The following is a 104357-nucleotide window of genomic DNA, read 5'->3' as shown; positions in this document are numbered from 1 at the left end:
AGACTAACGAAAGATAAACAAGAGAAAAAAAGTTGGATTTATTAACATGAACTGTATACACACACATACATTCAGACATGAGTTAGTCAAAGGGATAATTAGAACTTGAGCTTACGTATCATCTTAACAAAAGAACAATAAATTTTTAAAGAAGTAACACAACAAGGACTTTGAGTTTCTAATGTGGCAAATTGTGTAAAGGAAAATATATGCACTGTATAGTAATAGCATGTTCAGTTTTGTAAGAAATTGCCAAACTGTCTTCCAAAGTCGCTGTACCATTTTGCATTCCCACCACCAATGAATGAGGGCTCCTGTTGCTCCACATCCTTGTCAGCATTTGGCATTGTCAGTGTTGTGGATTTTGGCCACCCTAACAGGTGTGTAGTGGTATCTTGTTAATTTGTAATTTCTTAATGCCATAAAACGTTGAACATCTTTTCATATAATGACTTGCCTTTCTCTATTCTTTGGTGAAGTATCTGTTCAGGTATTTGGCCCATTTTAAATAATCAGGTTGATTTTTTTGTTGTTGTTTTAAGAATACATATACATATATCTTTTTTTTATACATATATCTTTTGCAAATATTTTTCTCCTAGTCCATGACTTGTTTTCTCATTCTTTTGACATTGTCTTTTGCAGAGCAGAAGTTTTTCACTGTAATGATGTTCAGCTTATCAATCATTTCTTTGATGAATCATGCCTTGTTTTGTATCTAAAAAGTCATTGCCATACCCAAGGTCATCTAGCTTTTATCTTATTTTGTAGGTGTTTTATAGTTTTTCATTTTACATTTAGATCTGTGATCCATTTTGAGTAAATTAATTCTTGTGAAAGGAGTAAAGTCTTTGCTTAGATTCTTCTTCTTCTTTTTAATGTGACTACCTAGTTGTTCCAGTATCATTTGTTGAAAAGACTATATTTTTGCTCCTTTTTCAAAGATCAGTTGACTATATCAGTCTACTTCTGGGCTCTCTCTTCTGTCCCATTGATCTATTGTTTATTTGCTCACCAATATCACATTACTTGCTTAGTATAGCTTTATAGTTAAGTCTTGAAGTCAGGCAGTGTCAGTCCTCCAACTTTGCTCTTTTCCTTCAATATTGAGTTAGCTATTTTTTTTTTTTTTTTTTTTGCCTCTTCATATAAACTTTAGAATCATTTTGTTGATCCACACAAAATAACTTGCTTGGATTTTTATTGGCATTGTACTGAATCTGTATAACAGTTTGGGACAAATAGATGTCTTGACAATATTGAGTCTTCATATTCATTAACGTGAAATATCTCTTCATTTATTAACTTGTTCTTTGATCTTTCATTTGAACTTCATAGGTTTCCTTGTATAGAACATGTACATGTTAGATTTGTTTTTAAGAATTTCATTTTTTGGCTGATAATGTAAATGGTAATGTGTCCTAAATTTCAAATTTCACTTGTTCATTGCTGGTATATAGGAAAGTGATTGACTTTTGTATATTAACCTTGTATCCTACCACTTTGCTACAATCACTTATTAGTTCCAGGAGAGTTTTTTGTTTTTTTTTGTCAATTGTTTCAAATTTTCTACAGAGACAATTATGTCATCTATGAACACTTTTATTTTTTCCTACCCAATTTTTATAATTTTTATTTCATTTTCTTGTGTTATTGCATTGGCTAGAACTTCTAGTATGATATTGAAAAGGAGTAATGAGAGGGTACATCTTTGATCATGATCTTAGTGGAAAAGCTTCAAGATTCATTTACATTTTAGCAGGTGACTTCATTTCTTTTCTTAAGGCTGAATCATTTTCTATTGTATATACCTACCACATTTTGTTCATCCATCCATCCATCCATCCATGCATGGACATTTGGGCTGCTTCCACTTCTTGGCTATTGAGAATGCTGCTGCAGTGAACATGGGTGTGCAAATGTCTCTTCAAGTTCCTGCTTTAAATTCTTTTGGTTCTAATTTCTCCACAGGATTACATATTTGAAATATGTAGTAAATAACTGATGTGTTTTTTAAACAGACATCATTTTGTCAAAAATGTTTGCATAGATTTTTTTTTTTTTTAATTCAGCCTAGACCAGGAGGAATGTTGATAGAGTCAGGTGTTAAGAATTCTTTCTCCTTTGCTCAGTAGTCTCTTTCTCTGCCTCAATCACATTCTTCTCTCCCTTATCTACCTCAAGGGTAGAAGTGACTGAGGTTTCTCTGTCATAGTTGGGATGAGGCCGGGATGTGAGCCCCACCTATGGCTAATCATATAGGCTCTAAATGTTAACATTATTATTTTTTAGATGGTCAATGCTGTAAGTAGACAGAGAGTTAGGAGCATGTACTCTGCAGTCAGACTGTCTGGTATGAATCTCGGTTCCTCCAGATACCATGTGATCTTGGGCAGATTTCTTAATTTTTATGTGCCCCACCTATATGGCAATGCTAACACCTACTTCATAGAGTTTTTAGGATTAAATTAATACTCGCTAAGCACTTAATGTAAACCCTGGGCATACAGTAAATGCTCTGAAAGTGTTTGCTGGGTAAACTAAGAGTGGGGGGGAGGGGTGCCTGGTAACGCGTTAGCATGAGCCGAGCGCTATCCGTGGTGTTATTGTACCCCGGTCTTAGTGCGTTTTATGTGTTTTTAAGCGGCCCCACTCCTTCCATGGGAAGGATGCGTGTATTGGCAGTTGGATTTGGAAATTCCACGGAGCATCGGTGACTGTGGGTTGTACGTCTGTTGGTCAGAGGTGTTCTTACACGTCAGGATGTAAAAGATGACTATCTAGTTAAAACAGGTGCCACACACCTGCCACTCACGGAGCACGGTCTCGTAATGAGGTCTGCTCCCAGCGTTTAGGTGGAGTTGTAAGGAGAGGCGGGGGGACCGCGGCCCCGGGCGTGAGGCAAGAGGGGGTGCTGCCCACCTCAGGACATACCAGGGATGTGGACTGCACACCAGTCGGGGTGCGGAGACCGAGACCGCGGGCGCGTGTGGAGTCCGGAGGTCGGGCCACCACCCCCGGGGCAGCGATAGCAGCGAGCTCGGCGCGCGTCGTGGGAGGTGTGGTTACACACTTCCTGTGGGTCTCGCGGACCACGGCGCGTTTCCGGTGCCGGCTGGAGCCCGGGGTCCGAGCCCCCGCCCCGCTCGCCGGCCCCGCCCCGCCCGCGCCCCGCCCCCCGCCCGCCCGCCCGCCGCGCTCCGAGCCTGGCGCGCGGAGCCCGGGGCGCACGGAGCGGCGCGCGCTGGTCGGTGGAGCCAGGCTGGCGCCCCCGCACCCCGCCCCGCGCTCGCCCGCCGCCCGCCCGGCGCCTTCCCCGCGCCACTTGCCAGCGCTGCCCGGCCCTCCGGCCGCTCTCCCTCCCTCCCCTCCGTCCCGTCCCGCCCGGGCAGCCCGGCTCCCGCAGGCCCCCCCGCCGCCCGCGTTCCTATGGACAGACGCACAGACACCTGCAGGTGGGTGAGAGCCCGCGCGTGGGGCGGGGACGAGCGCGCCGACCCGGGCCGGGAGTCCCTTTGTGTAGGGGGCGGCCGCCCGGGGTCTCCTCTGCCTCCACCCTCGGCGGCCGCGCGGTGACCCGGCTGAACCCTCCTTTTGTCTCCTCTCGGGGGGGAGGTGGGGGAGGTCGAGAGTCAGGGCCGGGAACCCGGCGGCGGGACGTCGCCCGCGACGGGCTGGGGGGCGTGAGGGGCGGAGACCCCCGGCGGCCGAGGACGCTCCGGGAGCGAGCGCGGCGGCTGCCGCTCGGGTCCGCCTCCCGGGCACCGGCCCGCCGCCCAGCATCTCCCGTGGCCGCGGCGGCAGCGGGCGCGCTGCGTGGGTCTAGCTCGCCTAGTCCCGGTGTTGGGTCTGTTCGGGGGAGAGGAGGGCGGGAAGGGAAGATCAGAGCTGCCCTCGTAGTTTCCAAGTCTCGAGGTGGTGGTGGACCGAGGAGAGAGGTGGCTCCGGGCTTTGCCCGGCTCGCGTGTCTCCCCGCAGGCGCGCTGAGGTGCGTTGGGGGCGTGTGTGAAGGAACGTGCACCGCCGGGTTCCTTATTTATTGTTTCTAACGGAGGAGAGCTTTCTCTGAAAGCCCCCCCCCCCCCCCCATCTGAGGCTGCGCACAGTGATTGGTGTTTGTTATCAAATACCTCCAGAATGTATTGCCCTGGATGGAAGGAGGTTGGGCTGACCAAAACAAACCCAAATCAGAGAATGGTTGTGGTTTTCGGGTGGCTTGCTTGCTTTTTCTTTTTTCTTTTCTTTTCTTTTCTTTTCTTTTCTTTTCTTTTCTTTTCTTTTCTTTTCTTTTCTTTTCTTTCTTTTCTTTTTTCCTTTCCTTTCCTTCTTTCTTTTCCTTCCTTTCCTTCTTTCCTTCCTCCCCCCCGCCCCCCTTCCTTCCTTCCTTGTTAAGATAGGCACTTAATGGCAAGAAATAAAAGATGGCCCTAACTGGTTTGGCTCAGTAGATGGAGCATCGTCCTGTGGACTCAAGGGTTCCAGGTTCGATTCCGGTCAAGGGCATGTACCTGGGTTGCGGGCACATCCCCAGTACGGGGTGTGCAGGAGGCAGCAGATCGATGTTTCTCTCTCATCGATGTTTCTAACTCTCTACCCCTCTCCCTTCCTGTAGGTAAAAAAATCAATAAAATATGTTTTTTAAAAAAAGAAATAGAAGATGAACATGACTGTGATTTTTACAGTTTTTTATATCTGTATATGTTAAAGTTTTGGGATAAAGTTTTGTTGTTTCCCAGACTCCTGGGGATTAGCATGACAGGATCTTCGACCTATTAAATTAACAGTTAACAAGCGAGTCAGGCAGGGACAGCTTCCATGGTGGAGGTTAAATTAGAGTGCAGTAAATATCTGTCTTTCCATTCAAGCTAAAACCTTTAATTTTTTCTCATTGGAGACAGGAGATCTTTTACAATATATGGGGAGAGCGTGAATGTTACCACTGATTTCTTCCCCCCTCCCCTGCCATTGTTTCCCCCGTTTTATTGCTGTGTTGTCAATCAGCGAGCTAGACAAGACGCCTTAATGAGCAATTAGTAAGGAGTCATCTTTATTGCACAGGGGTTCAGAGCAGAATACCTCTGTCAAATTCTGAACAAACACAGGAAGGAGTATTCCCTTTTTATATCCTTCTAGGTCTTTGTGTAAGATATTTTTGTAGACACCTTGTAACCTTGAGTATATATCATAGCTAACAAACACCTGTCATATCTATACAGACACCTGTAACCTTGGATACATAATGAACAAACACTTGGCATGAGAATATGGGAATTATTATCAGTATTAGCCTATCAGCCCCTTTAGATGGCTAGCTTGCAAGGTCAGACAGTTAAGTTTATCTTTTCTATTATTTAAGCTAAAAAGCAGAGTTATTTTTACAGAATAAGAGACCATCTAAAAATAACAGAGTTGACTTATGGAACAAGGGACTAGCAAGAAATAGCAGAGAACTTCAAAACAGCAGTTTCAAACAGCAGTTTTCCCAAAGGAGAGATTATTACTATGCTTCATGATATGTATTTGTGTATTCTTTGAATATAACCCATTAGTTGGGTTATATACAGGGGCAGGCAAAAGTAGGTTTACAGTTGTTGGTATGGAAAAATACATGCAGGTTATGATTATTACAATAGCTTTATTAACTGCTTCTTGTATTCACAACTGTAAGCCTACTTTTGCTTGTACTTAGTGGATACAGTGTTTTGAAAAAACTGTGATATTTCTGATTTGTATTATTTTTCTGGCTATGTTTCTTATAAACAGTTGCTATGTATTCGGATACTCAAATAATAAATGAAGTTGAATAAGCACCCAGAAAATTAATTTTTACAGATTCAGATTTTTAATGCAGGTGATATCTTTGTATTAACTGCAATCTGCTGCTCACTTCTGGAGGCTTCTACTTATTTTTGCCTATTGTGTGAGAATCCGTATTGACAATCTTACAGTTACCAAGCATATTATAAAAACTGAGGGCACTCAGACAGTTATATGTACAACTTTATGTAGAAAATGGAAGCTTTCTTTAAAAATGATTTTTAAAAAAAGCATTATCTAGACTTGAAGGAAAATCATGGTGGAAAAAATATTTAAATTTTCATCAAGATGTAGAAATTCATCAGAGAACAATATACAATTTAATTCAGTTTTAATTAGGCAAGCTCATTTTTGTCATTATAAAGAAGAGACAGGTAGGTATACCTAAAATGATGCCTTTTTTCTAGAAGACAAATTTACCCTAGATTCTTGCCCTAGTTACATTAACAGATGAATATCATTACATGCCTAATTTTGTAAATGTCTGGAGTGTATATTTTTGTACACTTAAAACCTAGAAGAGGCGACATCTAACAACAATCACGCCAGTGAGTTGATCAAATTTTACTAGTTCCTGCTCCGACTTCCGGTCTAGATTAGATAAAATGAATTTAAAGTCTGCACAAAGGCACAGAGCTCAGTGTTAAAGGTGCAGGTAGGCCCTTGAGCAAGGTGGTTCTTCCTTTTCCATTAAGGGTGGCCCAAAGAGGACAAGTATTAAAATTTGTTCAGGTGTGTCCTGAATGGTGCAGTAGAGTTCTAAAACACGCTTAGAATTTCAGCTCATAGGTAGACACTCTTCATCAGCTCTTAGAAGTTTTAAAAAGGATAAGCCAACAAACTGAATTGCTTGTTTATGCATTTATTTACAGGGCTGTCAGTTTTAGCAATAAGGTTTAACAAAGAGTCACTGTGTAAGCTAAAGAGTAAGAGAGTGTGGCCTGTGTTGAGAATTGCTTGGCAAAGTTGTAGTTGTGCTTAATAGTTCTCTGGGATTGGCAGTGTAGCATCATTACGTGGCTGGCTATTTTTTGTTGTTGTTTTGTTTTTAGACTATAATTTGTAGATGTTAATTTTTTAATTTTTGTATAATTTAACAATAATATTCTACTGTAATCACACGCATTCCAGAGAATGTTACATGTTGTCAACTGATTTTCTTCTGGTATGTTGTTGTTTAGGAAGGCATATAAATTATTTTTCACTTTTCATGGTTGACTTTTTTTTCCCTGCTGCTTTTGATATTGTGACAAATCAGTGCCACTTCAAGAAATTTTAAATTTGTATAAAGTTGGATTTCAAATGTAACTGAGCAGTATAAACTGACGTTTATCAGATTCTCTTTCAAAACAACACTAAGCTGCCCATAGTTAAATTTGATAGGCTTTAAAATTCCATAGACTTCTCTAGCCTTTTCCTGTTTGTTAGTTCTCATGTAGGACCTTTAAAAGAAACTCAAAATGGCCACTTTATGTTAACTGGAACCCTCAAATGACTAGTATTATCACTAGTAATAATCAAATGGAAAACTAAAAAGTAACAATTTTATTTTTTAAAATAGATTTATGACTTTCAAATCATTTTTCATGCAGTTTTTGTAGCCTGGTCGGGAAGCAGGTCTGACTGAGAGGTGTGGACAGTGACCTTTTATTCCAGCCTTTATGGTCCTGCATTGTTTAAGAATAGTGCAAACTCTTGCTGCTTGTAGAAAATGTAGAATTTATTCTTGGATTAATATTCTGCTACCAGATGTATGAGGCTGGCTCTAAAGAAGCTTTTGCTCTTAATACTGTCAAAAATAGAGAAGCTGAAGATTGGAGAGAAGCCATTTATTTTGAACAGTTTTATTTTCTGACAGTTTGTGTTTGTAAAGAAACCTGTTCATAAAATTTGCTTAAGAGATCTGCCTACATAGTTGCGAGAAGAAACCCCACAGGTTTCTTTCTTTTTTTTCTTTAAAAAAAGTTCCATCAAGCTTAACTCTTACATGGTACTTTTTGACTTTGCTTTTGATTAGTTGATTTATGGACTTTATTTACCAGCACGATGGGAGAATTCTTTTGCTATCCTGAAATTGCCCACTGCCTGTGCTCTGCTCTGTTTCCTAGGTAACAAGTGCATTGCATAGATTCCATAATGAGGACTGTGGTTGGCTAGTTACAGTGTAAATTCTGTTGTTTGGTAACGCTTAGTCTCAAATTCAAATAAAGGTCAAGAATCCAAAAGTACTGAAAATGCAAATTTTTGAATTTTATCTTGTATTCAAGGTCAACAAAGTTTAAAATACTTTTCTGGAGAAAGGCAAATTATGCAACAGTATTCAAGCTTGTTTTGCAAAGTTTTAAATAGTTGGAAAGCTTTTTGACTTTTTCATATTGGTAATACCAGTGGCTCTAGTGACAAAGAAGATGTATTTCAGAAACACTTTATCACACTTAAAAATAATATAGGAAACAAAGGGATGGGGTCTAGGACATCAGTAATTGGTCCTTTTGTACTGAGAGAAAAACACCATCATATATGTCTCAAAAGATAAACTGTGCAACTTGGTGTGAAATGTATCTTTAAAAAACTTTAAGAAGACATTAAAACATTTAATAAACTTTTAAACACATTAAAAGTCTTATAAAATTACACATTTTACTCTAGCACTTTTCCTTCTGTTCAGGCAACTTTGTGTCAGCACCAAGGAGCAGGTCTTTCTTAGAGAGTAGCTTTCCCTGTCACTTTTCTCTTGAACTATGGTCTCTGTAACTCCATATGCAGGGCAAGAAGTGATATGTGTACAGTTGCTAGTAATTATTACCTGTTTGTTTTTAAAAACTTGCAAAGAATCAGAATTTCTTTTTTAAAAATGTTTTTATTGATTTTAGAGAAAGAGGGATGCGGAGAGAGGGAGGGAAGAAGGAGGGAGATAGACAGACAGACAAACAGACATCACTATGAGAGAAACATAGATTGGCTGTCTCCTGTACCCACCCTGAATGGAGATGAACCTACAACCACCGTGAATCAGAATTTCATTAATACCCACTGCAAATATCTTTTTACTTGATACCTGAAAATGTTTCCTGTTTATTAATCATCAAAGACTCTGTTAGCTGAAGTATTTAAAAAAATTTTTTTTCTTGAATTCTAGAGACTTATCCAAAGTTGTCTCCGTTACTTTTCTTTGCTTAAATGGATTGTTTTTTTTATTACTTACCCTTTTAAAAAAAAATGTGTTTTTATTAATTTCAGAAAGAGAGAGGGAGAGAGAAATAGAAACATCAATGATAAGAGAGAATCATCAATCGGCTGCCACCTGCAAGCCCCCCCACTGGGGAAATCAATCCCACAACCCTGGCATGTGCCCTGACCAGGAATCAAACTGTAACCTGGTTCATGGGTCCACGCTCAACCATTGTGCTACACCAGCCACACTGATTATTTACCCTTTTTATAGTAATTTTAATTTTAGGAATAGAACATGTCTTATTTGGATCCTCTCTTGGTTTCCTGCAAAACTAGCACTTGCTTAGCCTTTTCTAATTGCAAATATTCTGTCCCTTTCATTTTCCCTGGTAAATATTTACTATTTAATATTTTTTTTATCATTGCATTATTCAAGGCTACTGTCCTGCTTGCTGAGAAGCCCTTGTTTATTTTTAAGTATGATTTTTTGTTATCTTGGAAAACTATTTTTTCCTATATATGTATAGGAATATATATATGGACATATATCTGTGTAGGTTAAAAAAAGGTAAGAGATGCAGTAATTTGATTATTAACAGCTTCTTTTGTTTATCTGCTCCATAATACAGTTATAAGCCAACATTGAGGGTGGGGCAAAAGTAGGCTCACAGTTGTGAGTACACGAAGTAGAGTTTATTCTTGTATTATTTATTAATGATTTTATTATTTTCCATATGAACAATTGTAGACCTACTTTTGCCGACCCTGTATATTTGTTGCAGAGAGTTTACTTCTTTTCTAAATTACTCAGGTTGTGAACATTTCCATAGCAATTCTGGTTCAATAATACATTTCATTTATCTGTTACTTTTAGAAGACAAAGAGCTCTACATTAATGAATTTCTTTCTAACTAAAGTTTATCTCCTGGGAAAAACTTAATATTTTAATCTTTTGGGAGAAAATGTTCCCCTCATGTAGTTTAATATTAAAGTAAAGGTGGCAATTCAGCTACTTTTGGAAATCTGCCAAAGGAAGCATTTTCTGGTATCTGGATGAACCCAAGCAAATTGACAGAATTTACCAAGAGCCATAAATATAGTCAAACCCATTTATCCAGTAATTCTGCTAATTGAAAGGTAGAAAAAGGTACACAAAAATATTCAACAAAGCAGATAGCAGGGCCCACAGGCTAAATCTGGCCTGTTGCAACCCAGATCTAGGAACAGCCATTCTTTGTAGCTCTTTTGTGCTACAATGGCAGAGTTTATTTGTTACAGAAACCTTGCAAAGCAGGAAGTATTTACTATCTGACCCTTACCAGAAAATGCTTGCTGACCCTGCATTAGAGCATTCTATGGAATAATGAAAGATTGGCAATAACCAATATACCCACAGTAGGGAATTATTACATAAACCCTGGTATAAACACCCGATGGAATAGGATATAGCCATTTAAAATGATTATAGAGATTATTCATCCAGCCAATATTTATTGGGCATTTGATATGCATTAAATACTTGTCTAGTTGCTGGGAAAACAATAGACAAAAAAATCGACCCTCATAGAACTTTAATTTTCATAGAAGAGATGGAGACTAAACAAGACAAATACATAAAATAACACAAAAGGGATAAGTGCTGAGATTGTAAAAAGAGAAAAAGCAGGGAAGGGTTATATGAAATATCTCAGGGTCAGGGCTTGACAATTTAGATAGGTAAAGAGGCCTTACCAAGAAAATGAATTTTGGGTAAGGACTGAAAATACATGAAAAGTGCTTGATGTATAGGTAGCTGAATGAAGAGCATTTGAGGCAGAGGGAATAGAAAGTAAAAGGACTTGAGCATCTGCAGATTTTGGTACCTGTTGTGCACCCTGGACCCAGTCTCCTGTGGATACCAGGGGACGACTGTATAAATTTCATAGGGCTGTGAAGATGAAGTGAGGACCTAAGAGAAATGATTATTAAGGTTAACTATCTAGAAGGGAAAGTTATTTGAATGGTAGATACCAGAGAAAGTTGAGCTCAACAAATGTACTGTTGAAAGTCTGTATATGTCTGTCTACTTTGACTTTATAGGTAACATACAGTAATTTATTAAGAACATTTTAAAGCTCCAAGTCATGTGCTGTTGTAGCATGTAGATTATACACCCTTTATAGAATCAAATCTTTATCAAATTTTGGAGAAAATAATGTTTATTTTTATTTCAATAGGAGAAGCACTGTGACTTTGGTGAATGGCCTTGGTGGGTCATGTGATGAACCATGGGGCGGATGAGTGGTGAAAGGCATTCAGCCAACTCTGGGAAGGATGCCTTATTTATTGGAGCATGCAGGAACTTTGCTTTGTGAGTATATAGGTCAGGGCAGTAAAGAACTCTAAACAGACACACAGTGATGAAAGGGGATCAACTAGAGAGTGATGAGTGAGAATGTAATCCAGTCCTCTGGAGTGTGCCACCAAAATTCTAGTATTTGAATATCCCCTCTTAGAGAGGCTGAAGATCATTGAACTCACATCTATAATAATAAAAGCATAATATGCTAATTAGACCAGACAGCCGAACAGCCTTCCAGACGTCATTCCGGACTAAGCTGTGGAGGCAGAGGGGGTTAGGAGCGATCAGGCAGGCATGCAGAGTGGTTAGGGGTGATCAGGCAGGCAGGCAGGTGAGCAGTTAGGAGCCAAGGTCCCGGATTGCGAGAGGGATGTCTGACTGCCAGTTTAGCGGGATCGGGCCTAAACCGGCAGTCAGATATCCCCCGAGAGGTTCTGGATTGTGAGAGGGTGCAGGCTGGGCTGAGGGGTCCCCCTCCCCTAATAATGGATATAGTTAAGAATTTTAAAAAATTTTTTTTCTAGAAAATGACTTAATTTTGGGGAAAGCTTTTGGTAAAATTTGAAGTATGGAAAAATGAAATTTAACTTACGGAGTACTATGGCATTTTGTGAAAAAAGATTAGATTCCTTTTTGTTTGTGGTATTTATTTTAGTTAAGGGTAATTTTATATGCATAGTGTGTCCTGATGTATTTTATATTTGTGACTATTTGGGGATTGCATAAGATTCTGTTACTTTATACTGAGAAATCTGAAATCGTTTTGTAATGATGATTTTGTTTTCTTCAGTACTAAATCTTCCTAAGTTATATTTGCTCAAGCTGCTGCTTTTTTGTTTTAAACATAGCTGGATAAATGAAGATAGGGTCAGCCATATCTCTGCCACACTAACTTTGTAGGAAAGTTTCTGCCTTCCTTGCAGAATCGTGGCTTGTAACTTAGGGTGTCTACAGGCACGTTAATTCTGAATAGAATCTGGGGATTGTGCTTATTAGCTAGAAGTGTGGCAATTTTGGTAGTAAGTTCCTAATAGGACTCAGGTACTTACATGCTTAGTGGTATGTTGCTGTTGCAGCAGTTGTGGTATTTAATTGAACCTGAAGGTCCCTTGGACTTTTCCTAGTCCATTAGAGTAAAATGACTGGAAAGACCTCTGAGAACATTTTTTAAAATGCAATTTAGAATTTGTGATTTAGTTAATAGTTAAGCTAAGGATGTTTAGGAGCATTTGGGGATGTCAGGGAAGGAAACTATGTTTACAGAAATCTTCATGAAACATGAAGTTGTGACACTGAATTAGCCTGTTTTTCCCAGCTCTGTGCTGATACACCAGGCTCTGGTCCGAGGAGTAGCATGACTCGATTCTCCCTTAACACCTTTGACAGTTATTCTTTTCAGGATTTAGGTTGATACATCATATGCACATAATCTGGAATGCTCAGGAAGGATATGCAGAATTTCTCTTAGATTTTAAGAAATGACTATGATTGAATGTTTTAGTTTGATTTTTTTGAGTAGGAATTTTTGTTCTGTGTGATAAATGTTCAGTATTAGCACCAAGAGAACTAAATTTATATAGACTGGGACATCAATCAAATTTTCTGTACCTATAAGATGAAAGTATGACTGAGATAGCGTATCTTTTGTCTTTATTTGGTAATTCTTAATCTTTTTTTGTGGATTTTTGGCCCCTGAGAGAATCAGATAAAATTTTTGGATTCTCATAAAATGCACATTTGCACATACAGCATACAGTTTTGTATACATTTTAGGAAATATGTGGATCCCCGGTGCATTGTGCTAACAATCTCTATTTTGTGTAGTTACATTTTAGCATGTGATATTCTTCTAAAACTAGAAACCTTAAAAGTTTGAGGTAAGGATTTAGGTGAGTGAGCTTATGGACCTCCAGGGAAAATTTATCTTTTTTATGAGGAGAGGATAACATGGTATTTTTCCAACAGACATTCATATAAACTGTCGTACTGTTACAGAAGACTGGAGAAAAACCAAGCAACGTTTACAGTGATGGAGTTCCACTTTATTATACACTGGTGGGCTCAGAGAAAAATGTCTTTCAAATTCTGAGCAAACAAAGGAAGGAGTATTCCCTTTTTATATCATTCTAGGTCTGTGTGTAAATTATTTTTGCAGACAGCTTGTAACCTTGAGTACATATCATATCTATACAGACAACTTGTAATCTTCAGTACATATCATATCTAACAAACACCTGGCATGAAAATATTATCAGTATCAGCGTATCAGCCCCTTACATTAGATGGCTAGCTTGCACAGTCAAACAGTTAAGTTTATCTTTTCTATTATTTAAGCTAAAAAAACAAAGTTATTGCCCTAACTCAGCGGTTCTCAACCTGTGGGTCTCGACCCCTTTGGCGGTCGAACGACCCTTTCACAGGGGTCGCCTAAGACCATCCTGCATATCAGATATTTACATTACGATTCATAACAGTAGCAACATTACAGTTATGAAGTAGCAACGAAAATAATTCTATGGTCATGAGGAACTGTATTTAAAGGGCCAGAAGGTTGAGAACCACTGCCCTAACTGGTTTGGCTCAGTGGATAGAGTGTCAGCCTGCGGACTGATAGGTCCCAGGTTCGATTCCAGTCAAGGACATGTACCTTGGTTGTGGGTACATCTTCAGTAGGAGGTGTGCAGGAAGCAGCTGATCGATGTTTCTCTCTCATCGATGTTTCTAACTCTCTATCCCTCTCTCTTCCTCTCTGTAAAAAATCAAAATACGTTTTTAAAAAACGCACAAAAATAAATTTATTTTACAGAATAAGAGACCATCTAAAAATAACAGAATTGACCTATAGAACAAGGGACTATCTAAAAATAACAGAATTACAAGCAGTAGTTTCACAAAATAGGGGTTAGCCTTCTCAGTCCTAGTAGTGTGCATCTGGTTAAATCCTTCTCTGCACTATAGGTTATGCAGAAATAGTGTCTCTTTACTGTTGCATTTACAAAGTCAGTCTAGCAAGGAAAAATTAAAATGCTTAAATTTTCATTCTCATTTCTACAGGAATAAAAAGAGAATTCATTATGCCAAGCATTACAAATAAGCATGTATTAAAGCAGCTACATATGATGAAGCACATTGTTGTAACACCCCATGAAAGATAATTTGCATGGAAGATGATTATTTAATATGACTTTAATTTACAAGAAACATTTCACCATTTAATTGAACCCTTTTACACACACTGCTTTGCTTCAGTAGTTTGCATTTGCTCCCTGCATATGTACAGTGCCATAAGGGTGGTTAAAATCTGATTCAGTCTAGCTGGAAGGTGAAACGACAGCTGAAAGTCATGTCATAAAAACATACATTATTAAACATTTGAGAATTGTTTTTGAAATTGTTTTTCTGTTGGCTGGTTTGTACCATAAAGCTGATTGTCTAATTTTTTTCTAGTAAGATTTGTATAAAATTATTTGGCCCTGCTGGCCACGAATTAAACCATATTGTTCAGTTTAAAAATCTTTCACCTTTATAGGCCATTCACCTATATGGTACTTTTACAAAATGAGCAATAGCCTACATTTATAGTCATTACAGAAAGAAAATTTTTTGATGATAAAGAAGACACTAAAATAAGCATTTCAACAAAAGCTGACTTGTGATTCTAATGCCTAGAAAGATAATATATGGTTTTAAAAAAAAGGTAATGTAGGTATGTCTAAGGTCTTCTCTGTATTAGCAGAATAGTGTAGTAGAGTGTATGGATAAACTTTATCACACAGAAGGAATTTGGGATGAGCTTGGGACTGACTGCTTGGGGATGTTCCATCACTGAGACATCCTATATAATAAATAGGTAATATGCAAATTAACCCTCATGCCCTCACAAGATGGCTGCCTACAACCAGGCCGAAGGGGGATTAGTGAGGATGACCAAACGACTGAACAAGCAGGCTGTGTGCGACCAGGCCGGCAGGGGGGTTAGTGAGGGATAACCAAACAACCGAACAGTAGGCTGCGAGGGGCAACCAGGCTGGCGGGGGGAGGGGGGGCAGTTAGGGGCGACCAGGCCAGCGAGGGGGGGCAGTTAGGGACGACCAGGCTAGCAGGGGTTGTGCAGTTGGGGATGACCAGGCAAGCAGGGGGACAGTTGGGGGCAATTAGGCTGGCAGGGGGGGCAGTGAGGGGCAACTAGGCCAGTGGTGGGGGCAGTTTAGAGCGACCCGACCAGCGGGGGCAGGCAGTTAGGGGCAACCAGGCCAGCAGGGGGGTGCAGTTAGGTATGATCAGGCCGGCATGCAGAGGCAGTGAGAGGTGATCAGGCCAGCCAGCGGGGGAGGGGGCAGTTAGGGGCAACCGGGCAGGCAGGCAGGTGAGCAATTAGGAGCCAGCGTTCCAGGATTGTGAGAGGGATGTCCAATTGCCGGCAGTGGGACATCCCCTAAAGGGTCCCGGATTGGAGAGGGTGCAGGCTGGGCTGAGGGGACCCCTTACTCCCCCTGCACAAATTTCGTGCCCTGGGCTTCTAGTTTAAAATAAGCAATGTGAGAAGACAGACCCATTCTTTTTTTTTTTTAAATATATTTTATTGATTTTTTACAGAGAGGAAGGGAGAGAGATAGAGAGTCAGAAACATCGATGAGAGAGAAACATCGACCAGCTGCCTCCTGCACATCCACCACTGGGGATGTGCCCGCAACCCAGGTACATGCCCTTGACCGGAATCGAACCTGGGACCCTTCAGTCCACAGGCCGACGCTCTATCCACTGAGCCAAACCGGCTTCGGCGACAGACCCATTCTTAATGGGGAACACTGAAAGTACGTCAAATGAGGAAAACACTGAAGGCCTGCAGGTTAAGGATATCTGTTATCACCATTGTTTTGGAGGTCCCAGTCACTGTAGTAAGATAAGGCAAGAAAAGGGGATACAGCCGAAACCGGTTTGGCTCGATGGATAGAGCGTCGGCCTGCGGACTCAGGGGTCCCAGGTTCGATTCCGGTCAAGGGCATGTGCCTGGGTTGCTGGCACATCCCCAGTGGGAGATGTGCAGGAGGCAGCTGATCGATGTTTCTCTCTCATCGATGTTTCTGACTCTCTATCTCTCTCCCTTCCTCTCTGTAAAAAATCAATAAAATATATTTAAAAAAAAGAAAAAGAAAAGGGGATACACATGTTGTAAAGGAAGCCCTACAATTATCACCATTTACAGGAATAGTGATGGGATAGAGGAAAAGAACATTTCTGAGAATGAGATAAAAGTTCAAAATGGTGGGATGGGGAACTGAAACATTTTCTATTGGGTACCTTCTATGGTTTTGGTGAATGGAGGCTTTCTGCTAAAAGTGGAGAGGCTGAGGATAAAATTGGGTAACTAAAAAGAATGGGAAGAAAGGATGTGGAGTAGCAGGTGTGATGAAAAAATATTTGGAATAGCTTTAAGATTTCAACTGGGAGCGAATTGCTATGAAACACTATGGAGTCAGTCAACAGCAGTTGGTTGCTGTGAGTCAGGATGACTTCTGGATGTTCCAAGCACAAGCAATTGATTACTTGTGTGGACAGCTTCCTAACCACCTGAGGTGGTAGATAGGTGGTTCAGTCCCTTTCACAAAAATTTGCTCCTGAGATCTGATATTTGATTGCATGAAACCCTGAAGTTGGAGATCTTGTAGGATCAATTATAGGTAAGGCAAGGGAGAAAGGAAGGATGGAACTGGGAGGAAAAGCCTGTATTTTATTTTTGTAGTGGACAGTTCTGTCAGTAGGTGGTCACTGATTATGTACAGAAAGGCCTAGATGTTAATTCCTACTTCCTAGGGTTGTTGTGGAGATCCACTAAATTAGGTGTGACAGTGGATATGAACTATATCCCACAGTGCCCTGCATATAATAAGCTCTTAGTACAGCGGTTCTCAATCTGTGGATTGCGACCCCTTTGGGGGTCGAACGACCCTTTCACAGGGGTCGCCTAAGACCATCGGAAAACATATATATAATTACATATTGTTTTTGTGATTAATCACTATGCTTTAATTATGTTCAATTTGTAACAATGAAATTGGGGGTCACCACAACATGAGGAACTGTATTAAAGGGTTGCGGCATTAGGAAGGTTGAGAACCACTGTTAGTAGATACCTGTTTTACAAACAAAAGCAAAATTCTGTGCTGAGTGAACCTATTATGTCCAGATACTTAAGCAATCTTGTCTCCCATACATCCTTTCAATTCTCAGCATCCTTAAACCTGTCCTGGCCTCTATTCCTTTAGCCTTTCCTTTGCATCCTTAGAAACCTCTGCTTGAGCCTGCTGCTTCACGTTTCTCTTTCTTCAACAGCTAGATTTCTTAGATAAGTGGATTACAGTGCTATCTATTCTCTTATCACTAATTTTCTTAATCCCAGAAAATGTGGCTGCCTCTATCTCTCTTCCACTCATAGTCTCAGCATAGGTGATAAACAGACAAACAACTAAGTAAACTATCCACTTATAGTCTCAACATAGATGATAAACAGACAAACAAGTAAGTAAACTACCAGGTGGTAATAAATGCCATGGAGAAAAGTAATTTCAAGGTGCGGGGATAGGGCGCGCCAGGCACACGTGAGGAGGTTTGTGGGATGGTCTGGTAGGGCCTCTCTCATAAGAGGACACTTAAGCCAGACCTGAAGGAAGTGAAAGAGCCAACCATACAGATATCTGGGGAGAAGAGCATTCCAAGTAGCCAGGGCAAAATTTCTGAAGTGAGTGCAATGTTGATGCATTTGAGGAAGAATAAGGAGGATTTGCAAATGGGGCAGAAGGGCCAAGAAGGGGATGTCAGAAAGGAAGTATGTAGATAATGACTTTGGGAGCATGTGGAAATGGTCTTCTGATTGCTTCTCTTTCCTCAGTGAGAGTGAGGATGGAGCAGAAGGAATCGGGGATTTGAAGAGATATTCAGTTAAGACAATGGACAGTCAATGGATTCGAGCAAATTGTGATCCCCGGACCAACAGCATCAATATCATCTGGGAATGTGTTAAAAATGCAAATTTCGGGGCCTCATCCCAGATCTGCTGAATCAGAAACTCTGGAGGCGAGGGCAAACAATCTGGATTTTTAACAAGCCCTCTGTGTTGTTCTAATTTACAAAAAGTTTGAGAACTACTGGAGTAGGGGGGTGATTAGTTAGTTCTGAGGACCCACTTGAGTTTACTAGTAACAGTCGTAAGTTTAATGTGAAAATAGTCTAGGTTATATTGAAGAAAGAAAGGGGTGAGTGATTCGAGTGTGTACAAGGGATTGTTTTAAATGAAAAACCGTGAAATCTAAGCTGCATAAAGAAAGAAGCAAGGAACGATGTTAATCTGTCCATGATCATAGGCAGCTCCCGCCCCTCGTGAGGAGGATGGGCCTCATTTCCAGGCGAGCTCCCAGGACCTGCATGCAACTCCCAGCCAGGTTAGAATGTGCTTGCTTTAATCAGAACAAAACAGTCACGGTTACACAGAACATGATTAATATTTCTTAAAATTATAGCTGGTCCCCAATATTCTCTTTCTGCCCCTAAGAAGACTGCTTTCAACAGGTGTTCTTTGTATTTTACTCTCACACCTTATTGGCCAAAAATTGTGGGCTCAGCCTTTAGAAGATTCATTTTATAGATCATAAATGTTCTAAATGTTTAATTCTTAAACTCAGAATGGAGCCTGAATTCCAGGGCTGAGTTTTGCTTCTATTGAAGGTTATCTATCCACCATCTCCAGCTGTGTGCCTGCAGATGAGATGCCAGGGGTCAGGTCACTCTTGTCTGGACTTGGTAAGAAAAGCCTTTGGAATGTTTCATTTCTCCGGACATAAAGCTGCTTTGTGCACAAATGTCCTGTATGGCTGGGACACACTGTTACCCATGGGGCAGAAAGAAGGGCAAAGAGGAACAATAAAAATACTAGCAGCCAAGTGTGTAGTTACTTGCTAAGGTCAATGTTAGGATTAGGGAAGTTTACAAAATATGTCAATGGCAGAATATAAAAATTGTTCATGTACTCTTTTCTGACTTTTGAAAATGACATTAAAATGGGAGAGAAGGAAGGAAGGGAGGAACGGAGGAACGGAGGAAGGGAGGGCATTGGGATAGTGAAAACATGAAAGGATCAATTGATCCTTAGGTCCCAGTGGGTTAAAGACTAGGTCAGTGAAAGAATTTCTGATACAGATCTGATTGATCCCAAATTTCAGGAATCTTTACCTCAGCCACATGTCTTTATAATAAGTGTTTCCTGACTTTAGAAGTGTATATCAGAGCAAATAATTTTGAGTCAAAAGTTTTGAATTCAAGTCCTGCCTTTATTGTTATCTTGCCTTGGTTAAGTCACTTAATTTCTCTGAACCAGTTCCAATATCTGTACAGTGGAACGAAAAGTACCTAAGAACTTAGCTTCACAGTTGTTCAGATTATGAAATGAGAGACAAATGTATGAAAATGTTTTTATAAAATATGGAGTCCCGTTTCCTAGTCTGTTCCTCCATTCTTTTCAACAGGCTTCCTCCCCTTCTGTATCCTACATTTTGTTCACAGAGTGCAAAGGACCTTGCCTCATGGCTGTGACAAAAGTATGAATCTTGTAGAAAAGTAATAAAAGAAGTATTTGTGACTGTTGTTGTAATTACTTGCCTTGTAATAAAATATTGTCTTAATGCATTAAATTTATATTTCTGGTCACTATGGAGTAACTGGGAACTGATTTATCATTCCACCTGGATTAGGGGTTCTCCAGAAAAACAGAACCAATTCTACATCTATACACACACACACACACACACACACACACACACACAAATACATATAAAGAGATTTATTATAAGGAATTGGGTCACACAAGTATGGAGGCTGAGAATTCCCCAGTTCTGCAGCCAATAAGTTGGATTCCTAGGTGAGCCAATGTATATAGTTCCAGAGTCTGAAGGCCTGAGAACCAGGAGAGCCACTGGTGTAAATTCTAGTCAAGGCCAGCAGCCTCAAGACCCAAGAGGAGCCGATGTTTCAGTGTGAGTCTGAAGGCAGGAAGACTGAAGGAATCGGGGATTTGAAGAGATGTTCAACTCCTTCAGCAGTTGGGCAGGAGGAGTTCCTGCTTACTCAGCCTTTTTGTTCTCTTAAGGCAGTGGTTCTCAACCTTCTGGCCCTTTAAATACAGTTCCTCATGTTGTGACCCAACCATAGAATTATTTTCGTTGCTACTTCATAACTGTAATGTTGCTACTGTTATGAATCGTAATGTAAATATCTGATATGTAGGATGGTCTTAGGCGACCCCTGTGATAGGGTCGTTCGACTGCCAAAGGGGTTGCAACCCACAGGTTGAGAACCGCTGTCTTAAGGTCTTCAATTGATTGGATGAGGCCACATTAGCGAGGGCAGTCTGCTCTACTCAGTCTACTGATTCAAGTATTAATCTTATCCAGAAACACCCTCATAGACTCACCCAGAATAAGGTCGATGAATTGTCTGGGTACCCAGTGGCCCAGTCAAGTTGACAAATAAAATTAACCATCACAACACCTGAAACAAGGAATAAACAAGACAAAAATACATTAAACAGTGATGATTTTTAAGGCAATGAAAGTACAGTGATCTCGAGAGATGAGAAAGAAAGAACATGAACCCTATGATTGCCCCAGTTTACCACCTGAAAAGGGTTTCCAGGCTGTAGTGCAAGGGGGAGCCCAGGTGGAGGCTGCCAGGGTCCCTGGGTTGAGAAGATGGGGGCTGGGAGTCTGAGGAGGTCAAGGTGACTAGACTTCATAGGAAAAAGTAAAACTGTCTCTCTTCGCGGGTAACATGCTCCTATGTGTAGAAAATCCCAAGGAGTCTACAAGAAAGCTACTAGAGCTAATAAACTAATTCAGCAAACTTGCAAGGTACAAAAGCCAGTCGTATTTCTACACACAAGCAATGATTAATTTGCAAATGAAATTGAGAAAGCAATTCCATTTACAATAGCATCTAAAAGAATAAAATAACTAGCAGTAAATTTAACCAAGGAGGCAAAAGACTGGTATACTAAAAATTATAAAACCATGCTGAAAGAAATTCAAGACAACTTAAATAAATATATCCCAGCTTCATGGGTAGGAAGACTTAATATTGTTAATATGTCAGTATCACCCAGAGCTATTCCTATCAAAATTCCAACAGACTTTTTTTTACAGAAATGAAGAAGCTGAACCTTAAATTCGTTTGAAATTGCCAGAGGCGCTGAGAAGCCAAAACAGCTTCGAAAAACAACAAAGTTGGAGAACTCACACTTCTTGATTTCAGAAATTATTACAAAGCTGTGGTAATCAGAACAGTGTGATATTGTCATAAGGATAGAAATCTAGACCAGTGGTCCAGAAATATATCCATATGCCTATGGCTAATTGATTTTTGGCAAGAGTGCCCAGTTCATTCAATGGGAAAAGAATAGTCTCTTCAACAGATGGGACAACTGTATTTCTATACACAAAGGAATGAAGCGGGACTCTTGCCTCAGACCATATATAGGAAAATTAACTCAAAATGGATCAACAACAACAACATATAAGAAGAGTTAAAACCTTAAAACTCTTAGAATAAAATATGGACAGCCAAAGAAAGCAGAAGATACATCATTTTTTGCTGATTTTAGTTTGTGATTTCTCTGTTGATTGCTCTATAAAACATGTGCCTTTTACTAATCTATACTATTACCATTACTAACTTGAGTTTTAACACACATTAGATGTTTTTTTATGATGTCTGAATTTGTGCTCATAGCATCCCAAACTGTTCAGGACCCATTTGTGAGTTTCATGATCTAGTTTTCAAGTGTTGATTATCACAAGGATATCACAAGGTATTTAAATGTAATTTCACAATAGCAAAAGCTTTACCAAAGACAAATATTGGTGACTTTTAGGCTTTTAGGGATTCTTTTTTAATCCTCACCGAGGATATGTTTATAGAGAAGAAAGGGGAGAGGAAGGGAGGGAAACATTGATGTGAGAGAGAAACATCCATCGGTTGCCTCCTGCCTGGACCCTGACCAGGCATCGAACCCACAACCTAGGTATGTGCCCTGACCAGGAATTGAACCTGCAACATTTTTGGTGTATGGGACGATGTTCCAACCAACCGAGCCACTTGTCCGGGGCCTGGGCAGCAACTTTTTGTTTTGAATTATCCTTGTGACTCTTCTGAACATTCCCATAGCTGCTCAGAGATCATTTGTTGAATGAGTAAATATTGTGTAAGGTGTAGTGATCATGAAAGTAAATTCCAAATCCTTCTGTTCTTTGAGGCATTTCCAGCAGATGCATATTATTGCTACAAGAAGTAACAGTGAGAAATGCTCATGTACCTTTTGGAGTTCAAAGACATTTTTGTACTAACTTGTTTCTGGTAAAACAATAATTACATGGGAATAATATGATCCCATTGGATTATGTTCACGTAGTTGTTTGATTATTAAAGCATTTAATTAGTATTTCAGTAAGTGCTGATATACATAACATCACCTTGTCTCTTGTTCCTAATTACACAATATTGCAGGAAGTGGACCAGTATAATAGAAGAGAGGTGGTTCAGTCCCCTCATTGCTATGTCATCTTAAGATCAAGGAGTTCTTAAGTTTTGTGTGTTTGGGCAAATGGCAAGTGCAAACAATTTTTGCCATTTTACACTTGGCTTGATTGATTAGATTGATAAGTAGAAAGGAAGCAGCAAATTAAATTGGTTTTATATTTTAAAAGTACTTATGATGGAAAACAGAAAAGACAGAGGTAGATAAACATACTACATGTGTATTACTTCCAAGGAAATTTAATTCAGTCTTTAGCAATGGTTTTGAGTAAAAGTACTACCTTCATTTGCAGATAAGATAATGCATGTGGTATAGTCTCAAGTAACTAGAGACAGAATGAAATTGATATTTTGCATTAGTTGTGCATTATTTATCATGTCTGATAAAGCAACAGCATATGCCTGATGCTTTTACCTTACATGCCCTTAAATGAAGTTGGGTTTTTGTTTTGTTTTGTCTGCACACTTGAATGATCACTGCTGGGCATAGAATTCTGGTTTTAAAGAGTTTTTCCCTAAGAAACTATAGACCATCTTTGTTGTCTTCTAGTATTTCATGTTGCAGATAAGCTATTCTCTTTTAGTGCTGTATCCCTAATTTTGCTCCCCAAATACAGCCACCCAAGTCTTAACCTTAATCCTGTTTGTTTAGTATAGTACAGCGGTTCTCAACCTGTGGGTCACGACCCCTTTGGGGGTTGAACGACTCTTTCACAGGGGTCGCCTAAGACCATTGGAAAACACATATATAATTACATATTGTTTTTGTGATTAATCACTATGTTTTAATTATGTTCATTTTGTAACAATGAAAATAAATCCTGCACATCAGATATTTACATTACGATTCATAACAGTAGCAAAATTACAGTTATGAAGTAGCAACGAAAATAATTTTATGGTTGGGGGTCACCACAACATGAGGAACTGTATTAAAGGGTCTCGGCATTAGGAAGATTGAGAACCACTGGTAGAGTATCTCTACTGCCTCAAAGTAGCTCTAAGTCTACTTTCCTTTCACTTGAATCACATTTGATATCTATGTATTCTATGTTCTTCATACACCGATCTTAGCTCCTGGTACCTTTGAAAGAGCCAGGATTCCTTCCTTCTTGGTTCCACACCATGAATATGATTGGCTTGACCCGTGCAATCGTTCACATTGCTGGTTTTGATCTTGGACCCTAACCCTGCTTAACCAGGTTGGGGCCAGTTTCCTTATTTCCACTTGTCACATCTTATGTGGCTCGATTCTTGGTTACTGCAGGAACAAATATCCCCCTTACCCAACCGTGTGAGTCTAAAGCTGGGCAAGATGCATATACTAATTCCGAACAACTTGGCTCCGCCTGGAGTGGAACAGCTGCCAAGGGCACCAGCACAGGAACTTATTCTCATTGTGTGGATTTAGCATCCTGCATCTGCCTCTTGGTCACAACAGGTAGAATGGAAATTTGAAACCATGTGGTACAAATTGCTTGTAGAGTCAGGTGGATGGTGGGACTACCTCCAACTGAACAGGTGTGGGTGGCCTGAGCTAGTAAGGTACAGGGTTATGTGATAACAATTGGGTAATATCTTTTCTATCCACAACACAGCCACCTAGCATTGTAGCCACCTTCACCACAGCTGCCCATTAGAAATTGATTTTTTTTTTTTGTCCTCATGACTTCTAATTTGAGAAATGACATGAGAATCAGATGCTAAGGATGGAGAGTGGGCCTGGCAGGATGCCGAGACTTTTCAGATACCTGCATAGTTAGTTGTATGTGTTGATTTTAAAGCAGCAGTAGATATGTGGTCTTAAAAGCTTTGCCCTGGATGACATGAAATTTAGGCTATTTTTCAGATCTACTCTCTGGCCTGGAATTTCTTCACCTTGTTGTAGAGGCTTTTTGAAAGTTCTGGGGAAGATAGTTTAGAATTTCGTAGTGAAATATTTTTCTGAAAATGATTAGAAGTGAACAAAAGTAAACCTTTGTACAAATCTTTCTGGAAGGTTTATGTGTGAGCATGTACTCTAGTGTCATTTTTTAAAAAATATATTTTATTGATTTTTTTACAGAGAGAAAGGGAGAGGGATAGAGAGTTAGAAACATCGATGAGAGAGAAACATCAACCAGCTGCCTCCTGCACACCTCCCACTGGGGATGTGCCCACAACCAAGGTACATGCCCTTGGCCGGAATCGAACCTGGGACCTTTCAGTCCGCAGGCCTACGCTCTATTCACTGAGCCAAACCGGTTTGGCTCTAGTGTCATTTTAGCTGAGGTAGTTCTATAACTTCTAGTCTAGACTTATATGGAACTGGTCTCAGTATTACCAGGCACCGATATATCAGCTATAGGAGGGCCCAGCTACCAACTGGAGAGGGGTGGGGGCATCGGCTGGCTGTAGCGTATGCTCTGAGATGTCATAATTAGCGAGTGAATGGGGCTAGTGAATCTGCAAATTAGCAGAGGTGAGGTCAAGTGATAGAGCTGATGTGGATGAGGAGTGTACTACTTCTAATAAATAATAGCTACCATTCATAGAGAGTAGACTGTGAGCTGAGTTGAGAGCTGAATATACAGCAAAACCAGGGAGACAGTTAGCTGAACTGGGCAGCGGTAACTCAGCAGAGAGGAGTTTCTTTTTAAAATTTATTTAACATACTTGTATTGATTTCAGAGAGGAAGGGAGAGGGAGAGAGAGAGAAACATCAATGATGAGAGAGAATCATTGATTGGCTGCCTCCTTCACGCCCCCTACTGGGGATCGAGCCCACAACCTGGCCATGTGCCCTGACTGGAATTGAACCGCAACCTCCTGGTTCATAGGTCAACGCTCAACCACTAAGCCATGCTGGCCAGGCGATTATATTTAATTTTAATTATTTTAAGTTTAATTTGCCACAGTAGAAAAGGATTAGTAAGCCATTAATGACCCTGATGCTACTCTGGCACCTTAGGGTTGTTGCAGGGAAGAGCTTTGATGCCTCAAAAGGAATCAGGGCTTGCATCTGGGTAATTAAGATTGCCTTTTCTTATAGAAATAACTAGAGGCCTGGTGCATGAAATTCGTGCACTCGAGGAAGGAGGCGGTCCCTCAGGCTGGCCTGTGCCCTCTCGCAGTCCAGGAGCCATCTTTAGCACTGCCGCGGATGCGGGAGAGGCTCCTGCCACCACTGCGCTTGCCAGCATGAGCCCGGCTTCTGGGCTTCTGGCTGAGCAGCACTCCCTCTGTGGGAGCACACTGACCACCAGGGGCATCCTGCATTGAGCGTCTGCCCCTGGTGGTCAGTGTGCATCATAACAACCAGTCATTCTGCCATTGAGTCTATTTGCATATTAGCCTTTTATTATATAGACTAGAGGCCTGGTGCACAAAAATTTGTGCACTCGGGGGTTGGGGGTGGGGAGGGGAGTCCCCCAGCCCGGCCTGTGCCCTCTCACAGTCTGGGACCCCTCAGGAGATAATGACCTGCTGGCTTAGGCCTGCTCCCGGGTGGCAGAGGGCAGGCCCAATCCCTAAGTGCAGCCCCTGGTCAGGCTCAGAGCAGGGCCGATTGGGCAGTTGGGGCGCCGCCCAGTCATGCACAGAGCAGGGCGGATCGGAAGGTTGGGATGCCACCCTCAGTCACACTCAGGGTAGGGCTGATTGGGGGGTTGGGGCACCGCCCCCTGTCACACTCAAGGCAGGGTCGATGGGGAGGTTGCAGCGCCACCCCCTGTCACACACAGAGCAGGGCTGATCAGGGGATTGGGGCGCTGCCCCCTGTCACTCACAGAGCAGGGCCAATCGGGGTTGGGGCGCTGCCCCCTGTCACTCACAGAGCAGGGCCCATCAGGGGGTTGGGGCGCTGCCCCCTGTCACAGAGCAGGGCCCATCAAGGGGGTTGGGGCTCCGTACCCTGTCACACACAGAGCAGGGTCGATCAGGGAGTTGGGGAGCTCCCCCCTGTCACGCACAGAGCAGGGCCGATCAGGGGGTTGAGGAGCTCCCCCCTGTCACTCACAGAGTAGGGCCGATAGGGGAGTTGGGGCACCGCCCCCTGTCACACACAGAGCAGGGCGGATCAGGGGGTTGGGGTGCTGCACCCTGTCACACTCAGGGCAGGGCCAATGGGGAGGTTATGGCTCTACCCTGTCACACACAGAGCCAGGCCTGTGGAGGGGGGTTGGGGCGCCACCCTCTATCACCCACAGAGCAGGGCCGATCAGGGGGTTGGGGCGCCGCCACTGTCACACTCAGGGCAGGGCCGATGGAGAGGTTATGGCTCTACCCTGTCACACACAGAGCAGGGCCCGTGGGGGGGGCAGGGGTTGGGGCGCCGCACCCTGTCACACACAGAGCAGGGCCCATGGGGGGGCGGGGGTTGGTGCGCTGTACCCTGTCAAACACAGAGCCGCAGGGCAATCAGGGGATTGGGGAGCTCCCCCCTATCAGGCACAGAGCAGGGCTGATCAGGGGGTTGGGGCACCTTCCCCTGTCACGAACAGAGCAGGGCGGATAGGGAGGTTGTGGCCCCGCCCCCTGTCACGCAGAGCCGCAGGGCGACCAGGGGGTTTGGGCGCTGCCCACTGTCACAATGATCCCGGTGCCGGGAGGCATATTACCCTTTTACTATATAGAATAGAGGCCTGATGCACAGGTGGGGGCCGGCTGGTTTGCCCTGAAGGGTGTCCTGGATCAGGGTGGGGATCCCCACTGGGGTGCCTGGCCAGCCTGGGTGAGGGGCTGAGGGCTGTTTTCCGGAAGCGAGTGACTGAAGCTCCCAACTGCTCCTTGTTTTCTTTTTTTTTTTATTCTGGGCCAGCTTTAGCTCTGAGGCCTCGCTGCTGAAAACATCGATACAATGTTGCGGTCCGGCTGGCTTTCAGTCCTGCTGGTTTCTGGGGTTTTGTTTAGCCTCTTATTTGCAACATAGTACATAGTTGCTTAGAGTTGCAGCTGAGAGGCCGGCAAGTTAGGCGGGGAACGTTGGAGTCCGCAGTCACTGAAGCAAGCAAGCCTCCCTGCTCGCTTCAGTGCATGGCTGCCGGCCGCCATCTTGGCTGACAGTTAATTTGCATAAGGATACGCTGATTAGCCAATGGGAAGGGTAGCGGTCGTACGCCAATTACCATGTTTCTCTTTTATTAGTGTAGATAATAATAATTCTATTGTCTGTGTTATGTAGCAGTATTAATTCTTTACTTCTGGTTAGCAGAATGGGATTTGTGTGGGTGGCCTGAGAGCCTAATTACTTCATGTATAGAATTGTTTTTATGATAACATCCGCATTTGTATTCTAAACCAATTTATTTACCATCTTTGGACCTCAGTCTTTTTATGTAAAGAGACTTGCTTGTGTTTTACATTTTATTTCCCCAGAATTCTCTCCACAGAGGATTATAGCACGTTGTATGTAAGGCTCAATACATGTTGACTCTTTAACTGGTGTGTCAGGAGTTGGTTTCATCAATGAAGGCATTTGGGTAGGTGTTCTATATACTGAATAATCAGAGAACAGTTTGCTGGGCTGGCTGTGAGTTGACATTTGATACATTTCCTTTTCTCCTTTGCTCAGTTCCAATCAGTTACTCATTGCCCATCCTCTCAGGACCGTAGATGCTAGAAATATATTCTCTCCTGGAACCCACAGCAGTTGACCTCCTTATAAGCATACAAATCTTGAGAAAATGAGCATTTCCTGTGGTTTTCATTTATTCATAATGGTATGTTCCCAGTAATGTTGAAGTAGACCTATTCTGGGCACCACCAGTGGTCTGTTCATTGCCTGAAATATTTGGCTGTTGTTAATGATGCCATTACTCCTGCTTTATTTGTGTTTATTGCTGCAATTACTCATATGTAAAAGTAATTTTGCCGAGTACCTATTATATGAAGGGGAATTTATTACATATTTCTTTTTTATGTAATTTTCGAGTCCTCATAGGATTCCACAGTTTTACCTCCTCTTCTGAGACAAGCCACATCGTGTCCTTTATTATTATTGCTTTGTTTTGCAATCTTATTACACTTGCATAACTAAAATACAAACAAATAGACCCTCAACTTACTGAATCTGGGTGAGCACAGAAGAGAAGGAATAGGACAAAGGGATTCATGGGTGTTATTAGGGACCTTGGGAGTGGGAGAAGTTGGAAAACTCCTTTTAAGTTTTTTGTTCTGATGTTTCCCCATCTATGAATTCTCCCAATGCCCTCCGAATCATTGATTATCAGGGGCCTTGGAGTCCATATGTGTCTACGTTGTTCTACAAAGTTTAAAGAATGGAATCCCCTTGGTATACCTATGGGAGGTGCTAAACAGGTTGAGGTCAGTGCTTCTGTAAGCCTGGGAGGTGTTTGCCATCATCTCACTCAGGCACTAACGTTTACCTACCAACCTTTTCATCTCAACTTCTGTATAAATGGTATTGTCGAGGCATTAAGACACTTTCCTACTTCAGCATCTTTACACTTAGTGTTCTCTTTGCCTGCAATTTCTCTCCGCCCTCCCCCTCCAACTCCTTCACATGACTCGCTCCTTCAAATCTCTCAGTTCTCGGCTTAACAATCACCTTTTCAGAAAGGCCTTCCCTGACCACCTTCATTAGGTCTCCCCTATAATTCTCTGTCATAGCATCTTATTAGAATTCTTTTCCAGCATTTGCCACATCTCTGGTTATTTAGCGTATCTTTTTTATCTAAAGCTTCTCCTCTGATTGACCTTCAGGTTTATGTATCTACCCTACCTGTTGGACATTTATACTTTTATTTAGTCACTCGTTTATTTATATCAGTATGGATTCGTGGATATTATATTTATTTATTTTTTAAAATATGTTTTTGTTGATTTCAGAGAGAGGACGGGAGAGGGAGAGATAGAAACATCAATGATGAGAGAGAATCATTGATCAGCCACCTCCTGCACGCCCCGCTGGGCATGTGCCCTTACCAAGAATCCAACTGTGACCTCCTGGTTCATCAATTGCTGCTCAACCAATGGGCCACACCAGCTGGATTGGATATTTATTTTATACTTTGGTTTAAAATCCAGTACTATTCTATTTATTTTGTTGCTCAAATTGTTCTGGCCTTGGCCACTGGGAGCTCTATGAGTTGGCTCCGTGGTCCCTTTGGCATACGCCATCAGTTTGCTTTTGAGCATTTCCTTAATTCCTGGTTCTGTAGGAGTGCTCAAATGTCTTTTTTGGAAATTTAAGATTTTCCTGTCAGTGATTTTGAAAATAATTTGATGTGTGTTTATATGAACTCAGGCTATTAAGTAGATTAAAATATTTTCAGTATTGATTAGTTTTATTTTTGTGATGATTTATATATTGCTACTTCTCATAGGGAAAATGTATATGAGTATGACTTTTCTCAGGATTAATATTGTGTTTATGGCCAGTTTTTATACTTCAGTTTGTTCAGATATAGATTTCACTTTGCAATTCATATTAGAGACGTTTTACATTTCTCTGGCTTTCAGGGACATTTATGGTTGCCAGTAGCTGAACAGATACTATTACGCTGGAAGTATTTCAGTGATTATATATGCTGAGTGGTAAGATTGCGTATTCTAAAAAAAGGACTCCATAATATTTGGTTTTGGTTATAATTAGCAGTATGTTTACCAGAAATTAAGTTTAGCTTTTAGAAGCCTGGAATTCTTCATATGTTTATCTTTAAATATTTCAGAGACTGTTATGAAACTGTTAGTAATTCCTATATATATTATATGTTCAGCTTATTCTTTTAGAGCTGATGGAATAACATATAGCAAGTAATTGTACAACATGGGGAATGTTCAAGATAACAGGATGTAAATAGTAATACTTTGATTACAACTTTGTTTAAAAGGAAACTAACTGGCCCTGGCTGGTGTTGCCCAGTGGTTAGAGGGTCAGCCTGTGCACTGAAGGGTCTCTGGTTCGATTCCCAGTCAAGGGTGGCATGTACCTGGGTTGCAGGTTCATCCCTGGCCCTGGTCAGGGCATGTGCGGGAGGCAACTAATCAATGGAAAAAAATATCCTCGGTTGAGGGTTAACAAAAAAAGAAAAGTAAAAGGGAACTGATTCCAAGTACAAATAAAAGACCAGAAGGGAAAGACCAAAATGTTAACAGTGAATATCTGTTACTTAGTGTGACATAGCTTTTCTGTAATTTTCCAATTAAAAAAAAATTGGTGTGCATTACTTGTTTAATGAGGAAATGAGGGAATTTTTTTTTAACTTAGGAAAAAAAGCATTCTGCAAGGATTTCTATTGAGTGCTTATTTATTCCATTCTAGATACTGAGAGTTAAAAAGCTTTTAAAAAACTATTTCATAACTCAGATTGTTTTTCTCTACCGATGATTTGGTGAGATGTTATAATGTTTTTGTAACATTAACACTTTACAGTTTATAAAAATTTTAATACATTCTTTCATTCTAAAAAATCGGCATCAGATGGATTTTTTACTTCATTTATATGCACAAATGGATGAAAGTGCAAAGGTTAACACTCGGTGTTATGTGTTGAAACCGTAGCTTCATTAATGTCTGCTCTGTGGAGCAGAGTTGGAGACCAAGGGCCCTGAAGGCTGTAGAGCAGAGCCTGGCCTTTGCCAGGGCTGCTAACAGACCACATTTTGTGGGACAGCCTCAGCTCCTCTCATAGGAGACTGATGGCCTAAATAGATGCCTTGGGGAGCCTCCTTGGATTAAAAATACCTAGCATTATCTGGCTGCTTTGAATTTTTTTTTTTTTTTTAGCGGTGAGGTGTAGGTGTGAATTGAGGCTTGGAAGTGGCAAAGTCTCTGGATATCCTCAGGATGGGGCTTAGACAGAAGATTATAGTTTATAGATTTTATAGTTTATAGATGATAGTTTATAGATTTTATAGATTATATGTTCCAGTCTTAACAAAATTTGCAAAGGTACCACAATTAAAGGCAGGTGCATTTAAATTGACTTTTCTTTTTGTAGAGCCCTTTTTTTAAAAAAGTAAAAACTATGCTTTTCTTTCTAACTTAATATTTAGAAATACATTCAAAGGGACTTTTTGTTGTTTTTAAGCCAGAGGAAAATGACCTTGTTTGTAATATGACTCTGTCCCTATTGGCCAGTGCCCAACCCCCTGTTCTTTCTGTCATTGGGAAATATATGCAAAGGAATAGGGATGGGAGTGGTCATTCCCCTGGTTGCCTCCTGAGGGTTAGTCTGTTTTAATAGAAGGTTCTGATGTGTGTATAAAACAGTGGCGGGATTACCACAGCGTTTGGTAGCCCAGCTCTGGAATCAGGAAAGCAACATCAAAAACTAGGGCTCCTCCAAGTATTATGCTAAGCGAAGTCGGAGAAAGACAAGTGTCACATGATCTCACTCATATGTGGAATCTAATGAACAAAATAAACTGATGAACAAAATAGATCCAGAGACATAGAAGCGTAGGTGGGGCGTGGGAAGTAATCAATAAAAAAACTTGTATGCATATATGCATAACCCATGGATACATACAATAGGGTGGTGAAGGCCTAGGGTGGGAGGTGGGGTAGGGCTAGAAGGGGTCAATGGCAGGGGAAGGGGCACATATATAATACTTTCAACAATAAAGATTGAAACACACACACACACACACACAAACACAAAACTGAGGCTCATTCTACTAGTCTCATTTCATGGTGTTAATGGGATCAGTTCCTCCAGTCTGCTGTGTGCCACTGTGTGCCTTGATAAGTAAGCCAGTGTAGCTTTCAGAAGGCTGCCCATGAATTCTTCATAATGGGATTCATCAGCACACTAAAATGATAATTAAGAACTGTGCAGCCCTAGCCGGTTTGGCTCTGTGGATAGAGCGTCGGCCTGTGAACTGAATGGTCCCAGGTTTGATTCCGATCAAGGGCACATGCCCGGGTTGTGGGCTCGAACCCCATTGGGAGACTTGATGGAGGCAGCCGATCAATGATTCTCTCTCATCATGGATGTTTCTATCTCTCCCTCTTCCTTCCTCTCTGAAATCAATAAAAAAAAATTTTTTTTTTAAAAGAACTGCAAAACTGTAAGGCCTTTTTTCTTTTTCTTTTCTTTTTTTCTCTTTTAAATTTTTCTTTACTTTTTTTAAAATATATTTTTTATTGATTAAGATATTACATATGTGTCCTTATCCCCACGTTACCCCCTACCCCCCCCAACCCCCCACTCATGCCCTCACCCCCCTCACCCCCCCCCCCCCCCCCCCCGTTGTCTGTGTCCATTGGTTAGACCTATATGCTTGCATGTAAGTCCTTTGGTTGATCTTTCCCCCTCACCCCCACCCTCCCCTACCTTCCCTCCAAGGCCCTACAGTCCAATCAATGCCTCTCCGTCTCTGGATCAGTCCTTGTTCATCAGTTTATGTTGTTCATTATATTCCACAAATGAGTGAGATCATGTGGTATTTATCCTTCTCTGACTGGCTTATTTCACTTAGCATAATGCTCTCTAGTTCCATCCATGCTGTGGCAAATGGTAAGAGTTCCTTTTTCTTCTTCCTCTTCTTAAAGAATACCTTTCAGCATTTCATATAATGCTGGTTTGGTGGTGATGAACTCCTTTAGCTTTTTCTTATCTGTGAAGCTCTTTATCTGACCTTCAATTCTGAATGATAGCTTTGCTGGATAAAGTAATCTTGGTTGTAGGTTCTTGTTATTCGTCACTTTGAATATTTCTTGCCACTCCCTTCTGGCATGCATGGTTTCTACTGAGAAATCAGCTGACAGTCGTATGGGTACTCCCTTGTAGGTAACTGACTTTTTTCTCTTGCTGCTTTTAAGATTCTCTCTTTGTCTTTTGCTCTTGGCATTTTAATTATGATGTGTCTTGGTGTGGTCCTCTTTGTATTCCTTTTGTTTGGGGTTCTCTGCGCTTCCTGGACTTGTAAGTCTATTTCTTTCACCAGGTAGGGGAAGTTTTCTGTCATTATTTCTTCAAATAGGTTTTCAATATCTTGCCCTCTCTCTTCTTCTGGCACCCTTATAATTCTAATGTTGGTACGCTTGAAGTTGTCCCAGAGGCTCCCTACACTATGTTCATATTTTTGGATTCTTTTTTCTTTTTGCTTTTCCGGTTGGGTATTTTTTTTCTTCTTCGTATTTCAAATCTTTGACTTGATTCTTGGGATCCTCTTGTTTGCTGTTGGATCTCTGTATATTATTCTTTATTTCAGTCAGTGTATGCTTAATTTCTAGTTGGCCTTTTTTCATATCCTCCAGGGTCTCACTAAATTTATTGGCGGTTTCCAGAAAATTCTTGAAAAACCTTATAAACGTGGTTTTGAACTATATATCCAGTCGTTTTCTTTCCTCCATTTCTGTCATTTGTGACCTGTTTCTTTGTCTCCGCATTTTTTATGCTTCCCTGTGTTGGTAGAGTGGTTTTGTGTGCTAGGTGTCCTATAGGGCCCAGTGGCTCAGCCTCCCCAGTTACCTGAGGTGGACACTCTTGGTGCACCCCCTTGTGGGCTTTGTGCACAGTCTTGTTGTAGTTAAGCCTTGATTGTTGTTGGTATCACTGGGAGGAATTGGCCTCCAGGCCAATTGGCTGTGAGAATCAGCTTTGTCTGCAGTGGGAGAACTTCTGTGCTGAAGACACCCTTATGGGGCAAGACTTGCTTCAGTGGGGCTTTGGTGCTCAATGAGTCTGCCCCCTGAGTGTGTCCGTTATGGATCTGAGGAGTTGTAATCTGGATGGTCCCACTCTGACCACTGGGTACACTGGCTCTTGGATTTAAGGAGGTGCTAATTTAGCCTCTGCCTGAGGTTACCCAGCAGGAGCTACGAAGAGATCTGCAGATTCCCCTTCCTTTTTTGGGGTTTGGAGGTGCCCAGATGAGGCCCAGCTGTGAAGCAATGCAAGCTGCTGTGGGGCCTTGAACCTTCTTTTGGAAGTTCTGGGTCTGTCTGACTCAGCTGCAATTTGTTAGGTAATTTTCAGGTTGCAAAAGGCCAGGGCATTCATATGCAAAAGCCTCTGCGGCAGCCTGGGTGGGGCGGGGTCTAGGAATCAACAGGGCGGAGCAAGCAGCTATGGTTGATCCTCAGCCCTGCCCTAAGGGGCCGAGCGTCTCAGTGTCCCGGTAATTGCTGCAAGCACCTCTGAGGGAAAGCCGCCCTCAAGTTCCAAGTTCTGCCTGCTGCCAGACCGTCCAGTTTCTCCCCGTGTGAGCCCTGGGTCCCCAGAGACTTCCCGGAACTGGAGTTCAGAGCAGTCGGGAGCTTGTGACTCCCTCCGGATTCAAAAAGACAGCCGAGTCCTCAGGTACCAGCCCCTTTCTGCGCGCTCGAGCCTCCATACTTCTGTACTTTACTTCCGCAGCTCCTCTGGGTCTCAGTGTGCTTTTCTCTTTTCTTCTAGTTGTAGAATTTCCACTCAGCCAGCCTTCCTGTAGTTCTGGATGATGTCCGTTTTGTCTTTTCGTTGTATTTTTGAAGTTGTTGTGGGAAGCAGCAATTTCCGGTTTTTACCTATGCCACCATCTTGGTTTCTCCAGGCCTCTTTTCTTAATACTGGCCCTCAAAATAGCCCTTAAAAATCGTAAGAAAACTTGGCTGTCTGTTCATAACACTGTTTCAAAATGGAGAAATAACTGTGTATCATATAATTGAACTATTAACATTTGATTATATTTATCAATCTATCTTTATGTGTGTGTATATATATGTATATGCATATATGAAATTATGCATGTCTACACACACACACTTTCTTACTGAACCATCTGAAAATAAGTTGCAGACATGACACATCTTGGGTTTCTTTTTAAGTGCAGTTTGTCTAAACAGTCCCTGTCTTACATTGCTACCACTTCCTTCCCCTCTAGTCACCCTCTCCCCATATTAGCACCCCCTATCTTAGTAACCCATGTTGATAATCAAGAATGTATCCTTCCGTATTTATTCCATGCTCATTAATTACATGCACATATATATTTATGTGTGCAGTTTTGTCATTGTTTTACAAAAATATGGGATAATATGTACATTTTTCTGCATCTTGATTTCCTTATTCAAAATTACCTTAGAACTCCTTTAAAGTCAACTGATTTAACTATAATTTCTGTCTTTAATATCAACTTGAAGTGTATTTCACATACCAAAAATACACTAAAACTATACAATTTATTGGTTTTAGCATATTTACAGAGCTTTGCAACCTGACCACCATAATGAATTTGAGAACATTTTCATCACCCTAAAAAGAAACCTGGTATTTATTAGCATTTACTTCTAATTTTCCCCTAAAGTCACTCCCAGTTATTAGCAACCACTAATATACATTCTGTCTCTATAGATTTGCTTGTTCTACCCATTTTACATAAATGGAATGTGTGGTCCTTTACCACTTGATTATTTCTCCTAGAATAATATTTTCAAGGTCCATCCATGTTGTAACTTTTACTGTATTTGAATATTTTATGATAAGATATTAGGAAAAAACAAAATATTTAAAATTTATGTTATAATGTTTTATTTTATTAACAATAATTGACTGTGGAAGTTATATAGGTGATCATTTTACTAGTTCAGGTGTGGGGAACCTTTTTCCTGTCAAAGGCTATTTAGATATTTATAACATCATTTGTGAGCCATTCAGAATTATCAACTTAAAAATTAATCTGTTATATTTGGTCAAACATCTAATTAACTCGCCCCTAATGCCTTGGCAGGGCCAGACCAAATGATTTCATGGGCCTTATCTTGGGCCAGATGTTCCCCACCCCTGAAACTTTTATCTATGTTTGATACTAATAAAAAAAGTAGGAAAACTCCATCAGAATGTTTTCTGTGATTGCATTATTGTAATACTTACATATTAAATTTTTATTATTTTTAAAAGTATATATTTTTATGATTTCAGAGAAGAAAGGAGAGGGAGAGAGAGATAGAAACTTCAATGATGAGAATCATCGAAGGGCTGCCTCCTGTACTCCCCCCACTAGTGATCAAGCTCACAACCTGAGCATGTGCCCTGACCTGGAATGGAACTGTGACCGCCTGGTTCATAGGTCGATGCTCAACCACTGAACCACATTGGCAGGGCTACATATTAAATTTTAAAATCACACTTAAAGAGAAAAATGCCTTAAATAATTCAAATTTCTGAAAATAGTCTACTTTTGGTTTTTGTTTAAATTAAGTTTCTAAGCTATTTGTAATTTCATTTTATCTGTTTATTAATTACATTTTTAAAATATTTCTCTTTTTCTAGGTAGATAGGCCTGTCATCAGGAAATAATGCTGGTTTTGTGATTCCTTTCTAATATTTTTGTCTGTCATCTTGCCTTATTGCATAGGACAACACATTTACTAGAACCGTTTTGAATGCTCATGATTAGTAGGCATCCTTCTTTTTAATGGCAATCCTTTTGTTCCAGTTTTAAGATTTTATGATTTTTTATAAGTATTTATTGCATTAAGGGTGTTTCCTTCTAACATTAAAATCCTATGTGAGTAATTGCAAGAGTAATATGCAAATCAACCAAACAGCGGAACCACTGGTCACTATGATGCGCACTGACCACCAGGGGGTAGACGCTCAATGCAGGAGCTGCCCCCTTGTGGTCAGTGCGCTCTCACAAGGGGAGCACGGCTCAGCCAGAAGCTGGGCGAGTGCAGCAGCGGTGGCAGGAGCCTCTCCTGCCTCCGAGGCAGTGCTAAGGAGCAGCAAGCAGGCGGGCGATAAGGAGCAAGGGGTCCCGGACTGTGAGAGGGCACAGGCTGGGCTGAGGGGACCCCCCACCCCCCCGCCGAGTGCACAAATTTTCGTGCAGTGGGCCTCTAGTAGTTAAATAAGAACAGAACAATCAAATCAGATAATTAAATGAAAAAAAAAGTTAGATGAAAAACAAATCTAAAATGTAGAACCAAAATGATACCTAAAGGTAGCGTAATAATCAGCTGATGGGATTGCTAGAAATTCTTAAATTCAGGCAAAAAAAACCTGTTAGTTCGGTATATGTTCCAAATCTCTGTGCTAAGAGTAAAATAAGAACAACAGAGAGATGTCAACAGAGCCTGTGAGACCTGAAATACTGGGACAACACTGGTGCATGCCCAAATGAGTCTCACTGGGTAAACCCTGGGGCTCATGTGTGCTTGTAGATAAAAGCCCACCTAGAAGAAAGTATGCCAGTTCCCCTGTGAAAACAAATACATTCTTCTTAACACTATTTTAAGGAATGGTCATTTTGTCAAAGATTCAAATGATTGGACAGGTTAGTTGCCTTGTGCATATATTCTTGAATATACACAATGAATCTGATTGTATTCTTATGAATATATTCTTAATAAATCTATTGATATTCATTACATTTTAAATTGAGCTCAGAATTTCTTGCATGTAAATTGAGTTCAAAATATGATCAATAGTACAGGGCATGAATATGAATATCTGCTGTTGAAAATATGAATATAGTCTTAATGAATATATTGATATTCATTAAATTTTAAACCAGGTTCAAAAATGACCCAATGTGAAGAACTTGGCTCATGAATATGAATATAAACTTATGAAAATGTTCATGAATATATTGATATTCATTAATTTAAAACTGCATTAAAATGTTTTCCCTGTAGGGCAGAGAAGAATATATTCATGAATATATTCATAAGGAGGATATATTCATGAATATAATCATAAAGAATATATTCACATTTATTGAATATATTCATGATGAATATATTCATAAGAAAATTTAAGCTACTCTACAAATCTTTGCTTTTTACAAATTAAATAGTTCTTAAAATGCTGCTATGAAGCAAATACTAAAATTTTATTGAAATCTTCAATCCATGAAGTATAAATTTGGTATAATCAGTGAATTGATCTATTTACAAATTGTCTCCTAGTGAATAAATTTTAGCAAATTAATTTGAAGTCTACTCTCTCCACATGAGATGCACCATTATTTCAGCATCTATTCTGGGAAAACCAAGACAAGAAAGAGAGGATATTCAAACTGCTGGGCTTTCTGAATACCCAGAGAGGATCGATTAATGACACTAAGGAAATGATAGTACCTGTTAGACATGATGACACTGCATGACATCCAAGGAGCAAAATACTCAAGGAAATGAGACTAGTATGTCAGCCAGACATTGTTAGTTCAAGTTCCTGTTCATCTCCCTTGGGTTTTCATTCTTGAGACTGTATAGTGTAGTAAAAGAGTGAGTTCTGGGTTTGGACCACCTACATTTGCAAACCAGACTCCACTTTACTGCCTCTATACCTTAAGTGTTGTTGTTGTTTTTTTAATATATAATTTACATGCAGTAAAACGCACAAATCTTTAAAGTATATAGATTGATAAATTCTTACATATGTATACACCATATGAACACCAAGTAAAATGTAAATCAGTTTCATCACCCTTGTGCTCCTTAACCCTCTAAGGCAGTGGTTCTCAACCTTCCTAATGCCGCGACCCTTTAATACAGTTCCTCATGTTGTGGTGACCCCCAACCATAAAATTATTTTCGTTGCTACTTCATAACTGTAATTTTGCTACTGTTATGAATCTTAATGTAAATATCTGATATGCAGGATGTATTTCCATTGTTACAAATTGAACATAATTAAAGCATAGTGATTAATCACAAAAACAATATGTAATTATATATGTGTTTTCCGATGGTCTTAGGTGACCCCTGTGAAAGAGTCGTTCAACCCCCAAAGGGGTCGCGACCCACAGGTTGGCGACCCACAGGTTGAGAACCACTGCTCTAAGGATAACCACTATTCTGTCTAGTATCACTATAGATTGTTTTGCCTGGACTTGAAATTCATATACATGGAATATACAAAAAATATTCTGATGTGCCTGGCTTCTTTCACTGAGCATAATATTTCTGAAGTTTATTCATTGTCGTATGTATCAGTAGCATATTCTTTTTTATTGCTGTCCATGGTATGACTATACAGCAAATTTTTAATCCATTCTTCTCATTTTGGGTTGGTTCCAGTTTGAGACTATTAGGAATAAGACTTTTATTTATATTTTTGGGCTTTTTGTGGACACACACTCATTTCTTCAAAGACTGACTTGATGAAAGGATTATCAATTGTAGTATATTACCTACCTAATAGGTATTAGACAGCACATCTGCTCTGCTTTAAGACAAATATACTGATTAAAAAGGAAGTTTTAGCAGTAAAATACAAAGTAACTAAATATGAATATAACTAAAAGACTGCTGTGTAATATTTATTAATAGCTTTTAGTTTAGATACAGAAGGGAAAAGTTGGAATGGGGTCAGTTCAGAATAGGCTTTCCAGGCCTCGGAGGGATATGGGTCTTCTCCTATCAGTAGATGAGTGGATAAAAAAGTGGTGGTACATTTACACAATAGAATACTACTTGGCTGTAAAAAAAAAAAAAAAAAAAAAAAAAAAAAAAAAAAAAAAAAGAAGGAAATCTTACCTTTTATGACAGCATAAATGGACCTGGAAAGTATCATGCTAAGTGAAATAAGCCAGTCAGAGGGAGACAAATACCATGTGATTTCACTTATATACAGAATCTAATGAACAAAATAAGCTAGCAAACAAAATAGAAACAGACTCATAGATACAGAATAGACTGACAGCTGTTAGAGGGGAGGGGTGTTAGAAGGTTGTGTAAAAAAAGTGAAGGGACTAAGCAAAACAACAACAACTCATAGACAAACAATAGTATGGTGATTACCAGAGGGAAAAGGGGTGAGGGGAAGTAGAAGAGGGAAAAGGGGAGATAAATGGTAACTGAAGGACACTTGACTTTGGGTGGTGACCACACAATACAATGTTCGAATAATGAATTATAGAATTGTCCACCTGAAACCTAAATAACTTTATTAACTAATGTCACCCCAATAAATCAATAAAAATTTTAAAAAGAAAGAACCATCTACTTCACATACAAGTCTAAGTAAACAGTTAATTATTAAATGTAAATAGGTACTGAGTGGGCCATTTCTTGTGAACACCTTGGTTATATGATGTGTTTTGCATGTGATACTAATTTTCTTATGTTTGCACAAAGAATTCTGTAAAATGCTTCACTCCTTTGTTAATTTTTAAAAAAAATACATTTTATTGATTTTTTACAGAGAGGGACAGAGAGTCAGAAACATCGATGAGAGAGAAACATCGATCAGCTGCCTCCTGCACACTCCCCACTGGGGATGTGCCCACAACCAAGGTACATGCCCTTGGCCGGAATCGAACCTGGGACCCTTGAGTCCGCAGGCCGACGCTCTATCCACTGAGTCAAACTGGTTAGGGCACTCCTTTGTTAATTTTACCACTAAACTGTGAACGTCTCAAAATCAGTACCCATTTCTGACTTATAATTACTATGCTATAGCACCCAGTACAATTTATTGTACATAGAAGATACTTAATCTTTTAATGAATAAGTATATGAAATGTCTGTCATGAAAATACTTTATTATGGGTGCTTATATTTGTAAGAGATTTCAGCTGATATAGCAAGTCATTGGAATGTAGATTTTTCTACAATGTTTATATTTTCCCAATGATGTTTGTGTTGCTATTTTGCCTATTAACTAGTTAAAGGTGGTAGATGTGAATCCTTATCTGTGTCTCTGTTGTCTTAATAAAGATGTTTTATTTTCCTCTCTGTACCCAATTTTTGTGCACTAAATCCTCCTTCCCACATTTCCATAGTATACTACATTTATTTCTTAGTCCTTTTCTTACCTGTGGCCTTCTTTACTATAAAGTGGAGGAAAATGTCTAGCAACCTGTAAAGTTTTAAAATTTTTCTATATTATTAGACTTGAGTGAATGTTAGATCTTAGAGAATCCTCAGAGACCACCATCCAACCCCTTTATTTTATAGATCAAGAACCTGAAGCCCCAATTACTTCGTCAGTCATGCCACACAATTTTATAAATTGCTTGTTTAATTGTAGGCATTTCCAGCTGGACTTAAAACTCGGTGGGAATGGGGATCACATCTGTCTTATTTAATGCTGTATCTCTGGCACTGAGTGCAGTGCTTGGAACAGAATAGAGCAGGTTGTACTGAATACTGTTTCATTATGACAATGAGATGTAGGAACTTAACTCTTATTTCTATCAATTAGCCTAAAGTAAAATTTGTTTCATTATACATCATTTTGCTTAAACTTGCAGAACCTATTAATGGCATTCAGTGAGGACTGACGTTCAGTTATTGGTGTTGAATGAATGAATGAATGAATGAATACATAAATAAATAAATATTGGTGAAGGGCCTTGTAGCTCAGAGCTGGTGAGTCCCAGTTTAGCATACTTAAATTTGAACACATATTCCACCAGTTTAGAGAGTCACGGTTTATGGAAATAATTAATTTCTTTATGTGCATGGCAAGCTCTGCAACTTACACATTTCCACACACTGCACACTGGCTTTTCCCCCCTGCACACTGGCTTTCAACATGCAGAGGACAGTTAGGCAGGACAGCAGTTGACCAAAGAAACATCAAAGGATGTGCTGCCTCATTTTTGCCCGGCTAATATGTAATTTCCTGCTTGATAATATACAACCTCATGAATGGTAGCTGTGGATGGGACTGTAACAAACGTCATCTGTTTCCGTCCCCTGATTTCTCCTTCCCAGTTCAGTTCTTTAGCTTGACCTTTGTAACCTTCCATGCTCTTCCAACCTGTTTTTCATAACTCGTATCTGGTTACTTTCCTTAACCTCTATTTTCAAGCAAATGAAAGTGTTTGCTGTTCTCTGTACACTCTGAACTTCCCAGCTTTCTTGCTTTACTCAACATTGTTTTTCCTCATTATTCTGTATATCCTGATTCTACTAATTCAGTCAGTCCACAAATATTTATTATTTTTAAAATAGATATATTTTTGATTTCAGAGAGGAAGGGTATTTTTTTTATTTCAGAGAGGAAGCGGGGGGCGGGGAGGAGAGAAAAACATCAATGATAAGAATCATTGATTGGCTGCCTCCTGCACACACCACACTGGGGATCGAGCCCACAACCCAGGCATGTGCTCTCACCGGGAATTGAACCGTGACCTCCTGGTTCATAGGTTGGCACTCAACCACTGAGCCACATCGGCCGGGCCACAAGTATTTATTGAAGCCTCATTCATCTTTGAGAATCCTCCACATTTGCTTACTAGTCTAAGTCTCTCAGACATTAATTTGTTAAAATGGCTTTTACACATGATTGACGTAGTTCTCTAGCATTTTTAAGCAACTTCTTTAAATCCTGCATTTTTAGAAGCACTTTTAGTTTCAATTTACATTCATCCTGCTTTTATGTGCTCAGGTGTTTGCAGCATCCAAAAATCAGAATGAGAGAGTTACATAAACAGGTTCCCAGGAATAAACACTAGTATTTGGGGGCGGGGGGCAGCAGGAGTTTGAGTGGAGACTGGTCAGCTCATTGGTGAATATTTTTTAATATGACAGCTTTTGTTTCCCTTCACAATCTCATGATTATAGGGTCGTAGTTAATGAGCATCTGGATAAAGAGGACTTTTGTACTTTATTTGTGTGAGCAGAGCGTGTTTGCTCAACAATCTGTTAGAGAATTTAGCTCACCACTCACTCAGGTCCTCAAGTGAGTGAATGTTCCTCATGAAACCCCTGGAACATGCTTCTTTAAGTTGTCATACTTTGAACTTTCAAAAAGTTTAGCACCCTGACAGAGGATTAAGGATCTTTGGGCTTAAGCCTTTATAGTTCCCTTGTTTCTAATGCCTAGCCTGCTTTCACCGTGTTCAAAGTAATCCATCCTCAGTGTTTACAGGCTTAATGTACATGCAAGTGTAAAAATAGATCGCCAGCCCATCGAACCAGGCTGGTGTCAGGCAGGGTCATTATAAGAGACAATCACTTTTAGCATGAGAGGTTTAAAAATCAGAAATTGATGACACCCCCCCCCCCCACCCCCCCGTGTCTTCATGAAACAGTAGTGCTTAGTGTTTAAATATCTTATAATACAGAGATGATTGCCAAGAAGCTATCAGCAGGGGTGATTTGGGGATTACTAATTTAAAAATAAGGAAAATCTCCTTCCTTTCTTCCTTCTCCAGCACCTTAGATAGGTATTCTAGGGGTTGTGGATCATCACCATTTTACTGTCCCTATGCAGTGATATTGACTAGATAACAGTTTTTTTTCATTTTTAATTGATTATAGAGAGAGAGAAAGGGGGAGAGAGAGAGAGAGAGAGAGAGAGAGAGAAAGGAAGAAAGAAAGAGAGAGAGAGAGAGAGAGAGAGAGAGAGAGAGAGAGAGAGAAAGAAAGAAAGAAAGAAAGAAAGAAAGAAAGAAAGAAAGAGAGAGAGAGAAAGAAGAGAGAAAGAAAAAGAAAGAAGAGAGAAACATCCATGAGTTACCTCGTGTATGCGCCCCAATTGGGGCTTGAACCTGAAACCTGTGCATGTGCCCTGACTGGTAATTGGACCCAACACCTTTTGGTGTACAAGACGATACTCCAACCAACTGAGCCACATCAGCCAGGGTTAACTAGACACCGTTTTGAAGTGCATTTCTTTTTTGTGCTACACGATGACCATAGTTCAAGGAAATTGAAGTAATTGACATATGGGAATATCTTGGGTAATAATGGCTTCTTGTTTTGATTATTTCCCTTTAGGAAAGACACTGCTGATCCTGTAACATGGAGGATTGCCTTCATACCTCTTCCGAGAATCTGTCCAAATTGGTCAGCTGGGCCCACAGCCATGGGACTATTTGCAGCCTCATTCCTAACCTGAAACACTTGCTTTCGGAAGGTTCTCACGGGAACCTGACAGCAATGTGGGGCTGTAGTGCTGGCCATGCTTATCACTGGCCACTGACAGCTACTTGCAGAGCTGGCTCCCAGGAGAGGGTCTGTTTCCAGGATAACAGAAGTTTTAACTCGGATAGTCCCAGCATAATTGGAGTGCCCTCTGAGACACAAACTAGCCCCGTTGAAAGGTACCCTGGGAGACCAGTGAAAGCGAAGCTCGACTGTAATCGCACCAGAGACTCTTGTGACTTCTCTTACTGCAGTGAGCCCTCTGAACTGGATGAAGCTGTCGAAGAATATGAAGATGAAAACACCCTGTTTGACATGGTGTGTGAGTCGTCAGTTACAGATGAGGATAGTGACTTTGAACCCCAAACCCAAAGGCCTCAAAGCATTGCTCGAAAAAGGCCTGGAATACTCCCGTCTTCTCTCCATTCAAGCTCCCAGGCTCAGATGGTTGATGAATGCAGCAATGATGTCATCATCAAGAAGATCAAACAAGAGATTCCTGAAGATTATTACATTGTGGCAAATGCAGAGCTGACCGGAGGAGTCGATGGACCAGCCCTGTCGTTGACACAGATGGCAAAACCCAAGCCTCAGACTCATGCTGGCCCCTCTTGTGTAGGGTCTGCTAAGCTAATTCCCCATGTATCTTCTGCCATCAGCACAGAGCTCGACCCACATTGTGTGTCTGCATCCCCCTCTGTGATGTCCAGACCAATCGTCCAGAAGACCACCAGGGCATCTCTGGCTTCACCAAACAGAGGACCCTCTGGTACCCACGGCACCAACCAGCAAGTGGCCATGCAGATGCCTGTGAGCACATCCCATCCTAACAAACAGATCAGCATCCCTTTGTCTGCCCTGCAGCTGCCTGGACAGGATGAGCAAGTGGCTTCCGAAGAGTTCCTGCCCCATCTGCCCAGCCAGGTCTCCTCCTGCGAGGTAGCCCTTTCTCCTTCCGTTAACACAGAGCCAGAAGTGAGCTCCAGTCAGCAGCAGCCCCAAGTCGCTCCAACCATAACCACCGAGGCCATGGCACAGTGCATACCAGGTATGGCATGTGAGGTGACAGTGAGTCCCTCATCCACGTACATCAGAGAATTCTGCGCCGTCAGTACTTCTAAAGCCAGAGGCCCCGTTAGGTAGAATTCGGTCCTTTAATATTCTCAGAAAGATAGAAATAGTGAAATGTGTTATATCTAGGTGATGCTATAAAGGAAATTCTGAATTAAGGCCATCCACCCAGTTGATGTACCTCAGGACTGAGAGGAGAGCCATAGGATTGTGCTGTTGAAAACACGTGGCTAGACTTAAGGTTTGTATCTGATCTTAAGTTGAATTTTTATGTAGGTGTTTTTTTCTTAATGTATGCTGTCCTATTAGTACCAAGGTATTTGCTTGCTGTTTGAAGCCAAAATCATGTTGGGTTAGGCATATAATGACAATAAACCTAATGCTTTACCATTATTATTTATTTGTCTGAAGCAGCTGGACATTTCTATTTATTTTAGTTGATGTGGCAGTTTAAAACAAGTTGTTTTTTTAAACAAACAAAAAAAACAACAACAACAACAACAAGCATTTCTTAAGTATTTGCTCTCTTCTCTCAAAATTTAATAAAATCAGATAGCTTGCATTTCTGCAGTACGTGAGGTCTAACAGGAATGGATTGAGAGGAGAGGGAAATAATTATCTGTAATTCGAACATCTCATTTCTGTAATTTTAACATTCAGTACTTACTTAATCTGGGTTATTATTATATAAAGGGGGTTTGGATGTCATGCTTTGAGGTTCATGATTCAAATCTAATAGACCAGAATTAGAAACACGGAGAAGGATGGACAGACATGCAAAGGATAGAGAGAGCAGAAATTTGTGCCACATTTTGGTTTTATTTTAGTCCCTCTCAAGAAAGTCATGTATTTTGTGAAAAACTTCCTAGCAGCCGGAGGTACCTGTGCCTTTATCCTATAACTTCCTAGAATTAAGTTGCTTTACAAAAAGCTTTCCCAATGTTAGTGTCAACCTTAAGATCCCCAAAGGAAATCTTTGATGTTTGATTTTTTTTAACACAATCATGGTATAATAAAATATACCATTGAAAATATTTGTATCTTGATTCAAAATTATGCTTTTCAGTATATTTTTCTTTCATTTTAAAATAATAGCTTTCTTGAACTATAATTGAACTGTAATTTACATACTATAAAATTCACTCTTTTAAAGTATATAATTCAGTGGTTTTTGGTATATTCATAGACTTGTGCACCCATCACCACTAACTAATCCCGTACCCACTAGCAGACAATGTTTCTTTCCTCCAAGCTACTGTCAACCACTAACTTTTCTGTCTCTATGGATTTGCCTATTTTGCACATTTCATATAAATGGAGTCATATTATGTAATCTCTTGAGATGGCCTTCTTGCACTTAGCATATTTTTTCCCTTTTTTTCTTTATTGATTAAGGTATTACATATGTGTCCTTATCCCCCCATTGCCTACCCCTCCCCCCCCACCCCCTCCCCGGCTCACGCCCTCACCCCCCTGGTGTCTGTGTCCATTGGTTATGCTTATGTGCACTTAGCATAATTTTTTAAAAGATTAATCTATGTTGTAGCATACGTCAGCATTTATTTTCTTTTTATTGCCAAATAGTATTTTATTGTATGGATACCATATTTTTTTTCTTTATCAGTTGATGGACATTTAGGTTGTTTACATTTTTTGGCTATTGTGAATAATGCTCTTAATAACATTTGTGTACAAGATTTTGTGTGGACGTATATTTTCATCTCACTTGGGCAACTACCTAGAAGTGGAATTGCTGGGTTATATGGTTACTGTGTTTCTGAGGAGCTGCCAAACTGTTTCCCAAGGCGACTACACCATTTTACAGTCTCACCATCAATCTAAAAGGTTCCTATTTCTCCACATGTTCCCCAATACTGGTTATGTTCTATTTAAAAAATATTATAGTTGTTCTGTTTGGTGTGTTAAGTAGTATCTCATTGCGGTGTTGCTTTTCACTGCCCTAATGACTAGTGCTGTTAAACTTTTTTTCGTGTGGTTATTGGCCATTTGTATATCTTCTTTTGAGAAATTCAGATTCTTTGCCCATTTTCTAATTAGATTGTCTTTTTATTGGTGAGTTGTGAGAGCTGCTTATACATTCTGATTATAAGTCCCTTATCAGATAGATGATTTGTAAATATTTTCTCCCAATTCCATGAGTTGTCTCTTCCTCCGTCCCTCCCTTCTTTTTGTTTGTTTGTTTTACTTCATTCATGTAATAACAATATGGTTTTTTGCTGATCTTCATATCATTAGACACAATGTTATCTTAATAGGTTGAGAAAGTCTTAGTACTAGAAAATCTGACTCTTGATAGATATAGGATATAAGTAGTACTTTTTCACTTAGATAGTTGTGAGTCTGATTTATTTATTTCTCACCACCACCACCTTATTTCCTCCTCCTCCTCCTCCTCCTCCTTTGTAAAATAGGAGACTTAGCCTGACAGAATTTTCTGAGTTCTCTATTTATATTGGAGAGTAGAATTGTCTTTTACAAAGTGGGTCAGTGTCCCAAAACAATGAAATTGTGAGAAAAAAACAACAACTAAGAAAATGTAATCTTATGAGAGCTATAAAAGGCAAACAGGGCCAAGGATAGCACATAACATATATAATCATAAACTATGGTTTGGCTCTACTCTCACAGGAAAGATCAGTTTAGCTTGGAATTGAACCTTCAAGAAAAAACAGTATGAAGAACGTGATGGGAATTTCCTAAGGAATGATCCTGATATTTTGATCCATTGTTCTGTGGAAGGATATTATATTGCTAAGATGTTATTAGCTTTAGAGAAATACTGTTTGGATTGGAAACATCAATGGGACAGATAAATATCTGGCATTTTTCTATTGGAAAAGAGATAGAAAGTTAACTTATAATTTATCTTGTTCCACAGAGCCCAAATTGTTCTTTGTGCTATAAAAGTTTTACTTAATTGTTTTTGTATATTTATAGTAAATGGTTGTACTATAAATGTTTTATTTATTTGTTTTTATATACTTATTTGTAAGTAGTCTTCATTTTAAATGTAGGTTTTTTTTAAAAAAATTAGAATCCAGCGCATCCAAATATATGTGAATAAATATGTACAGATGGACCTTACAAGGTTAATATGTAAAGCATTACTTGGGACTAAGCAAGGAGGAGAGGTTCTAAAAGAACTAGCTGAAAGCAGAATCAGGTACTTTTAGTGTGTGTGTGTGTGTGTGTGTGTGTGTGTGTGTGTGTTTGTCTTCACAAAGACTTGCATGTTTATTTTCTCAGCAGCAGTGTTCATAATAGTAAAAAACTGGAAACAATCCAAATATCTGTCAGCTGGTGAATGGATAAACAAAAGGATATATCTATACCATGGACTGCTATTCAGCAATATAAAGGAATGAAGTATGGATACATGCTACAGTGTGGTGGAATCCTGAAAACATTATATTGAGTGAAAGAAGGCAGACTTAAAAAAGCCACATATCATATGATTCCATCTAAATGCGGTGTTCAGAAAAGGTGAATCTATAGAGACAGAAAGCAGACTAGTGATTTCCTGAGGGTGGGAATGTTACTGCAAACAGCAAGAGGGATCTTCTCGGAGAGCAGTATCAGTTGCTTTTAAAGTGGATGTTGTATAGGCTTGAGTCTTTATTAAGTCACTGTAGAAATAGTGTATCTTTGAATAATATTTTTTAAATAAATAATTTGAGTCAGTCAGAAACAAAGATAAATTGTCCCACTTTGTTTAGTTTCTCAGATGCCATTTAAATTCATTTCCCCTATTGGAAAACCATTCTTATTTTTGTTCGGAACTAAACTCACAAAGTTACAATATTTTAACCAGGTTGTGGATAAACATTAATTTTTCACGTCAGTTCTATCATCCTGCCCAACCCAAATATTAGCAAATTGTAATGAATAAAGGAGACATACATCATTAGAAGAATTATTGGCTATCTCCCATTAGCTTAGATTCTGTTAATTTTGGAGATTTTTAATCTGGACATCTGTCATAAATTTAAATCTCTATTGCATCATGAGTTGAGAAGCAGCGCTCCGGGGAATGCAGGGTCCACACTCCGGGGCACATTGTTATTTCATGTGGGTACCCCGTAAATTTGAACACGTCCTGTGTGTGAGAATTCCCATCTTTGTGCATCTGCACTTCCCCATTGGGGGGGGGGGGGCCAGGAACTTGCTTTCCAAGCTCATATTTCAGTGAGGGCTGTCCTGTGACCTTAGGCACATCAGATTAAGCAGAAGGACCTGGAAGAGGCTGTTTTGGCAAATACAGTCAGTTTGTAGAGGCAGCGGGAGCAGCATTCCAGCAACAGTTCCAGTGTCTGAGGCCCACGCTGGAGTGTTGGTGGCTAGGTCGTCTCCACCAAGGCACATCTGTGGTGTGGTCAGGGCTGGAGTGTTGGTGGCTAGGTCGTCTCCACCAAGGCACATCTGTGGTGTGGTCAGGGCATGATTCGTAGACACCTCCAAGCCTGATTTAGTGGTGGTCCAGGAAATGCTTTGTATGGCCTTCATTAAATTATTTTTCTGCCTAAAGCTAGCTAGACTGGGCTTCCATTGTTTTAAACAAAGAATCTGGAGGAATACCACCTGGAAACCTAGGAATGATATTAACCTCTCCTAAGAGTTGCATGAAAAAGAAAATTTTCCTTTTGCCACCAGGTTTGTATTTTCATCTAAAATATATGCCATCCCCTTGGAAAGTAAACACTGGTACCATGATGCCCCTTATCGGGTGTTATCTTGCGGTACACATTGTGCAGGCCACCCATGGGGTGGTGGAGAGAACTTCTTCTCACATTAAACCATCCCTCCTTTCCCAGTGGGAGTTTCTACTGAAATGTGTCCTTTGAGAGGACAGTTCCTTGTAACATATTCTCTGAACCTAGAATGGGAGGAGAAGGTACTTAGTGCCTTTGCGTTCAGAACAGGGCTCTAAGAGCATAATGGGAAATAGGAGAAGTCCCATCTTGAATATTTATTAAAAGTCAATTTTAAATTATTAGTTTTCCCTTAGGTATACCTTTTTTCATGTCAATTCTCATGATACTACTATTTCCTGAACTGATCTATTTTATTTCTTTACCATTTTTTCATTCCATCCCTTGTGGAATGATATTATATTGCCAAGAGGGATTGAACAGCAAAATCACCGGGAGGGAGCCCAAATAAGGAGGAAATTAGGAATCTGGACATAGATATTTTGTATTGCCTTATGTATTTCATTTCTTTTCCTCCTTTTTCTTTACCTCCCATTTCATTTTCTCCTCGCATTATTTCCTTGCATTGCCAGCGGGAGAGGTGGTAAATGTGGGGAGTTTGGTAAGGTCTGGGGAAGGGCAGTGAGCTCTATTTCATTAGGCCTCTTAGAATGAACTGAATGGACTGGATGCTTACCTGATTTATTCATGTCTATGTTAATACCAACGAGGCTTTAATGGAACTGGAAGCCTTAATGTAACTACACAGTACTCTCCTCTTCAATCCAGTGTCTTCCACAGAGTACACATGTGGCCATTGTGACGATAAATAATTGACGACAAGAACATATCCTGGGGGAAAGTTATGTACCGGATCCTAGGAGTTTCTGGGATCTAAAAGCAATAACCTTATTTCATTCCCTCACGCACCTGCATGGCAGTGAAGAAATCAGTCCTTCTCCCCCGTTAAGATATGGGACTGCATGTCCATGGGAAGAGACAGTAAGTGAACACTTCGATGAAGTTATGGATCCCTAATATGTTGCTGAACACTGTGGACCTTTTCAGATCTGCACTGTCAGCACGCCTTTCCATGGCCTTCCCTTCCCGGGCTTCCTTCCACCCCTCTGTTGAGTATCACAAGATCTCATTATTTCTCTACTTGAAGATCACCGGTTGGTTGTGACCTTCCTACTTGAGCCCCGAAGTATCGCAAAGCCCTTCCTCCTCAATCTATGATAGAAGGGTAATTCTTAGAGTGGTGGTGGGAGTTATGTTAGGTTTTACCACGTATAGTAGAAAGCCGGTAACCATGATGCATGTAAGGAGCTGGGTGGTCATCTCCAGCCCCTGTCTTCTGAGCACTCCCTTCCTTCCTGCAATGCAGTTCTTAGAAAATAGCAGTTTTCAGCCTGTTTTCTACTCTGGGGGAGAGATATGGAAAGGGAATATGTGGCTAAATGCAGTCATTCTATTGAAAAAGAATTGACTAAAAAGTTTTTTTAAAAAAGAAAAAGAATTTACTGTATTGTCATGTATTTTCAAAGTATTTAGGTTTTTACAGAGGTAGTTTTACCAAAAATGAAAACCCATTATAATTTATATAACATATAATAGACACCTTATATAAAACTCTAGTCATTTAAATGGAATGGTCTGACACAAAGCTAGACTAATAGGAACGGAACAGACTGATAATCCAGAAACACACCTATGCATATATGGGAACTTCATGTGAAAGAGATGTCATCACATATCAGGAAAAGGGATGGACCAGTCAGTGAATGGTTTTGGACAGTTGGTCACCCATGTGGAACAAAATCAAATTAGACCCTTACTTCACATCAGACATGAAATAGATCTTATTGGAAGATCTAAATGTGGGTATATAAAACTTAAAACTGATGGAAATCTTGCAAAATGGCTTTGGTGTCAGGATGAGTTTTTAAAACATGACACAAAAAGCACAAACCATAAAGGAAAAAATTGAAAATGCTAGCAGTCTTAAAATAAAAATCTCAGCTGAAACAGGGGTATCATAAACAAGCTAAAAGACAAGCAACAGTCTGTGAGATTATTTCAGTGTGCATAACCAAAAATATTCTAATACAGAATATATAAGGGACTGCCACAAATAAGCAAGAAAAAAGTCAAATAATCCAGTAGGGAAATGAAGAAGCATTTCTAATAAGAGGAAACCTATATAGTTAATAAATATATGAAAAATGCTCAACCTCAATTGTAATCAGGGGGGTGCAAATTAAAACAACAGTGAAGAACTGACAGAAAGGCAAAACTTATTAATTTTAACTATCCTAAGTGTTGAAAGTATGGGAAAATAAGGACATGTTGGTGGGCATATAAATTGGTACAATCACTTTGGAGAGCAATTAACAAATTCTGATGAAGTTAAAGATGTGCATATCATACAACCAAGGAATTCAATTTCTAGAGATGTACTCAAAAAGAAAAATGTGCTATTTTGTACCTTGCAACTTTGTGATATCTACTCAACCTCTACCAGTAGATATTGTGATATTGTTTTCAATGGAATATATGCATTAGCCAGATCTGCATTTATTAATGTAGATAAATCTTGAAAACAAAGCTGCAGGATAATATTTAAAACATCCTATCTTTTTAAAAAAATTATTAGATATTGCTGTGTATTAACACACACACACACACACACACACACACATACAACACATAATTAATTATGAAACATAGAGTGAAAAGCAATACCCCAGATACGTGATAGTGGTTACCCTTGGGAGGAGGTGGTATAAGAATGGGTGCACAGGAAACTTGAACTGTATCTGTAACATTTTCTTTTAAAAATGTTTTTTTGATTTATTTATTTATTTTTTTTAGAAAGAGAGGAAGGGAGAGGATGTAGAAAGATAGAAATATTGATGAGAGAGAGACATTGATTGGCCACCTCCTGCACACCCCATACTGGGGATAGAGCCTGCATCCTGGGCATGTGCTCTGACCAGGAATCAAACCAGGGACCTCTTAGTTCATAGGTTGATGCTCAACCACTGAGCCACACTGGCTGGGCTATAACATTTTCTTTTAAAAACATGTAAAATAAATATGACAAAATAGTAATGTGTTAAATCTGAATGACAGGAATATGAGTTTGCGTTATACAAGAGGCAATGTAAGCACAGGGCTTAATTATGGAAATCCGGACACACGTTTGCCTGCATTCAAATCCCAGCTCTGCTACTCGTTTTGTGGGTAACTTTGGCAAGCTACTTAACCTCCTGTAGCTTAGCTTCCTCATGTGTAAAATGAAGAAAATAATGTATCTATGTTACAGGGTTGACATGGGATTAAATTAATTTTTAAAAAGCTTTCAGATCTATAGTAAGCATGCTTTAATATTGTTCTGTATGCTTTTCTGTGTATTTTAAAATGTGATTACTTTTATTTTTTTGTTTTTTTTTTATTTCAAGAAAAACGATTTTAAATAGAATGTTACATGCCATGAACCTTAATATTTCAAGAAAAATGATTTTAAATATAATAAAGTTACATGCAATAAATATTAATATCTCAAGAAAAACGATTTTAAGTATGATAATGTTATATGCAATAGATACCAATTATTCAAGAAAAGTGAGCTTACATATAATAATATTACATGCAATAAACATTAATATTTCAAGAATAAAAGGATTTTAAGTATAACAATATTACCAAAACTGTACTAACATAGTATGATAGCACAAATGTTGTAGGAAATATTAAAAATCTGCAAATAACAGGGTTACTTCTATTATATTCTAGAATATTTTCCCCCTCTGGCTCTGTTTTTCTTCATCAGTTTATGTTGTTCATTATATTCCACAAATTAGTGAGATCATATGATATTTATCTTTCTCCAACTTGCTTATTTCACTTAGCATGATGCTTTTAAAGTTTATTTTGTCTGATATGAGTATTGCTACTCCAGCTTTTTTTTTCTTTTCCATTTGCTTGGAAAATTTTTTTCCACCCCTTCACTTTCATCCTGTGTGTGTCTTTTGTTTTGAGGTCGATCTCTTGTAGACAGCATATAGTTGGGTCATGTTTTTGTATCCATTCAGCTACCCTACACCTTTTGATTAGAGCATTTAATCCATTTACATTTAGGGTTATTATTAAGAGGTACTTGTTTATAGCCATTTTAATTCTGTATAGCTAGATTTCTCTCTCTGAGGAGCAGTTGACTCAATGTTATGGGACACAGGGAATGGTATTTCAGATAGATGGAAAACATGAGCAAAGACATTGGCATGAACGTGTGCAGACTACTTAGGGAGGCAAGGCTTTGAGTAGATTTCAAAGGAGTTAGGAGAGTGGCTGGAAAGTCACAAAGGCTGTGCGTGTGATGTAACAAATGCCCCAGAGGGAGCTAAGGGACACAGTTCGTTATCTTAGAAGATCACACTGAGAGCAGTGGGAAAGTAGAGACTGGGACACAAGAGCCATTTAATAGGGTATTACTGTAATCTAGATGGGAGATGCCCTAGCTGGTTTGGCTCAGTGGATAGAGCATCGGCCTGTGGACCAAAGGGTTCCAGGTTCGATTCCCGTCAAGGGCACATATTTTGGTTGCAGGCTCCTCCCCGGCCTGGGCCCTGGTCAGGGCTTGTGCAGGAGGCAACCAATCCATGTGTTTCTTTCACATCGATGTTTCTCTCAGTCTTTCCCTCTCCCACTCTCCCTAAAAATCATTGGAAAAATATCCTCGAGTGAGGATGAACAAAAAATTAAATAAATAAATAAACAAACAAACAAATAAATGGGAGATGGCAGTAAGAGCTCAAATGAGGCGACAAGAGAGGCACCGAAGAGGAGGAGACAGGTTGATTCAGAAGTTAGAGAGTACAGACCTGGATGACCTCTGAGTCTTTGGCCTCGTGGGATCTCTGTTGCCACCTTGTATTCTCTGTCAAAAAGCACATCACTGTTGTAGGCAACACTGAGAGGTCTTCAGGACACAGATATCTACAATGAAGTCACAGTTCTCCGTGTGTAGGACAAAACAGTGTTAAGAGTGCTGAAGCATGTCATGACCACTCAGTCATTCAACAAATATCGACTGGAAGACTGGAAATTGCCAAGCTCAAGTTGGCTATCGGAGTAAAGCAATGTAAGGGCAAAAACATTGTTCCTGTTTTTATACTGCCTACTCTACTGGGATAGAGAGGTCCTAACACTTACCCTTTCAAAACATCCCTGATTAAAACAACATCATCAAAAAAAACGGAACCAAGCTGCTATTCAGCTGTGAACGACTGTAAGACTAAATTGGTTGCCTTTAGATAATACATTTATTAAGGCTGTTTCAAGGGTGATAAATGACTGAAAGTGGTTAAATAAATAATTAAGCCAGTATGATAAATGAAAGGCAAGTCTGTCTTAGCTGAAAATTAAATATGCAGAGGCTACAGGCAACCCATTCTACATCATAATTTATTTGAAACAAGTTTCTACTCAGCTAAAAATAACAGGAGCCTCGTTATATTAAAATTATAATAATGCTTGTTTTTGCAACTAGTGACCTATCTTTAAGAATTAAAAATAAGGTGTTTGCTAGTTTTCTTAAGGGCAAAATAGAAAATCAAGCTAATTGTTCTCTGTTGTACAATTGCATACTTTCCTGAGAAATTATCAGTTTTTTCAGCTTTTCCTCCAATGCTTGCATATCCTTTCTTAGTGTCACTTGTTTTAATATTTCACAAGAAAGTCTTCCCGATTAACTGTTTATTTCTTTAAAATAAAGGCATTTTTCTATTACACAAATGAAGTAAAAGCTGTTATTTATGCATGTTTAGAAATTCACCTAAATACAATTGAGATTTCGAAATATGAAAAATGTACCTAAATACAGCAGACTAACAAATAGCTATAAACCTCAGAATGTAATTTCCTTTCAGTGAAATTGGGTTTGACTGAGACTGCTAGGAAGTCAGGAAGCCGTTCAGAATCGAAGAGGCATTGACTTTGATTTTCTAGCCTTGGCCTTCATTCCCTGTGGTCTGAAAAGATGAAATAATGTATGACTCAGGGCAGATAGGTCGGTGTCAAAGTGCTGAGGTCTTAGCCTCCGTCTCCCACATCCCTGTTTCTCTTCTCACAGACGGAGCTGCATGACCATCCTGGGTCTCGGCAGAGATGGGCAGAATACAGGTGATCTGCTGTATTTCAGGCCCAGCAATAACCTCTTTCAGTCCAGATCTCATTTCTGTAACTAATGGCATGTGTTCCCAAGAGTGTGTTAGACCCAGAAGAAGTATTTATGTAACATGGCAAAATGATAAATGATGCTTCTATGGCCACAAGATGATTTTAAGCTTTATTTTAGGTGAGAACAGTGACCAGATTTACAATCAAACAAACCTGATTTAGTGATTGATGTACCTTAGTTGGTTTATGGACTTGAGTTATACACACATCAGCCTGATTCTTCAGTGCTGCCTTACAACTATAGGGTAGCTTTTTTTTAGACAACAATAATACTTACTGCCTTTTTTCAATTTTCTTTATTTTTATCAAGGTAATACATGTATGTGGCAATCAATAAAATAATATTGCTGAACAATAATAGTCTCACCTCAGTCTCATCATCTCATAATCCCACTCTTCAGAGGAAACCTCTTTTGAGCTTTCTATGCAATTCTCCCACAATTCTAAGTAAATTGTGGAAGAATTGAAACAAATTCTGTTTCTTGATTTTTTCTTGATTTATCAATTTCAAAAATAACTACAGTCCTTGTTACAAATTATGAAGATTTAACTCATTTTATTACCCTTCCAATATTTGATTTTTATGCTATTAAAATATACAAGCAACTAATAGAAACAGAAAATTTGAAAATAATGAAAGGGGAAATAAATATGCTTTCTCAACCCCAGGGTGAAGATATCAGGGTTCCTATCCTTCCTTCTACTGTTCTTCCCTCCCTTTTTCTTACCATCTTGTCTTCACACAATCGTCATTATTTTCATTCTCTTTTGTGCCTATAACTGTCTTTTCTTACTTTATCCTTAGGTTGACTCTGAACGTTAAAAGCTGAAAACATCATTTATATTATTTAGACAGTGTAAATATTGTTCATAGCTTTTAGTGTTCTAAGATGGAATTTCTTTCCATCCTGATGAATTTCACAGCCTCTGGGGATAAATGACTTAATCCATGTAAAGGGCTTTAGAGCAGTTTCTGGTGCAGAGTCCTCAATAAGTATGTCCCAGCATTATTACTGTTACTGTATTTCATTGCATCTGAAATGTCATCGATTGTAAGATGTACTATTATTTTTATGTTCCACAAAGAAAAAAAAAAAGCAATTGACCAATTAAACTATAATCCCCAAGGATTTTGAGGCAAATTTCAGAGATGTTAAAATGTGAAGAAGTACACCTTACAATCAATGAAACATGCTACTGTTCTGTTTTTAGTGTTTTTGTGTATGTTTTCCAAAAATTTTTGGTGGCATTTCTTGACAGAATAGCAGAGTGGTCCTCCCCAAATTACCATTTGGGGTCTTAAGTCTTCCTGCTTCAGTTTGGACAAATTGATTTAATGTAAGTCTGAGGTAACTCTCCCACCCTAAGGTTTCCTCTGGATTGTATCCACTGTTCCCAAGATTTTATGTATTCCTCTAGTTATTCCTCATTTTGCTGGAGTCCATCAAATAATTTCCCAAGAATGGATATGTGGAAAGAAAACTTTGAAACTTTATCCCCAGTCTGGGGCCTGCAGGAGGCAGCCGATCAATGCCCTGCTCTCATATCAATGTTTCTCTTTCTCCCTCTCTCTTCCTCCCTCACTAAAAAGCAATAAAAAAATTAAAAAAAAAAAAACTTTGACTCTTTAAATTGCTAAAAATTATTTGCCTATAATGTGATTTTTTAAAAAGTTTTCCTTTACTACTTGTTCCTTTAAAACATCGGTTCTCAACCTGTGGGTCGCGACCACTTTGGGGGTCGAACGACCCTTTCACAGAGGTCGCTTAAGACCATTGGAAAACATATATAATTACATATTGTTTTTGTGATTGATCAGTATGCTTTCATTATGTTCAATTTGTAACAATGAAATTGGGGGTCACCACAACATGAGGAACTGTATTAAAGGGTCGTGGCATTAGGAAGGTTGAGAACCACTGCTTTAAAAGGATTATATGTATTAAATAATCCCTCAAATCTTTGAGAATTAAAAATATATATATATCTTTTGTCCTTGAACTGTCTTTTCCTCGGTTTTCCTGTTCCTTTATCTTTATCCTTCTCTTTAAAGTTGCCAGTTTTCTCCTGATGCCTAGTCTAATTGTTGGTTCACATTTAAGAACACAGGGCAGAAACCTGGTGTTGGTTTCTTCTGCACCTTTGTACAGTTATAATTACTGCTGCTAAATTATTATTCTGTATAATGGAAAGCAGCCATCTTATTGTTAAGAGCCTGATTTTCCTGTTTTGCCTATACTTATAAATGAGTAATACAAAGCTAATCTATATAGAAAGATACTTTAATTTTTATTTTAGTGTGAACTTTTAAAAAATACGGTTTATTACCCCCTGAAGTCAACATCCTTCTATCCATTAGGCTACTTCTTCGTGGGTGGAATTTAATGAATATTAATAGCCTAACTGAGAAAAGAAGGAGGTAATTTATTAGAGTTTTGTGCATTTCCATTTTTATGTTATCTGTTTTTCTTTGCTTTATGTGCCATACATCTTTTGTTTCAAGTTGATTAAGAATTCCTTTGTGTTTTTTTACAATACTATGCGTTTTCAGTAAAAGATGCCTTCACATTTTGATCCTCGCTAATTAAGATGTGCAGTTGTGTACATCGAATTTAATTTAAGGGAAGAAATGGTTTCTTATTGAAAGTTTGTTATAGCTATTGCTGTTGTGGTAGAGCATTTCATCTCTTAAATTCATGTACTGTGCTTGAGTTTGTTCTGTCATAGAAGCCATAGAATTTTGGCAAACTCATGAAAAGTGCTTCTCAGATGCTCAGTTCTGACTGACATACTGATGAACTGCTAACAAAGGCTGATGATTATTTTACTTCCAAACTCCTCTTCAGCAGGCAAGGTCCTATGCTGCTAGCGCTCTTTGATTGCTTCATGCCAAACAGCAGTAAAATAGTCAATATTTGCAGAGTGCTTATTATTTCACTTAATTACTTATGGAACTGAGTTCCCACAACTCTATGAAGTTAGGACTATAATTAACTCCATTTTACAGGTACAGAACCATAGCTCAAATGGTTGACCTTGCTGGAGATCACACAGTGAGAGCGTGGGAGAGCTGAGACTCTGACCCAGGCACTCTGGTTTCCAAGTTCATGCCTTAACCATTTGGCTCACTTGCTGTGGTGACGCTGTCTTACACGTTTCTGCATCCTCCTGCCTAGCGCTTAAAAGACCCTCAACTTTCTTTATTTCTCCAAAAACTTCATTGCCAAAACTTACAGTTTTTATTCTTCCTTTTCTAGTCCCAATCTCCACCTGCTTTTATTGTCTAATTGTCTCCCCAAGGAGAGAATGAAAGTGTTTAACAGTTGCGGAGACTTGTACAGATGTGCCTAAAACAGTGTCTACCAAGCTGATGTGCTGAATATATTTCTGTTGAATGTTGAAACAACTATGCAAATAGGAATCTTTGTAGAATGAAAAGGATAACTCATTTCCTCTGCTTCCTTTGGGAAAACTCAGGCTGCTTTGTGGAGAACAGTTTGAATGGGAGCAAGAGTGGACATAGGGAATTGTCAGTAGCTAAGAAAGGAATTTCTGTGTTGCCAATAGATAGTAAATCCAATGCCAAGTTCTTATTCAAGTCTTAAAATCTATAATTTTAGATGATCAAAAGGAATATGTCAGAAATAGTAACTTAGCCAGGCATTACTGTGTTACCAATAATTTTCCTCTTGGACATAAGACAAAGCAAATTTGAAGAGAAAAAAACAATCCCAAAACTGAAGTGTATAGTTAAGATGGAATTGCCCTAACCGGTTTGGCTCAGTGGATAGAGCATCGGCCTGCAGACTCAAGGGTCCCAGGTTCGATTCCGGTCAAGGGCATGTACCTTGGCTGCAGGCACATCCCCAGTAGGGGGCGTGCAGGAGGCAGCTGGTTGATGTTTCTCGCTCATCAATGTTTCTAACTATCCCTCTCCATTCCTCTCTGTAAAAAATCAATAAAAATATATTAAAAAAAAAAGATGGAATAGACTAGACTTGTGGTGATTAAAGAGTCATATTTTAAAATAAAATTTTAAATCAATTATACAGCAAAATGTAGCCAAAGGCTATCTATGGATGATGGATTTTTAGGCAGTTTTGCTTTCTTCTTTATACCTTTATTTGGGGAAAACTTTTATAATAAACATGTACTTTATGATAAAATGAATAAAATTATTTATCAGGGGAAATATATATTTTCCTCTTGTGAATAGTTACCCTTCAACCATCTGTTTATTAAAACTTCAGACATTTCTAAATTAGAAGATATTTATGCAAAGCATAGTTAAAGATATGTAAACTCACTGAGGTGAAATGTGGCTATTGCTGAATTCCTGAACTGTACAAGGGCTAATTTTTACTTCTTTAAAATTAATTTTTACTTTTGAAAATGATTCACTATTCAATAAAATTCTGCTGAAAGGGTCTAGATGTTGGAAAACAATGAAAGAACACATACAGGCCGATGAAATAATGCCTGTTTAACAGCATCCTGTGCTATATAGTAATGGAATCATCATAGAATTAACTTGAAAAGTGAGCCATGTGTGTAATTCTATGGCCTCATGACTGAAACTGGAAAGTGTAAATGTCACATCTGTAATGAATCTATGTATCTTAAACAACTGCCCTAAGCAGAAAAGCGAGAAGTAAAAACCAAGTTTCTTTTTGAAAATTGTATGTGATGTTGTGTATATCAAAGTCTGATGGCAGCAGTTCTCTGTATATTTTATGTATTACATCAGCAGCAGATATTTCAGACATACCAGAAGGTACTTTTGATTCAGTGTCTCTGGCTATATAATAAAGTGGGGGAGAAACCTCTCTGCAGTCTCGAATAAGCAGTGTGTCAATGAGTACTGTCAGATTGTGTAGGAAATTCCACAGCATGATTTATTACATTAATTACAGTCATGTGGGTTTCATGCCGCTAAGCCTGAAAATGCAGCCACGTTCGAAAGTTGATTTAAAATATATTTTGGCCAAGATGAAAGTGCTTCTTATTGTGATTAATGGAGTACAATATTTACTCTCTTGTTCTATTCTTTTTGCCTTTGGAATGCTTAATTTCTTTTCTATGACTTGAAATTAAGTTTGAGATTTAAGGAGCTTCATCTAGCTTTTATTCACTCCTGTCATCTGCCCTCCTTTTTGCCTTTTTGTGTCTTTTTCGTTGTCACTGAATGAAGCATCTCCTTTATGTGTGAAGCCTGTTTGGATTCTTTCCTTTTCCAGTGGTTCTCAACCTTGGCTGCACATCAGAATCACCTGGGAATCTTTTTAAAATCCTGATTTCTGGGCCTCATCCTCCGGAAATTCTGTTTCTTTGTTATGGGGTGGGGCCACAACATTAGTAACAAAGAAACGGAATTTCCGGAGGATGGGGCCCAGAAATCAGGATTTTAAAAAGATTCCCAGGTGATTCTAATGTGCAGCCAAGGTTGAGAACCACTGTGCAAGTGTGGGCTAGGCTACAGCTGTCCCTGGCTAGCAGAATTGACCACAAGGCTCATTAAGCCCCACCTGAGATGCTACAGCTCTTTTTTGAGGAGAGGGTGCAATTGAGGAGAAACCCTCCTTTTCTTAACTTAATTTAAAAAACACAGCATTCTTAGAGGAGGGAATTGCATGATTTCACCCTTATTTAGTCCCGTACTGAATTCATATAGTCACATCATGTCTCTTCTTTTTTTTTTTTTCTTTTCATCTTTTTTTTTTTTATTAAATCTTTATTGTTCAGATTATTACATTTGTTCCTCTTTTTTTCCCCCCATAACTCCCCTCCTTCCAACTCCCACCCCACCCTCCGCCCTCACTCCCCACCCACTGTCCTCATCCATAGGTGCACGATTTTTGTCCGGTCTCTTCCCGCATCTCCCATTCCCCTTTTCCCCCCAAGAATAGTCAGTCCATTCCCTTTCTATGTCCCTGGATCTATTATAATCACCAGTTCATTCTGTACATCAGGTTATTTATTCACTTGATTCTTAGATTCACTTGTTGATAGATGCATATTTGTTGTTCATAATTTGTATCTTTACCTTTTTCTTCTTCTTCCTCTTCTTAAAGGATACCTTTCAGCATTTCATATAATACTGGTTTGGTGGTGATGAACTCCTTTAGCTTTTCCTTATCTGTGAAGCTCTTTATCTGACCTTCAATTCTGAGTGATAGCTTTGCTGGATAAAGTAATCTTGGTTGTAGGTTCTTGCTATTCATCACTTTGAATATTTCTTGCCATTCCCTTCTGGCCTGCAAAGTTTCTGTTGAGAAATCAGCTGACAGTCGTATGGGTATTCCCTTGTAGGTAACTGAGTTTCTTTCTCTTGCTGCTTTTAAGATTCTCCCTTTGTCTTTTGCTCTTGGCATTTTAATTATGATGTGTCTTGGTGTGGTCCTCTTTGGATTCCTTTTGTTTGGGGTTCTCTGCACTTCCTGGTCCTGTAAGTCTATTTCTTTCACCAGGTGGGGGAAGTTTTCTGTCATTATTTCTTCAAATAGGTTTTCAATATCTTGCTGTCTCTCATCTTCTGGTACCCCTATAATTCTGATGTTGGTATGTTTGAAGCTGTCCCAGAGGCTCCTTACACTGTCTTCGTATTTTTGGGTTCTTTTTTCATTTTGCTTTTCCTGTTGGGTGTTTCTCGCGCTCCTCTGGTCTGCTGTTGGGAGTCTGTATAATATTCTTTATTTCAGTCAGTGTGTGCTTACTTTCTAGATGGTCCTTTATCACACCATCGAGGGTCTCATTAGATTTCCTGTACATCTCATCAAGTTTATCGACAGACTCTAAAAGCCTCTTGAGAGACCTCAAAAGTGTGGTTCTGAACTCAATATCCTCCCTTGATAGTTTTGTCCTGTTTCTTTGTCTCCGCATTTTTTACGCTTTCTTGGTACACCCCCTAGTGGTCTTTGTGCGCAGTCTTGTTGTAGTTAAGCCTTGATTGTTGTAGTTAATACTAGAGGGATTTGACCTCCAGGCCGACTGGCTGTGATAATCAGCTGTGTCTGCAGTGGAAGAACTTGTGTCCTCTAGGGAGGTGCTAATCTAGCCTTTGCCTGAGGCTATCCGGCAAATGCCTCTGTGCAGGGGTTGGGCGGGGCGGGTCCCACGGGATCAACAGGGCGGAGGAGGGAGCAGTTATGGCTGCTCTCAGTCCGTCCCCAGGGGCTCTGCCTCTCTGTCCCAGCAACCACTGCAAACCTCGGAGGGACCGAAGCCAGACAGTCCTGCTTCTCCCGTTTGAGTCTGGGTCCCTAGAGACTCTCCCGGATCTGGAGCCCAGAGTCTGAGGCTCCCTCCGGATTGAAACAGTCAACGGCGCCCTCAGCCACCAGCCCGCACCACGCGCACTCCGCACCTTAGTATTTTACTTCAGCACTGCGCCTCCTCTGATTCTCGGTTCCTCCTAGTTGTAGAACTTCCACTCAGCCAGCCTTCCTGTGGTTCTGGATGATGTCCGTTCCGTCTTTTAGTTGTATTTTTGAAGTGGTTGTTCGAGGCAGCAAACTCCGGCGTTAACCTATGCCGCCATCTTGGTTTCTTGATGCCTCTTCTTATAGTGACACAATAAGCTTGTCCAATCAAAGGATTCTAGGTCTTGTGGAATGGAAGGTCTCCTGACAGTTGTTTTAGATACAGATATTAACTCCAGCTGTTTATATATGTCGGTGGCAGGATATGCCTAACATTGATGACTTCTATAGATTGGAAGACTTAGTATATTTTTGCTACACATTAAAGCATCAATAGAGGAGGAACTCAGTTGAAGTGGAAAGACTTTGGTTTCCTGGGTTGAAACACATTTCTTTACATATATTTAAATTTATTTCAGAGAGGAAGGGAGAGGGAGAGAGAGAAACATCAATGAGATCAAGCCCACACCCCGGGCATATGCCCTGACTAGGAATTGAACCATGACCTCCTGGTTCATGGGCCATTGCTCAACCACTGAGCAACACCGGCCTAGCTGGAACATATTTCTAAGCAGTGGGATGTTTAAAGGGTTGAACTAGATGCTTTTTGTGCCCAATGCTGAGCTAAGCGATTTGCTTTCCTTATGCCATACTCATACAATGCTTATGAGTACAATTATTACTTCATATACCCATTTTACAGTTGAAGAAACTGAGGCATAAGTTAAAAAACTCATACAGATTCACATAGCTGGCTAAGCAGCAGAGCTGTGATTTGAACTGCATTCTTCCTGGCAAAGCTAGAGCCATTAACCATTTGCTATACTACCTATGTCAAATGCCCTGAAAGGGACCAAGTAAGATTAGATTTGAAAAACTGTTTTTGGCAATTAGGGAAACAGTGTTGAATTTAGTAATTTCAGAAAAGTTGCAAAAACAAATGTACGAATCCAGTGGGTCTCCGAGGGAAGTAATTGTTAAAGTCATTTGTTATTTTGTCAAATAATAATACTTAGTCCAGTATGATTTTTTATAGTATTTGTCACTGAAGCAGAAATCACTTAAGCACTTATTATTTATTTATTTATGAAACAGCGGTCCTGCCAGGGGAAACATTTTTTTCAGATCAGAAAATCTGTTCCCTCGGGATGGCAAGTGCTGTAACAGACGGCTGGGCCTGAGGTTTCTTTGGAGTTATTTTCCAGGCATTCTAGGAGGAGGGGGGCGATACGACATTATTGGACCACACCTACATTAGAATCATCTGAGAACTTGTTAAAAATGCAAACTCCTGCCCTGGCAGGTGTGGTTCGGTTGGTAGGAGCATTGTCCTGTCCCATACAAGAAAAAAGGTGGTGGGTTCGATTCCTTGCCAGGGCACATACCTAGGTTTCGGATTCCATCCCCCATCTGGGCATGTGCGGGAGGCAGCTGATTGATGTATCGGTCTCTCTCTCTCTCCTCTCTGAAATCAGTATTTTTCTTTTCTTTTTAATCCTCACCCGAGGATATTTTTCCATTGATTTTTAGAAAGAGGGAAAGACAGAGAGTAATATTGATGTGAGAGAAATACAATAATTGGTTGCCTCCTGCATGAGCCCAGGCCAGGGCCCGGGCCAGAGAGGAGCCTGTAACCGAGGTATGTGCCCTTGACCGGAATTAAACCTGGGACCCTTCGGTCCGCAGGCCGACACTCTATCCACTGAGCCAAACCGGCTAGGGCAGCTAGGCTGAAATCAGTTGTGTGTTTTTTTTAAATGCAGACTCTTCTCTCTCTGAAATCAACTAAAAAAAAAAAAAGCAGATTCCTTTCTGCACCCTCTAGGGCAGGGGTGGGCAAACTTTTTGACTGGAGGGCCACAATGGGTTCTTAAACTGGACCGGAGGGCCGGAACAAAAGCATGGATGGAGTGTTTGTGTGAACTAATATAAATTCAAAGTAAACATCATTACATAAAAGGGTACGGTCTTTTTTTTTTTTTTTTTTTTTTTTTAGTTTTATTCATTTCAAACGGGCCGGATCCGGCCCGCGGGCCGTAGTTTGCCCACGGCTGCTCTAGAACCACTTCACAATGTGGTTGTCCATTGTAATCCCCTGTGAGTCTTCAAAACAAACACAAGAACACTGCTGCTGCCTAGAGGTTCTGATTTAGCTGATCTTGGGAGAGCCCTGGGAATTGGGCATTTTTAAGTTCCCATCTTTTTAATATGCAGCCAAAGTGAAAAACAAACAAACAAACAAACAAACAAAAAACCCACTGATTTAGGCTGTGATCCAAACTATACCAGATGCCTAAATTGTGTACAAAAGAGGCACCATGTCATTTTCCTAACAGGTTCACAGCCCTGATAATTATAACAGTATGGTGGACATGGCAGACTATTGCCTACAAAACAATATCTGGCCCATATCTTCTAGGGACTCCTATAGTGCCACCCAACTCCATGGTTACAAATGAATTCTTCATAGCTACCTAGGGACTCCTAGCACAGCATGACACCGTATTCCTTCCTGAGCACAAATTCTTCCCTTTCTGGCTGGTCTAGAGGCTAGGCCATAAATTAATTCCTTGTGAGGATCTGCAAGGTCCAGTGTCTAGTCTCCTTTACCCATGCAGTATCTTATTCCACCTTCTAACACAGCTCCTTGACCTGATTCAGTTCATAGATAGAGATAACTGAATATGCATGGGGAGGAGAAGGGTTTATTTTTAATGCATTTTTTTTAAAGAGAGCGAGCTTGGGAAACATCAATTGGCTGCCTCCTGCACGTCCCCTACACGGGGATCGAACCCACAACCCAGGCATGTGCCCTGACTAGGAATCGAACCGGGAACCTTTTGGTGCCTACGATGAAGCCCAACCAACTGAGCCACACCAGCCAGGGCAGAGAAAGGTGGTGGTTATTATTGTTCCCCTATACTCTGTTTGTTTAATATTACTGGTAATTTTTGTGCTGTATTTGATTGCTAAATTTCTATTAAGGAGAAAATTTTCCAGATGCTGTAGAGTCACATAACATACAACCAGGAGAAATGAGCAGATGACTAATGTTTATTTAAGTGATTTCTGCTTCAGTGAAAAGCACTATCAAGAATCATACTGCACTAACTGGTACTATTGTTCTGAATTTTCATGCTCCTGAATGTTTATGTAGGAAATTTGTTTTATGCCCACTGTTGGAAAAGATTAATCGAGCATAAAAATAATTTACTGGTCAGATAGCTATAATAGCATGCAAGTCTGGCTTCAATTAGCGACCTTAACAATCCTAGAAAGCTAGCCTGTGTTTTAAAGTTTAGGAGAAAATATAAGAATGTGCAAGGAGTTGTGTGTTTAAAGGAGAAAGAAGACACTGATTTTTAAATGTATTTTATGGTAGCTATAAGGTTTATATATAAATTTGTTTTTCACTTTTAAAGTAAATCTAGCTCATTTTTTTAAATAAATTGTAGGGGTTAGGAACTATTGCTGTTCTAAAAAATGAAATAAGAATGTTGGTAAATGCGATTTTTGTAACCCCAGAAAAATAAAATTGAAGTTGGCCTATTTCCTGAGATGACCAACCAGGGTTGTTGTGTTTTTTTTTAATACCAAGATTGTTTTCTTTGAACCTAGAAAGAGTCATAAGAAAACATCTTTCAAATGAATATATGTATGGAAGACGTTAAGTACCTAATAGGTAACACCATAATGTCAGTATAATCTCTTTTTATTTATTTATTGTTTGAATAGTTTAAAAAATATTTTTATTGATTTCAGAGAGAGGAAGGGAGAAGGATAGAGAGACACATCAATGATGATGAGAATCATTGATCGGCTGCCTCCTGCAGGCCCCCTACTGAGGATGGAACCCACTACCCAGCATGTGCCCCGACCAAGAATCAAACCCTGACCTCCTCCTTCATGGGTCAGTGCTCAACCACTGAGCCACACCAGCCAGGCAGTATAATCTCTTTTTAAAGTGGAGGTCAGGATTGGGGGGGAGGGAGCTACACCTTGATTTTATGGATATATTAATTCTAATATGGACTTTTATTAAAGTATTATTTTTCTTTCCTCATCCTAAGAGTAAGATAAAGATATTGTCTTGGAGCAATTTGTGCGATGGCTGATAAGTCTTTATTTCCTGGAGAATTAGCCCAGCGAAAAGCTTCCAGGGGCCTCATAAGCCATTCTGTACCGTTATTACAGATGTCCACGTCACCTGCCCTGAAGAGCCTTAACAAAGTGACTGAGATCATGCTTGTGAGTCCCAAAGTTTAATTTTATGCCACTGATTTTTGTTTAATCCTTTCTAAACGGTCTAAAGTGAATTGTGTAATTACACACACAGAGTTATCCCAGTAACTTTCCTGTCAGCTTCTGTGTTAATTCAGTCGACACATTTTTAATGAATGCTACATTCTCGAGTGCTTTTCCAGGCCCTGGGAATAAAGCTGTGTAGTCCTGGCTCCTATGGAGCTCACAGCCCTCTCAGGAGAGACATATGCTAAGCAGGTTATCAAGAAAACATGTAAAGTATGTCAGATGGCGGTAGGTATATGGAAGAAAATAACAGAATAAGGGGAATAAAGAAAGTCAAAGGTAGAGAATTGGGGTATTGATATTTCCCCCAAAAACCAGCTTTTTCATGGCATTTAGAGGTTCTTTGCACTTAAAATATTCAGTCTCCTCTCTTTGGTGTTATATTTATAATGACTGTGTACAATTCTCCATGTGGTCATCCTACTGGTCTAGCTTTATTCCCTGCTCCAACCCTTCTCCCATCCCCAAACCAGGATAGGGATTTTACAGTCCTCATGAGCATAAGCCAGATTCCTTCCCATTTCTTTCCCTTTGCTCATGCAGTTTCTTCCTGGAATGTCCTACCTTCCTATTCTAATTAACCAAACGGTACCCATCCTTTAATACATTGCTCAAGCTCTATTTGACTTCTCTTTTTTCTTTCTGAATTCCTATAGGATCTAGAGCCACAAACTCTATTCCTAATTATACAGCCATATATGTTCTTTTTAAAATTAGTTTTATGTGTAATAGTCATCTCGTCTAGTTATGATGGAATCTACAGAACCATCAGGGACTTACCTGTGACTACACCCCACAGGTCTTCTTGAAATGCTAGGGGGCACCGCGGGTACCCACACATGTGGATTAAATATTCATTCCAGCTGCAGCTTCATAAATGTAAATCTACTCACCAGATTCCTTTTTACCTTTTCTTTTACTTTCCAAATTTAAAATATGTTTTTATTTAGTAAGCTGATGGATTTATCATTTGGTGATTTATAAGGAGAATTTGAATATCATTTGTTTTCTCTATCGAGTGAGAGGACAAAATACTCTTAAATGAAAATAATAAATAAGTTAAACATCGAGAAATGTTTTTTTATTGCTTCAGATGTATTACTTTCATAAAATCATAAAAGGAGTGTGATAGCTGAGTTTATTTTCTGTTGAGTGCTATAGCAATAGAAGCAAATGGATCTTAATTTAAATCTAACATAAATCTGAAAAAAAAAAATCTAACCTAAATCTCAAATTAAGTGAGAAGACAAGATACTGCTCTAATTATGTTTTCCCATCCCATCTCCTAACAAGGGAGGTAATAATTGGATTAATGGGTCATGAAGACTATGTAAATAAGTACAGGAAGTTGGTCTGTAAAAACCTTTCCCAGGGTCTCCATAAGAGTTCCTGAGCCAGGGTTGGGGCTCCTCCTGGGGCCCCCCTTCAAGTCACAGACCCTTGGGTTTTTTCAGACCCATTTCACTGTGCATGGTTCTGCCATAGAGCATTCCAATAAACTGAAATGGCATAGAGTGAATAAACACTTACCATTGACTTACATGTCCTTATTTCGTTCACCCTGGTTGAAGATCTTAATTTATGCCCAGTTTCATGCTCATCATTTTAACCCTACAAGCTCTCTTGGCCTTTCTTATACCTTAGGACACATCCTGCCAAAGGATGCACAAAATCAATTGAGATACATAGCGCAGATGCTCACAGACACAGTTCAGTGCTGTGGCAGCTGGGTGCTGAGATGCTGAGTATAGTTCCCAGGGAAGAAAATTGGTGGGACTAGCTGTTCAGAGTTTGTGCTGCTTCTGTAACAGCTCATTGCAAAACCAACACTGAATGCTACTTTTGCAACGTGGAAATCCTCTTCAGATTTCTTTTCATTAGCAAAAAACAGGTGCTCCTAATGTAGGTCTTTCTCGAAAGTGAAGTGGCATCATGCAGACTTTCAAAAAGGGGGGATACCTATACTAGATTTTATGGATGGCTTCTCCTTTTGAAAAGCCAAGAGTAAGATTTAATAAATATTAAGGTTCTTGTGGATGGTACAGCAAGAAATAAGTGATCACTCCTTCGAAGAACCAAGGTCACTCATCCCTTCTACTTAGAGGATACCAACTAATGATGCTTAAGTTCAACAGACTTAAACTCTTTTATTCGGCCCTAACCGGTTTGGCTCAGCGGATAGAGCATCGGCCTGCAGACTGAAGGGTCCCAGGTTCGATTCCAGTCAAGGGCATGTACCTTGGTTGCGGGCACATCCCCAGTAGGAGGTGTGCAGGAGGCAGCTGATCGATGTTTCTCTCTCATCGATGTTTCTAACTCTCTATCCCTCTCCCTTCCTCTCTGTAAAAAATCAATAAAATATACATTTTTAAAAAAATATTTTATTCGCATTCCTTGAAAAGAACTTTGAGAAACTGAATACCACTCAGTCATTCTTAAATGGACACCCTAAGGTTTTCAATGCTAGTTTTAATTCGAGTATTTTTGTAAAAAGGAGGTAGAAAATATTGAATATTATATAAAATGAAGATGAGATTGACCGCAAATAGCGTCAGTATTTCATATGATTAAAATAATCAACCTCACTGGCCTATAAATAGCCTGTTTCAAAAGTCCTGAATTCAGAACACAATTTAGGCCCAATTACCCTGCTTCTTCTTGTTAAATATATTTTATTGACTTTTTACAGAGAGGAAGGGAGAGGCTAGAGAGTTAGAAACATCGATGAGAGAGAAACATCGATCAGCTGCCTCCTGCACACCCCCGACTGGGGATGTGCCTGCAACCAAGGTACCTGCCCCTGACCAGAATCGAACCTGGGACCTTTCAGTCCGCAGGCCGACGCTCTATCCACTGAGCCAAACCGGTTAGGGCTACCCTGCTTCTCATGGTATATTTCACCTATATTAGGATATGGATAAGACAGAGGACAAGAAACATTACGAATTTAATCACCAATTTATAAATTGTGTTTGGTCTCGCAAAGTCTTGTACACCCCAGAGTATGTACCATGGTAGATTTGAGATAGCAACATGTGCAAACTCAGCCTTCATTTCAGAGAGATACGTTTTAGAAAAGATTCCATGGGAAAGTTGAGGAACTGGATCTTTTATTCCCCAAAGTTGTCTGTGAATGTTTATTTCTTAGAAAGTCTTTATTTGAAGTTTGAAGACTGCTGTGATAGATATTTGAACAAGTAGCCAAAATAAACAGATGTGCTGGCCCCCTTGGCTTTACATGTAAACGGTAAAGGAAGCCAGCATGATAAAGGTTACATGTAACCTGTGGCTTCCATCTTTTTGATGGAAAGAGACACGTTTTTATACACATCTTTACTGTTGATATAGAAACAACTTCAAATAGAATTAGCATAACTGAAAGTTTAGTCCAATGAAGCATAAAATATACTTTGTATATTTGAATTTTGGAAATATGATCTCAAAAATGTGCCTATAAAAAGTCTAATTTGCTAGTTTAGTGAATTTTAATTTATTTCATTTTATAAAGTAATGAGGATTTTGGCAATTATACCTTAGGACTGTCATTTTAAAAATAACATCATTTATAAATGTGTACAGTAACACTAAAAGGAGTGTTTTATGAATAAAATTTTATTTATTAGAAATTTTATTTTTACTGTTGTATGTGGTTATTACAAAAACTTCCTTTCGCTGATCAACCTTACAAATTCAAGTTCTCCTAAATGTCTCACATGTTTCCTAAAACAAAGGCAGCCTCTGATCTCACTCTTTCCACAAACCTTCACGCACTAAACTATGTGCTAATGATACAAGATGCTCATTTTGATTGCAAAGGGCCACACTTTTGTCTGGTACATCACTTGTGAATATAACAGTTGGCTATTGCAATGCAACAGGTATATAAGTACCATTTATCAGTGACCTCTGTAAAATTGATTCCTTCTTTCCCTTTTCATTATAAAAGGAAACTTGATTTCAGAGTAGAAAGTACATTGTCTGAACTCATCAACACCCTCTCTATCCCTCCCCTCCCCAATTTGTTGCAGACCAGGATGAAAGAGCAGCTGAGCTCAGCAGAGAGCAGAATGAGAAAACCATCCGGAGCACGCAGACTGCGCTCCGCAATTTCCGCGAGTTCCTCATCTCCAAGTACCCTTCGGAAACAAGAGAGATCTATGTCATCCCTTGCAAGGAGCTGGATGCCTACCTTGCCTCTTTCTTTGTAGATGCCAGGCAGAAGGATGGGTCCGAATATGAACCCAACAGCTTGGCCAACTACCAGTGTGGACTCGAACGGTACCTAAAAGAGCACAGGTATGGCTACAGTATCACCAGGGATAAGGAATTCAAGCGTTCCCAGGAGGCCCTGAAGCAGAAGCAGATTGAACTCCGCTGCAAAGGAAAGGGAAATAAGCCACACAAGTCCATGAAGCTCACCTTTGCTGATGAGCTCATTCTGCGGAAAAGGGGGCTGCTAAGCCGCTATAACCCCGAAGGCCTGCTCAACCTCGTCTGGCTCAACAACACAAAGGCTTTTGGGCATTGCACAGGCTTCCATGGATCTACCTTGAAGTGGGGTGATATCCGGCTCCGGGTCACAGAAACGGGGCTGGAATACTTAGAGTGGATGGGTCAAGACACCGGCGACCTGAATGCCAAAACCAAGAGAGGGGGGACGGACTCCCGTGTGTATGCCACCCAGCACGCCCCACAGACGTGCCCCATCCAGGACTACAAGGAGTATGCCCAGCGGCGGCCTCCAGCCATGCGCTATGAGGATGCCCCTTTCTATTTGTCCATCAAGCCAGTCGTGAACCTGGCGGCTCTGCATTGGTACAACTGCCAGGCCCTCGGCAAGAACAAGCTGGCCAAGATGGTGAAGACCATGTGCGAGAAGGGCAACATCCCCGGCAGGAAAACCAACTTCAGTGTGTATCAGAGTTGCAGCACCTTGTCCGAGGCCCAGAGCAACCAGCTGGTGCTGATCTGTAACAATCTGAGCCAGCAGGCTGCCCAGTCAGTGGCCGGGCACTCCAACAGCAGCAACTTCATCGTCTCTGCCTCCTATGACTCTTCCTCAGACACTGCTTGACCAGGTGGCTTGAGCTAGACCCCGGTGTGGTTACTGTGTTCGGAGAAACTGTGACTATACACTGCTTCTCATTCCTTTTCCTCTGCCCTCAGTGTTAACTTTATAAAAATATATAATATATTTTTCTTTTTACAAATAAGCAAGGGAGATAGTTTAGTATTACGAACATAGTATTTATAGGCTTCAAACAAATGTATCTGTGGGTGATTACATGTAATTACTGTTACAGAATTTTATAAAACCATAGTGGCTCTCAGGCAACACAAAGTAGAGAAGGAATTACGTTTTTCAAAAAACTGTCAAAAAGGAAACAGAGTTATCCTTAGACGCTTGTGTCCTCAACTCCTGCTTTTCCTCCTCACCTCACAGCTCATTGTTAGTCTCCTTAATAAATGACTTTATTTATTTAATTTTTAATATTCTCTATTAATCAGGAGGAGATAATACTAACTTTACTGCTTACACAAAATTGCAGTCAGTCAGATCCAGAATATGAAAGTGTTGATAATAAACTCATCATTAAATTATTTATATATATATATGTATGTATATATATATATATATATATATATATTTTTTTTTTTTTGCTTAATTAGAATTTTAGTTTCTGTGCCTCGTTTTTTGCAATGTATGAAAACTTAGAAGCTTAGCTAACATTTTTTTCCTTTGGGGGGTAAGGGGAGTAGAAGGAGAGAATAAAGGTGCCATTCTTTTTGGAACATATATAACCTTAAAATAATATGCAAAGTCCCATATTGCAGCAAAAAAGACTGTTACATGGCTCATTTTTACTATTATGCTTAAACCTGGATAGAATTCTTTTGTTCCCTAGGAAATCAGTGTAAATGAAACTTGATGATCAGATTTAGAAGCAATTTAAAACTACTGAAGCTTTGAAAATGTTCCCAAGCATTATATTTTATATCAAGCATAAAGAGAAGGTAGAGAGTAGGAAAGTCTTACTAAAGATCTAGAAGCACTAGTTAAGACAACAACAAAAAAGACTCATTTTCTTCAAAGCTCAAATCCCTCTTGAATTATTTATTTTTAAGCATTAACTTCACTATCTTTTCCCTAGGGGATTACTGGACTCTGTAGCTGAGATCAAAGGAATATCGACACTCATTTTAGGTAGCAGATTTAGCTGAATTCAAAGCATTCTTGAAAATGTGCAAAATTTCTTCTACAGTAAATACAAATGTATTTATCTGCAATATCCTGCAATAATAACAATAATAATAATAATAATTTTAGTTAAACAGCTCTTTGTGGTGGTTTTTCCAAGATCTTTATTTTCAAGTCTTGAAGCCTGTGGTGAATAATTAGTTTAGGCACTTCAAAAATAAAATCAATTCAGACAATAAAGTTGAACTGGGTTTCTATCCTATATGATTAATAACAAAAAAATCCAAATCTTAATTGCTTTGTTGGATCTGAGTATGTTTGTTCTTTGAGACACCCTCCTAAATTCAGTTAGCTGGGAAGATAGGTGGTGTTTTATGCATTAATTTATTATATGACCAGGACAAATTTTGTTTTGATTTGCTTTGCTGATCTTTCCCATGGCTGGGCAGCTCTTTCCAGCACTAAGTCACAAGCACATAAAGACCCACCCATTCCTCTAAACTGTGACCATTCCATGGGCTCAGGAGTGGGAAGTCTGTCATGGACTTTGTGTGGTAGAAATCAACTTCTTTTCCTCCGTAGAGAGGCATCCAAAAACAAGAAGGAAGGGCAGATGATACCTTGCTTTGTTTTTTGAATTAATAATGCTGATAGGCACCAATTTTAATCCAATATGTGTGCCAGTACTGTGCTGCGTGACTTGTGTGCATCAGTTACACAAGAAATAGTTACTCATTGTATGAAAATTAGGAAATACAGATATGCATTTTATATGTATCTATGTCTGCTAGCCAAAAATAATCACTGTTAACATTTTTCGTAAATATTTCCTCAGACCTTTCAACATATACGTATTTATTTGTATGTTTATTATCTTAATCCTTGCAACAACTTTGAAAGTTAGGTGAGTTAGCTTCATTTTATGTTACGATCAAGACAAATCAGTTAGATTATAGCTAAGGAAATGGTACTGTCTGTCATCTGACGCCAGAGTTTTTCTATTTACCTTTCTTAGTTGCAACTCATAGTTTCCAGTGATTTGAGTCAGATGTGGGGACAGTGTCTTCCCAGCCTCCAGGGGTGCTGAATGACCTTTCCCGGTGGCATGCTCCGTCCCCTAGTCCTTCCTCTTCTGTTCATTTTGAACCGTGGGTCTCTTCCTCCCAGTTCCCTTTATAAAAACAGTTAATTTATAACTGGTCCACAAATACAACAGGACGGCCTACTGTAAAATAACTTTTTAAAAAATATGGATATTTTTACATAGGGTGCTTCTCATATTTAAGGAAATGTTTTCTGTAAAGAACAGTTAAAACGTGATTGCACATCTTATTTTTGCATTGACATATTTTTTTAAAAATTCTTGATCTGTTTTAGACAGCAAAGTAAGTTTGTCATGAGAAGAAGGGTTGGTCAGTATGCACTGAGAAAACAGAACTAGGAAATTTCAAATTTCTGTTTGTGTTGATTGAGGTATTAATATTAAAACCTCTCTCCTGTTTAATCCTATTGTGTTTGCATTTAGAAGAACACAGTTAAATGGAGAATGTCAGTTGTTTTTTTAAATTTATTTTTGCTTTGATAACTGAAACCAAATAGGAATATTGTGGCAGATTTAGAAGACTGTTTTCAGAAGAACAGCTTAGTAGACATAGAGCAGAATTAGTATCTTGGTTACAGGGCTGGTCTGAATACAAGTCATAAATCCACATCATAATCTGAGTTAAATTGTGAAAAATTATCTGCAACTACCTCTACATTCTATGCTTTTGTATAAATAATACTGAGGACATAACACTGCCAGGTGCCGTTTTTATTGTTACTGTTACTTAAAAAAAATTATATCCATACTGTGACATTTCAACCAAAATCATGTATGTGCTTTAGCAAAAGTACAACTTTCCAGCAGGTATTCACTACAATAGAGCATGCTGCCTTTGCAGGTGATCCCATGGTTCATATAAAAATACTAAAACTTTGTTTGCAACGTTTACATTTTAAGGTCAGTGTAATGTCATGTAAGAAATTTTCCAGTCCTCCTCACATGATTCTAACAAATATGCCAAGCCCATCTGTCAGTTGGGATGACATAGCTGCATAATTCAATTTTCTATATTCATGTGAGTGACGGGCTATTAAAAACAATAGATGGTAGCAGTTTTTTGTGTTGTTTTTTTTTTTTAATTATAAATCTCAGCGAGGGAGGAACATTGAGTTGAGAAAGAAACATTGATCTGTTCCCTTCTGTACATGCCCCGATAGGGGATTGAACCTACAACCTGGGTATGTTCCCCGACCGGGAATCGAACCCAAGACCTTCTGATGCTCGGAATGGTGCTCCAACCAACTGAGCCACGTCGGTCAGGGCTGTAGCAATTTTTTTAGAAGCCATAACATTTGAAGAGGTTAACAGTATTCAGGATGTTTATCCAACAGAGCTTATCCTTAAGACTCTTGGTTAGTATGGCCGGTCTGAATGTGATTCATAAATACACTTCAGCTATTTAAACTATTAGTTATATTGTTTTTTTTCCAGTTTAAACTTTCCCTATGTTAATTCACCTTTCCCTATGTTAAATCACTTCCTGACCTACAAAGGAATAATATGAGAAATTTCTAGCATAGATTGGTTCTCTGGTGTTTCAGTTAGATCATTGTTAGCATTAACTTGTCTATGTCCTGAAGCTCAGATTTCAAATGCCATTAAATCAAATGACCTCACTGAGTTGAAAATTTACAATCCTGTCAACAAAAATTTGAGTACCTAATATCTAGACACAGAGAGGGTACAAAGATGTGTAAGTAGTCCCTGCTCTCAAAGAATTCATAAAAGATACTGTAATAAAAGTGTCATTTATTTTTGAGAGCCAACAAAAATTTAAAAATACAAACTCTATGCCAGTACTGTTTTGCATAGCTTCCCAAACTTTGCACTCATGTTATTTATCCATTGAATATGTTGATTTGCTATAAAAGACGTAATATTGCTTTGAGTATTTTTTGGAGAATCTTCCGTCGAGCCTGTTTTAAAATCAATAATAAGGCCAAGCCGTTTACATAGGTGCACATCCATGTGTTCACATCGGTGCACACATGTATAGGAAAGTAGTGTAGATTGTTGTCAGTGACTACCATTGATTGAGTTCTTAAAATGTGAGTTGGTCCACTTAATTTTCACAATGGTCCTGTGAGGCTAGGTATCATGTCTCCGAATGAGGAAATCAGAGAAGTCAAGCTGTTGGCCCATGTTACAGTGAATACTTAAGACCGTCAGGATCTGAAACAAAATCCTTTTCTGCTGTAGCTGCTTGTTCGCACAGTGATTTGCTGTGCTTCTGTAGACCCTCTGAAGCGATAAATTATAAATGAAATTTCTGTATGATAAAGTCATCAATATTCATTCAACTCCGAATGGTTGAGAGCAGTGCCATCACGTGGCATGTTGGTAGCACATGGTTTAGGCCCCATCACTGGAGTTTGTGTGAGGTTGGACATTCAGCAGAGTTTGTTTGCCCTGGCCATAAGTAGAGAGCAAAAATTGGTGCCACTCTCTGTAGAACACTTAACTTTGTCATGGAGATGGGTGTGTGCGTGCACAAGTAACTACATCTTTAAAAGTGACTATTTGTTTTCATCTCAAATAAACCAGAAATCCAACTTCAAGAGAGTTCCTTACAATTCAGACGAGGAGTGGGGAGGTTCTAGACATAAAGAGCCCCTCTCTTAAGCCCAAAAGTGATATTGCCATCCTCCAGATATTGAACATTGGTTGCCAGTCTGCCAGGGAGTTTGGTCTCGCCTATAAATTTGGTGACAGGAAATTAAAAATGCTCAGTAAAATGTTTTGTTGTTCTTATTTTTTGATTTTGTTTTTTAATCAATCATGATTGTTTATAAAACAAAGCTTTGCGGGGGAAATACTATCTTGTTTCTCAGAATTAGAGATTGTGAAACCATATTTTTTTCTAGGTTGACTATCTCCACAGTTTAATATACTAGAGACAATATATATTAATTGATTTTAATCAGTCTTTTCTAGTTTGACTATCTCTACAGTTTAATATATTAGAGACAATATATGTTAATTGATTTTAATCAGCCTTTTTCTGACTGGTTTTCTTTATTTTTCTAGCCAAAATAAAAGCTATACTACTCACCATCTATAAATAAAAACTCCCTATCATGTAATAAAGGAAATAATTTTCCAGGCCTAGGGGAAATATCATGGGGAGTGCATGATAATTTATTGCAGTAAAATATTTTTAAAGTGTTCAATCATGAAAAAAAAATTGTTATGAATACTAAAGAATTAACCAGTTCTTAATTATTTTAATGCATTTTTAAATATGCAAGATATATCTGTGCACATTCACCATATGGTGTGATACAGATAGTTACTTATTAAGAAACACACCACTTGCAAGGACATCTTTAATTGTGTGTTTTTTTTCTTAATTCATGGTATTCAAACATTGCTTCTCCCCACTGGGATCTGACTGAGATGATATGAATGTGTAGCTTTTGTAAAGTGATGAAACTTAGTATGATTTTAAGAGATCCTTGCCATAGAATATAACTGGGATGAAGAAATACACTGCTTATGTCATCCTGTTGGTGTATTTCTAACGATATAAAAACAGAAAAGGGGATGATATTGGTAAACTGCCAACAACTCTAATTTCACTTTTCTAAACAGAGAAAAGAAAGATAATAAAAATTTCTTATGGTCCATCCTACTTGTAAATTGACCAATTGGGTCTGCCAAAGCTGAGGAAAAGACCTGATTATTTTTTAAAAGGTTGCATTTTAATACATTTAAATTGAGTTTTTATGTAAACCATGACCTAGTTGAATTACACTCAAGAGTATTGATTAGTCAGAGTAGTAAGTTGATCAGAAAATTAGTTAGGCCAGAGTATTAGAAACATCTAAATTAATTTAGCCCTCTTCTTTTACAGAAGAAGGAGACGGCCCTAGAGACGTTAGCAGAATGCCAGGTGCACACACCTGGTTAGAATCAGAGCCACAACTGGAACCCAAGCATCCTGACTTCCAGTTCATAAATAGAGTTTAGGGAAGGAAAACAACCCTGCATTTTCGCTGAGTTAAGAAAGGACATCCTTGTTTTCAAAACTGTACAAATTTATATTAGAAGTACCTTCAAACTGCCAGTTTTCAAATAGGCTTTTTTTTTTTGCATGTGCATTTTCGCTTTTCATTGTGTAGTATTATATCTTGATTTTAGCCACTTCTTTTGAAATTTGATGGGATAATCTCTAAATGTAATCACTTGCCTTGGTATTTTTAACGAACATCTCTTAGCCTACCCCATTTATAATTAGCTTTCATTTATGGAGGGGAAACAAATGATAATTTTTAGTAACAAGACTTCTATAATGATTATAATCTATAACAATTATAAACTAAAAAGTAACTTTTTAAAAAAACTTGGTATTCATTTGAATATCCAACTATATAGCATCGATATTACTGATTTGGAAGGCAGTCTACTATATCCTTTCTTAGTCTATGAAAAGTTTAAAAAATCATCTTGAAAGTTTGGGACATATCTTCAATCAAAATGATCAAATTTCTATCAACATAATTAAAATGTTTCTAATCAACATAATTGGAATTTATTTAGAGGTAGGAAGAGGGGGAATGGGAATTGTGAAAGAAACTTTACAGCAGGAAGATGTAGAAAATACGAAGTATTTGTAAATTCTCATATTAACCTGCTTACTCTTCAAAAAGGAAATACAAGCATAAATTTAAAAAACATTTTACAAATTTTTATTTTACTAATATTTACTAAATCATAGTTGAAGAAAAAAGATGAAATTCTGGGATGTTAAAAAAAAGTACAATGAAATTTTTGTCTTTTGAATGCAATGTTGAATTTCGCTAGACTTCTAATGTTCTTTGTATTACACTGGAATTAGCATTTTTTACCATTATACATTCATTTCAAAGAGCTTTGAAAATGTTTGGCATAATTTATTTATTTGTGGTTAGTAGAATTAAGAAGACATCAGCAATATAGAATCTGAACAGTAATTGTGCATACTGTATTTAAGTGATTTTTATGCCTGTTTACTTTCTGTAATTCTTATATTTTATAAATCAAATACCTTAGTATACTTCCACTAGAATTAATTTATAATGATTATTTATACTGGATGAAGTAGTAAGTAGGTCCATTTTAGTATTAATCCACTCAGAGTAACTTTATCAAACTGAACTTTTATAACTATAATCCATTATATTACAACTTTTTAAATAGCGTTTATAACAAAATAATTTTTGTTTTATAAAATATTTGTTACAAAAAAAAAATCTTGCCAAAAAACCGTTACAATTTCTATGCATTGTGTAATACCCAGTGCCGTCTTTGTTGAGATTTTGCATGTTGTAGTAGGGTGCTCTTTCACATGTGTGTTTGTGGTGTTTATGTGGAATTGTTAACCATTGCTGCTATCACTTATTGTAGTTAATCTGAAAAACTGTGCTAACAGGCTGTGCCAGTCGACATTGTGTGTGTGACTTGTGAAAGTACGTACTTAGCTGTTTAATATTTTGAGCCAGCACTTAGTGGCCTCTACAGAAGGAAATATTGTAGTTGTCAAGTGGTGCCAACTTCAAAATGTTTGTGTGTGTAATTCCAGGTCAGCTTTTCTTCCACAGTGTTCCCGACTCTTTGAAAGGGAAATGTTTGCAAAAAGAGAAAGCAAGAATTCTGAACTTTTTCAGTACTCCCCCACCCCCTACTTAAATCTTTTCTTTTTCTTTCTGATACTTGAGCCCCTTACAGAGAACTCCAATAGATTGACAATATTCTATTGACAATCATTAGGATGACAATTTCTCTTGATCTGAATTTTTTTGGTTGAACAGTGTAATAACTGAGGACTCTAAGGTGTGTACATTATTTTTGATGGGTATCATAGCTTATTGTTTGAATTGCATTTAATGAGAATATTTGTTTTTCAATTTTATTTGTAAGTGACCATGGAAACCTCAGAGTTCCCAAATATTAACTTTTATAATCAGCATTTGCATGGACTTTTTGACATATTTGTTGCCTCACATTCATGCCCACTTGTCGTTGGTTGGTTCCTAATAGTTCCATTTTCTATCAGCAATTCCATACAAACTGACAGTAAAAAGAAAAGTATTGCAAATGGTTTATTTCTACTATACTACTTATTGAAAGTCAAGGAAATATCATTGTACTTTTTCATACATTTATACTCTTAAAATGGAAGGGAAACTGTCATAAAATGTTAGTGAGGAAAGAAGGCTAGTTCCTTAAGACCCTTTTCACACCAGCTTGCCAAAATTCCCGTCAGGGCAGTGTGTCATTCTGTCTGCTCAATGGCTTATTATTACAAGATTCCTTTACTAAAGGGGTAATCCCCTGAACTGTACAGGGGCTTTTTGTATGATTGTCAGATACATGGTGACAGCCAATGCTGTATTTGGAAACACTGCCGCTGAAATTGCTGATTTAAATTCTGAGAATTTAACAACGAATTATTTGCTTAAAGGAAAAGAAAGGTAGATTTTAATAGTGAGCCTTTTCTCCAGAATATGCTTTAAACATTTGCCCTTCAAGGGAGGTAGTAAAAGCAACAAAAGGAAATTCAGTCCTGCATATTCTAAATTCTAAATTCTGCCCTAAAGAAGTTCCTTGATTTCTGCATTGGGAATTTTCAGGCAAGACCTTTGTCTTAGATTTCCTTTTATGTTTTGGACACCAAAGATTATGGCTTGATATATCCTGACGATTAACGATAGATAGCAGTGGGCACATTTATGTGAATCCTGCTCTTGGATTTATTTACTTACCCCCTTTGGGTCTTCTGTACATTTTGTATGTCAGTCCTGAGGCCCTTATGCCTAGGGCAAATTTTAAATCAAATAATACATACGTATTTATTAAGTTTCTAATTTATGGGGCTATGTTTCCACATGATTAAACTTTTTTTACTGCTAACGTTGGACGTAGTTTTGCCCCATGGTGAGCAATAGCTTGTCCCTCTCTCATTTATCATCGAAAATGTAACTCTAACCCTGTAGGCTGACACCTGGTGAGAGAATGACTGGAAGCATTTTGGATTCAACAGAATCACTGTATATGATTCATTTATCTGTTGAAATGAAGAACTTTGGTGGTTTAGTAGAATGAATGCTGTATTCAACTTAAATGAGGTCTTCCATCTTTCTTACAAATTACAAGAATGATTTTAAGATTCCTTTTACTCTACCCCTTAGAAGTTAATTGGAATAAAGGTAGAGATCAATTTAGTATAATTTAATACCAGGCATCTTTTTAGAAATACAACCACACAATTAATACTTGGAAATTTTTATGAACAATAGATCTATTCTTAGAAGATGCATTTACTTTCTGCCCTATTTGATAGATTACCATTTTTTATATATTTTCTGGCCACTTGGCTTTTAACAGATATTACATGAAAAGAAAGCACATGTGTGCCTACTCACTCTAATATTTAAAAATTATCTTAAGCTGCTACAGTTATAATTTGTGAAAGAAAGAGGAGAAAGGTGAATTGAAATGGAGAGAAATTTCTGTTAATATGTTAAAATGTGTGACTGTGATACTCGTGGTTAATATTCTGCCAGTTGGCATTTGTAATATGATAGAACTTTTTTGTTAATAAGTGTATACTCTTGGTTTCATTTTTATTTTGCTGCTCACTGATCTTTTACACTAAGATGTTTTCATCTTTATCAGCTCACTGTTTTTGCTTCATATTTGTCTGTGTACTTGCGTGCTAAATAAAATTCTAGTTTTATGTCCCAGTGGCTTATTCCATTGTGTATATAATGTTTGCCTCTAATGTAATAGTGTAATATTCTGTTGTTTTCAGTATTTGTCGGTACAGCCTAAACTTATGGAAATAAGAAAAACAGTCCAATAAAATCAGCTAATGTCTTTATAACGAGAGCATGTTTTTAATCATAGTATTTTGTGTGTATTTGGGTGTGACTAGTCTTTATTCATTTAATGTTTTTTTGGGGGGTTTTTTTTGCAATGCTGGCTGACTTTTGTAGCTATAACCGTTTAAAAACAACTTAGACCATATTATGAAAAACAAAATTGTCCTGGTCACTATGCATTAGCCTCAGATAGTCCATGCACACTAAGCCAAGCATTCCATGTCAAGTGTTTCTAAACACTGAGGAGGGAGAATTGTGGAAGGAGAAGCATTTCCATATGTGAGTGCTTGGAAACAGCCCATTGGGTAGGGAAGACACTTCAGGAAGGCATCTGCAAACTGAATTAACCATATGCTTCCCAGAACCCCAGTCCCCCAAATCCTGTTTTGGAACAAAAGGTTCTACTCAAACTCACTTTCTCTTTCTATCTGTGGATCTTTGTCAGCCAACTGTGCAGAGTTACACCAAGCTAAGTAGATGTCAGCTTCCAGACTTCCTCATCTTTAGGAAAAATCTTTGGTCAGATAGAATTCTGTATATGCTGTTTGTTGCATTTACCGCATTTGACAATGTTCTTTGAACAGAATAGGAATGGTTATTCAAAATTATCATAACTTCAGACTTCTTGATTGTGTCACTAAAATTATTTAATTGAGAAAAGAATATTAAAAGGCCAGAAAATATAATGTTCTCACAGAAATGCAAGTGTAGTTCTTTCATATATATGAATAATCCACCAAAGTCTTTACTCAGAAAGCTGAATATTACAAATAGAAATTACTGTTCTTTTGTGTGGTAGTATTTTTAATGATATTAAAATTACTTTATAGATCACCAACTTACACTATACACAAAAACAAATTCAAAATGGCTAAAGGACTTAAATGTAAGACGAGAAACCATAAAAATCCTACAGGACTCCATAGGCAGAAAAATAGTAGACATGTCATAGCAATATCTTTACTGACACAGCTCCTAGGACAATGGAGACTAAGGAGAAAAACAAATGGGACTACATCAAAATAAGCTTCTGCACAGCAAAAGAAACCATCAACAAAACAAGCCCACTGCATGGGAGAACATATTGGCCAATGATATTTCAGATAAAGGTTTAATCTTCAAAATTTACAGAGAACTCATACAACTTAACAAAAGATAAATGATCCAATCAAAAAATGGGCAGAGGACCTAAATAGACACTTTTTGAAAGAGGACATACAGAAGGCCGAGAGACATATGAAAACATGCTCAAAGTCACTAATCATCTGAGAGATGCAAATCAAAACAACAATTAGATACCATCTCTCACCTGTCAGAATGGCTATCATCAACAAACAACAAGTGCTGGTGGGTATGTGGAGAAAAAGGAACCCTTGTGCACTGCTGGTGGGAATGCAGACTGGTGCAGCCACTATGGAAGACAGTATGGAGTTTCCTCAAGTTAAAAATGGAACTCCCATTTGACCCAGTAATCCCACTTCTAGGACTATATCCCAAGAAACCAGAAACACCAATCAGAAAGGATATATGTACCCAGATGTTCATAGCAGCACAATTTACAACAGCTAAGATTTGGAAACAGCCTAAGTGCCCATCAGCAGATGAATGGATTAGAAAACTGTGGTACATCTACACAATGGAATACTACGCCGCTATAAAAAAGAAGGAACTTTTGCCATTTGCAACAGCATGGATGGACCTGGAGAGCATTATGCTAAGCGAAATAAGCCAGTCGGAGAAAGATAAATACCACAGGATCTCACTCATATGTGGGATATAATGATCAACATAATTTGATGAACAAGAATAGATCCAGAGACAAATGGCAGGGAGGGAGGTTGGAGAGCAATCAAAGGACTTACATGCATGCATAACCAATGGACATAGACACTGGAGCAGTGGAGGCTTGCCCGGGTTTGGGAATGGCTGGGTGGGAGGGAGCGAGTCAATGGGGGGAAAAGGAGACATATGTAAAACTTTAGACAATAAAAAAATACTTATAAATACTTAAAAATACTTATAAATATACGTGTATATTTCCAAAGTCCTAGTGATAAGTATAATAGTTGTAATTTAATTTTTAATGTTTTCCTAGTACTTTAAGAAACAAGTAATACATTTAAAATGTGACAAATTTTATTTCCCTGATAGGGGAAGAATATTAGAATTCAAGTTCAGTAATACTTAACCTACAAGTCAGGAAATGTTTTCTATTTTGAAGTTTTATTTATTTTAAATTTATTCAGAATAATCTTTTCTAAGATTTCAAGTGACTAAAATGGCTAATATGTGGAGCATACTTAATGTTGGTTAAAATATATATATATTGGTTATATCATTGAATTTGGTGGCAAATATTTTAAGACCAAACTATTGTGGGGTTCTTTAAGTATTTTTAATTAAAATTTATAATGTTTTTAAAATGTTAAGGCAATAAGTAAATACTGTGAATAATTCAGCAAATAATAAATATAATAAAATAGGAAATTAAAGTCACAGGAATCTTATTACCCATAAATAACAACTTTTAACACTCTGGTGTTTTATTTCAGAATTTTTAAAGCATGAATGCCCCTTGACCTTTGAACAATGAAGAGGTTAGGAGTGTTGACCCTCCATGCAGTTAAAAATCCGCGTATAGCTTTTGATTCCCCTCAGAATTTAACTACTACTGGCCTACTGTTAATCTACTGATAACATAAACAGTCAATTAACATATATTTTGTATGTAACATGTATTATAGTAAGCTACAGAAAAGAAACTGTTACTTAGGAAATTATAAAGAAGAGAAAGTGCATTTACCACACTATATGTATTTATTGAAAATAATCCATTTATTTGTGGATCCACCCAGTTCAAACCCATGTTGTTCAAGGGTCAATTATACTTTCAAAAATTGTGGTTGCTGTGGCCGGTGTGGCTCAATTGATTATAGCGTCATACCGCGTACCGAAGGGTTGCTGGTTCTATTCACTGAGAGGGCACATATCCAGGTTGAGGGTTCTATCCCCGGTTGGGGTGCCTACGGGAGACAACTGATCAATGTTTCTCCCACATCGATGTTTCTCTCTCCCTCTCCCTGTCCCTCTCTCTAGGATCAATGAAAAACATATCCTCCGGTGAGGATTTAAATTGTAGTCAATGCCCTGACCGGTTTGGCTCAGTGGATAGAGCGTCTGCCTGCGGACTGAAGGGTCCCAGGTTCGATTCCGGTCAGGGGCATGTACCTTGGTTGCGGGCACATCCCCAGTGGTAGGTGTGCAGGAGGTGGCTGATCGATGTTTCTCTCTCATCGATGTTTCTAGCTCTCTATCCCTCTCCCTTCCTCTCTGTAAAAAATCAATAAAATATATTTTTTTTAAAAATTGTAGTCAAACTATATTTACTGTTTTGTACCATTGTAAAAGATCTTTAGCCTTTGAAAATGTGATTATTATATAGCTACATAGTTTTCCATTGCATAGTAGTACCAAAATCTATTTTATAATGCTTTTTTTGAATTGAATTTGTTTTCACTTTTATAAATATGCCTAAAGAACACCAGGGAGCATACCTTTTTATACATATTTCTGATTATGCCTTTAGGATAAATTTCTAAAAGAGGAACTCCTCTTTTATTAAAAAGAACATTTTATTTATTTCATTAAAAAGATCATTTTATTTTTCCTACGTGTATATTTCCAAAGTCCTAGTGATTTTGATAACTTGCATATTGTAAAACTTAGAAGTCCCACAGAGAGATATTAACCAATGTGATGTGTATCCTTCCAAATTTTTTTCTATAGTACTGCAAGTTCCCCCATAGCCTAGTCAACATTAAGAAATGGACCTTTTGTAGTTTTCCCAGTCTGATAAATGCATCTTATTTTGATTATAATATCTGATTATTACTAATGCTTTTTGTTATTTGTATTTCTTCTGTGAATAGTTGCTTCTCATATCCTGGGCCCATTTTCTTGAGTTGTCTTTTTTCAGTTGATTTGTAGGTGCTTTTCATATATACTTTGTCACTTTATGTGTTATAAGGATTATCTCTGAGTCTGGTTATTATCTTTTGAGATGTATTCAAGGCAGAACTTTTGGATTTTTATGTCATCTGATACATTAATCTGTTTTTTATATCTCTAGCCTGTGTCATACTGAGAAAGGCTTTTCTTATACCCAAAATCATGAAAATTGTCTTCCTTATGGAAATAGCTTTTTGAAAAAATTAACTATTTGGAAATGTGTTACTTGTGGTATGAAATAGGAATCTAAATTTGCTTTTGTTTTTTTCTAACTTAATAGCTTATTGTCTCAAAGCACCTACTGAAGAGTCCACCCTTTCCCCGCAATTTCAACTGGAGCCTTTATTATATACTCAATTTGCCTATTTACACATCTTTTCTGGACTCTCTTATGTAGCATTGATTTATTTTTTTTTATCATAATTTACACTTTAAATTATTGCAGTGTTATGGTACATATTTATATCTTTCAGGGCAAGGCCTCCCGGTTATTATTTTCATTTTCTTTTTTATTATTTAAAGTATTACATATGTCTCTTTTTTCCCCAATTGACCCCCCCCCCCCGCCACTCCCACCTCCCAGAACAAGCCCCCACCACCCCAGTGTCCGTGTCCATTGGTTATGACAGTATGCATGCATACAAGTCCTTTGGTTGATCTCTTACCTCCTCCCCCACTCCCCACCCCCACCTTCTCTCTGAGGCTGGACACTGATCAGTGTTTCTTAGTCTCTGGATCTATTTTTGTTCATCAAATTGTGTTGATCATTATATCCCACATATGAATGAGATCATGTGATATTTATCTTTCTCCGACTGGCTCATTTCGCTTAGCATAATGCTCTCCAGGTCCATCCATGCTGTTGCAAATGGCAAAAGTTCCAATGAAAGACCGAGAAACGGGACATAACTAAACACAATATACGATGCTGAATGGGATCCTTTCCCAATACAGAATATTATGGGCCAGTTGGCAAAACTTCATAGGAACAGAGGTTTCCATTTTCAGTGTGCAGTCTGTCCTGTGATTAAAATGAAATTATTTAAGATCACGTCATCACGTAACATAATAATTCAATGTATTATCCTATCTTGCAGTGTCTCTTCTATACTTACGCTGTAATGAAGTGATGGGGACTGGGCTGTGTTGCAAAGAATGCCATTTTTTGTTGTTTTAAAAAAATCTACATAGTGTTTGTCCAAATAAATCAGACTTCATTTTCCTTGCTGAAGGTGAATCTGAGTAAATTGGCGGGGGGGGGGGGGGGGGGGGGGGTGCGGGGGGGCAGCATATACTTTTTATAGGCGGCTAATATTTAAATTGCATTCTTCACTGAGAACGTTATCCCTGGAGTATCTGATTCCAGAGCATGGAGTCAGTGGAACCTAGGTCCAAACCCCGACTCTCACTTGCTAACTCCATGACTTGGGACAGCACAGGGCCTGGCCCAGAGAGTGTATCTCAGTAAATATTGTATGAGTGATGTATGAAGCTATTAAGTGTATGAGGTTTCGTTTCCTTATTTGTAACATAGGTACAGCATTAGGGTTGCTTAGAGCTTACAGATAATTTACATAACTCTTGGCATCTAGTAAAAATTGAGCTAGTGCTAGATATAACAATAATACATTTTATACTAGAATCCTTTCATTAATATCAAGTGAGTCCCAGAAAATACAAGTTATCTCGGTTTATGCGGATGATGAGAGAAATATACCTACATGACTTGGTTGCTACTGAGAGCTTTTCTAGCATTGGAATGCAGCAAGTGTGAGACATACTGAAGGAGAGAATAAGGAAGTTCAGTAGTGTGGGGAAGGATTACGTAGACGTGAGCTTGAATTGGAAATGAAAAAAAGACCACTTTTGATTGGTACAAAGACCATGGGAGATGTCTCAGGCTAAGTGTGGGGAAGGTGTGGTGTGAGTGTCCTGGGTGTAGGCAGATGCCTCAGTGGGAGCCGTGAAAGTTGAGGCAAGTTAGGCAAAGTAAGCCAATTTGCAGATCACCTTGCTAACTGAATTAACTTTTCATTTGCTATTTCTGAGCCTTTAGTAGTTCCTTGTTTGAATATAGAAACATTCTAGAGAAAGAGAACCATTAGATATAAAGTACTAGTTGGCATTGTTTTTACTTTGAGGTGGCCTACCTTGTTTGTTTGTTTGTTTGTTTGTTTGTTTGTTTGTTTTTAGCCAAAGGTCACGATTTGAACAGTTTAATCCTGGTTTTAGTAGATCACAGAGTATGAGGAAGGGCCCACTAATGGTTATGGACTTACCTCTTTGGCAACCAATACTTAGGTGGATACATGGAAGAAAACCAGTTTTCATCTGAAGTCATCTGGCAATTGCAATTTAAGATCTGCTCCCTTTTTCTGAAACCATGTGAGCTTTTCCAGAGTATCCCTGTACCTTCCCCTCAGATTTCTCTCCCTTGCCCTTGAATTCTGATTCTAAGCTAGCTGATGAGTTGTGGAGTCAGGGTTCAGATATCTCTCTCTTTATTAATTTGTGAGAAGAATTAAAGAAATATGCTGACACCGTTTAATTCAAGGCTGCCCAGGATGGCACATAGGACATTTGAGACTATATATCACAGGGAAATGACGGCTCTTCATATGCTGAGGGTGAGGAGAGAGGGACTTGTCTTCTTCTTGCTGTTGTTGTTAATAGAAGTGCTGTTGTTTTTCCAGTGAAATTTTTAGATAGAACATTCTTTGTTTCTCTGCACTCATTCCCCGCCCCCCTTTTTTTATTGGAATGCCTGCATTCGTGCATCAATTAGTGTGTATAGCAAAATTGTTGGGATTAAATGCAAGGTTACTGCATTGATTTCATGCTAGAAATATTGTTCTCTATTATACTTATCCTAATATATGTATACTTGATAGAAATTTCATATTTTGAAAGTGTTATCTCTTAGGAGTTTTCTGTTATTTAGCATGATCCCAAGATATAATTTTCTAAAGAAGGGAATGGCACGTTATTTTAATACCTTCCATTTTTTCTGTTTCTAGCGTATTCTACTAAGCTCAACAAATTTCCTGTATTTAATATTAATGATGACTTGAATGATCTGTGTACCAGTGCAGTAAGCCCAAATACTACCAAAGCCACGCGGTACGCCCTGAATGTGTGGCGCTACTGGTGCATGACCAATGGGCTCAAAGATCACACGGACATCACCAAGGTAAGGAACTCTTGAGTTTACTTCTTTCAGTCAACTTCACTGAGCTTCCACGTGCCAGGCACTGTGCTGAGCATGGTAGGGACCACAGAACAGTTGCTTTCTGCCTGGAGAAACTTTGAAAGAACATAAAATAGAAAGAAACATGTCTATAGTACAAAGCAGAATTTAGTAAGTGTTCTATGAATTTATAGATCAGAAATGCTCCCCCCCAAATCAGTTAAATAAATTAATTTCAACATGGTGACACTAGCAAAAGCATTGATGGTTAAGCTGTATTAATGGTAGAGACGTAGAATTTCAATAGAATTGGATAAAGACAGATGTCTTCTGAGGAAGATTTGGAGGGTTACACTCACTTGCCTATAGCAGAGGCTTCATACATGGAAATGCTGGGCTATAAAACTAGATTTTAATAACCCTAGCTATAACCTTGTGACTATTGGGAAATCACTGAAGTTTTGTTTTGCTTTTGTTTGAAAGGAGAGATTTTATTTGAAGGATTATTGCAGGGGCAGTGGGGAAGGGACTATTGTAATAGGGAGAATCTCTTACCATAAGAGTCTTAAGTGTCAAGGTTTAGGCAAAAGGGAAACCATTGAAGGTTTTTGAGTGGGAAGAAACATAATGAAAGCGCCATTTTAGAGAAATTAATTGGAAATGATGAACAAAAATGTAGTTAATATCTTTGGTCCTCATTTTCTTTTCCCCAGTGATAAAATGAGTTCTGAAAATCTCTTCCAACTTGAAATGTTTGGGGTTTGTGACTGGCAGGAAAAATCCTTGGACAGGTAGAGACAGAAGACAAAGATGTTGTATTTTTATTTGGATCTATTGAGTGTACATCAGACAGATGTCCAGATGGACATGTCCAATAAGCAGTTGGGAATCTGGGATTTCTAACATGGGGGAAATGTTAAATCTAGAAGGATAGATTTAAAGGTCTTGCAAATAGAGGTTATAATTGAAGTTCAAGGGCAGGTGACATCCCCAAGTTTGGGTGATGTAGGGCAGCGGTCGCCAAGCGGTGGTCCGCGGACCACTGGTGGTCCGTGAGGTCTGAAAGGTTGGCGGCCGCTGATGTAGGGCACCAGCAAGAGATGAATAGGAAACCCAGGTTTCTGCTTCTGACAGCACGGTGCACTAGACACAGCAGGGGGCCTTCGTGCTGAACCTGCAGAGAAATAGGGCACCATCACAGTGCCAACAAAAAGGACAGCTGAGAGGGGAGCAGTGAGCAGTAAGCACATCTGAAAGGCAGGGCTCTACCTGAGGGCATATGTTGACAACATTATTAAGGAAGAGAAGAGACAGGTAGGTGAACTGAAGAATCCTTGCTTGAAGAGAGGACCCTGAAAGGGGCTAGAGAAGTTCTAGGTGAGCAGCATACCCTGGCTCCTCACAGAGTTATATGGTAATAATCTTTGAAGGGAAATGTTAAAAAAAAAAATCACAAGCCACTCAAGGAAAACAAACAACAGATTTAGACATCCAGGATTTTAGATAATAGATTATAGGCTCAGAATGGATGAAATGTTTATAGAAATGAACAGAATTATAGTTGACCCTTGAACAACATCGGGGTTAGGGGTGCCGACCCCTGCAGAGTTGAAATCTGCATGTGTGGATTCCCAACTGTGGATCAAAAATAAATACTGTATAAAAATGTACAAGCAATAACAAACTAATCAAAATGAGCAGATTTGAAAATAAATTGAAATTTCCACTGCGGTCAGAAGGGAATGAAAAGATCTATATTTATCCTCCTGCTGTGACAATTAGAAAACTGGGCCCAGTGTATGAAACAACCCTTTTCAGACGTGACAGGTAGCACAGGACTTGATCCCTAAGAGAAAGGTAACAAATGAGATGAGTGCTACCAGGTCTCAGGCTTTCTGCCTGGAGGCAGTTTCTGAGCTGCAGTGAAGGGAGGGGAACCCAAGCAGAGCCTGGGAATAAATCTTGTTGAGTTGAGGGGAGACAGGGACCAGGGTCCAGGGAGGTCAAGGACATGAGGATACTAGAAAGAAGTTCCAACATCCATTGAAAAGTATGACAAACCCAGAATTCAACAATTTCTAGCATCCAACCAAATATTACCACTCGTAGGAAGAAGTAGGAACATGTGACCCATGCCCAGGAGAGAAATCAGTTCTATCTTTCACTTCTGGCCAATTTGGAGAGCCAGATTTATCCTCCTGCCTGAAACAACCAAAATGCAGACATGGATTTTAGAGTTAGCAGACAAGGGCATTGAACAGTTATTATAAAGAAGATAAGCAAACGGCCAGGAAGCACATGAAAAGATGCTCGGCTTCATTAGACATCAGGGAGATAAATGCAAATCAAAAGCACATGAGATTCCACTTCACATCCAGTAGGAAGGAAGGACTGGAATTTTAAAAAGATGCAACAGAAGCTAACATGTGTTGATGAGGATGTAGAGAAACTGAATCCTTATACACTTCTGGTGGGAATGTAAAATAATGCAGCCTCTTTGGAAACAGTCTTGAAGTTCCCCAAAAGTTAAATATATAGTTACTCTGTCACCCAGCAATTCCACTCCTAGGCCAATACCCAAAATATGGAAAACATAGATTATACAAAAACTTGTACATAAATATTCATTATAGCATTATTTACAATAGCCAAAATGTAGAAACAACCCAAAAGTCAGATGAATGAATAAACAAAATGTGGCCTATCCATACAATGGAATTTTATTTAGCAATAAAAAGAAATGAAGTACTGATACATGCTACAATGTGGATGAACCTTGAAAACATTATGCTAAGTGAAATAAGCCAGACACAAAAGGACAGATATATATGATTCCATTTATGTAAGGTACCTGGAATAGGTAAATTCATAGAGATGGAAAGTAGAATGGAGATTACCAGGGGCTGGAGGGAGGAGGAAAAGTGGGATTATTGTTTAATGAGTACAGTTTCTATTTGTAATGATAAAAAAAAGGTCTGGAAATGAATAGTGGTGACGGTTATACAACATTGTCAGTGTACTTAATGCCACTGAATTTTACACTTGTAAATGTTTAAGATTGAAAACATATACATAATACATATATATGTGTATTATGACAATTAAAAAAAATAAATAAAATGTAACTTTCACCTTTAAATTCACCTGTTCTCAGAGACCCCCATTTTTGGTTCTTCATCCTCACTTACCTTAACCTTTTCTAGACCAGAGGTCAGTGAAGTGCTATGAGGACAGTTGTCTATTACTGGGACACTTCCTATTTCCATGCAGGAATCCATGAAAAGGGTTTCATTTCTCCATACCCTCCATGGCTTAGATAACGTATGCATCCCAGGTGATGACAATGTTCAGTAGAGTGCACCTACCACCACTTCTTTAGGTACTAGTATTTCTTCACTTCCCCTGTGTTATCTAGAATATGGTGAAGAAGAAGATGTATTTCAGTCTTCTGTAATCTACTCACATGGGTCACTGAAATATTTTTAATAATAAATGCTTAAGAAAGAGGTCAATATCTTAGAGAATTTATCCAATATTTATTTAAAAGAAAGAACTGAGGCAGCCTGGCCCATATTCTTTAATCTCACTTTCTTGGTCTCAATGCAAGATATTTTTAGTCTAGATGTGTCTTTAAAGATGGATGTAACTGGCAGTAGACAAAGTAGGTAACACCTCTTGGTCATGATTTGGAAGCTGGTGAGCCTCAAATTTGTTTAAGAAAGAAAGCAAGGAATCTGATGAGACTTCAAAATATCATCTATATAAATAGAGTATACACTGTCATTCTCATTCTATGATCATTCTTTGATCTTCTCTGAGTATTTAATTTAGTATTTTTTTAATACAGATGTGACCCAATCCTCATTGATCCATCTCCCTCAAGGTTACTATGTCATTGATTTCTATATTCCTTAAACTCACTCAGAAAATAGAGCACCTTGAAGCTCAGTACCTATCTTTCTGAATAAAGTAAAATTTGGTAACTGCAGAAGCAAAGTCATTTTGTTTACCATTGGAGTGATGTAGTTCATAGGCATTTCTCCACTTCATCCTCCTAGACAAGATTATCACAAAGGGAAGTTTCTCCTAAAAGTAACTCTTGCTTTTTACTTGTCTTATAACTCTGTCAAGTTTCAAGGTTTGCTGTGTAGTTCCAGAATTTTGGAATTTGCCTAACATGTCAGTTTTTGGGGGTTTTTTTCTTATTTTGTTCTTTACCATCTGAAGTCATCAGCCCCATGACTGAGCTCTTTTTGTTTTTCATTTTTACATCAAGGGAGCCAAATTTATAATCCAGGGTGAACTTTTGAGATGGTAAATCTATTCACAGTGGTTCTTGCAACGTCTTTATAACAAATTGAAGACCTTGGTAATCTGGCAGAATAATCCCCAACCAAAACTCAGTCCAAGAAAACTAAGGAGGCAGCCAACACAGGCCAGAATGAATGGTTTCTTGTGTGCCAATAATATAAATTTTGTGATTTGACATTTCTTCAAGAATTGCTTTTGCTGTGATTTTACTTTGAAACTTGTGGTATTCAAAGGACTTGTATGCATGCATATAAGCATAACCAATGGACACAGACACTAAGGGGGTGAGGGCATGAGCAGGGGTGGGGCAATGGGGATAAGGACACATATGTAATCAGTAAAGAATTTTTAAAAAAGAAAGAAACTTGTGGTATTCTGTGTAAGTCAGAAAAATGTTCTGCATGATAAGTCACCTTGGTTCTCCTGACTCCAAGGTTAATTCATTGATTTAACCCATGTCCATTGGGCATCAGTGATATAGTTCAGGCCTTCCAGTATGTAATGAAGACCCAGTCATGTATAAGATGCAGTGGACTTTCGGTCCACTCTGAGACATAGACATATAAATAGATAAAAGTTTGTGCAATATGGAGAGAGCCATAATAAAATTTAACTGCCATGGGATCCCAGGTGAGATAGGAACTTTGCTTAGGGAAGCTGGAGAGCCTTTATCTAGACAGCAGAATTTGTGCTAGATCTGAAATAATGCATTGAAATTTTCCCAAATAGGGAAAGTTAGTAGAAAATGCATTCTAGGCAGAGGAGGTAGCATGTGCAAAGAAATAGATGCAGGAAAGGGCGTTGTAGTTTCTATCAATGACGCAAAGTTCAGGGAGGCTAGAAATAGAACACAAAGAGAACAGATGAGGAGGCTGGAGAGATACGGTATGTACCAGCTACTTATCGCTGCATAACAAACCACCCCAAAACTTAGTGGTATAACACAACACTCATTTTACTTGCTCATGATTCTACAGGTTGTGCTCAGCTGGGTGGTTCTTCTAGTGGGTTCAGTTGGGGTACACATGTGGGTGCAGTCATCTGACATTAGAAGACAGACAGCTTGTCTCCGCTTCACATGTTCTCATGGTCTAACAGGGCTTTCTCACAAGGCAGCATCATACTAAGATGATGAAAGCAGAACTTGTAAGAACCTGTAGGACAAAACCAGATGAAAGTGGAATCTCTTGAGGCCTAGGCTTAAAATTCACACATTGTCACATGTTACATTTTATTGATCAGAATAAGTCACAGCCAGCCCAGGTTCCAAGGGCGGGAAAATAGATTCTACCTCTTGATGGGAGGAACAGCAAAGTCACGTTGCCAAGGGGTATAGGAATAGGGAGGGGGTGAGTTATTGTGGCTATTTTTACAGATAATCTACCACAGAGTGGAGCCAGATTGTGAAGACTTGCAGACAAGGTAAACAGTTTGGAATTTATCCTAAGGACAACAAGAAGCTATCAGAATTTGTTTTGTTAAGTGAGAAGGTAATAAATAAGATTTTCTGCTCAAACTTCTTATTTAGGAGCCATTTCTCTCCTATAATTCCCATGGTTATTGCAGAAGCCATCATGTTAGTACAGTAGCCCATTTTTTGGTCAGTTGTTTGGATCAAGAGTGGGCCAATCAGAAGCCTTCCCTTGGGTTTTTTTCTTTTCTACTGATAATGAGAGTTGATCTCTTGCCAATACCTGAAGTCATCAGATGTAAACCAAATACATTTTTCTTATCTGTGGAACAGATATTGATATCAAAACCCTGTAGATCATTGATCCAGAGACACTTGCAAACCTATCCTGATAAATTCAAGTGACAATTCAAGGATTATTAACTGGTCATATGGGTCATCTCTCCCTACAGCACCATGTTTAGGGCCAGCAGTACCAAATATTATGTGCAGATATCAAGGAAATTAATGTTGGAATGATTCAGAGTTTGACAAGTTTAGTTCAGCAATTCTTTAGAGAGGATGGTTGCATTTTTTAAAAACAATATTAACATGTTTCTTTTATTGTAAAAATGAATTATTAAATCTCCAGTGCATCTATTAACAAGAAGTTTGTGGGGGTTTTAAATCTTTAGTGTTGAAAGTATTACATGTGTCCCTTTTTCTCCCATTGACCCCTTGTAGTCTGCCCCCACCCCAGGCCTCCACCCCTCTATTGTCTGTGTCCATGGGTTATGTATATACGTATACCGGTTCTTTGGTTGATCTCTTCCCACCCACCCACCCTGGATGGTTGAATTTTATTGAAGGGGAGGGAAGGAAAGGATTTGCTAGAAAAGAGAAGAAAGGGCTTTCCAGAGAGGAATAGTGAAAGTTATAAAGGCCAATAGTAACAATATCATGTGTGTGTGTTCATTACTGTTTATAAACCCTTTCGAGTCCACTGCTTTAAGCATTGTAGTAATTCTTTGAGAAGGTGTTGATCATCATGTCCCATTTTACAGCTTGGAACACTGAGGTTTAAAGAGGTAAAGTGGAGCCAAGTATGGAAGCTAGATCTTTCAGCTTGAAGTTCACTGTTCTTTCCACTATGTCATGCATCAACTCTTTAGAGGTCTTGTCTAAAGTACCGCCCCTGGTGAGGGGTAGGAGCAGGAAGGAGGGGTCTGGCTCTCTGGGTGTCCTCAAATGTGTAACCTCCGTGTTTGTCTCATTTGAGATCCCTGCAGTGAAGTTGAACGAGCTGCTTGAGAACTTTTACGTCACCGTTAAGAAGAGCGACGGCTCGGACTTCCTGGCCACCTCGCTCCATGCCATCCGCCGGGGCCTGGACCGCATCCTGAAGAATGCAGGTGTGGGCTTTTCCATCACCAGCAGCACCTTCAGTTCTTCCACCAAGAAACTCAAGGAGAAGCTGTGGGTCCTGAGTAAGGCAGGGATGTCAGGGGCCCGTTCTCGCAATATCATCTACTTCTCCCTCTCCGACGAGGAGGAGATGTGGCAGGCGGGGTGCCTAGGGGATGACAGCCCCATCACTCTCCTGTCCACTGTGGTCAAGTACAACAGCCAATACCTGAACATGCGGACCCTGCAGGAGCATGCAGACCTGATGTACGGCGACATCGAGCTGCTCAAAGACCCACAAAACCAGCCCTATTTTGCCCGGACGGACAATGTCAAGCGGGAGAGTCGGAGTGCTTCCACTCGAATATGTCACGGGAAAATCTACCACGAGCATTCCAGGGGGCACAAACAGTGTCCTTACTGCCTGCTCTACAAGTACATGTACATCCACCGGCCTCCCACCCAGATGGAGGCCAAGTCCCCTTTCTACCTTACCGCCAGGAAGGAGGCTGTCGACATGGGCAGCGTGTGGTATGAGGAGCAGAGGATGGGACTTCGGTCTCTTCGGGGAATTGTCCCAAACTTAGCCAAGAAGGTCAAGCTGGAAAACTGTGAGAACTTCACCTTCGTCTCATTTACTCAGGTCTCCAGGAGGCTTGGCTCCCACAGCTGCTGCCAGTGAGCCTGCCCTGGGTCCGGGCCACTGCCATGGGGCAGCCGGGGATGACCGTGACCTCATGGCCGGACTGGCCTCTGTCAGTGTGACCTGCTGTTTCTTTGACTTTGGATTTTTTTTTAACTGAAAGTAGATGATTCTGAATACTTAGGATGTTTCATCCAAATGTGTGTCACCTTTGTTAAATTATGGAATCTAATACAATGTGTAATTGCTACATACACAGGAGCAAGGATGTTCATTTTTTCTAGTGCCTTTTTTAGCACAGATTTTCTAAGAAAAAAAAAGAAGAAGAAGAAGAAAACTTTAGTGATTTTTTCCCCAAAAATCCCAGTAGCCTAGTAGCTTTAGAATGTTTTGAAGACTATATATGCTTTGTTCAATTACACTCACAAAAAGAACCAGAAGGAGAGGCAGACATTCACTATTTCCAGAAGAAAAATTGCACTTGACACTCCTCCTTATATTGTGTTGATGGATAACCGAGCTCTGCAGATTAAGCAGCCTTGCTTGGTGGAAGGTGGTGGAGACGCACTGGGCCTTGCTCTCAGCACTGGGAGGAGCTTCCCTCTGCATCGGCGAAGACAGTTTCGTGGGAAAAGATGAATGCGCCAGAAGCTGCTTGTGGGAGCAAGGTTTCCAGTAAACTAGACGGTGTGTACCATATTGTTATGCCAGTAGTAAAAGAAGTGGCTTGGAAAAGCAATCTGTGATCAAAATGTGAAAACCTCCTGAAGCAGAAGTGCCTATGTCCTATTTCTCAGCACCACGTGAAAGCTCTTTTCACTTGAATATTTTTTAGAGTTTATTTTTTTTCCTTTAATCTGTTCTTTGTGTCACACCGTTGTTCTGTCAGCACATAGCACTGGATCTGTAAAAGAACTAAAGGTAATGTTGAGGCTGAGCCAGGAAAACCCAACCAAACGAGCTGCAAAGGGAACAGATTGGGAAATGTGTTGTGCTTTGATATATTTTGGTCAACGTATGACTTTTTCAGCCACAGTAGGTATCATCATTTTAGGTTGGCACCAGTGTTGGGGACATAGTGCTATAGGCAGCCGACCAGGTAAGCAAACCCAGCAGTAAGGACCTAGTTGTAAAAATCCAAGCATGATGATAGGGTTTTAGTTTAAAACCATTTCACTCAGGTAAAATCCAACCTGACCCCTTGTGATGGAAACATCAGCAGAATTTTCTAACAACTACTCTGAACGAGAAGTAGACAAGGAGCCCAAAGAGTGCTAATTAATAATAATAATTTCCTGGGGTCTTTATTTTGTATCTGAGGTAGGACTGCTACAGCTTTGTACCATTGTATTCCTTGTGTGTGCTTTCTAATTCAAAATTAAAATTCCAGTATAAGTTGAAAGAGCAGGAGTCCTAAAATCAGCCCTATTTCTTTTTCAAAATCTTATTTTATTATTTATTTTAATTAATTGTTTTTAAAAAACATTCACTGGTCTCTGAAATATGTAATGCTTCCGTTCCCAGAGAAGACTCAACCAATGCTGCCTTAACGGTTAACGTTGTTCCCTTTTAGTTCCTGCACATTTGTAATGTTGTTAAAACTAGTTGCTCTTTCCTGAATATAGTTTCGTTTTGGTATGTCTCCATCTGTATCTGAATAGCAGGTAACATTTAAAACTCAGTGTTATGACGTGGTAGTGCATACTGTTCTAGTATGGTTTCCTATAGTGATTTTAGGGTTTTGATTAAAAAGAGACACAAAGCTTTAGGTACAGTTTCCTTTCGCTTGCTAAGCACCCAAAGGATATTTTGTTTGTGGAAAGCAGATGGTCATTTTTTTTTCTTGTCAGTTCTGCACTTAAACAGAAATAGAACCCGTGTGAATTATTGGTCAGAGCCTGCAGCCTAATTAAATAAAACCTCCATTTGTATTTTAAATAGATTCAAGAAGAAATTGCCATTAGAATCCCTGGGATCTCGTCAGATTTGACATTCCCAGAAGTAGCAATAACTGATCCAGAGGTTGAAATCTTTCTGTTGACAGTGGCTTTTCATCAGCTGAATAACCATCTCTGCCTCAAATTTGTTACTTATTACCCATTTGATGTCGTGTAAATCCCCGAGTTCTGAAGTGAGTGATTATAATAAGTAAAAAAAAAAATCAGGAGGTGGAATCGTCAGCGATAGCTGATGGAATGAAAGAACTGTGTGAGCATCTTGAATGCCGTTTATGTTATGATGTGCCTCCTTGGGGAGTAGGAGTGAGAAAGAAAACACATTTATCAAGTGCTGTTCTGTGCCACCCATTGTACTGGGTCCTTTGTCTACTTTGTAACTGTGTGGAGATGTGCCTGTTTGTATGCACACACACACTTAGTAAACCTCCTAAAATGGTAAAGCACCTATCCATCTACATGCCTGTGCCCGTCCTCGGAGGCGCTGAAGGGGGGCATGGTGGCTCGTTCTAAGGCTGTGGTTCTCTTTCCAGCCCACTCTACACCATGCCCACCGGGGACACCATGATTTCCTGCTCTACCCCTAAGCCGGGAACAAGGGGAATCCCAAGAGAAGGAAGTAGGGGAAGTTAAGAGTGTCCCCCCACCCTCCTTGTCTTTAGTTCTTTTTGTTTGTATGTTTGTTGTTGCTCAAAAGTGAGAATGAATATCAGGAATTTGCAAGTCCACCTAGACACGAGTTGCCTCTGGCTCTGCATCAGGGATGGTGGTGCTGTGGGTGTTACAAGAGACCGATGGAGTCCCTTGGGTGAGCGCTTGCCCTCAGCACCTCTGCATCTGCTCCAAAGTGAGCCCTGCTTACTCGGCACCTCCTCCCAGAATCCATCAGGTCTCCCCTGGGAAGATTATTCTGCCAGAGATAATAGGGCGTCAGCTGGAAGGGTATGATTCAATGAAATAGAAAGCGTTTAGCACAGCACTAGGCACATGGTAAGCATGCAATAAATATTAGCTATTTTAGTTACAGCTTTTGGTAATAGTAATAACTGTTATTATTATTCAACTGATCTGCATTGCGCCGCTTATTTCTTCCATTGTGGAGATTCTCTCCTTCAAACCGTTGAACCTGAAGAAGCAACCAGGCCTTATAGTCTGGTCACATTTATGCCCATCAATTCTACCTCCGACACAGCCACGCCCTGATACCTCAGATAATGAGCAAAAATAAGTGAAGAATGGCGAAATGTTAAGAGGCTTTTTATATGACAGATTTTCCATGTTTAGTGTGTTTGCAAAGTTAACCAAAGTTGTGAAAGAAGTAGTCTCCTTGGTCATGTGGCATTTTCCCGCCTGGCTTGGATTATGCATAGGCTGTGTTCCTCTCCCTGACTGATTCAATGGTGTTTGAAGAAACGTGGGACATTGTTACCTTGATTTTGATTTTGATTCAGCCTTATTAAAAGCATCACGCACCATTCCACTCCCTCAGCGTGTTCTTAGGGAGGATCTGGACAAAATAATCCCCTCGGAGAAGCGGGAGCCTCTTGTAGTAGGAAGATGACTAGGCTGGTAACCCCTTCACTACTCACTCGGCGAGTGCTGGTCTCCCTCTCCTCGGCTCATTGGAGTGGACCATCCCCAAAGTGAATAATGTCACCCTTCTGCAGTTCTGCAAAACCGTATCAGTAGGAAGGGGCAAAACTAGGAAGCAAAATTCCTAATTCCTCAAGGTCATAGAGTGAATCTCTAAGTGAGTGCTTCTCGCTAGACTGGAATGCTTTCTTTAGGAATAACAGTTTTCTTGAATTTTCATGTTTCACAATGTCTAAAATTATTTTGCTATCTTTAGGCAGCAGACTGTTGAATATTTTTCGGTTTAGGCTAACACTGACCACATGCTACTACTTAAATAAAGTAAACAATGTTGATTATACTTATCCAGCATGCATCACTGTGCTTTTATTGAAATCTGGATTGCTAAACAGTTTCGAGCTGGTAACCAGTTAACTTTAGGCATCAATAAATGCGAAAATGAAGACCTCCAAGAAGAATTACCTCATTTTCTTTTTTAAAAAAATATATTTTATTGATTTTTCACAGAGAGGAAAGGAGAGGGATAGAAAGCCAGAAAAATCGATCAGCTGCCTCCTGCACACTCCCTAATGGGGACGTGCCCGCAACCAAAGTACATGCCCTTGACCGGAATCGAACCCGGGACCCTTGAGTCCGTAGGCTGACACTCTATCTACTGAGCCAAACCGGTTAGGGCTACCTCATTTTCTTCATACGAGCTGCCATTTAGTCTAAGTTAAGGCCCATTCATATTTAGAAGCTGTTAACATATAGCCCTAAACAGAAGAATACATTAAAAGTTTCAAAGGCAGCCCTAGCCGGTTTGGTTCAGTGGATAGAGTATCAGCCTGTGGACTGAAGGGTCCCAGGTTCGATTCTGGTCAAGGGTACATACCTTGGTTGTAGATTCCTCCCCAGCCCAGGCCCTGGTCAGGAGGCAACCGATCGATGTGTTTCTCTCACATTGATGTTCCTCTCTGTCTTTCCCTTTCTCTCCACTCTGTCTAAAAAAGATCAATGGAAAATTATCCTTGGGGGAGGAGTAGCAAAACACACAAAAAAAGTTTCAAGTTCATATATGTCTTTAAATGCTTTTGCTTTCGGGGTGGATTTCTAATGCTCTATATTAAAAGAGAAACATTCACCTGTTTAGGCCATGATCTTAGGTAAAAATCTTTGTTGTATTTTCCTGTATCGAATAACCACCTTAGCAAAAACATGAGCAGAGGGAGAAGTTGGTGGTGACCTGAGGCCAAGTTCCCTTTCTTAGGGGAGAGGAGGTTTTGGGATAAGCTAATTTATCTCTGGAGATTATATACTCTGTATTTATATATTCTGACATCACAGGATTTCCCACAATTCCTTTGAGGGAGGCTACCCATCCTTCTGGCAAAGTTTGCCTGTTATGATGATTTTGAGAACTTCTAGTTCTTACTGTCCAAGAAATCCAGAGAAGTTCCACATGTTTAGCTGTTGGTCAGAATCAGATTTTTATGCTCAATTAAAGTGCTTTATTATTTATCAAATGCAGCTCATATGGGAGTTAAGAATTTCAGGATATATTGATTAAAACCAAAAAAAAAGGGTCACTGGATTATGGGTCAGCGTATTAGTGCTTCCATTACTATTAATAGCAACTAGGTTAGTCCCTTTCCCCCACTGAGAAGAGAATGGGCTCCTAAGTATTTTAAGATCAGTAGAACTGATTGGATTCCTTTGTATTTAACTACAGTTAATATTGCCATTTGTTCAAAAGAGTTTCTAGAAGGTTCAGATTTGACCAACACGATGCTCTCTTACAGCTGCCTCACATTCTCATTTAATTCTCACATCTGCTATGCAAAGTAGGTCTAATGGTCCCCATTTTACTTATTGAGAAACCAAGGCTCAGAGAAGTGAAGTATATTTCCCAAAGCGTCATAGGTTAATAAGCTGGAGAACTTAAGTTTGAACCCAGGTCTTCTGACTCCAAATCCAGTGCTCAATCCACGGGACAAAACGCCTTCTTCAGGCCCACAGAAGTCCATGTATCACAGAGCTTTTAAAAAATTAAACACAATTTGTATTTGTTTGAGAAATATTTTATTAAGCCATACCATGTCACACCTTATATGTACCGTCTTGCTAATCAGTTGATCACATGGCACAATTCAGTAGTTCCTGGAAAGCATTATGAAGGAGAATAACATTTCCTACCTACTGAGAACCTTGTCTTTATCCAATAGATACTTCTTTAACCTTTATCTACATAGAAGTGCAGGTGGTTATGCCAATTTATTCTAAGAAAAGTCACATAATTTACAAAC

The 104357-nt window shown here is 39.2% G+C and overlaps 1 protein-coding gene across 1 annotated transcript; it reads left to right on the top strand.

Moving 5' to 3' along the window:
• The first annotated feature begins 3430 nt into the window (after positions 1–3430).
• KIAA1958 (KIAA1958 ortholog) lies at positions 3431–102810 on the top strand. The gene is made up of 5 exons (XM_070430883.1): positions 3431–3455; positions 44520–45714; positions 72444–72527; positions 90607–90779; positions 97757–102810. Exons 2-5 carry the CDS (start codon positions 44544–44546, stop codon positions 98561–98563), a joined length of 2235 nt encoding a protein of 744 aa, XP_070286984.1. The 5' UTR covers positions 3431–3455; positions 44520–44543; the 3' UTR covers positions 98564–102810.
• The last annotated feature ends 1547 nt before the right edge of the window (positions 102811–104357 follow it).

This window comes from Myotis yumanensis, unplaced genomic scaffold, assembly GCF_028538775.1.
Source record: "Myotis yumanensis isolate MYYU_CA2020_CCGP unplaced genomic scaffold, mMyoYum1.0.hap1 SCAF_12, whole genome shotgun sequence".
NCBI classification, from domain to species: Eukaryota; Metazoa; Chordata; class Mammalia; order Chiroptera; family Vespertilionidae; genus Myotis; species Myotis yumanensis.
Note: the sequence above shows the minus strand (reverse complement) of the source record. Positions and strands in the feature narration are given on the sequence as shown.

Bases quoted from the DNA above. Each gene is read 5' to 3' on its own strand.
- KIAA1958 (XM_070430883.1), top strand. From the start codon at position 44,544: ATGGAGGATTGCCTTCATACCTCTTCCGAGAATCTGTCCAAATTGGTC. The intron at 72,528-90,606 runs GCGAGTTCCTCA...TTCTGTTTCTAG, and splicing joins GACTGCGCTCCGCAATTTCC to CGTATTCTACTAAGCTCAAC. The intron at 90,780-97,756 runs GTAAGGAACTCT...GTCTCATTTGAG, and splicing joins ATCACACGGACATCACCAAG to ATCCCTGCAGTGAAGTTGAA.